Below are 144,179 nucleotides of genomic sequence, written 5' to 3'. Positions count from 1 at the left end.
TTGTTCAGGACCAAAGTAACAAAACTCAAATTCATCACAAATCTTCTTCACATCTGATACCGACCCACGCAAAAGAGCATTATTCAACTCATTTAACTTTAGTGCTGGACTTTTTGCATAATACAATCTTCTGACTAACTTCCGCATTTGAATATGATGTACTGCCAACATGAAATAGTGAAACACTTTGACATACTTTTCTTGAAAGACAAGCCAGAGAATGACCTTTCAAACCAGTATTTTTTCTTACTCTGCAAGGGTCTAGTCCTTGCAACATCTTAATCTTTTGTTTAACACATTTTTTAGTAAATACTCATAAGAAATTGCATAAAAGATCAATTGATTCTTGAGGTACACTACAAATACTACTGCTATCCCAAGTGTACACTGGGGCTTTAGGACGTCTGCCTAGAACTTCATCAGCTATCACTTCTTCTGCATTTCTGGGAACCATTTTCTCTTTCTCAAATGGACAACCATTTCTAACCTCATAAGCTCGACCACTGGTGTCAACTGCATGCAAAATATCATTGGTCTGAAAATAACTCTCTTCATTAAAGAAAGGCTTCGAACTGTGATTTCATTCCCCGTCAAAAAATCACAAAAATGAGTTCTATTAATTACTCTTCTCCTCTTACTTTTGGTCTTCATTAAATGGATTGGTTTATCTAGTGATCAAATTCTGTTTAAAACAAAAAATTCATAATTTCCTCTTTACTTCAAAAGCCTTTATAACAATAGACTCAATATGCTTCTTCTTTTTATTGAACAGTGCTCTCCTTTTATATTTCATCATATCTTTCAGCAAATTATGTACTACTCTATTATAAAATATTTTTTTCTTATTTCTTTATACTAATTTTCTCTTCTTTTACCATATGTTGTATCCTTTGAGTGTACATCGGCTTTTTTTCCTTTCGTATTTTTTTCACTATTTTTTGTGGTTGGAACATTTTCAGTGGTTTCAACATTCTGAATATTCTTTCTGGGTCTGGCAAGATTTTTAATAAATTCCTTAGTGGTCTGACCAGAACATTTTCTCTTTTTAGTCACATCATGTCGGTAATACCATACTTGTTGTTGAATGTTCTTCAAGTAACTGCCCTTTAGCTCTCTTTTTCTCTTTCTTGATTTTTCAGGCATAATAACTTTATTTTAATGATGATAAACAATATCTGAAAAAAATAAACAAAAAGAAATACATATTAATAACTTGATAAATTATACCTTTCTATTACTATACAAACATATTCTAAATAGATACTAACTGATGAAATGTACACCTTAAATACAAGTGTAAAATTGGTTAGACTACTACATGCATAGTGCATAGTAGTTTGAAGCACTCCGTGCCCTAAAGCCTACCTCACTGCATGAGTACATGCATACTGAGTGAATGATTAAAGTACTATAAGAAGACACACTGGGTGAATTCATAATTGGTTGAGTTTTTCTTTAGTGAATGGATTTGTACATGCTACTGAAAGAGTCACAATGGGATTGCAAGAGCACTCACAGGGTGTTTGCTGGAGTGCATGCATATTAACTGGGGAATTGTAGGCCTGAAACACAAGTGTGAAGGTGGTTAAACTACTACATGCATAGTGCACAGGAGTTTGAAGCACTCCGTGACCTACTGCCTGGCTCACTGCATCAGCACATGCATACTGACTGAATGATTACAGTACTATAAGGAGAGACACTGGGTGAATTCATAATTGATTGAGTTTGACTTTAGTGAATGGATTATTACATGGTTCTGAAAGAGTCATCATGGGATTGCAAGAGCAATCACCAGGTGTTTGCTGGAGTGTATGGGTACTAATTGGGGACTTGTAGGCCTGAAACACAAGTGTGAAGGTGGTTAGACTACTACATGCATAGTGCATAGGAGTTTGAAGCACTCCTTGCCCTAAAGCCTGGCTCACTGCATGAGTACATGCATACTGACTGACGGATTACAGCACTATAAGGAGAGACAGTGGGTGCATTCATAATTGATTGAGTTTTACTTTAGTGAATGGATTAGTACATGGTACTGAAAGAGTCATTATGAGATTGCAAGAGTAGTCAAAGGGTGTTTGCTGTAGTGTATGCATACTAACTGGGGAATCGTAGGACTGAAACACAAGTGTGAAGGTGTTTAGACTACTACATGCATAGTGCATAGGAGTTTGTCACTGACCGTGTCATGAATGATGTAATATGTGACATCATAAGCAGTGGATTGTGGGAGTGCAAAATATAGTCAGTACAACTAACTATGGGGGTCATTATGATGGCAGATGGACCTGCGTCCATCCGCCACCCCAGAGGTGGAGGGACCGTCCACAGGGCCAGCAGCGGTCCCTCCGTGCGAATTAGGATGTGACCGCCACCCTGGCGGTCCCATCCTGTATTTGTAACATTGCATCTGGTGCTGCCTGAAGCAGCACCCGCTGCAATGCTAAAAATACATGTAGTGCATTTGCATGCACAAAGCGGCAGGCACCGCGCGATGCCTGCCGCTATTTGCAAGCAAATGCACGGGGCACCATAGATACCCCCCATGTGCACCCCCACCCCCTGACACCATGGGGGCCCACAACGGGTCCCCAAACAGAAAAGAACATATACTTTTCCACTGCGGAAAAGCCGCTGTGGAAAAGCATGTTTCCCCATGCATCCTAATATGGCTGGCGGTGTCTGATAGACACCACCACCATATTAGTGCTTTTCCGACATGGGACCGCGGCGGAAAAGCTGCAGACAGTCCTGCCATCCTTATCTGGGGGGGTCTTTTCTATCACCACAGCGAAGATTCCGCATCCTCCGGGCCGGCGGTGGCTTCCGCCGGCCCGTAGGATGCGGATTCACCGCAATCCTAATCGGCACCCTATATCGAAGAAATTTCAATGGTTTTGTATGAGTGAAATGTCCAGCTAGCTATAACACCCCTAAAACCTACGTTTTTTTCAGTGAATTTCTAAGGTTTTTTAAATGCTAATTCCTAACTATATCAGGCCTGAAACCTATGGTCTTTTCAGTGAATTTCAAAAGTTTTTTAAATGCTAATTCCTAACTATATCAGGCCCTAAACTTTTGTTTTTTTCAGTGATTTTCGAAGGTTTTGTAATGACAATTTTTAAATGTATTAATTGTTATATTTTTTTATACGGATTTAATACATTTTTCAAACTATTTATTTTTAGCTATTTTATTTTTTAAATCACATTATACATTACATTACAAAATATACTTTCTCAGAATGAATTACTTTAGTTTAAATACTTTGCAAATAGGGAATAGACTTTTAAGTACAGTAGTTACAGTTGTTGCAATGGGCAACACAATTTCAAACACAATGCAACATTGACCTCAATGTGTTTTTCTAGTTAAATGCAATTAGTTACTTTATTAAAACTGCTGTATCTGAGCGCAAGGGGACCCTTTGAGTGAATGCTGGGGAGCTCTTGTGGTAATAGCTGGAAGATCGACTGGTAAACCTTTTTGATCTGCAGTGAGAGAGCTACGTAATATGGGCCATCAGCTAACACTGATCAGCTGCAATATTAGTAGTAAATCATTTCTCCAAAATCTACGCATCACCATTATATACCCCAGATCAGTATGTGCAGGGCTACTCTGGAAATTTACAAGTAACATTGACAGAATTAGAGGATGCTATCACACAGAGTCTTGGCAATAAGGCCCCTGGACCTGATGGGTTGCTCATAGACATTATAAATTGGAAACCGGATCTCTGGGCTCCAGTTTTAACATTGTTAATAGTCTCCCAGAAGCTCCCATGCCTGATTCATGGGCAAAAAGTGTAATTGTCTCAATATATAAAAAGGGCGACCGATCAGAACCGGCCAACTACAGACCGATCTCCCTGTTGGACAATTCATTAAAGATTCTGGGCCGTATTATCTATAATAAGATTCTGACATGGTCAGAGGAAAGTGGTATTTTATCACCATGTCAACTGGGTTTTAGAAATAGGGTTGGCACTGTAGACTATAATACTGCCCGTTCTTCCTCCATTTATTTAGCATTTATGGATCTATCGTCTGCATTTGATTTGGTAAATAGGTCCAAACTTTGGTCTATTTTAATAAACTATGGTTTGGACGAATCCATAGTCCATTTCTTAGCATTTTTGCATACTGACCTCAAGGCACAGGTACGGATAGGTCAAGGTGGGGAATTGTCAGGTACTATTAAGATAGGAAGGGTAGTTAGACAGGGGAGCGTTTTAGCACCCCTGCTTTTCATCATTTATATCAATGGTTTGAGTGGCCATTTGAAGAATGTAACCTCAGATGTCCCCTTAGTTAATGGCAAACCGCTGCCTGTACTCCTTTACACAGACGATGCGATGCTAACGGGCCGCACCCCAAATGCTTTGCGCTCCGTGGTCCACAGTTTTGTGGACTATATGGATGGGTTGGACCTATGTGTAAATTACAAAAAATCTTTTATTATGTCTTGTGGCCAGGGGTAACACCAACTTAATTCTATACACGTAGGGAGTAACAGACTTATCTCCACCCAGAATTTCCCGTATTTGGGGATGATCTTTGCTACGAATGGCTCGTGCACTGGGCATGTTGCCCACTCCATGAACAAATTCTCAAAGGTCATTAACTCCATTTTGAGCCTTCCCCGACCAAGGAAAATAGGTGCCACTGAGGCTATTTTAAGGATTTTTAAATTGCAGTGTGTTCCCGTCGCTATTTATGGGCAGAAGTATGGGGTGTGGCAGAGGCCAGGTGTATCCAGCAGAAGGAAAACTGGTTTTGCAGAAAGCTGCTGGGAACACCGATCTCTACCTCCCAATATATTTCCCACAGAAAACTTTGTTTGTCTTTTATTTGTGATCTTATCAGGGCTCACCCTGCGCTGTTTTGGCACTCAGTCTGGAGGAATGATTCAGCCACCCTGACCCAAAGAAATTATAAAAGATTGTCTTGGATGTGAAAGAGGGATGGAGATTCCCTGGCTTTCGGGGTGTATAAAAGTTTGTGCAGTATCGGCAAAGGTGATATTTTTCTGGATCCAGATCTGCACACAAGAATGACCTGAAGAAAGCACTCAATGCACTTTATGATATGGCCAGGGAAGAATCCAATAAAACCACGGTCTTTATTTATATGGGCAGGTAAACAGTCAGTCACATACTGCCATTATACCTCAAGCTGCCAATGACAAACTGGAAACGAAGTTTATTGTTTCGATTGAGGTCTGGGTCTGTAAGATTTTTGTGATTTTTGTTGAACTTTCCTCTAGGTTGTCTGACAAAAGGTGATAACATAAAATGTTTCACAACAAAGAATAGTAGTGGATCTATCAAACAGTTGGCTCGAGTATGTGTCTGAAAGGTAGGCTTTGAACTACGTCAAAAGTGGAGCATCTTTCCTGTGTGGAAAAATACCCATCAGCTGTCGATCCTGGATGCCCTGTTCATCATATGGGTTTCCTTCACACCGGGAAGGTGGGTTTTAAGCCAGTAGTGATGATAGAAATGAAAACCTATTATTTGTTTTCGTATGTCAGGGTAAGGATGGACAACTCAAGAGCAGTGCATGTGTAAAGTGAAAAGGGTGTGAACTGTGATGTGAACAGATAAAAATGGGTAATAGAATGGAAAACTAACTTTAATAAACACCTTTCTATTCCCAATATGAAAAAGCGTGCGATGCTAGAGATTTTAACAAATAGTCCCTAGGCTTAATATGTGGTCAACATGTTTCTGCAGACTAATGTATGGATCATCTCAGGTATCCTGCTGCTTTCTTCAGGACCTTGTTCGCGACTGCTCAATAAAAAGTGAATAAATGAGGAAAATATCACCTGGGTATTTCAGTAGTCAAACATTCTCCTACCTTTAGTGAAAATCCAAATGATCCCAGTAGAGATGTAATATTCATGCAGACACATACAAGAAGACAACAACCAACAGATCAATCAGTCAGTTAGGTTACAATATACCAAAGTTATATGCATTAAGTGAATCGTTGCAAAATCGAAAATTAGTGGCTCACAGAGTACACCACACTTTCCAAGTTTAAAGTGATTGCTCTCACTCACCAAAGTTGTGGGAGAGAAACGCTCCACCCCACCTGGCCACAGCTCAGGTACATGGAGCCCCGCACTGATGAACATAAGAAAGGAAAACATATTAAATGACGGGTTAGTATGACATGTCAGAGCACTGACTTAATTTTACCACCTAGGAATTAGCAAAAACATCCTGTGACTTCACCTGAGTAAGTTCGTGATGCACTGAACATCAACATGCCCTAATGTGCTCTAATCAATTACATAGAGCTTTTGCTTTGTATGTTTGACAGTAAATAACATCATGCTGCGAGAATCCTGTCTCATCGATGTGGATAGCACATCTTTAACAGGAACCCACAGCGTCCTGAGCTAGGACAGCCCGCTATCAAAATCGGCTCTGTTCACTTCCTCAAGTTGGTTCAATGAGCCTGCACATTGGGTCCCATTATTATAGGTAGCAGATCTTTATCTTTTGTTTAGCAGGAGACCTCCGTTGTTAAGAATCGGCTCAATTTTTCGCGTTCATTACATTAACCGGGCACTATCTCATGTCTGTTAAAATGCACTTATTATCTTATCTATCAGCCGAAAGGCTCTGTTACTCACGTCGGCTCTGTATGCTCTCTTGTTTTTCGGCTCGACCGAGCTCTATGGCAGCAGCCGGATTCCCATATGAGCAGCCGTGTTACCTTACTAGAAGCCCACCCGCAGTTCACTCTAAGGGCTATCTCTATGGCAGCACCTGCTAATCGCGCGCTTTACTCACCGTCCAGTCGGTACTCCAGACGTCCTTCTGGGCTGTCTCGGGGAGGTGCCGACCGGATAGGAGTGTTTGGCCTTTGAAACCCTCGCGTTGGTCGCGCGCAGCAAGTCATCACCAGGCGCGCTCGCGTTTGTTTCTGGGAATTGTAGTTTATAGCTCTATGCGGGCTCCTGATCGTGTTTACGCTATTCCCTTTGGAACGGTTTATTATGCTGTTTCTTCGGCACACGAGCATTAGACTGTTTCGGCGCATTTTTTATTTTAAAGTAAGGGTTGCCTTTGGAAATTCAATAGTTATAAAACATGCTCATTTCACTAGTGCACCGCGTCATCAGTACCTCCCCGAGACAGCCCAGAAGGACGTCTGGAGTACCGACCGGACGGTGAGTAAAGGGCGCCTGCACGAGAGGAACTAAGCACCTCCGTTTGCTTTGGAAAGAAATTGTTCTACGCAAGAATTGATTGGCAGTAACGCCACTATTGGTCTCAGGCTGAGACTGCCCGGTCTGAGTCCCAAACTGTCTCCCTTCTGTCTTGATAAAGACCCGTCGCGACCACCAATCGGGGCGCACAAGGGTCGAAACGTTGACGAACATCATAGGCCCAGAAATACCAGGATCCGGATAGGAACTCTAGGAATCCTTGGTTTAAAATTGTTATCTGCCCACCGAAGATATTTGTATATACCTGTACATAAATTGCACTGTATATTTCTTCATTCACTGAGCACTTTTCACTGAAAGTCACTTCATACTTGACAGTCACTACAAGCATTGAATGTTATCTAAGAATGATTGCAATTCGGATACCAAATGTTTAGAATTTCTTAATACAATTAATTGATTACATGACTTAAAGCGTTTGAGCATTTATTTCTCAAATTGTTGGACTTGTATCAGAGAGTTTGCGTTCTCATTAATGAGTGTTTTCAAAAGTAATTGGTCCCACCCAACAGAACCATTTTTCATTTAAACTACAAATGCCCAGGTTCTGAGGGACACAGGGTAACCCCTTTTTCTTAACTCACCTCCCAGCAGAGTCGCCCCTCGGCTACATCTACCATGATGCCTAGGGGCGAGTCTGCTGGGAGGTGAAGTAGTGTGCTCCCACACCAGTTTCTAATAATGGGGTACTATTGATTTCTGATAATATGGAAAGTTTTTTAAAGGACAAAGGAGTAAAGCCCTATGCTGTTGCTCTTTATAGTGAACCAACGAATGGTGCTGATGAGAGGGTCAATAATATATCAAAAGAGGGTATTCAAACTGCTCTAAAGTTTAGTCAGGATGTGTGTTAGTTTTGTAAAAACAAATATGGGCTCATCATAATACTACACATTCTATTACAGGAATATCACCTTTGTTTTGTTTTGAGGAAGTAATTTGGTGCCAGAATGGTTGAGGGAAAAACAAATGTTAAAGAAGGGGAGAGGAGTGAGGACTGTGTGCTTGCTCAGGAGAGACTGAGAAATAAAGTGAATTGTGCTCAAGAGAAAATGGTGCATTAGCATGATAAACCTTACAAAGTAAGTAACAGTGTTGTAGCAATAGGTTCTTGGGTGATGTTAAAATACATTAGCAGCAAAAGGTTCAAAATTGATTTTAATTTCAATGGTGCATTCAGAGTTGTTCAAATATTGTGCACTGCGGTTAAATTAAGTGATGGATGTTGGTGGTCTAAGAGAAATGTGATATTCTTCAATGAGTTTCAGCTCTTAGTTTTGGAAAAAACTTAAATGTGGACAGCAATTTCAGTGTGATGACACTTTCACCAATGATGTTGTAGAACATGATAAGGTTGCAGAGTAAAGGGAATCATTGGGGCAAGTAACTACAGAATTTCCGAGAATTTCATAGTCATAAAAGTGAAGCAAATGTATTCTCTAATTCCGCAGAAAATTCGAATGTTGGGGGTAATGCCAATCTATTTCCTGTAGTTACCAAACATGGGTGTTTGTGCAGGAAGACAGAATATCTTAAAGTTTTGATTATTAAACATTTCCTTTTCTAGTATAAATTATAAGTGTGTTTCTGCATAGTACTTCTTTGTATCTTTTGCATTAGAAAAAAATGTATGTGATGGTTGTATCTTTATTTTTGTATATAAATTTATATTAATAGCATTATGTTTATTAAGGGGGGATATCATGTAGGGAATATGCGTGACTTGGCCATCACGTGAAGGAGGTTATTATTGAAATTCCAGAATCAAGTCTTCAGCTTGGCAGTTAAAGGTCAAATTCCGGTGTTAGAGGACGTGCATTAGTGGGCTGTTTTGTGAATGTGTAATAAAGAAGGTTTAGGATGGTTATTAACAACAGACCTGCTAGAAATGGGGTTCTCTTGTTGGCAGTGGCTTGCACTCTGTCCAAGTAGGGAAACTTCCTTCTTTAGGATAAGGGAGTTACACGCCCAGATAACCCTTGCTCACAGCCCAGGTAACTTGGCATAACCAGACAGGCTTATCTCAAAGGCAATGTGTACAATATTTGACCATATCACACACAGTAGCATAGTAAAAACTCTACAAATGGAAACCACACCAGTCTAGAAAAGTGAAGCATATTTATCTAAACCAAACAAGACCAAAATGACAAAAATCCAACCTACACGATTCAAAATATGATTTCAAAAATGTTTCAAGCAATACTGTTGATAGAAATATATGAATATATGATTTTTACACAAAGTACCTCAAATGTGTCAAACTCCACATGGCAAAAAATCTGCAGAGGAGCGTTTGAAAACAGCAATGTGCCAGGTCCTGAGTAATTGGGGAGGCAATGCGGCTGTCTGATGTATGCAAGAGAAGTGATGCATAAAATCTGGTCTATAGGAGGAAGTGATGCGTCAATTCCAAAGATGCTTCTGGTCTCCGGGTGCTGCGACACAGCAACTTGCCACCCAGGTGCAATGTGTGGAAATCCGGATGTGCTGGAGGTTAACGCAGCTGCGGAAAACAGGCGCTGCATCGATTTCCTCAGCCGCGGTACCATGATGCGTTGTTTCTTTTAGCTGCAAAGCAGGGCTTGTGTCAGAGTCAGGGAAGTGGTCTCAGACTTCGGAGACCGGTGCTGGGGACTTGGTGTGCAGTGATTCTTCGGGCCGCTGGCAGGCGCTACATAGATTTCTTTGGCCACACAGGGCTGTACTTTGGGAATTTATCCCACACAGCAAAGCTGCGTCAGAAAATTCTGCTGCCAGAAAGGCGAAGTGTCAATTTAGTAGGTTTTTTCAGTTATTGTACTTCTTTGCATTAGAAACAACCTAGAACTGCATTTGGCACCACAAGGCAGGTTAGAACGCCAAGCAGTGAAACTCAAGGAAACTGCAGATGAAGTATTTGTGTCCCTGAGACTTCTTAACAGGAGGCAGGCTCTACAACAAGCCCTTGGAGAGCTTCTTAAGCAGGATACTACAGCAAGGCTAATGTTCAGTCCTTCCCACTGCCCAAAGACAGAAGCAGCAACTGCAGGTGTACCCAGCAAAGCAACATACAGCAAAGGGGGCAGCACTTTCTGGCAGTTCTTCAATTCTTCTTCTTGGCAGCGTTCTCTTAGTCCAGAATCAATCTAAAAGTCTGGGGTTTTAGATCTAATACTTATACCCTAATCTGCAGCACACGGCACCTCATTCATGGGAACTTAGTGTAGGGCTGTTAGAACTGTGGGTCTCCAGCTGGCAGAGGTAGGTGCCACTGTCCAAATAGGGACCATTGCTTCTAGTCAGGGTAAATAGGTTGCATTCTTTAGATAACCTCTGCTCACCCCCTTGGTAGCTTGGCACGAGCAGTCAGGCTTATCAAAGGCAATGTGCTAAGTATTTGTACCAACACTCACAGTAACACAGTGAAAACACCACAAACTGACTTCACAACAGTTTAGAAAAATAAAGGTATTTTAATCTAAACTACAGAAGATCAAAATGAAAATAAAATCCAACATACACAGTTCAAGAATATGGTTGCAAAAGAGTTCTTAAGGGTGAGGTAAAATAATTCACAGTTGCGTCACGTTTTAGCCAACAGTACCCTTAGATGCAACAAAAGTTCCAAGTGGAAGCTGTAGCATTGAAAAGCAAGCGTGTATCAATCCTGAGACCCTGGGGAGGCGAAGCGATAACCCCGTTGGATGCAGCGGGCGTGTTGCGGTGACTCCGGTATTTATGGGGAGGGATGCAACACCTTGCGCGGATTCCAGTGCACAGGTTTCGGTGGAAGCGGCTCACAAAAGTTTTAATGCAACGATCTTTGGGGCGGCGACCATCTCCGGTGCGGCAATGATGTGTGGCTCAGCGTCTTTCTTCTCCTCTAGCAGCCCCTCAATGCGACACCTCTGCGACGACTCTCGCAGCAACGTGATGTGGTCCGCAAGCCAGAGGTATGACGATCTCACCCAGTGACGACAGGCTCTGTGACGATGCTCGCAGCGATTGTACTTTTCCCACACCGGACTGGTGCGTCCCGCAAACGAAGGATGCGATGACTCTGGCAACTGAAAGAGGTGCTGCGACGATCTCAGCCTTCGTAGTTGCGGGAAATTCCCCGCACTGACAGGGATGTGCTCCGCAAGCGAGCGATGCAATAAAACTTGCAGAAAGTGTTTAAAATCTTGGTTTCCAGCTTCCCAACACAGGTACTACTTCCAGAGGCACCACGACTGGCCTAAGCTCTTAAGGAAGGACAGAACTTTTTCAGCAGAGTTCACGGAATCTGGGAGTGAAGTCCTTTTGCTCCTGAGACTTTTTAACAGGGAGCGAGTTCTTCTTCAGGCCCTTGGAGATTCCTTCAAGCAAGGGGACACAGCACAAAGCAGAGTCCTTCCCCTCTCCTTGGTAGCAAAGCAACTGCAGGTCAGTCCAGTAAAGCAACAGCAGGGCTTCCAGCTTTCTCCTTTGCAGAGGTTCCTTCTTGATTCCAGGATGATCTAATTTTCTGTAGTCTGGGGTCCTATACTTATACACCTAAAAGTCTTTGTTCCCTTTGTGCAGGAGAGCTCTGAGCCCAGTCTGAACCAGTTCTGGATGTTTTCCTGGCCTCTCATTTCCTTTCAGTTAGAGGGGCAGGGTTGTCAGCCGCCCATCAGGAAGTGGAGCCAGCATTGTGGTGGGAGAGCACAGCCCTGGAGCACTTTGTTGACCTGATTCCTTCTCTCCTTTCACAGTGCAGGGCAGAGACATCAGACACACCACAGGGGGTGGAGCCAGCACTGTGGGGGGCAGGCACAGTCTATTCAGGTCCCAGATGTAACCCTTCCCTCCAATCTAGATGCAGATCTGTCTATTCACTACTGGGCTGTCTCATTTTGTCTCCTGGAATCCCCTAGCCCTCTCACTCACAAACGAGACAGTCGATTCACAAACAACCAAAGCACACAGAAAGGTCAGACAAGAGAACAGCCACTTTCTAAAAAGTGCTGTTGTCAAACACAGGATTTAAAAACCACCTTTCCTAAAATTCTGAGTTCAGGGATACCAGACTTTTATGTCCTATCTTGCTCCTATGGGAAGATATGCAGGTAACCACTGTACACAGCATTCCCCATTATAGCCCATGGGCAAAATAGCCTTACAATTGTGAAAAACGAAAATGGCTGTAATTCATGCCAGAGCATGTCACCTACACTAGTGCATGCTCTACCTTCCACATACACTGCACCCTGCCCAGGGGGGTACCTTGGAACTTCCATAGGGGTGTCCAATGTGTACAGAAAGGGAAGGGTTAGGCCTGGTCAGTGGGGACACTGGCCAGGTTGAAATGGCAGTCCACAGACTGCATACAGGCACTGCGGTGGCAGGACTGAGGCACCATTTTAGGGCTACTCATGTGGGTGGCACAATCAGTGCTGCAGGCCCACTCGTAGCATTTGAATCACCAGTGAAAAAAGCTCAACCTGATCAACACAGGAGGCAAGATGGCCGCCGACGGACCGTAGGAGGCAGCAGCTCCTGTCCACTCTCCCGAGGTGAACACTGATACTTCAGAATGAATTAAAGTCTGGATTTATTGCTAAAAACTGCAAAACCCTGCTTAGTGGAGAGCAAGGGGAAGAAAAAGGAGCAGCCATATCGGCCCATATAGATGAGAAGAAGAAAATCGAAAGTGGCATCAGAGCATGTTTAAGATCCTCCCGGTCTGGGCCAGGAGTGTTAAGTGGTCTGCACTGCAAGCACTGGCATACCTCGAGAAAGAATATTGGAGTCTGTGGCTGTTAATAGGAGCACCGATAGAAGGGGCTATACAGCGAGCTCAGGAGACTTGGCATGAAAGAAAGAAATATATGGCCTCAAAACCGGCAAGAGTCGGCAAGGATATGTCAGAGGAAGAGGAGTCTCTGATTAGTGAGAACGAGAACCCTTCAGTGGCCCTTAAAGTAAGGACAAGACGCAGAGCACAGCTAAGAAGGGAGGCTCTAAAAGAACGCGAAGAACCGAGAATCTCAGTGGCAGAGAGAAGGAAACAAGACAAGGCCACGGAGAAGAGAAAAAAAAAGAGGCACTAAAAAAGGGCGCCGGCAGGGATCTAGAGGCAGGCTCGGTAAAATCGAAAGAAGCCTCTCTCCGCCAGCAGACACTGTTCCAAACATTCCCGGGGCTGAGAGCTGAGGGCACCCCCCACGTACCTGACACGAGTATCATGAGCAGCGGCTGCAGTGTTCTAACGGAGGTTACAGAACAACTTCCCGGGGCGAGGTTTGTAGCGGATCCTGGCGATTCACAGCCCGGGGTGGAGTCAGCTGATGATCCCATTGGAAGAGGGAGAATGGAGCCTCCTGATTGGATTGCTGCTCAAGGTCAGGCGGAAGTGCGGGACAAACTAACCGAGGCACTGAGTTGTTCCAAGAATGCGGGAATTTCAAAAGAAACCAGCTTGACAGCAAATGCGGAGCAGAGTCAGCTGACAATAACGTTACCAGTGCCAGCGATAGTGGAGGAAAGGAATATGGAAAAAACACATGCAGGCTTGGGAGACGCGACTACACCTCCAGATACGGTTATAGAACACCCGATTTCTATTAGTGAGAAAACGGGTGGAATGAGCGAAACGGGCAAGCCAACTAATGGAAAGGTAATAGAGCCTGTACCTCTATTGACAGCAGTGGCAGAGCTGATAGGTAAGGAGCAAGAGGGGGGGTCTGGTTCAAATAAAAGCATTCCTGACCCATTAGAGATCCCTTCACAGTTGGATAGCAATAAAGGAGCAACAGTTATGACTGAACCTATGATTAACGTTATGAGTGACGCTGCTACTGCAAATGAAAACGCTTCATCTACCCTTGTACACAGGAGAAATGAGGGGGTTAGCAAGGATAATATCACTACTACGTTTGCGGAAGGGTTACAGGACAGCTCCGAAGGAATTAACAGGAGGGCAGATAAGCAATATATTGATGGAAAAGTTGTTTCTCTCCCAGCAGTGACTGGCTCACCTAGTGATGACTGCTTCTTTACTGGTAACGATGACGATAGGGAAGAAGCTGAGTCTGAGGGGCCAGATGAGTTGACTCCTAATCTATCCTTTGATAAGGCAGACACAACTACGGAAAGTGAGTCAGATTCAGAGACTTCACAGATAGATACATCAGAACTAGAGTCTGAGCCAATTCAAGAGCATAATACTATACTAAAACGAAACCTGGGGTCCAAGCTGAGTAAAAAAAAGGGAGCTAAGGGAAGGACTTGTAGAAGAACAAAGAAAAGAGGGAGTGTAATACAATCCAGGGTGGCGAAAAAACTGGACTGGGATCATGCATCCACTTTACAGACGCATCCTGAAGGCGCAGTTGGAGGTGTTGATCAACCAAACAGATCACAGCCCCAGACACACTTATGTCCACAGATACAGGAAAATAATAACGCAGCAAACTTTGAGCTTTTGTTCTCGACTCTAAAGCAGATACAGGGAGAGGCTCGCCAGGAGAGTCAAAGAGCTGAGCAGGCGAATAAAAAGATACAAGGGTCTCTACGCAAGGTGGATAAACTGTATACAGAAATGGCTGAGCGGCTTGCGGAAGTTGAGGAGAGGACAGGCAAAGTTGAGGAGGAAGTGGTAAAGTTACAGGAGTTCAGGGACGATCAAGAAAAAACGTCATCTGATGTCCTGTGGAAACTTGAAGACTTTGAGAACAGACAGAGACGGAATAATATAAGAATTCTGGGCGTTGATGAAGAGAAGGAAGGATCGGACATACGGGGGTTTGTTGTAGAATTGCTGAAGGGAGCATTTCCAGAGCTTGATAAGTGGGACTGGGACAAAGAGGTGCAGCAAGCACATAGGTTTCCCTTAACGCAGAAGAAAACTACAAATCAGAAAGCACGGGCTATCTTAGTATATATTGGGAGTTTCTTACTAAGAGAGGAAATAATCAAAAAAGCAAAGCCTATGACTAAGCGTTCACACAAGGATATAACATTCTTTACCCGTCCGGATTTTTTGCCACACGACTGTGGAGAGAAGGTGGCGAATGAGGCAGCTAATAACGCCTTTTCAGAATATGGGTTGTGAAGTGTACTTAATGTTTCCATGCCGCCTTAAAGTTGGCCATAATGGCCAGTTCAGGGTTTTTTTTTCAGAAGTAGTGGCACAAGAGTACCTGAATTACTTAAAAGAAACGAAAGCACAAAGAGAAGGAAAGTCGCAAAATGAGAGAGCATTAGTCATTAGACAAACAGAGTATGCTACACAGAGAAAGAAACAATAAAATGTAAGATGAAGAATATAAGGGTGGAGCAGTACAAGAAAATGACATTAAGGATATAGATTGTACAAAATGACACTTCGGGAGGGTGGGAGCGGAGAGGTCCTCTGGGGGGAATCGGCTGTCAGACAGAGGTCATTATTGACCTCTTTGCCAGTAGGGAGGGTGGGGGGGAGGGGTGCAGTCCAGGGGTGGGGGAGGGTGGGGAGGGACAGGGCACAGCAAGGCAAAAAAGGCAGAAAAGACAAAAAGGTACAAAGTTGTTAATGAAAGTAAAGGCAGGGGCGAGAGGAAAGGGAGACACAAAAAGATATAAGATGAGTGATACTAGGTTGCAAAGAAGTAGAAGCATAAAAATAAAAAGATATAGAGTGATAAAGCTTGAGTACGAACATAAGTGTAGCTGGGTAAATAATAGAACCATAGAGAATTACTTATGGGAACGAAATACGTAACATGGAATGTATGTGGGCTAAATGAAGCCCAAAAAAGACTCAAGGTATCACTGTTATTGAGGCAAATGAATGTAGATTTTATTTTTATTCAGGAAACACATGTTTTGAGTTCACAAGAGTTTCTTTTGAAGCAATTGGGTTTTCAGGTTTTGGTGGCTTCACATCAAAATGTTAAAAAAAGGGGAGTGGCTATATTAACCAGAGATAAAAATATTTGCATGAGGAAAAAGGCACATGATCAATGGGGGAGATGGGTAATGGTGGAATGTAGGATTGATGGGGAGTGGACAACGTTAATAAGTGTATATGGATCGACTGAGGATGACCCGGAGATCTTTCAGTATTTGGATGTTGAATTGGCTACGTGGGCTCCAAGAATTATAATGGCTGGAGATTTGAATATTAATGGGGCTGATGGCCTGGATTTAGGCTCATTTGGTAACTATTGTGGCAGAAAGAAGCGGATGTGCCGTGCTCTACAAGAATTAGCAATAAATAATGCTTTATATGATGTATGGGGGAAAAAAATGCCAGGCAATAAGGGCTATACATATTATTCTGCCCCACACAAAATATGCGTGAGATTGGACTATTTTTTTGCTTCAAATGAAATTTTAAGAGAATCCAGGATGGATAGGCTTCCGCGAATTTTAAGTGATCATAACCCGCTAATTCTTACGGTGAGAAAGTTAAGAATCACCAAACAGATAACTCATTGGACTTTTGAAAGAGCATTGCTATCGGAAGAAGATTATGTGGAGCATATGAAGTCATGGATAAAAGAATTCTTTGAGAATAATAGGGGTAGTACTTCGGTGGGGGTAGTCTGGGACGCATTTAAGTCGGGGGTACGGGGAGAGACTTTAAGCTTTAGTTTATATAGGAGAAAGCAGGAGCAGAGGAAGAATGCGGAAATAGCCGAGACAGTACTGAAGGCTGAGGAGGGTTTAGAGGAATGTATTTTGAGTGGAACCCCTGTAGAAAATGCATATTTGAAATTGTTAAAAGTGAAAAGTGAAGCCGAAGGAGACATTGCTGGAAAAGCTGCAAAACTTTATACTAGCAAAAGAGAAAAATGTCACGAGCTTAGTGAAACAGTAGGAAGAACTTTAGCAGTTCGTACAAGACAACAGGAAGCATTAGGTAGTGTGAGGGAGATTAAGGATTCCTCTGGCACGATACATACAGAGACGGAAAAAATCAGGGAAGTCTTTAGATCTTTCTAGAGGTGTGGTGTGGTGAGGTGTGGTGAGGTGTGGCTCACTGGTTGTGTGGTGTGGTGAGGTGTGGTGAGGTGTGGCTCACTGGTTAGAGGCGGCAGACCCGAGTGCAGAGAACGGCCCGGGACCAGGGTTCGATTCCCGACGCGGCAGGGTCTTGGACCAGGATCAGCGGACTGATAATTCTCGCATCGGTGCCTACTCCGACCAGGGAGCACACTCGGCAACTCTGGGCATTAGCTTGCCTCATCTCCACAACGGCCCCACACAAACGCCGGGGATGCCTGGTTTCACCTTGGAGACCCCCAGGAGGGACTATCTCACAGGGAAAGCCAGGACGGGTTCCCCAGCGGTCTATAGCGCTACGAGGCCTCCGGGTAGCAGTGCGCTTTACAAGACACAACAATCTTTCTATGAAGAGCTATATGAGGAGCCGATAAGGACCGATCTCGGGAAAATCAGGGACTATTTACATGATATTCCTGTGGCTAGACTCACGGATGAGGAAGCAGATGGGTTAGATGAGATCTTTGTGGAGGAAGAAATAAAAAATGCTATAGCAAACCTACCATCTGGAAAGGCAGCTGGCCCGGACACGATCCCAATAGAGTTCTATAAAATATTTTGGGATGTTTTAAAAATAGATATGCTTCTGACAATGCTAAAAGCACAAAGTGGGGACTCAATACCTAAGACTTGGGGTGGTGCCGAGATAGTCATAATTTAAAAAAAAGGGAAACCACCAGAAGAACCTGGCTCATACAGGCCTATTACGTTAATGAATACGGACACAAAAATCTTCTCTAAAGCATTAGCGACAAGATATGCTAGGATAATAGATAGGGTGGTGAGCCAAAATCAACATGGCTTTATACCAGGGAGAGGTACCACCCACCACACGCGCAAAGTGATTACATTGCTTGATGCCGCAGCAGTCTCAGGGGATCCGATAGCAATTATGTTATTAGATGCAGAAAAAGCATTTGATCGGGTCTCCTGGGGTTATCTGTGGTTTACATTGGAAAGGGTAGGAGTCAAAAAGGGCTTCCTTAAGGCAGTGCAAGCGCTATATGTAAATCCAGTGGCTTCGGTTAGGGTGAATGCGGGGGTCACTACTCAATTTGCGATAATGAGAGGCACAAGACAGGGTTGTCCTTGCTCCCCATTGTTATTCGCAATGTATATGGACCCTCTAATCCGAAGAATAGAAGCAAGCCCCTTAATAAAACCCTTACTCACTCGGATGGGCCATTGTAAAATATTGGCATATGCCGATGATGTTGCAGTTATTACACCAGATCCAACGGAGGCTATACCCCAAGTAGAAGCGGAAGCCCTGAAGTTTGGGAGAATTTCAGGTTATAAACTCAACACTGCTAAGACGCAGATTATTAAGAACTGTCATACCCCCTGTACAGATGGGCGAGTAATTAAGTCTGGAATATATTTGGGGGTGAGCATATCGGCCGAGTTAGATAGCTTAGTAGAAACAAATATAAATCCTTTAATAAATAAAGTACGAAAGGACTTAGATAGGATAGATAATCTGCACTTAACAATTCTGGGGCGGACTAATGTGATAAAAATGCTGGTGTTGCCAAAGTTTTTGTATTTTTTCAGAGCAATCCCTTTATTATTTGAGAATAATTTGCTTAAGAGAATAGAAAATAAGATTAATAGGTTTATATGGGCTAAGGGGAGAACCAGGAGAGCTCTCAGGTTCATGGTCTTGCCAAGGGAAAGGGGAGGATGGGCATTGCCAGATTTAAGGTTTTATTATTGGGCAGCAGTTTTTCAGAATATGGTGGGTCTGGTGGGTGGGGGAGAAAATGAAGTAGGGAATGAGTTAGGCTCACTGGCAATATATGGCTTGGTACTAGGACCAGAAGTGGAAAATGTTTTTTTGAAGTTCACTGAACCCAGTTACTACTAAAGAACACGTTTTAAGACACTCATTGCCGCATATACTGTATGGAAAGCTTTTACAAAAAAATTTGGGTTAGGGCGATATAATGCCTATACAAGATTGAAAGGAAATCCGAATCTATCCGAGGAAATCACTTCAGGGACTATATTGGGAGAATGGGAACGAAAAGGGCTTAGAAAGATGGGAGACATCTTGGGACAACAGGGAGTCTACCAGTTTTCGGAACTACAAACTAAATTTGCATTAGATAGAAGACAATTCTTCAAATATCTACAAATCAGGAGTTTTTTACATAATAAGAAGGGTGGTCTGCTAGGATTTAATAAAAATGCAATTATGGAAGTGATACAAGCAGGGGAGGATTGTACCATCAAGAGATTTTATGCAGAACTACTGGCCTCAAGAGAGGATGATATAGAGAAATGGGCAAGCAAGTGGAAACATAGCTTGAACATTAGTGAGGAAACTTTTGATATTTCCTTAGAAATGGGATGCACACTGTTATGCTCAGCGCCCTTACAGGCACAACATTATAAAACATTATTTCATTTATATCATACGCCTGCAAAAATAGCTGAATGGGGTGGCATAACGGGAATTAATTGTTTCAGGTGTGGGGATTCCGATGCAGATTTACTACATATTTTTGCAACATGCCCTTATCTACAGCCATTGATAAAAAGTATTGAGGGTTTTTTCCAAAGCTTAGGAATAGATGTGACTCTTACAGCTTCAATTATTCTCTTGGGGGTAAAAGAAGAAGGGGATGATCAACAAAAGAGTAGCTGTAGAGTAGGCGAGATATGGGAATATTTTTTGTTCATGGCTATGGCAGTATTAAGACTTACTATTGCATCGGCATGGCTGGATCCTAAAGTTCCATCATACCACCAATGGCTGGCAAAACTACTTTCAATCTATAATCTGGAGATAGAGATCTACGCAAGAAAGGGGAAAAAGGGTAGGAAAACTGGTAGGCAGATCTGGGGACCTGTTACTCGCTGGAAGGAAGAGAGTCTGGATTGAAGATCGGATTTAAACATTTAGTTGGTTAGAAGGAATCGGATAGAAAATGTTACTACTGTTCGCTATATACTGAATTTACAAAACATTGTATTTTTTGTCTAATTCCTTTTACTCCTCTTTTCTTTTCTTTTCTTTTTGTCAACTTGATCAGATATTTGTAAAGTAAATGCTATTGTCGTGCCCTGTATGTATGGAAAAATATGGGAAAATTTGCTAATAAAAAAATAAAAAAAAAAAAAAATGAATCACCAGCCCTGGCACAATCAGTGCACTTTACTAGGGACTTCTTGGTGATACAAATATGCCAATCATGGATAACCAATTACAATAACAATTTACACAGGGAGCATATGCACTTTAGCACTGATCAGCAGTGGTAAAGTGCCCAGAGTCCTATTGTCACAACCACATGTCATGAAAACAAGGGAGGAAGAAGTAAAAAGTTTGGGGATAACCTTGCAAAAAGGGCCATTTCCAACAAGAGCAGTTCAACAAGTCACCTTGTTCTACTGCCCTACGTGAATGTGAAACAGCAGGATTGCACCGTTTTTATCCAATACAATGCATTCCTGTCCTTTCCCCCTGCACTGGTGACACTTTGGCATCCTAGTGCCAAAAACAGGTGCCTGTGTTGTTGGCAGGATTGTTTAAGTGCAGGAAGGGGCAACTTCCTGTACAGAAATAATTCATTGAGGTGTGTTCCTCTCCCTATGTGTGCTGCAGCACACATAGAAAGAGGAATAAACAAGGAGAAACAAAGTTATTTCTCCCCGTTACACTTTACCTTGGGAGGTCTACAGTTTTGGCGCATCCCCAGGTTTACATGGTCTTGTAGCCAGCGTCAAAATCCATGGGTGTTGCATGGGAACACCCACCACAATACCCATGGGACGCTCCCTAGCACAGAGCAAGGCAACACAGCGATTTGCACGGCCTTACCTTAGTCCAAATCTATGAGGCCATTCATAGCCACGGAAAGTGACTTTGTGTGGCCTCATAAAAATGATTTCAAGGTTTGCTCCTCCGGAGAATCAGAAAAAATGACACTATGGCAGTGCACGGAGGTCATAAATATGCCCCACAGTGCCTGGATGCCAAACTGGAACATTCACTCAATTTGGAAAGAGGTATTAACACGGCTGCCAAATATCTCCGCGAGACATAATGGCATTTACTGTACGTAAACACATCCAGCCTACTTGTAATCGGGTAATTTTGTGCTTAGTAGTAATGCAACACCGTTTGACTGCCACAAAATGCATCTTTTGTAAATAGTACGTAGGACTACACCATATTAATCGTAGTTCATCATCATCACAACATGATTCAGACTCCAGTGTGGGATGAAAACGTTCAGAACGGTACAGAAAGTCTCAGGGCGTCTGTTAGCGCTACAAGGCCACATCAATGACAGAATGTGTGCTATAGAAAAGTAACTAAAACAATATATAACACGTAAAAGTCATTATTTCCCCAAAAATATCTTTGTTGAGAAAGAACAACACAAGAGCTTTTTTGTCTGTACCACTACTGTATTGTGCCTACAGGATCACTCATTACAGGGCTCTCTGTCGCTTTTTATTGCACGTTGATTTATAAGTAAGTGCTTGGGAAGACCCAGAAATCTTGGCTTTGAACATGATTGTGTACTGGTGATGTGGACGAACCACAGTCATTTAGCTTGCGGCGCATCCTTCAGCTGCTCGCCGAGTGACTCATCCCTCATGAAGGGAATGTTCGATTTTGTCATCCAGACTCCATTTGCTGCAGACGGCGGTCCCTGTGGTGGTGTTTTGCTTCATATTCGGACTTAGACGCTGCGAGTATTACTTAGAAAAAAATATTTCATCAGAGAATTTAAAACGTGGTTCATTTGATTTCAAGGGCACAGGACTTTACTCTTCCAAAGATAAAATGTGAGAGATAGCAACAAACGGAACTCTGGCTTCTTAAAACAAAGACAGAACATTTCTCAGCACTGAAGGAAGGTATCAACCATTGTTTTTTACGCTCCTTAATTGCTTTTAAGGTCTCACTCCTCGTTACCAGGCTGTTTAATCGTTCATGACACAACTGAATAAAAATTATTCAAAACCGATCAGCTTTAATTGGCAGGCCGTTCTGAAGCACAAAGTACAGCTTGAGAGGTTGTGTCATGTATGATTTTAAAAAAGGCGCCTCGAGGCACCATTCTAAAGCAATTTTTTTCAGTACGCATATTAAGCTGAAGTTCACTGCTGTTTTCAACAATAACATACACAGACTGTCTGTTCTTGGCTACTACGTGAGAATGACAATTGCAATCCGTAGATAGGTGCGCACGTGCCAGCACGCACATATGGCAACAGCACCTGATCTTACAGCTAGCGGCTGGCCTTCTCAATATAGCTTTTCCGCGTGCTTGCGATTTATTTACTTTGTGACTACCAATATTAAACATGCGCAATATAAAAGGTCTTACAAATGCATTTAATATACTGCTTTATAAATTGTTCACCAACAATGCTACCCTTCGTTTTAGTGTGTGTCACTTAGCGACACTTTCTCAGTTGAAGGCACAGGACAGAGTAATGGTGTCATTTTTCTGCGACTATTCGGTTGGCAGATGCGCCACAGAAAAAAAGATAAATTGAGTCAAGACTATTAAGTTGCATGGTTTAGCTTGCAGATGCAGTCGCGTGTTTGCCCCATTAGTCTTTGGCCAAGAGAAACATGTTCATTAATCAATGGAAGCTGGTCCTGAGGCTCAGCTGGTGAAACCGCCTCATACACGACAGAACAGCTGCGCTCAAGTATGCTCAATAGTCAATTGCCAGAAAGGCCTCAAAATAGATAAAATGTGCCTGTGTTCATCCTCCATAACAAAGTGTTATGGGGAATTCCTGAGATGGGTTCTAGAATTGTGAAATAAACATAACATTTTGTATATGTAAATATGTCTAGGAAATAACAACCGCTGTAAAAGAGAATATGCCTGGCCTGTGGAATTGTTACTTAATTTTTTTTTATTATTGCAAGCCGAGAATACAAAGCAAGAATTAAAAAGAAAAAAAATGTAACCAACCAACGAAGCTGCCATATGCTGGTAAATTGTTTTTTAAATAATAAAATGGAACATTTCATATCATATTATTAGTGTAGTATGGGTACTTCCTAGAAGAATACGTGTAAAATAGGTATAAAAACACTGTTCAGTTTCAGTGTACTTAACAGGAATACATTATTGTTAATGGTGCAAAGAAAATATACGATTTGCTTTGAATTGTTGTAACTTGAATGCATGATTTAAATACACGTGGATAGCTGAAAAGAAGAAGGGAAAATAATGAAAAGAGAAAACCATAGGCAAAGGGACGTAGTGGCCCACCAGCCGTGGATTCTAAAGTGCACCTATTTTTAGATGGATGTGCACATGTGATCAGACAAAATACTGTCAGTCACAATAAAAGAGTCAATGGCCGAAGTGGGCTGACCCATTGGCCATGCCAGTGCCCATGCTATGTGATATAAGTTGGGGTTGGTGCAAGCAAAAGTGAATGATAGTTGAACATACGAATAAATAAAGAGGGATCACCGATATGTATGTATATATGAAAGGATATACTTTTGTCATATCCCCTATTTTATCACGTGTGGTTTTGCTGCTTTAAAACTGAATGTGATATCCCACTAGTAAACAGGGAACATCACGAGTGCTTTTCCCTACAGCATATACTGTGATTTGACTTCATCAAATTTAAATATTTGACTTCTCTGTAAGTTCATGTAAGATGATGCACGAAATACACCTATGATATAGAAGTTAGAAGTTATATGTGTCTGCAGTGTGTGTGTACACCACCCACATATATGACAAAACTATCTGTCTTCAGGGAATCCCGTTATTCTTTGTTAGTCCTGCGGGTTAAAAACACTGCAGTAACGCAAAACAATCAAAAGTGCCAGTGACTGTATAAAAAATCCTATTTTTACATAGTTACTAAATCATTCCTAAGATGTGCCTTCGAAGCTCATGCGGCTGGCTGCTGGGGTACATTAAAATACGGCATGCTACACATTGGAAATAATGGGTCTTATTTTCAAGCCATTTGCAACACTTTTATGCCGCTGTTGCATCACCGTTTGAGATGCAGCGGTGGCATAAAAAATGCACCACATTACGGTCTATTTAGTATTTACAATGTGACACATCTAGGCAGATGCGTCATCTTGTAAACCCCTACGCCACATTATACCTGCGTGGGGTATAATGTATGCTGGGTAGGCGTACCCCCACAAGAATGCCCAGTAGAAATGACACAGTGGAATCTACAAGCTTTCACTGTGCTTGCTTCTATGACGCCACTGGGTCAAAACTTTACACCGGCTTAGAGCAGGTGGAAGGTGTAACACAGTTAATTAGTTATAGGCCTCCCCGAAGCATTGCTGGAGTTTTGTCAGGCTTACAACGCAACTCCAGGATTGCGTGACTTTCCGCTGACAGATGCGTCAGGATTCCAGACGCATGTGTCATTCCTTGCGTCATGGTGCGGCATATTGTAAATACTGCATAACGATGATGGAATAAGGGTTTCTATCGCAGGTGCAAGGAAACTGACGCATCTCTGCTCTAACGTAGAGGTGCATCAGTTTCTTGTATGTAAGCCCCGGTATGACTTCACATGGAACCATTACCCACATTAGAATTTCACTTAATTTCACTTTTTTACAGAAAGACAAAGATAAAAATAAAATTACTTTTCAATACCTAAACTCTGAAAAACTTGGATTAATGCTTGAAAGTTAGTTTTTTACCCTTAGTTTTGATAATCTAATTAAATGGTGAAAGTAGTTTTTTGATAACTTTAGTGAAAAACTTGTTTTAAAATAACTTTGTGTTGCCTGAGATAAAATAAGTTCAGAAATGGTTTGCTTTAGTCTAATTTCAGAGGCCCAAGAAAAATCCTTGGATGCCTTGCTGACAACCCTGCCCATGGAAGACATTAGCTTGATCTCTTGCAGCAGGAAGGGAGGTTTTTTATACACAAGGACATTTAAAAGATGTAAGCCATCTGGAACAGTGACACATACAGATTACAGAGCAAAGAGCAACTTCTAACGTTCTTCCTCTGATGTGGAGGTGCCAGTATGGCTGTGAACATCTACTACCATTCATTCTAAGTGCCACCATAGACATACATTCTGGCTCCTACTTCAGTAAGGGGGAAAGACAGTTTTTGCCATGACAAAGGGGATGACACTCATCTAGTAGGACTGAATTCCTGACTTCCTGACTTCTCCTATGGCCAGTTTATTTTCTCTTTATTTTCGCTCCTTGGTGAAAGGCAAGCATAAATTGTTTGATTTCATCTCCGATCAGGTGTCATGTGCAGTATTTTTAACTGAAACCAGGCCTACAGAAAGTTTGGAGTCAGATATTCTGTTAGCTATCCCACCAGGGAATTAAATAGTGTGGTTAGATCAAAAAGATCAATGGGAAGGGGTATTGCCGTGTTTTTTAAACACCCTGACGCTCCTCTCCGGAGGGAGAGTCGTAGCCCACATTGTGTACCTTGCAGTCACAATGTGCAAGAGGGAAGCCAATGATGAAGCATGTCACCTCTGGGTGAGTGAGGGTTCTCGTCTTTACAAGGCAATTGCTTTTTATTTAATTTTTTAATATGTTCCTATCCCACATTTATACATAGTTGGTATACCATCCGGTTACTTTTTGTGAGTATTAAAATCAACCTTTTGCCAGGCCTAAAACTTCATTTTAAACATTTATAAGTCAAAGGTACAGTATGCCCTAGCCATTCCAGGTAAGGGTGCATGGAATTTAAAATGTAGAACATGTGGGTTTAGGTTTTATATGTCCTGACAGTGAAAAACTCCTTAAGTTGTTTTTCCCTGTTGTTATACCTATCTCACACATAGACTATCACTGTGTTACCTTCTTACACTTAATAACTGCTAGCTTCAGATTGGAAACAGATAGACAGATTATGTTCACACTCAAATTAAATATAATTTAAAACACAGAATTTAAGTTACAATTGAAAAAATGCAACTTTTATAAAGTTGGCAATTTTCGGCCCAAACTAAATGTGCCTCTCTGCCAGTGTCCTGAGTCACGTGAATACGAATGGCTCTGCCAGCTGTTGTGGAGTATTGCTTCCAGACAGTGACACAAACTGAGTCTTTGTGCGAACAGAAAGGATCCTCCTGAGGGGATGGGTTGGGAGTTGGGAGGAGCTGTACTCTTCTCTGATTACATTTCAAAGGGCTCTGCCTACAGTACACTCAAAAGAACCTGGCTCTAGGTCTACCCTTGCCTTTCTCACCCTAGATAGGGAGCCTGGAACAGGGGAATGGTAAGAGTTGACCTGAACCAGTTTTGGGAGTAGTTCAGGGAATTCCCAACACAAAGGTCGACACCGGGTATAAAAATGAGACCTTCAGTACCTCTCATCAGAAAGCTCCTGGTGCTCAGCAGGATTCAAAAGAAGGGCAGCCTGTTGCCAAAAGGACTGCCCTGCTGCTTGAAGGCTGCTTTGTCTGGAAAAGGAAGACTGGACCTGCCTTCCTTGAACCCAGGCTACACAGAGTGACCCGAAGGGTCAGGTGGTTTATCTCCTCTGTGAGGACAGGATACAAAAAGCTTCCAGAGGCCTCACTAACCTTCCCAACTGACCAGCACCAACTGGACCTGCCTGGACCTGCCTTATCCCTGCTGCTGGCTTCTGCTGTAGTGAGTCCTGATCCCCAAGAGGTTCCCCCCAAGTTTAGGATAATCAGTGTAAACTCCTGCTCCTCCTCAAGAATTTTTTTTAAAAATCTCGATGTTTGGGCTCCTACTGAGTGCAGAATTACTTATTTGTGCTGAGAATGCACAGCCCGCAAGAACCACCAAAGCAAAGCTCCAGAGGGCCCTGCTGTTTGTGCGGACAGTGACCGTCTGCGTTGACCAGCAAAATGAGACCTGCACTTTGCACCAATGGTGACCCTCTGAATTGATCAATCAAGATGAAGGTTCAGTGACGACCGCCTCTTCATGCTAAACCAATTACCGTTCATGACATTTCTCGCGTTGAAAACCTCACCTTTGTGGCCTCAACCAATTTGAAAGAACCGCTTTGTGCCGCATTTGAGCAGGTAACTCTTCGGTCGGACTAACCCGATCTTTCTAGCCGACCCACTCTCCATCACGGTTGAACTAAACTGACTTTCCACTGGACTAGCATGCCCAGATAGCAGTGAGTGATGCTTTGTGGCCCTATTTTTAACTAACAAGTTAAAGAATAATATCTGTAGTTCTCTTGATTAATTTGTGCTTGTTTTGCTGTCTATTTATTTATTATAACATACTCTCTGTTTCTTAATTGCTATGGGATTTTTCTTGTGTTGGAGTTCTCTTAATTATAGTTTGTGTGTTGCATAAATACTTTACATATTCCTAAGTTAAGTAAAGAATGGTTTTGTGTCATGCTACCAGAGAGTTATGCACAGGTATATTTAATGTCTTTTGTGGGATACCTGACAAGGATTATAATTATTAATTTAGTGGGCTCCTTTTCCTCTCAACTTATAACTCAACTTATTCCACATATACAAACAGAAAAAATAAATTAAGCATGAATACAAGCGATACACACCACTCTGGAATAATAATAAATATCTCTAGCACACATGGTGAGAATGTGTAAAAGTACATAAAAAATGCATCCAGGGTGTCCAGCAGACTAGGACCAAAATGTAAAACACACAACAGTATGAAGACAAATATGGATAGAAATTCACAAAATCACAAAGAAATTGAGGAAATGTTGTTAACCTCAAACCTCTACCATCCTGAAATGTCCGATATCCCTTATACTCACATGGGCCAGTTTGCAACTACTCTAACGTCGACGTCAGATCAACTGAAACCAATAAACAAAATGAAAAAAGGAGCAACAATATCAATGCCTGCAAAGAAGTCACCTCAACTTACTTGATTCCCTCCCACCCCCCCAAAAAGTGCATGTTAGAAATGGGGATCTCTGGTTGGCTAAGGTTTACGCCAAAGCCAGACAGAGACCACCACTCTAGTGAGGGAAAGGGAGTTACACGCCAAAGATAACCCCTGCTCACCCCCTTGGTAGCTTGGCACGAACAGTTACGCTTATCCCGGTGGCGATGTGTAAAGCATTTGCACAACACACACAGTAACAACATACTAGGGACACCACAAAAGGAACTCCACACAAGGGTATATATAAAAATAGCCTTTGTATTATCATAAAACACATTAGATGGTAATCACACAATATCCATTGTGCCAACTGGCACGGGCAATATTTACAGGGGATTATTTACACATGACAGGGCCACGGGGGCCACTGTCAGAATTATCACTTAGTAAAGAATAGTAAAAGTAAGACTTTATCAGGAACTTAAAACGCAGCCAGTAATTACTGGCAGAGACTATACTCAGCGTCAACCGGTAACATAAATCAGAACAGGCACAGTATCACATAAAGCGTGAACTCAATTATGTGCCAACCTCATATGTCTGAACTTTGTAGACCATAATCTCCTAACCATACCTTGCATTAGGAAATAAACTTAATAACGTAGGGAATAATTCAAACCTAGACCACAGTAGAGAATCAAATAAAACATAAGACAGTAGGTAAAACCTAATAATCATAAATGCACATCTATAAGTATAAATCTAGGTGCATAAAACATACTACAAACATTACATTTCCTAGCACCAATAAAAATCACACTAGGGCCTGGCGCCCTATAAATCTAATAGCCTCCAGGCCAACTGGCCATCTCTAAGGGGCTCAAATGCCCTTTGTCCAAAGTCAGGGCACGGTGCCAATGCAGCGAAAGTCAAGGGTGCGCAATTGGTGCCAACCTAAACGTGGCAGCTGCCCACTACTTGCTGGGCAGCTGGGAATCTTAAATGAAGGGCCTAAACATAGCAGCTGGCACTAAGTGCTGTGCAGCTTTGCAGGCAAAGATAGGGGAAAGGAGTGCGTCTCACTCCGGAGTCCACAACAAGTCCCATAAAATAAAGTAAGGCCTAAACGGTGCAGATGCCCACTACTTGCTGGGCAGCTGGTGAAGTTAGAAAAATGTGGCATGGGCTCTCAGAGGTCCTTTAAACAAATGTGCAAAACGTTGGAGCCATCCAGGTTCTAAAAATTAACATGTGTTCCCTGGAGCACACTGGCTCCTGAAAGAATTATGCGCAATATAGGGAGCAAGAACTGCCCCCCAAAGGTTGGAGCGCACTGGCGCTTTAAAATTAGTGACCTAGTGCTAGAGCCATCTAGGCTCTGGAAATACCTATGGTGGAACCAACACAGGCTCTTAATTAAATATGTCCCAAGCCCCTCATGGGGTCTCTAAAATAAATGGGGGCCTTGTTGTAGCCATCTAGGAAATAATGACAAAAAACACAGTTGATGGACCGAATGTAGAACAATGTCATACATTGTCCCCAGTACAAGAACCTGGGCCTACATCCATTGTTTTTTTGCACTCCAAACCACCCTGGGTTAGACACTGGCTATATGCAAATCAGCTCTGACCCTGTGCCTCATAGGAACAGTCCAGTCCGAACTACCAAGCCATGTCTTTCCCAGACCAGAATCAAGCATCCAAGGACCGGTTTCTGGCTATCAGCCTTCATCAGCCTGGATAGCTTGACTCCAGTGGTGTGGAGAGCCTGGGACTCACGTCTGAGTATACCTAGCACACTCGGGGTGAAAATTGCAAAAAACACAGTTGATGGACAGAATGTAGAACAATGTTATACATTCACCCCAGTACAAGGATCTGGGCCTAAATCCATCGTCTTTTTTGCACTCCACACCACCCTGGGTTAGACACTGGCTATATGCAAATCAGCTCTGACCCTGTGCCTCATGGGAACAGTCCAGTCCGAACTACCAAGCCATGTCTTTCCCAGACCGAAATCAAGCATCCAAGGACCGGTTTCTGGCTATCAGCCTTCATCAGCCTGGATAGCTTTACTCCAGTGGTGTGGAGAGCCTGGGACTCACGTCTGAGTATACCCCGCACAATCAGAGCTGATTTACATATAGCCAGTGTCTAACCCAGGGTGGTGTGGAGTGCAAAAAAACGATGGATTTAGGCCCAGATCCTTGCACTGGGGTGAATGTATGACATTGTTCTACATTCTGTCCATCAACTGTGTTTTTTGCTAGGAAATAATGAGGCAATGATAGAGCCGCCCGCTGCCATCCCGTGGTCGCTCTGGAAAATGGCTCCACTATGCTGACTGGACAAGTAGGGGGACATGGGCCCTTTAAGTAAATGTGCCCCCAAGCTCAATGGAGTGACCCGCTGCAAGCCGGGGCTGCTCAGGACTGGGCGAGTGTTGGACTTGGCCCATTTTTGCAGGGTCATCCCTGAGCTTTTTGCCTTCTTCCTATATTTTTTCTGACCTGTTGTTGGCTATTTTATGACTCTGGGCACTTTACCACTGCTTATCATTGCTAAAATTCATACGCTCTCCCTACTGTAAAATGAATGTATTAATTAGTGATTCCATGATTGGCTATTTGGTTTACCTGTCAGACCCTAGTACAGTGCCCAGGACATGTAAATCCAAATGCTGCTAGTGGGCGAGCACTGGTTGTGCCACCCACAGAAGCGGCCTTGTAAAACGTGTCTGAGGTCTGCCATTGCAGAGCCTGCATGCAGTCTGGTACTGTCATGCTGACTGGGCAAGTGCACCCACTTGCCAGTCCCTAAAACTTCCCTTTTATTCATATTAGTCACTCCTATGCTAGGCCCAAGGGCAGGGCACATCGTAAGTGTAGGTAGGACAAGCCCTGATGTGTGTGCCATGTCCTAATAGTGAATTACAGCCATTTTCGTTTTTCACTATTGCAAGGCTACCTGTTCTCCTTAGGCCAGAATGGGCTGTTAGAATTATAACAGTTTATAATCTTAACAGACTCAGAGGACATGGTAGAAATTCGAGTTTAGCATGCCTAGACTCCGAATAATACAATACATCTTTTAGTGAAGTTTATTTTTAATATTCTGTGTTTGCAAATACCACTTTTAGAAAGTAGTTATTTGCTTGCCTAACGATTTATGCCTGCCTCTGCTAGGTTGTGTATTTCTTGTCTGGAGTTTGAGTGACAGGGCTGGGAGATTCCAGGAGACAGAATGAGTCAGCCCAGTGGTGAATAGAGAGATCTGTATCTAGATGGGATGGAAGAGTTGCACCTGGGACCTGAATAGGACTGTGCCCACCCCCCACAGTGCTGGCTCCACCCCCTGTGGTGCGTCTGATGTCTCTGCCCTGCACACTGAAAGAAGAAAAGGAAGACTGTCAACAAAGTGCTCCAATGCTGTACTTGCCTTCCAAGATGCTAGCTCCACCTCCTGTGGGGTGTCTGATGTTCCTGCCCTGCACTGTGAAAGGAAAGGAGAAGTCTGGTAAACAAAGTGCTTCAGAACTGGTTTGGACTGGGCTCAGGCCTCTCTCCCCTCGGGGAACAAAGGATTTGGGGTTATAAATATTGGGACCCTGATCCCAAGATATAAGATCACTTCTGGACTCACAAGACGAAAAGTCTGCTGAGGAGAGGAACCTGAAGAAACTGAGGAGAGACTATTCCCAAGCTGAAGTGCTGCTTGGGGGATTAGCCTGCCGTGGTTGCTTGGCTGCCAAAGAGAGGAGTAAGAACTTTGTGGACATTACTTTCAACTTGTGAAAAGATCTCCAAGGGCTTATAAGAGAGCTTGCCCCCTGACCGAAGTTCCAGGACCATTGGACTTCACCAGCATTTGTGATTTGCTGCTGGAAACGCTGTTTCAGTGGCTACAGAGATAGGGAGCTGTGACAGACTCTCATGACCGGCCCAGTGTACTGTAGGCACCGTATCAAGCAATGTCCGCCTCGAACAACTCAAGCTCTGAGCTCGCCAACTCTGTCCTGACGCCATCACTGAGCCGTTGCCTGCACCGGGACTGGTGGACACCACAACGTGCAACTCCTCGCTACACCAACTTGTACTGGTCTAACCGACATGGTCACTGCTGCAGATTCTGAGTCCTGTGAGCGCACCAGAGTTGGGAACCGCCTCGGTAGCTTTGCGACACACCGACCAACTAGCACCGCTATCCGGACTGATTGACACCAGCTCCTGAATTCCGGCTCTGTTGCCGCACCGCAAGCTGCATGCACCGCATAGAAGTACTGTCTCACCCTGCAACGCACGCCTTGGATCCACTAACTCTGTCAACGGGCCGCTGCCTGCACCGCATCAAGGGACAATGTGTCCTGCAATGATTTCTTTTCCACACCGCGATAAACACCGGAACCGGCTCGCACATCCGTGGCAGCTGCCTCAAGTAAAAGGTACTGTGACTGAGTCTGCCGACATTTGAGTGGGCCCGTACCGACGCGGTCCCCTGGAATTGTTAGACTCTGTATTATTTCAACATCGCTGTAGCCAGACAGGGCTTCCGACTCACATAGAACCTTGATTTAACCTCTTCGATGCTAATGACAAGGGTAACTCGTCATGCACTTACCATTCATTTCAATGGAAATTAAAGGAAAATGATAATATTGCCTTAGCACTAAAGGGGTTAAGCCTTTTCAATAGTAATAGTACTGTGGATTATGTGTGTAATTATTGGTCTTGTGGTAACTCTACATAAAATATACTTATTTTTGTTATAAAACCTTGTGTGGTGTCCATTTGTAGTGTTGTCACTGTGTTACTGTATGTGGTCACAAATGCTTAACTTACAACACCTCTGAGATAAAGCCTTGCTGCTCATGCCAAGCTACGAAGGGGGTGAGCAGTGGTTATTTTAGAAGTGTAATCCCCTTATCCCGACTAGAGGAGGGTATACACCCGTTACAACACATCTTTTACTCCGCACTACCATTACAACGCGACTTTTACAACGCATGCCATTACAACGCATTGCGCTGGGGGGCGCTCTAGGATAGGGAATAAGTATAATTTACTATCCAACACCTTCCCTAGGGTCCACAGGGACTGGAGTTAGAATAGTAAATTATACTTACCACTATCCAGCACCTCAAAGCGCTATGCGTTGTAATGGTATGCGTTGTAATGGTCGCGTTGTAACGGTAGGTAGTTGTAATAGTATGCGTTGTAACATGGTACATCCCTAGAGGAGACGGTCCCTATTTGTCACAAGTACCTACCTGTGCCAACTATAGATCCCATATTCTAACAGCGAGGTACTGTTCCTCAAAGGCACCAAGGAACAGGAAGCCCCACTTACCGGGATTTCACTGAGGCTTCACTGGGGCAACATGCGGGGATCCGTCTTTGTCACCGGAGCCCCGCTGGGAATCCTGCTTTGCCGTACTGCCTCTTCACCTGGGCCCCCACCTGGGACCCGGGACTTTACGACGCACTGGCAGGGCTCTCACCAGCACACGGGAGCCCTGCTCGATCTGAAGCCACCATGTTAGTTGGTTGCTCTCTGGCTTCCGTGTCCATCAGCCAGGCCCCGCCCACAACCAGGCGGGTCGCGTACGGCAGAGGGGATGTCATCTTTCTCAGTGCAAATAAGGGGTAGGCTCCCTCTAATTTAAGGCTTTAAAGCGCGGTGTGCACCTGTAAATTAAAAATATAAATAGCACGGCGGCCAGGCGGGGTGGGCACCCGCAAGGAACACAAATAAGCGGGGTGGGCACCCACATTAATTATATAATAAAACAAAGACGCAGGGTGGGTACCTGTGCACAAAATGCACACACGCGGCCATAATGCAGGGTAGGCACCTGTTTAGGGAAATCAAAAATAAGCGGGGTGAGCACCCACAAAACTCAGAAGGAAGGGGAATCCCTGGGCTGGGAGATTTCCTCTGAAAAGGAGCAGCAGCATCAGCACTGCACAGCCCACACGCTTTCCTGGTGGAGGGAAATAAAAGAAGACAGCACAGCGCTCCCAGGGTGCAAAAAGGGGCTGCCAAAGTCTGTTTAGGGTCCTGGGATCCAGGCCAGGAAGAAGGGTCCCAAGGAAAGGAGTCCTCCAGGCATTCAGGGGCAGGGCAAAGCCCAGGGAGGCAAGCCTTCCCCTGAGCCCCAGCAGCAGCACGCCCCTGGTAGATTCAAGTCAAAAACAAGAACATTTTACCTGGGGTCACAGCCCCTTCTCATACCACAAAATCGTTTGTTCTAACAGTGTAGGCAAGGGGAGAACCAGACACATCTGGTTCCGGAGCACTTAGTTTTGCCCAGCTCCTCTCTCCCTTTTCACAAGGCAGGCCAGGGACATCAGATGCACCACAGGAGGTGGAATCAGCATTGTGGAAGGAAGGCACAGCGCTATTCAGGTCCCAGGTGCAACTCCTCCCTCCCATCTACAAGCAGATCTCCCTATTCACCACCGGGCAGACTCATCCTAGCTCCTGGAGCCAACCACACCAGCCAGCCCCTGTCACTCACAAGCCAGATAGGAAATTCACATCTCACAGCACACAGAAATGCCAACTTCTAAAAGTGGCACTTCTCCACTAGACACAATAAATCTGCGCACACCATCGCGCAGCATTTATCCTCACGAGTTCGCACATACTAAACTCGACCCTGCACTCCCCACATATCAGAAACTACCATGGACACACATATCCCCTATGCATTCCTATGGGAGGGCAGGCCATCTCACCACATGCACTCAGAGTGCACTCACACTTTACACTGGGCCACAGTGCTAAGGTGCTCAGAGGCCTAAAATCACTATCACTATGCCAGAGGCTAAAGGCAAAAAGTTTAGGGGTGAACCTGCTAAAAACGCCCCAGTCCAACAGTGCAGATTTCAACTTCCAAGAGTGAACTGTGTAGCGGATATTGCAGACAGAAGAAAAATGATGCATTCCCTTCAAAATCCTAATAGAAAAAATGGCAAAGAGCTAGACAAAACACAGAAAGGAGTCTTCAGGATAGTAGGAGAAATTTGATACTATCTGCCTCGTTCTCTAGGCACTTCTGAGCTACTCAAAATTACAAGAATAATGTATTGTGCTTAAAAAATGTATTCAATGGTCCGCTTTGGTAAAAAAGTTGACACAAGATTACCTTTTGTGGAGTCCCAGTTAAAGAAATGCTGCATGCATTCAGTTCACTTACAATGTTTGCTCAATAACATTGTTTTTGTGGTCCTGTAAACGTTTTTTCCCGCCGAGCGGCATCTCATTTATCTGAAATGATATATCGACGCAATTCTAAGAACTATGCATAATTTCTGAAATGTGCCTTTGTTGAAACGATGCCATATTATGCTGGCATATCAAAAATGACACACAACCTAATTTAGACACTTTTCACATCAATGCACTTTTGATATGGTGCAATTGGCTCATAACATTGTACAAAAAGGGCCCCAAATCACCTCCACCAAGTTTTAGACAGATATAACTGCTATGCAACTGGCAGACTTTTGCTAGGAGTGTACTCTCCTACTTACAACAATGGGCTAACGAAAATAACATATTTTCTCCTGAACAAGCTGATGTGGAGGATAATATTGGTGTTCTCCAACTGATTATTGAGAAAAATACTTGTTCTCGGGGTATGCTAGTTTATATGGCTTTCACTGACTTCTCTGCAGTGTTCGACAGAGCAGATCATCAAATGCTGTTGGAAAATTTTTTTTTGGGTGTTGTTCATTATCTCTTAATGCTAATTATTTAATTTCTCTCTGATACCTAGGGCCATATTACAATGAATTCCATGGGGGCCCAACATGCATTTGCACCTGCTTTGCATGCCCCTGGGGCACTTTAGTATCATAGAATGGGGCTCAGACGTTTTTGCGTTCCCTTCTATAATACTGATAGCACTGGCGCACTTACAGCGCCAGCTCTACCTTTAAGGGACATTCCCTCATTTGCATAGGGGCATACCCTATGCAAATGAAGAAATTTCTTTGACTCTGCGCCTGCACCATATTACAGACACGGGCACAGAGTCAAACAAACCCTCAGTTCCCCATTTAAAAGGTGGCGCATTGACAGTGCGCTTCCAGACTGCATCACTCTGCAAGTGGTAAAGGGGGTTCCATTGACCCCCCCAGACATCCCCTTGCAGGCGAGTGCAGTCACTGGCTGAACCTGCCTACAAGGGGATCCCTATTACCTTGCAAAAGTGCAGCCGGTTGCCGCCTGCACTGTGAAAACACGGAGCAGCTGCTCCGTGTTTCCGAATGACTGAGCTGCCCCCGGGGCAGCGCAAGTTTGCGGTTGCCACGGGGGCAGCGCATACATCATAATAGGGTGCAATGTGTTTGTTTGCGCCCGGTGCACCTTTTAAAAGGTGCACCAAGTGCAAACAATCACAATGCATAACGCGGCTCCTGGTGTCAAATTCTTATGGGAGGGACGCAGGGCTATTTGTTGGCTCTCCTGTTCTTTTTCCACTATATGCATGATTTACCAGGTTTCGTAAGTCAGGTGCAGGGGTAACCCCCCAAAATTGGTGATATGTCTTTTAGTACCTTGTTGTATACTGGTGACATGGACATAATGTATCTAATTCCCATTAGCTTACAGCTTCATATCATTGCCTAAATGAAGTATGCTGAAGCCCAACTTCTGTAACAAAAAATCTCTAAAAGGAAAATTTTGACATTCTATAAGAAAGGTACAGGACCAGGGCGGGAGTTTAATTGGTTTCTAGGGTAGGATAAACTTAAAAAGGTGGACTGGTAAAATGATCTAGGTAAGATTTTTTCCATTATTGGGCAGGATGACAATCATGTAAATATTTTCTTGAGTAGGGCTCTTTTTCAGGCAAACGCCCTAAATTGATCATATAAAATGTATGAGAAATGTCACTTTGGCAACGTTCTGTCGGTCTACAGGGTTAAAAGTCCTCCTTCATTATATTATGCCTGTGATGTGTTGGATACGATTCATTGGCACTTCTTTGCGAGAGAATAGAAGGACAGATTTTCTGCCGAATTTATGATTTGAAAGCTCTTGCAGCCCTGCATGTTCTTCCCCTGGAGTTTGGTTTATTGCCATCTATCACCTTTGTTTTGGTCTCTGTTTTGAGGTGGAGAAGCTAGCTTTTAGGTGGAAAGGAGAGAACAGTTTGCGCAGCTCTGAAGTGTGAAATCTTTCTGGTGCAGGGGTTCACTTTTAACTGTCCACTGGTCCTTAATCCAACATATAGAAATTGGCACAGAGGGTGGAATATAACACAAAAACAGGTTTATCAATTACTCATGAGTGGGACTACATCAATACAACACCCTCCGGAACTGTATGAGGTAGTCCATAGAATACAGAAACCAAAGGTCTTTTATACCCTAATTACCGCTGAGTAAGTCTGGAGACTCAACGAGGAGGTACAGGCATATACAGGAATAGTTTTTGACTAACATGGGCTTACATAAATCACTTGGTCAGCAGAGTGGGAGGGGAAACAATTCCGCTTACATCAGTTGAAACAGCCTGACAGTTACAGTCTAAGACAGGTTCATTCTAGCAGCCACAGGCCTTTCTGAACATACATCGGGCTCTGGTTCAGTACTGAAGGAGTTAAGTATAGTTGGTGACTCAAGCGAAATAGAACGGCAATCAACTGTGAAGATGGCAGAATCACAAGGCTATTACATGGCTAATGCAAATGGATGCCACAAACAAAATGGCTTCAGCTTATGCTAACTGTAATTTCTGTGATTTCCACAGATAGCACTTTTAGCATTAGCTGAAGACATCCGCAATGAATTAATAGGAGCATGGAAGTTATCCTGCACATCTATCCTCATAAGTTCATTAATATCCTGATCCATTACTAGGTGGGCATTTGTATTCTAAACATTTAGTTAAGCGGGTACATATTGAGGTATAGGTAGGAGCACAAAGGGAACAGAGCATTGGGCCATAATGAACACACAGTGAGCAGGAGAAAATAATGGCTATTATCACAAACAGAACTGTCCATATTTTCCAACCCCAAGCAGAAAGTAAATCCCAAAACCACCCAATCCAACTCCAAGTCTCAGGGCGAGAATACCAATGATACGTTTGTGGGGCTGAGTAGTATTTATCAAAGTATGCACAAAATATTTGTCTGGCAGAAAAAGCAATAGTCCAAATACAAAAATCAAAGTTAATACACATATTGTCACAAAAACAATCTTTGTTTTGGGGGACCAAGAGGACCAAACGGGGGCATGGTAATTTGGACTAGGAGCCGCAAAGAGCTGCTCCTCCTCAAAAATGGGACGAAGTACTTGGGAAATTGGGGAGCCGCTGTACAACCAGCCAAAGGGGAGTCTTCTCCCTGTGTCTGTCTGAGCCTCTCAGGACAGCTCCTGCAGTTCATCAAATATTCACTTCTCCCACGGTGGAGCTGCACCACTTGCAACTCAGAAAAACAATCAGGGCCCAATCTGAAGAAAAAACTTTCTTTCAGGATAGGGCAATCACCGTGAGGTAATTGAAATTTTTATGGTCAGATATGTCCCCTAACGTGTACCCCAACGTCTCCATGTACGAGTTTAAAGTGCATGTAACTTCCCTCCGCAACCAAATCTGAAGACGCAAATACATTTGCGTCCAACGTCAACATGTCCTCTATCAGATCCACCATGAATGGATTGGTAATTCAGTTCCTAACTATGCCATGCCAACGTCTTTACATGGTGCACTTTCACGTTTTCCTGGCTCTGCCGAGCTAGGCCCTGATTTCTGCCCTCAAACCACTTCTGTCTCTGCCTCTGAAAGCTGCAGTGTGGAGATGCATCCCTGACCTCTGCCTTACTTCCTGCCAAGCGAAGCGGTGCCTGGCTCAACCTGGCCTGCCTGCCAAGACAGTATTTTGCCTTCAAGTTATCTGTTCAGCCTCCTCGAAAACACATTCCTGTCTAGTGATTTAGGTAAACATATCCCCGGCTGCAGAGCAAAGAGCAAGTCTTCCTGTCTCCATGCAAGTACTTTACAGTTCCCGTTGCCATAGTAGGCCCATGGCCCCGCACGTAGACACGTAGACACATATGCATGCACTAGCATTCAGTATAGTATAGCCTCTGCCCGAGAGACCTTTTACTCCAGATAATACATCCTCCAAACATAAGATACCAGATATGTTATAGGTCCAGGTCGTTCTGACGTCCCAGACTTCTGTCTCCTTTACTAGTGTTAAAGTTCTCCCCAGTTACACGTCTATGTCACGTCATGCTAGTTGCGCGCGCATCTGCACTTCCTGCTGACTCTGCAGAATCCTCTATGCACCCACCCACTTATGACACGTTTCTGTGACGTTTCCAGCACACACCTCCGTGCACACCTTTGTACACGCCTTTTTGCTACGCACATGTGTTCTTATCACTTGTCACGCCTACTGTGTCCATCACCATTGTACAGTTTTACTATATATGTCATGTACTGTTAATAAATCGTTGACATCTTTTTGCCATCATTGCATATTCCCCGAACCCTTGTATTGATGGAATTGATTTCCATGGCTCGAGCCATCCTGATTAAAGCCCATATGACTCAGACACCACGGACTCTGACTCTCATTTGATTGAGCTATTCTTTTACTTGTCAGTAATTATATGGTAAAACTTGTACGGTAAATTATATTTACCTCATAATTTGGCGCCTGAACAGGGACCCCTCCCCCACCCCACGCGCCGGCGATGCGTCGCAGGCCTTGCCCCCTACCACAGCCGTGACGGACTTCTATGCGCATCTGAAGGTATTCCTGTATCTCCCTCAGGCCTACGGAGGTGACGGAGAGTACGGTCGACATCCAGACGAGGCGGTGAGGAGTGCGGAGGATCCCGACCAGACCCCAGCCGAGAGTGCAGTGTCCGAGGTGTCCAGAGGCCCACCTGTCCGAAGCGTCGAGGCGCATGCGTAGTGCGCAGCAGCAGTGACATCGTAGCAGTCCAGTCTAGTCGAGTTTCCGAGGCCTTCCGTTCCGTGCTTCCCGGTGAGTACCGTTGCTGGGGACGCATCAAGACGGGTGCATTGATTTGTATCCGGTCAAGACGGGTTTGGGTACACAGATCCGGTCTGCACTGTTTTAGCAGTGTATCTGTACTGTTTAGCAGTACATCTAGTAATTCAGTTATTCAGTGATTCAGTATTTTTGTTATTAGTCAGTATCTGTTCGAAATGCTTCAATGTGTTTAATGTCGTGGTATGAGTGATTGTTTGCATTTCTTTACTGTGTTTATCGTGTTTGCGTCTAGATAGAGGTAGCAATGCCTTCGTTTTCGAAATTACGACAGATAGGAACTAGGAACGGGATACTTGAAGAAGCAGTTCCCATCCCACCTAGGGACACTCCAGGACATTTTATGTACCATAAGCATGGCTTAGATGCCATACTGTACTTAGACTTATGGGTGGACTATACGAAAGACTTGGAAGAGAAACAGAGATGGCCCGTTACAGGGACATGGGATGCCGAGTGCATCATGAGAGTAGAAGAAGCATTATGGAAAAAGAAAGCCAGACAATCACAGAAAGATGCCATAGAATTGTGGCGTAAAGAATCACATAGACGGACAGAGAAAGAACTCAGAAAAGCAGAGAGAAGTAGAGAGGATTCCGAAAAAGCTAGAGAAAAAGAACTACTAGAAGAAGGACAGCGAGTCAGAATGGAACAACACGACAGACAGAGTAATGCCCTTATAACAGGACTGTATCCGGTTCTGGCCGAGGGCCTGCCCAAGGCGACCCCGGAAATACCAAATGATCCATTGGTTCCGATGAAAGTACGTCATAAAAAGACCGCAGCAGACATTTTCCTTTCTTCCTATTTAGAGGATGTGGCTCCCGCATATACCAATGTACCCGTACAACCCTCTAATAATAATCTGCCATAGCATATTCCTGCTGATCAAGCCACGACCCCTCCACGTCAGCAAATTCCCGCACCTGTTGTCACTTCCCCTACTGGTCCCCCTACTATTGGTCCTCTTAACCCTTTTGCTACAGATGCGACTCAGAGTCAGTCGTCCCCGTTAAATGTACCTTTCCCACACCCAATGACGTCCAGTCATGCTCATGCCTCAGGCGGTGCCTCAGGAGGTCCCTACCACACTCCGCCACAATTACATCGATTGACAATGAGAGAATTAGCAATGCAGCGTACACCTAAAGCAAGCCCAGCTAAAAAGCTCAAACAAATAATTGGAGATTGTAGATACGACCCTGTCCCTGGCAAACAAGGGGACCTGTTGTGAGCATCATTACGTTTAAGACGTGTTACAGATTACTTGATGACATTACCAGAAATGCCAGAACATCTAGACAAAATATATCATTTTATTCGATCGGGAGAGGGTCCAGAATGTGTTCGTGAAGCCATGGCATATCAGAAAGTCGAGACTCAAGGGTTAATATTGCGATTTTTGATTAATTGTTTTATAAGGGAACAAGATCAGCCAGGTTATTCTCAAAAAAAATGGAAGGATTGACAAAATGGAGTCAGAATATTGCAGATTGTAAGCATGACAAAGAGAAATGTATAGATGCCATGTCCAGAAAGATCCGTAAAGAAATAGTGGCCATACATGCCCGACGCAAAGCTGATAAAACACCCGAGTCAGACGAAAGGGAATCCTCAGAGGAGGAAGAACCAGAGAATCCCGCAGTGACTCAAGACCTGATGGCGTACGTAGGTAGAGAAAAGCTCCCTAAACATTATTCTCTTGATAGACCTTTCGATAGACCCATTCGTCCAGAAAGCAAGAAACGTTACCTTTCCCCGATACCAGAGCAATGTTCCCTTGAACATATTTTCCAAGTAACTGATAAAATCCTGAAAGAAAGAGTAGGTTATCATGAACTCAATACCTTACGTGATCAGGAACTAGCCCGGTCAGCAGTCCAATGGGCCGGGAATGACAGTATATATAAAGATGATTCAGTAGTGCAAACATTTTTAAGTCTTACTCCAGAAGAACAGCGACTAGCTGGTATATACATGACTCAACATCTTATTGTACAGTATGAAAACCAACAATCTGACCCAGGTCCGTTGTATAATCCATTGCAAGACTTACTCCTGAGAAGATGGAGAGGTCTAGGTACCGATTTAATTGACATCATTTTAGAACAACGTCATAAATACAGAACTTTTCTGACTCCACGTCTTGTTTCCGTTCCACCCCCAGTAAGACAACCATATCACCTAGATAGACAGAACCCTTTACGAGAAGTACATCCAATCCGGAAACCAGATGATACACTTGAACGCGTATTTGTATACACGCCCATAACTAAAATGGAATTATTGGATATGAAGAAAATAGTGCCGAGTCATGATAAAGATCCAGCAGGGTTTCACTGTGAAATAAAAGACATGTTACTCATGGGAGATTATACATATCCCGATATCATGAAAATATTAAAAGTGTTATTGCCTGCCGGTATTTACGAGAAACTCAAAGAAAAAGAATGGGAGGTGGGAGATAAAAAGATTAATTGGGCTGAATTGGAAAACGAAGAAACGACTCGAACCCCAGGTCTAGGTCTTGGGGATAAAACTAATGCATTACCAGGATTATTAGTACAGGTTTTGCCAAGATTATTGACAACTAAAAAGGAGGACTGGGATGCAATCTCAGCCTGCAAACAGAAACACGATGAAGACACTAGTGATTTTTATTCTAGATTCGAGAAATGTTTTATTATTAATAGTGGCCTGAAAACAAGTAGCGAGTCTTACCCACACCTGTTTGTGACCAAATTAGTCGAGAATTCATTACCCCAGGTTAAGAACCGTGTATTGAAAGTCGAGAGCACATGGCAAGCAAATACGCCTTCCCAAATGTTACAAATGTTACAGTACCACCAGAACAGAATTAGGGAGGAACATGATCACGAACAAAGACGTATGAAAGACACGAAAATGAAAGTGCTAGTTGCTCAGTCAGTTCCAGCTGATGGTCAGAAAAGGGGTACGACACAGTCCAACAATCCAGCAGCTCCTGTTAAAGGGACATGCAACTATTGTAAACAGCCAGGTCACTATGTAAACGATTGTGCAGTTTTGAAACACAATATAGCGACAGGTAAAACTAAAGAGAGACCACGTCCACCTAGACAGGACCAGGTCCAACAACATATCCCGCAGAATGTGCAGCCTATGCAAGTTCCACAACAGACCGTAGCGGTACCACAGCCCCAGCCCATTGCCGTGACACAACATGTCACACAGCAGATGTACCAGTATGCCCAATCTGATTACCCTGATTATCAGCAGTACACATGAAACAGCCTAGAGAGGGAGGTTGGCTTGCCTCTTATTGAGGTTCCTGTAGATCAAGAGGGTCCTTATGTACACAGTCAGGTATTAGGAAAGGATAGAAAATGTTTGATTGACACAGGGGCAAGCAGAACTACCATTAGTCATGACGAGGTTCCAGGGGCACCCCTCTCAGGCTCACAGAATGTTTCCCTTGGATTTTCAGGAAAGCCTATTGTTAATGAAGTATCGAAACCAGTTCCTCTTGCAGTTGGTCCATTATCCCGTACTACAGATTTATTGCTTACGAAATCATGTCCAGAAAACTTGCTTGGTATCAAAACACTAAAAGCTCTAGGAGCTGTAATTTGTTGTTCTCCGGAAGGAGTAAGGCTGTTCCTTCGTGATTTTAAGGGTCATTATGTGTTGAGAGATTTTGATCCCAGGTTACAGAACGTTCCTGCACATTTATGGGCACAAGGCCCCACTGATGTAGGTTGTATGCAACAAAACATTCATCCGTATGTTACACCATTCTCACCAGATCAACAATGCTACTAATTGTTGGATATGTGGCCGACTCCCTCCCTATCAGGACTACAAGGGAGCTTTGCCCCTCTTTCCTTACCCGTTTACACATAATGGTTCCTGTGGTGCATGGTTTAGTTTAATATCCTCTTTAGACACTGAATCCCGTGTTTCCCAAGGCAAATGGATATGGGGAAATCTGAACACAGTCATGAACAAAGCATGTTTCCCAGACGAAGAAGGTCTTCCACAAATGACAGGGACCGATCTAGAAAATGAAGTGTATGGATTAGGTAATTTTACACTTGACCTCATGATTCTAAATGTTCAGTTAGAAACTAGTCCAGACTTGCCATCTATATCAGTTTTACCAGCAAAAGGTGTATTATGCGTCAGAAAGAATGGTTCAGTACATCTAGGCCATAGTGACTGTACTACTGTGGATGAATTCAGTGATGAAGGCAAGTCTACATTCAAAGCTTCCCGACATTCCTATTTTATTTGTGGTCAGACGGCCTATGTACGATTACCTCTAGATTGTGATGGTACTTGTTTCATTGCATTCCTATTGCCACCAGTTTTTCTAGCCCCATCTGATTATCACAGGAATTCCCGCCTCACTCACGTTAGACAAAGGAGAGGTCTCCCAATAGTTGATCAGACTGAAACTACATGGGAACAATATACAGATTTCAATAAAGGATTCTTTCCTTATCTAGGCACTGTCTCAAATAGTAAACTGATACGCAAGTTAACCGGAATCCTCGAAGCAGTAGTGAATGAGACTACTTCCGCTTTGGGCAACTTAACAGAGGAGCAGTCTGCTATGAGACTTGTTGTTCTTCAGAACCGCCTTGTCCTTGACGTCATCCTGGCCGATAGGGGCGGAGCTTGTAGAGTCATCGGATCCAGTTGTTGCGTGTTTATTCCTAATAACGCGCCATCAGTCTATAAGGCCATCACCAGACTTCACGAAATTGCCCATCAGATACATCGGAACCCAGGCTCCTGGACTTGGTCCGGTTGGCTCTGGAGTGTAATAACAGCCTGGGGATGGAAGCTACTGTCATTCCTAGGGATTATATTGGCCATAGTATTCAGTTGCTGTCTGTGTCTTCAATGTGGGCCAGCGATTTGCGGCTTGTGTGCCACAGCTTGTATTCCTCGCCCAAGTTCACGTTCCCATTCCCGAATAAAGAAAGAAGAACAGATGATGTTATATGAACAAATAGATGGTCTCATGAAAATAGATATATCCTGAAGGGTCCGTAGGGGACAAGGAGGGAATGAGGTAATTGAAATTTTTATGGTCAGATATGTCCCCTAACGTGTACCCCAACGTCTCCATGTACGAGTTTAAAGTGCATGTAACTTCCCTCCGCAACCGAATCTGAAGACGCAAATACATTTGCGTCCAACGTCAACATGTCCTCTATCAGATCCACCATGAATGGATTGATAATTCAGTTCCTAACTATGCCATGCCATCGTCTTTACATGGTGCACTTTCACGTTTTCCTGGCTCTGCCGAGCTAGGCCCTGATTTCTGCCCTCGAACCACTTCTGTCTCTGCCTCTGAAAGCTGCAGTGTGGAGATGCATCTCTGACCTCTGCCTTACTTCCTGCCAAGCGAAGCGGTGCCTGGCTCAACCTGGCCTGCCTGCCAAGACAGTATTTTGCCTTCAAGTTATCTGTTCAGCCTCCTCGAAAACACATTCCTGTCTAGTGATTTAGGTAAACATATCCCCGGCTGCAGAGCAAAGAGCAAGTCTTCCTGTCTCCATGCAAGTAATTTACAGTTCCCGTTGCCATAGTAGGCCCATGGCCCCGCACGTAGACACGTAGACACATATGCACGCACTAGCATTCAGTATAGTATAGCCTCTGCCCGAGAGACCTTTTACTCCAGATAATACATCCTCCAAACATAAGATACCAGATATGTTATAGGTCCAGGTCGTTCTGACATCCCAGACTTCTGTCTCCTTTACTAGTGTTAACGTTCTCCCCAGTTACACGTCTATGTCACGTCATGCTAGTTGCGCGTGCATCCGCACTTCCTGCTGACTCTGCAGAATCCTCTATGCACCCACCCACTTATGACACGTTTCTGTGACGTTTCCAGCACACACCTCCGTGCACACCTTTGTACACGCCTTTTTGCTACGCACATTTGTTCTTATCACTTGTCACGCCTACTGTGTCCATCACCATTGTACAGTTTTACTATATATGTCATGTACTGTTAATAAATCGTTGACATCTTTTTGCCATCATTGCATATTCCCCGAACCCTTATATTGATGGAATTGATTTCCATGGCTCGAGCCATCCTGATTAAAGCCCATATGACTCAGACACCACGGACTCTGACTCTCATTTGATTGAGCTATTCTTTTACTTGTCAGTAATTATATGGTAAAACTTGTACGGTAAATTATATTTACCACAACCCTCTGGGGCAAATACCCTCAACGATCCTGTCCATGTCTCAGGCATTGCACCAGTATTCTTCACTCTAATCTAACAGGCACCAGAGGCACAGCATCTGTACCCTGAACTTAAGTCCTTCCATAACTCCTGTGTTGCCCGCTGGCGCACTGCTCTTTTGTCGGGGCCGCAAAATGTACCCAGTGAGCCCAGGGACCTCTTTATCAACAAACAAAGGTGCAGGCTCACTTTCAGTTGGGGACCCGAACTCAGAGGCTTGATGCACAGAAGGATGGTCACCTCAAGCAAAGCCTCCTTACCGTCCTTGTCGGTCTGTGCCTCTCTCAGCTGGGCATTAGGAAAAAAAGGAACAAAGCAAGGAATCAGCGTGTCCTGATTTGTGACCCTGTCCTTCGCCCAAGAGTCGTATGGCAGTGGCAGGAGTACATACTTCTTCCGGTCTTCCACCTTCACCGTTGTTATAGTTGCCAGCAACGCCTGTGCTGGTTCCCTTCACCTCGTCTCCAAGCTGGACTTGCGCTGAATTTTCAGGCTGGATCTGATGTCCGGGCCCCTCTGGCAATGGAGGGCAGAAGGGATGTATGATGTTACAATGCATACTTTTACAACACATACCTTTACAACACAATTTTTACACCGAAACATCCATTACAACGCATACCATTACAACGCATGCCATTACAACAAATTCTTTGAAACTACCTTTACAACGCATTCCACTACAACGCATACTACCTTTACAACGCATACCATTACAACGCATAACATTACATTGCATGTAAGGTAAGTGTTGGATAGTGTAGGGGTTTAAATTACTATTCTAACTACAGGGGGTGCAACAGTAGGGTAAGTGTTGGATAGTGTAGGGGTAAAAATTACTATTCTAACTCCAGGGGGTGCAACAGTAGGGTAAGTGTTGGATAGTGTAGGGGTAAAAATTACTATTCTAACTCCAGGGGGTGCAACAGTAGGGTGAGTGTTGGATAGTGTAAGGGTACTAGGGGCCCGATGTAGGTAAATCTACATTTACCACTTCATAAATACCGAATCATACCGAATCGGTATTTATGAAGTGGTAAATTAGAGGGGGGGAGATGTAGGTATTTCAGATTCGGTAAATACCGAATCTGTAAGATTCGGTATTTACCGATTCTGTAAATACCGATTCGGTATCCCCCATTGCTTCCTATGGGCCTTGAAGCCCATAGGAATCAATGGGCTTTACCGAATCGGTAATTACCGATTCGGTAATTACCGATTTGTGCAAGGGTGCAGGGGGTGTCACTTTGACACCCTCTAGCACCCCCAAAACAGGCATGTGAGCCATGTGGCACACAGAGTCTGTCACATGGCATAGGTGTGCATGCATACATGTGCATGCACACCTGGATTCGGTATTTTAACACCCAATTGAATTGGGTGTTAAAATACCGAATCTGAAGGGCCTGTGGGACAGAAAGTAGTCCCACCTACATCCCAAATTTAAAAATCGGTAAAATTACCGATTCGGTATTTTGGCGATTCGGCAATTTTACCGAATCGGTAAAATACCGAATCGGACAAAAAAAGGTCCCCTACATCTCAGTAGGCCAAATACCGGTTGGAAACGGCCGAAATCTGCCGTTTCCGATCGGTATTTGGTACCTACATCGGGCCCTATGTGTTGTAATGCTATGCGTTGTAATGGTATGCGTTGTAATGACTGCGTTGTAATGGCATGGGTTGTAGTGGTGTGCGTTGTAGTGTCATGCGTTGTAATGGTTGCGTTGTAAATGCATGCGTTGTAATGGATGTTGCATTGTAAAAGTTTCGTTCTAATGGTAGTGCGGTGTAAAAGTTGCGTTGTAAAGGTTGTTTCCCGGGCAGAATATATCTGTTAGTGAACAGAAGAGTAATCTTTAGACACAACATACAAATAATCAATCAAAAGAGGATATTCTATTTCAAACATGGTCCTATATTATTTTTCTGAAGAACCTCAAAGAAAAGGAATTTCAAAGTAACTATTCTTTTAACAAACTTGGTCTTATAAGTCATCACTATACAGCTTCTACTTTGTGAACCTTCGCTATTGTGCAAAACTGCAGACACCTCCAAAATAATTTTCCTTGCATAAGAACAACCATGTTTTGCCCTTATGAAAATGCTCTCATATTATAGGTGTAGCGGGAAATTCTAAAATTTTGAATGTAACAGAGATCCATATCACATGAATAACTGATCAATTCAACATAACCTAGTAGGTACACACATTTTCCAGCAGAACTTGTTTGTGGCAGACAAGAAAACAGGCAAAAAAACATTGTGTTCTTAAAAATGCGTGCTAAGGGCCTATGGGCTTCTTTCCCAGCATTGTGAACCATATGTATCATTCTTTTCATGATCTGGGCCATGTAATATCAAATTCAGTGGAGAAACATATTCAACAGCTCTAGCAAGGGTTGTCAGCTTGATTATATGGACAAACTAATGAAGGACTCCTGATGCCTCTGCGACTTATGTAGTGCTGTAATAACATCAACAAAACCCCCCAGTCATATAGTTCCCCTTAAAGGTCAAATAAGGGAACATCAATCTATTCTACCTATCCTTTCATCCTTCACTAATTCCAATTTTATGAGTTTACAGACCGGATGGGCAGTAACATGACAAATGTATTTATTCATTTTGTAAATTCTAACAATTTGTTCAGACTGTTTTATTTAATAGCCAATTAGACGTGCACTGATGAGGTGCTTTGTCTCTATTTATTTAGGAACATATTCACAGCATCCTGTGAAATGAAGGACTAAAGCGAGCATAACCAATTGTCTCATGGCCATTCCTAGACAGTTTAGACAGGCTCAAAAAAGAGAGAGAGAGAAAGAGAGAGAAAGCGAGAGAGAGCGACAAAGAGAGAGAGAGAGAACACAACAACAAACAAACAAAAAAATCAGTGTGTTTCTTAATTGTGCTTACCCTTAATTTGCCCAAGAGCCATTCTACTACCCACCTAACCCCCTTCGACAATAGGTAACCTAAGCAGGTGACCTCTTGTCGACTATATTTACCCCCTGTGACAGCTGGGCACAAACATACTTGTAGGAGGTAAATAGCTAGGGGAATCCATATCAAGGAGGCCATATCCAACACTATTGGACTGTACCACTTTATACATTTTACCATACAAGCACATTGAACTAACTAAAGAACATTAATCCAAAAACCAACTACCAATTCCTTTCGCTATTGTACTGTTTTAACATGATGGTGCATAAATGCAACCTTCATTTCATTGCCTCCTTATCTTAGCCCTGGCACAGTAATCTTAAGTTAAAACCATTATTTCTGTATGCATGGCAGAGCTGTTCTCAGCACATGGCCCACAGACACTGCTGCCCCTTGATAACGTTATTCAGTAGGATAAAACCCACCCTGCATATCTTCTACACTGGTATTATTTCTCAAGAAAACAGTGATATCCCCATCTGCTCCTAACAGAATAGGCAAAATTTACTTTAGCTAATGTTACCTAAAACAGACCAGTGGTGTCCAATCTTCTTCAAGGAAGGCTTAATCAAGGCCATACGTTTATTGAAACAACTAAGTAAATTCTTACATTTCTTAAATGTAGTTAAATTACTAATGGTGATATTCTAAATATTATTAACATGAATTGAGAATTAATTTGGACCCTAATTTTCCGAGGCACATTGTAGCCTCAGACATCATTAGAGCAACGTTTACATTACCTGTAGTGTTTTATCCTACAATGTTAGAATCAGGAAATTAATTTGCTAAACTACTCTTCAGCATTACAAGCAGGTATTATATCTATGTTTTTCCTATTCAGAACAAGTGGCACTGGAGTGTGCATTTGCTTAACAAGTGTTATTTGCTGTAGACCAAAAATAGAAGCAAATCTGCTGTGGATATTTTGCTTTCAGTAGACCTGGTTAGTTCTAAATACAGAACTTGGCCTCTGACCCTTAAACCTGTTGTCCCCTGTCTGAGCAAGGCTATTCCCTTGTGGCCTTTACAGTTCAAAGTAACACTCGAGAAGCATGACTGAAGGGCATCTCTGCTTCGTGCCTGTGTGCAGAAAATGTAAAGGTAGGTTGTAACTTTTACTCTTTATTTTTTTATTCTTGTGCACTGTGTGTTCTAGCACCTAAAGAACTAGCTTAAAATGCTAGTTTTAATAATGCCATAATGCTCCCAGATCTGTTAAAACGGGATGACAGTTACAGTCTAGGACAGGTGCATTCTAGCAGCTACAGGCCTTTCTGAGCATACACAGTGCTCTGGTTCAGTACTGAAGGACTTAACTATAGTTGATGACTCAAGCGAAATAGAAAGGCATGCAACAGTGAAGATGGCAGGATCACATGGCTAATGCAAATGGATACATAAAAGGCTAGAAAATACTATTTTATTTGGAACGCCAATTTCTGCATTTTGTCCAAAGGTGAATACTCGTTTCACTATCCAAGGGATACTTCAGTCTCAATCCGGTAAGCGGTAGATCAGTTCCATTACAAGCATGTTATAATTCGTTAATAGGATGGCAGTAACAAGGAGTCTTTTACACTTTAGAATTACTCAGTATTTCACCACTCGGACAGTTTTTGAAACGATTTGCGGCAGGTACCTCATATGTTTTACATTTGTTCGGTGCACGTCAACATTGGCACATTTTGTCACCACTTACGCCTTAAGTACAGTTTTGGGTTGCTCTACCCTGAATGTGCACATACCGATTATTTTGATGATTGGTCACACTGCTTATGAACACTAATCTCTAACCAGGACCCGATCTGGTTGGTTTCCTCTATTGAATTCACGGACATGTACACATTTACCACTGTGCATGATGGAATCTACCGCATCATGCTCTCTCTACTCAAAGTATTTTGGCACCAGTATGTTGGTTTGGCATGTGTCACTTTATTCTCAAAAAACAAAAAAAACAGTTGATGGACAGAATGTAGAACAATGTCATACATTCACCCCAGTACAAGGATCTGGGCCTAAATCCATCATTTTTTGCACTCCACACCAACCTGGGTTAGACACTGGCTATATGCAAATCAGCTCTGACCCTGTGCCTCATGGGAACAGTCCAGTCCGAACTACCAAGCCATGTCTTTCCCAGACCGGAATCAAGCATCCAAGGACCGGTTTCTGGTTATCAGCCTTCATCAGCCTGGATAGCTTGACTCCAGTGGTGTGGAGAGCCTGGGACTCACGTCTGAGTATACCCAGCACACTCGGGGTAAAAATTGCAAAAAACACAGTTGATGGACAGAATGTAGAACAATGTCATACATTCACCCCAGTACAAGGATCTGGGCCTAAATCCATAATTTTTTTACACTCCACACCACCCTGGGTTAGACACTGGCTATATGCAAATCAGCTCTGACCCTGTGCCTCATGGGAACAGTCCAGTCCGAACTACCAAGCCATGTCTTTCCCAGACCGGAATCAAGCATCCAAGGACCGGTTTCTGGCTATCAGCCTTCATCAGCTTGGATAGCTTGACTCCAGTGGTGTGGAGAGCCTGGGACTCACGTCTGAGTATACCCAGCACACTCGGGGTGAAAATTGCAAAAAACACAGTTGATGGACAGAATGTAAAACAATGTCATACATTCACCCCAGAACAAGGATCTGGGCCTAAATCCATCATTTTTTTGCACTCCACACCACCCTGGGTTAGACACTGGCTATATGCAAATCAGCTCTGACCATGTGCCTCATGGGAACAGTCCAGTCCGAACTACCAAGTCATGTCTTTCCCAGACCGGAATCAAGCATCCAAGGACCGGTTTCTGGCTATCAGCCTTCATCAGCCTGGATAGCTTGACTCCAGTGGTGTGGAGAGCCTGGGACTCCACACCACTGGAGTCTGCAAGTATGACGTCTAACGTGACCCTATTCTGAAAAGTCATAAGGCGATCCGACTGGAGCTCAGCCGCCAAATTACTAAGGGCACCGGCAGTTTTAACTACAGTGGATTCAACCACCCTTGTCAATTGCCTTATGTTCCTGCAGTTAACCATATGTCCCCAAAACGGCAGAAAACCCTTCACGAAATCTCCAAATTCTTGTCCTGCAGTGTCTTCTTCACTCACGACACCTCTAACTATCCTTGTCCTGTGGTAGTCTGCTGTAGCTGTGTAGGTGGGAGGCAACAGGAACGAAACAAAACATGTTCCCGAGAAGTCAGGGGGCAACCATGTATAGGCTCTATCATGGCAGATGAAATAGGTACCCTTAGCTGCTAGAAACGAAGGGGAAGTCTGGGACGCAAAAACGTATGTCTCAGTGCAGATACTTCTCCCTAACTGAGATCCGGGATTCTTGCCATTACCTTGCAGACATAGGTGACCCTGATGGGGTACGATCCAAATTGAGGAGGATCTCTTCGCTCGCTGGTTCTCACTCAAAGCAACTCCATATTTTGTTACATTTCATCTAACGTAAGCTTGCAACTCATCCCTAGGAATCATTCTAAACGAGTCAATTATTCTGCTCATATTTGCAATTCCTACTACCAATGCTTTGTTGCTCGAGTTACTTCTCGTGGAACGCGGAGGATATGGTTCGATAGCATATATGAACATTGTCTGAAACGCCCACAAAGAATCATTGTAGCTAAATGGTAAGACCAAGTATGGGATACCTTTATCTGTTGTATGTGGCATAAGACCACACACCCAACAATTAGTTGTATTTACTACTAATTGGTGTTGGTGCAAAAGCTGGATGAAAGAGTTATTGATAAACTCTAATCTTCTAGTGGACTCATGCTCAGGCAGAGGGTAAAAAGAATGTGAAGAAACAGTAGGAGGAGGTATGGGCTGTGTAGTGGGTGCAAAGGTCACTTGAAAAGAGAATAAAACATATCCTATTAAAAACATCATTAAATTAAGCAACATACAAATGCATAATATCAAAAATCGTTTTCTTGTCATTACTATACACATTCTGGCTTTAAAGTTCATCTGTTTGGCAGGTCTCTTGATCTTGAAAAACTCCATCCTCTCTAAGTAGCTGCCCGCGGCGGTAGGGTGTTCCATGCTAAGGAATGCTTCTGTCAGTCCAGGGCAACTCCCTTAGACCAACCAGAACTGTCGACCTAACGTCTTCAGCTGCACTCCAAAGACTTAAGCAACTGAACCGGATGGCAGTTCGAAAAACAAAAATGAGCAAGTTTCTCAGATGAGAGAGCTGCACATTCAAAAATAGAAAAATAATTTTTATTTGTCCATAGTTCTCGGCCTCAGATTATAACGGACTTTTCCCGGTATTGTCTGGTCCTGAAACAAAAGTTCAGGCTCTGTAGTGTTCGATCGACTTGATGGTGGCACAGCTTCTTGCAAGATATTGTCGCTTTCTTGTTCAGAAATTGTTCCCTTTATACGTGCATCGCTAACAGGCAGAAAACGAGGCACAGTCTCAGTTTCAGAGTCAGCGATACTTTCCTGGATCCTATGGTCATACAGGAGAGGCAGTGGGACCCTCTTACAGTGTACGCCGTGGATCCAGTGCTTCTACTTGAACAGCTGATCTCGTTGAGAGAAGAACAAGGTGAGGTTCGGTCCAAAGGGGCTGATCATTCTTTGTCCGCTGGAAATACCGGATCAGTACCCACGATCCAGGATCAATAGGATGTCCTGGAGCTTCAGAGACCGGAGGCAGAGTATCATGAACCTGTTGGTGTAAAACACGCAATTTAGCCGTCAATTCGTACAAATAATCAAGCAGCACAGGATGTTCGAGTTCACTATATTTTGTCGGCCTTGGCACTCCCCATATATTGGCCGGACGGCCAAACACAATCTCGTAGGGACTAAGTCCCACTCGCGAGTGAATAGTCATTCTCGTTGATAGGAGTGCTAAAGGCAGAGCGTCAGGCCATTTAAGACCAGAACTCGCTTGAATCTTTGCTAGTTTCAATTTCAATGTGCCATTATAGCATTCTACTAATCCAGCTGATTGGGGGTGATTTGCAGCGTGGAACTTCTGTTGGATGCCTAGCCCCTCACATACTTTCTTCATCACTCGACCCAAAAACTCACTTCTATTGTCACTCCAGACCATTCTCGGCATTCCAAATCGAGGGAAGAATTCCTTGACAAGGGCTTTAGCTGTGGATATGGCAGTATTGTCTTTTAGGGGGTATGCTTCTACCCATCTCGAAAAGGCACAAAGAAAACGAGTACGTATTTCAAATTGTTGCACCTTTCTATGTGAATGAAATCTAGCTGCAAAACCTCGAACAGATACGTAGGAGGCGCAAAATGACCAGCTGGAATTGGAGTTCCCCTACCAGGATTGTATTTCAGACACACCATACAGTTCTTCACCAAGTTCTCTGCACATTTTGGAATTCCCGCATTCTGCCAAACCGGAGCCAACAACTTACAAATCCCTTTTACACTAATATGTGCCATTCCATGAGGCATTGTCACCACTGCAAGCACATATGCATCAGGTAACAACCATCTCTGATGTTCTGACAAATCAATCCAACAACCATTCGAATCCAATCTACCCTTACTTTCTTTCCATTCATTCAACTCTTTCTCTGTAGCTTCAGCTTGAATGGATTTGACGCTCTCAATCGTATCTTCACACATTCCAACATCACCAACCCATCTTGCAGGGCCTGCTACATACATTCGATTAATTACATCTTTTGCTGTTTCTTTTGCGATTTCATCAGCAAATGCATTACCACGACCAACATCATCAGTAACCTTTTTGTGTGCACTGCATTTCACAATCGCAACTTGTAACGGTAAGGTCAGTGATTCAAGAAGCTCATTCACCAACTGTCCATGCTGGATCTTCGTCCCATGCGAAGTTAAAAATCCACGTCCACGCCACAAACGTCCAAAGCTATGAGCCACGCCAAAAGCGTATTGGCTGTCAGTATACATGGTCACTCCCATACCTTTCGACAACACGCACGCTCTCGTAAGTGCAATCAATTCTGCTGCTTGTGCTGAATTATGTGGGATACGTGCAGTTTCAACAATAGTATGCAAAGTCGTAACAGCATATGCCGCAGTCGTATCACCATTCGGTAACTTAAAGCACGAACCATCAACCCACAAAGTACCATCACATTCAGGAAGAGGAGTATCCCTCAAATCTATTCTCCCTTTCGTTTTTTCTTCAGTTCTCAGAAAACAGTCATGCTTTTCTTCATTATCATCATCTGTCTCAACTGAAATCGGCAACAATGTGGCTGGATTCAACGTGTTGCATCGTTTAATGTGCACATGACTCGCTAACAACGTCAACTCATAACCCGACAACCGAGCACTAGTCAAATGCTGTGTCTTCGTATGATTCAACAAGGTATCCACTCCATGTGAAACCATAACAACTAACGTGTTATCCATAACCAAACTTGCAGACTGTCGAATTGAAACAGCAGCTGCCGCCGTAGCTCTCAAGCAACTCGGAAACGCTCTAGCTACCGGATCTAAAGTTGACGAAAAGTACGCACATGGACGTTGCTTATCGCCAAACTGCTGAGTCAAGACTGACAATGCACATCCCTCTCTCTCGTGAACATACAATGTGAAAGGCTTACTGTAGTCGGGAGTACCCAACACAGGAGCCGAACACAACGCATTGCGTAATTCAGAAAAACTCATTTGACATTCGTCAGTCCAAGGAATAGGATTTGGAGTACCCTTCACAGTTAGGGCTACCAAAGGCTTCACTAACAAAGAAAAACTAGGAATCCACTGTCTACAGTACGACGTAATACCCAAAAACGCACATACTTCTCTCTGTGTCGTAGGCACACTCATTTTCGCAATAGCTTGAATTCTTTCTGGAGTCAGTTTCCTTCCCTCCTTCGATAAGAGGTGACCTAAGTAGGTTACTTCTTGTCGACAAAATTGCAACTTCGAGAGAGAAACTTTGTGATGACAATCAGACAAGTGATGTAGTAACGACAAAGTGGCGTCCCTGCAAATCTCCTCAGTGTCAGCAGCGACTAGTAAATCATCTACGTATTGAATAAGGGCTGCGCCATCAGGTAAAATCAACAGATCAAGTTGTGTCTTCAAAGCTTGACTATAGATCGATGGACTCTCGCAATAGCCTTGAGGAGCGCGTTTAAAGCGAAAACTGCGACCTCCTAAAGAGAATCCAAAAATGTCCCTACTCTCCACGGCAATCGGGATGCTGAAGAAAGCATTCTTCAAGTCAATCACCGAAAACCATGTGGCAGAAGCTGGAATCAGAGTCAACAAGGCTGTAATGTCGGGCACAACTGGAAATTGTGGAACAACAATTTTGTTCACTTCGCGAAGATCGATGACAAACCTATATACAGGAGGTTGTGAAGGATCAGTTCTCTTCAGAACAGGCAAAACAGGACTATTGCACACATTACCTCTCGTTTCCTCAATGACACCCTTTTCGATCAGATCATAAATGATCGCTAAAAGTGCACGCTCACCTTCACTCGAGATGCGATATTGTGGAATGCGCGGTAACTTAGCATTCGCCTTCAGTGTCACGACATATGGGGGAATGTCCAATAGACCCACATCATTTGGACCAGTAGCCCACAATGAATCTGGTAAGAGAGACAATTCAGATTGGAGACAATCTTTCGACACGTACATCGGAGAGATCACTCTCTTACCTAAAGTAAGATGTACTCCTGATGGAGAAAAATACAATGTCGCATACAATCTCTTTAACAAATCCAATCCCAACAAATTCTCATTACAACCTGTGGTCAAAAGAAGGGGTGCTTCGATCTTACGCGGACCAACAGAAAGAGACAATGGAGCAGAAATCGGATTCCTAACGGGGGCGCCAGAAAAACCTACAGAAACATTATCAAAGCCAGACAAAGGTGCGCCAGGGAGTTTAGAATGCATAATAGAACTCTTTGTAGCACCAGTATCCAACAGAAAAGGTTCTGACACACCTGATGTAATCACTTCAACATAAGGTCCACTCTGATCTACTGGAACTGAAACAACTCCCTCTCTTTGTCCATGGCTGTTCTAACAATCATTACCATTTGCTTCATCACCTTCAACATAGTAATCATCCACATAGTACTGTGTTGTCCTACCAGACGAACTTTGCTGTTGATCAAAACTATTCATTGAGTTCTGCGGAGGCAAAGGACGTACATTCTGTCCACGACCTCTACCTCTAGGCACTTGTTGAGCACCTCTACCTCTCACACCAGAAACACCATTCGTGCGTTGTAACAGAACCGGACAACTATTCTTGTAATGACCCTCTTCTTTACAATATGCCCACTGATTAGGCCCATTCGGAAAACGCTGTTGAGAAGACTCATTTCTTTGCGAGTTTCTCGAATACTGCTGAGGCTGCTGATAATCGCGCTGACTTGTAATACGGGGTGGATAAGCTTGCTGTAGAAGAACTTTAGTCTTCAATTCCTTAGTCTTCTTATCCACTTTCTCTAACTCATCTTTGCGTCTATTTTCATAATACTGGGCAGTAGCCAAAATTTGGGCTGACGTGGAAACAGCCCAAGCACTTTCAGAATCCTTCAACTTATTGCACAATTCAGGAAGCAAATTATGTACAAACTTGTCAACAAACAATCTCTGACCACCCTCTGTAGCCATATCCTGACCACTATGATCTACGAAGGTCTCTTTGAACCTCGTGAAAAAGTCAGACACCGTTTCGTCTGTCTTCTGCGTACATGCAGACAACTTGTCCCAATTGACACGCAATTTGGGCATTAAAGTCTTCATATACGTAATAATTTTCTCAGGAAGTTCAGTAATCAAATCCTTAGGCTTAGCATCGCCTACTTGTCTATTGTCGGCGTCTCTAAGATTAACCCATGTATCACCTAATTCATCCGCATGATCCGCATAACGAATCTTACTCCAAATAGTTTGTGGAACAACATTGCCAAACAACATGTAGATGTCTGCCAAATTCATAATACACAAACTCACAGTTTGAGTCAACTCTTTATAGTACCCTGCTGGATTTTTGCGTGGATCGGGCAGACTGTTTAATAGCTAAAACTTCAGCACGTTTCCACGGAACATGTACCCAAACACGCTGAAAATGAGCCGATACAGCTGGCGGATTATTACCTGGACCAGCAGCCACTTCTTCCTTCCACACCGGAGGAACTTCCCTCATCGGATATTGTCGTGCCTTTCTCCCAACTAAAGAATCAGACTCAAACAATTGTCGAGAAGGAAACTTTTTCCTAAATGACAACAACGTCACAACCGCTTTTTCAACATCAGATGGACTCACAATCGTTCCCTTCGCAAATTCGAAACATATGCTATACAACTTGTCAGGAGCTCGCCCTACTTCCTCATCCCATTTCTCCACAAGAAAAGCACACATCGTATCGAAAAGGTACCGCTGTTTTGGTGCTTCCCATTGAAGGAAAACATGCATAACACCCTCAAGATCATACCGCGTATCGTACATAATCTATTTACGCGCCATATGGTCCAAAATCGCACACTCATCCATATTCGGCAACTGACTACGTGACTGTCTACGCTCAATAACAGAGGACATACCCAACTGTCCCAACAAAGGAGAAAAGAAACCAGTAACTGCAGTAGTCATTCGTTGTCTAGCAGAAGGAGAAGGTGAAAGAATAAGAGAAGACGGAACAGTAGCAGAAGAATTCAAAGTCGGAATGGAGGAAATATTAAGAACAGGCGTAGAAGTAGCAGACGAAGAAGGAGACAAAGGTGGGGCCCCTTAGGAGGCTGCGCCAAAGGAAGAGTAGCTAACGGAAAAGGAGCTGGCTGTAGTGGAATCACAGGTGGCACAAATACTGGGGGTTGTGCAATCACAGCTAGTGGCAGTGGTGCCATAGCACTCTGTGCATAAGGGGGTGGTGAACTCAAGAGATGTGACATTAAAGGACCTTTCTCAAGATCTTCCCTTCCTTCCTGTTCTTTATGCGGCAAAACTGGGTAGCATCTGTCTACCGCTAACTTCTTCACCCTAAGGATTTGTTCCGTTTCTTGCTCTTCCTCATTATCCCTAAACGCAACCGCTGCTTGTACCACAGACATACCTCGTTCTCGTTTATGAGTCCTCCAATCGGGAATCCTTATTACAGCCAAAAACAAAACATATTTCCAAGTCTGCTAAGTCCAGGCATCTACGCTCTCTAGTCTAGCTTCAAACTTCAAAGGATTATCGAATACGATAGTCTCGCGAATACACGAGTCCTTCGGCTTTGGGATTTGCAAATTCCAAATCAAAGCGATCCAAAAATGGATACCAAAACTAAGTACCAAACTAAGGACTGGGAGACGCTCCACTCATACTTAACTGAAGGTATCGATGACGTCACCAGAAGACTCATCTACCGTTTCGCTCTACCAATCATCAAGGGTCCAAAACAGGGCGATAGTCAGGGCAGCAGTACTTCGTAGCCGTCGGAAAGCGGGGAACCTCGCAGCAAAGACTTTCGGACCACGTCGACATACAGGGGTCGATGAAGTGGCAGCCTTCCTCCAGAATTTTCACACGAAGCTCCTCATGAACCTCTGGCTTGGACCGGTACCGCTGAAATCGCCTCACGTTGGAAGCGCCAACTGAAGTACTGGGTTTTAAGAACCCAGCGGTGCCAGGCTACACACCCGAAGACTTCGATTTCTTCCTGTTTCAGACTACAGAAACACAGAGTCTTCTAGGTGAAGTCAAAGATCGTATTTATTGGCTGCAGCCAGTAACAGGTATCCTAGAAGTACAACACGGTGTATGTTCTCAGGAGACTGCTCAATCTTACAAAGCCAGCCTTCTCTTTTATCCAAAATATTATGCTTTAGGCAAACATTACTTATTTTACAGTTGAACATTCACATATTTCCACTACAAAGAAAAAGCAGAGTCATGATGACAAGCCCATATTTCAGTTTGTTCAGCCCACAATCAACTATCCGGCAAGGCCCAGTATTTCCATCAGATATCAACAGACCCCTAATAAAAACGGGCACCTCCTCATCGTAAAGGAAGTCATAAAGAAAGAAACAGAGACAGGTGTGTGTGAGATTAGACATAGTTTGTATGCGATGAAAAGGTTTACCACATGTGCGCTTTGATGCTAATCTCATTCGTCCACTGGGAAAGGAACTGGCCGAACAGGTTTGGCTTCAGGCAGTGGATTCAGCTCGCCCAGGTCACAGAGGAGTCAGCGAAGATATACGTGTCCTTCTGACTCGATCTCGGCTTTAGTCATTTAGCCTAGGTGAGGGCAATCACAAAATGGCTGCCGTTCACAAAATGGAACCTGAGGGTTCAAGACGGAAACTGCGATTTCAGGGTGATTTCGTCACTCGAACATGACGGAAATGCTTGTGCATAGTATCTCAATCATTACCGGTCTGCTGATACCAAAATCGTCATGATACGACGATGTTTATAACACAGGTCCAGAATCTTCAGGATACAATTCATGATGTGAAGCAGAAGTGGAAGAGGGCAGGGCTTCAGCAGGTTATGCTATTTATGTGTGTATTTATTTGTAATACATTTGGGGATTATTTAAGGGCAGTAGGTAACCACCTCAGGAAATGACCACAATCAGTGTCAGGATAAACAGTCAAAGTCACAAAATTAACATTAGCTCAACCCCCTGCTAACTTTGGCACAGAACAAATAGGCTTAAGTTAGAGGCAATGTGTAAAGATTTTATGTAGTACTAAATCAGTAATCAAGTTGCATACAGCATGTTAAGTCCCCCTCTGATTTTCCACAGGGCCAGGAGAGTTTTGAATTGGGTGACTGGTAGTGCCACATTTATGGCCTCCCTTTCCAGCATCATTCCCATCGACTGGTCTGACCATCACCTCATCCTCTACAAGATCAATACTACTGCCCGCCCATCCACGCCGAAAGCATCAAACACAAGAAACATTCCAGAACCCTTCATCTTATCCCACCTGGCAAACTAGAAAGGAAAATCAAAGCACAACTACTGCTAGCTCCCTTCTCCCAAAATGCCAACACCCTCACCGAACACTATAATAAATCAGTTACTGAGGTCCTAGACCAAGTGGCCCCCTCAAATTTAAAACCCACAGAAATATACCTTCCAAATCCTGTTTCAACCCTGATCTCAACAACGAAAGACGCTCCCTTAGACAATATGAAAGAACTTGGAGGCAACACCCATCCCCCCTCCCATCTAGCCCTCCTCCGATCTGCTAGGTCCAACTACAAAAAACACATCCTCAATGAAAAGTCCACCTTCTTCCGCACTTAGCTTGATAGGGCCAAAAATAGACCTAGAGAACTAGTCAAGATCGTCAAAAATCAAACATCATCTGCTCCCGAAAAGTTGACTGCCTCTATTGAGAAATCCAAAGAAATTGCCAAGTTCTTCTCTGATAAAATCACCAATAGACCAATCCTTCATCTCCTAACACACTACTTTCATATGACATTTCTCACAAATCTCCTTCCCCTTCAAATCCTCCACCTGTCCCTGCCCTTCTCTCGTCTGGTTCCCTCCCACCTAAACCCAACCCTTCTAACCCTCAGCAACAAAAAAAACAATGTCTCCAGGCATAATTTTCACCCTGCCACTAAACATGAAGTCTACAACATCATCGCTAAGCTAAAACCATCCTCCCACACCAAAGACCCTCTGCCCACTAACCTTCTCCAGGACCTAAAACATATAATTGCACCTTTCTGGACCACCAGTATTAACTCATCCCTGGCCACAGGGTGTGTTCCTGCCTCCCTCACACTGGGTCAAATCACACCCATACCCAAAAATCTTAACGCAGATCCCAATGACCCAAATAACCTCCGACCCTTCTCTAACCTTCCTCTTCTCTCCAAAGCTCTTGAAAAATGTGCCCTGCTTCAACTAGATAGTCACATCAACACTTTGGACCTCTTTGACTCACTGCAATCTGGCTTTAGAAAAGGTTGCAGCACAGAATCTGCCATGCTCAATATAGTGGATGACATTTATCATTCACCCGACAACGGTGAATCATGCCTTCTCATTCTCCTCGACCTATCCACTGACTTTGATACTGTTAACCACTCCGCCTTACTAAACACTCTTAAAGTCCACTTTGGCCTCAATGGCCATAGCCTCAACTGGTTCACCTCCTTTCTCCATCACAGAACCCAACAAATCAAAATTGAGGACTGCCTCCCCACCCCCACTCCAATCTCTCTCAGTGTCCCCCAGGGACCCATTCTCTCTCCTGCTCTCTTCAACCTCTTCATGGAACCACTCACCCTCATCCTCAACGAGGAAGGGATAAATTACCACCTGTATGCCGATGACACACACATTTTCTATAGGATTAAATCCCACTCAGATATCCTTCAACTAAATGACACCCTGACCAAAATCCAATCTTGGTTCCATCATAATCATCTCAAACTCAACCCTAACAAAACTTAAATCATTCTCTATGCGCCTAAAAATAACCCACTTCCCATACAAGATTGGATCTCTGACCTTAATGCTCTCAACTGCTCTCTCACCACTTCTAATTCAGTTAAGTCTCTAGGCATCACCATTGATAATAGTCTTACACTCCTTTCCACATAAAAACCGCAGCCAAAGGTGCACTCTTCACTCTCTGTCATCTCAAGAAAATTAAGCCCTTCATCCCGGTTGATGACTTTAAAACTGTTGTACAATCGCTGGTCCTGTCGAGAATCGACAATGGCAACGCTATCCTCGCTGGAACACCTAAAGTCCACCTCGCTCTACTCAAATCTGTGCTCAGCCTAGCAGCTAGACTTATCTCTGACTACAAACATTTAGATCACATCTTTCCCGCTCTGAAAACCCTAAAATGGTTACCCATTGATGGCAGATCCACCTATAGGATTACATGTATCACGCACAAAGCCCTTCACCAAAACACCCCACGTTACCTCTCAGGTAAACTCCACAAAGCAGGCTGCACACGACTGATGAGGAACACTAATGCCCTCACTCTTATCCCCCTGTTTAAGAAAAAAGGCACACAAGTTCGCTCCTTCTCCAGTAACGCTCCCTCCATCTGGAACTCCCTGCCTAAAGACCTACGCTTTAACCCCTCCTACTTAAACTTCAAAAAAAGTACTCAAATTGTTCCTCCTCAAGAAATACTGAGGTCCTTAATTGCTACCTCTGACACTGAACTAACACGCTGTGACCCCGAGATGTCCCCCTCTACTTCCCTCCAATTCTATCCCTTCCACTTTCTCCCACCAATCCCCCTCCCTCAGCCTATTCTTCCCCCATTCGCCCCCTGCTCTCTTTATCTACTTATGACTCCTAGCCCTACGCACGACCTTCCATTGATCTATTACTCCTGCTACTCTGCTAACTCCTACTCTCTTCTTCCCCTCCTTTTTTCTTCTCTCTGACCCTCACCCACCCTCCATAACTGAAGTTCTCACTACCCACGTTAGCTTAATATAGTTGTTCTGTAAATAGCATTTGTATTTTATCTGCTTTCTTTGTTATATTGTTTTGTTCAAATGTTTTTGAATACTGTACCTCCTCACAATCCTGTAAATGTTGTTCTACATAAATGTGTATGTTGCAGTATCCTGTATGTCAAGCAGACACGTGAATACATCTGGTCACAGTTTATGCACAAGCTTCCATGGACAGTAGTACTTTGTACTTAAAAGACATATATACCATGATATATCCATGATGTCCACAGACAACTGGAGTTAGATAGTCTATGTCTCCACATTCATAATCAATTAAATCTCTTTGACTGTTTCACAAAAGTTGCCACTCTCGGCATCTGGAACTGTACTCTTTGTCTTGTACACAGTACACCTAATAAAACTTTTTTATTATATGGTTTGCTATAAACATGCATAAACGAAGAAGACTCATCATAATTGAGATGTTTAGCATATATATAAACTACATATTATATATTCCTTATGAACGAAGACATTTTAAAATGACCCTTATCAATCATTATAATATACTTTTTACATTGTAAACAATAATATGATAAAAACATGAAGGGATATACAGTTGTCAGACCTAACAGTCCTCCCGCAACCTTTGTCTTCCTCCTCCATTTTTTCCGACCTTATTTTGCTGGTATTAGGACTCTGTGCACTTTACAGCTTCTAAACAGCACTAAAGTGTTTGTGCTTTCGCCCTTAAACATGGAAATATTGGTTCATCACCAATAGTTATATTTAATTTACTTCGAAGTTCCTTTTAAAGGGGTACTCCCTGTACCCAGGGCCTGTAAACTAAATGCTACTGGTGAACCTGCAGCACTGATTGTGCCATACACTTAAGCTTTCTTTAAATCATGTCTCAGGCCTGCCATTGTTGCGACTGTGTGTGCAGTTTACACTGCCATGTCAATTTGGCAAAATAAACCTGTTGCCCGGCCCAAACCTCCCTTTTCTATACATATAGGTCACCCCTAAAGGAGGCCCTGGACATCTTAGGGGGCAGGGTGCAATGTATCTGAAAGGCAGGCTATGTACTTTTAGGATTTTACAAGTCCTGGTAGTGAAAAGCTATCACATTTGTTTTTCCCTATAACAAGGCAAATATCTTCTGTAGGATAACATAGGGTTTACCTTATTACATTTTATAATAGTAATTTCTAAGTAAAAAGATTTAACAGAATCAAGTTTGGTGGTTCTAGAATCCTAATTTAAAATCCAAACTTATGGGGAATTTGGATTTTAAATTGCTACTCTGAAAAAGCCACTAGTAAGTAGTTTGTTCTTTCTAACTTTAGCTATTTGGTGCCTGCTGCCATTCTCTGCTTACATATCTGGGAGGGGGGTGGTGACAGCTGGACGTTGTGTATTCCCCTAGAAAGCAAAACACAATGGGAGCTTAGATTTGACTTGGTGTGCCATACTGGCAGGATGGGAGGGAGGAACTGGATCTATCCAAACCTACACCTGGACAGGCTGTGTCCTGTTCCCACACAAAGGGCTGCATATGCCCGTATAAAGAGTCTGGAGCCAGAGTAGGATGGCAGGGTCGTTGTGCACTTCAAATGCCTGTATGTGAAGTCTCCCCCACTTCCAAGGCACCACGCGGTATAAGTACTGGACCTCAGACACTACCACTTCAGTACACTTCTGAACCTGTGGATAATCTGCCAGGAAGGACTGCTGTACTGCTGAAGGACTGCCACTCGGCTGGACTCCTGCTTTGCTGTGCTGATTGGTTGCTTGCTGATTTCCTGACTGAGTGAGATGAGAAGCACTGGACCTGCATCACTTGACCCCAGAACCCAGAATAACTCCAAGGGCTAGCTGGCTGGCCTCCTGATCTGAAGCACCAGGGACATTATAGGCTTCCAACCCATGCACCTGGACTCTGCCATCTGTGAGTCAACCCTTCCAAGTGATTCGACCCCAGTCGTGGACCCTTTAAAGTGGGACTAAGGTGCTTATGGTAGGAGAGTAGGATCTGCTTACTATGGTTACCCCACTTTTTGCTGGTGTTTCACTGTTTTTCGACTTTAGTCTGGCTGGTGCCCTGCTATCCAGGACCACAGCCTAGCTGCTCCCTCTCTAATTTGATTGCATGTACTTTAAGTACACTGCAGTTTGGTTACTGGGGTACCCTTGTGAGTATCTAGTATATGGTACACCAGGTACTCAGGGCATAAGTACCCCTGAGGCCTACCAGGGGCTGCAGCATGTATCGTGCCACCCCTGGAAAGCCTTCCAAATTGACACCACATAACTGCTACTGCAGCCTGGGTAAGGTGGTGCAAGCACCCCTTACTGACAAATAGGTTACCAAAATCTAACTTTAATCACTGCACATAGAAACCTATCAGTCACCCCTATGGCAGGCCTTTTTAATCCTGAAGGCAGGGTGTTTGGTTTCACGTGAGCGTGTGCCCATGCATGAGCAGGACTCCTCTGCAGCCTTCGGAATCTATTCTCTGGGGCTGCTCAGTGATGCAGCCAGACTATATACTCTTAAGTACATTATAACCTTGGGGTAAATGCTAACTTTGGAATGGCTGCATAGGAACATGTTGAATTTGGTGTCAAACACTTTGGAATCCTAGCACCCCACCAGTCCTGACAGTAGGGGTAGAATTCCACCCTTCTAGAGGGAGAAAAATGTACTTACTGGTCTAACTGGTAATAGTTTAAAAAAGCCCTGGCATCACAAAATGGATGCTGCAGCCAAAGACACGAGTCTGGCCTTCTGCTGCTGACCGAAACTCTGGCAGGGGAGGCCTGGACAATAGGTTTCCTGTCACAGGGAGGTGTTACCAACTCCCAGACAGGCTTTAGTGTATTGGGGCTGGGTGGATGCACTCTGAGAGTGCTTCGAAGTCAGCACTGGGGGCACATTTGGTGTCCCTATGCATAGCCCAGTTCAAACCAGTTGAAGGGGCTACCAGTCACTGCTCAGGCACACAACTGGACAAAGGAAATGGGTGTAGCCACCCCTCTTTACACACCCTCCCATAAGTGGGTCCCCAGAGTATGTCCAACCCCTTCCTTTATTATAAGTAAGGAACCCCTGGCAACAGGACATTTTATTACACCTGGACAAGACTCTGAAACTTTGATGCTCTACTAAAGACTAGAGGATGGAAGAATCTCCCTTGGGGTCAAGGAGTGACTACCCTGCTGAAGCAGGCACCAATGAATCATTTGCCAGTCTGCATCCCTGAAGCTCCCGCTGGACTCCGAAGTATTTGAAACACAGGAATAACATTTCCAGACTTCTCGGAGGCCGATCCGAGTCCCCAGCAAAGCTGAGACCCACAACCCTTGTGAGTGACTTGGAACTGGAACTCCTAAACACTGTGCACATTTGCTAGTGCATTAACTTCTCAATGTCTCTTTAAGTTGTGCTTTTGGTTGCTTGTAGCCCAAGCCCTGTGCACTATTTGCACTGAAGATTGTGGGCCTACACTCCACGAGTGTTCTGTGAGCCCGCTTCTTGCATTTCTACATGATGGTCCTTTGCGATCCCTGGTCCGTCAACTGGTGGTCCCTGTGAAAGCAACTCTGATTTTCTTTGGACTTCCCTGGCTGCTCTAGACATGCCCTAACTCCCCATTGAGTGGTGAGTCCCTCAGACCTTGCTGGTCTGCACCAAAGCATTTCTTTGATTCCTGCAAAGGTTGCTGTTGCCAAGGCTTGTTGGGTCCAATCCGGGCACCAACACTGCAGCACTCTACATCCTTTGTGGGAAGGCTTGAATCCAGCTCCTGGTTGTTGTCGATGCCTCCTGGTCCTTGTGGCTGAAGAGTCAAGCTTCACCTTTTTCACCTGAAATCACCCGACATTTGTGGGCATTCGACTATTGTGCCCTTGATCACTGGCTAGTTACCCAGACTCTGCCCACTCTGCTTTCAGATCCTCCTCCATCTTCAATATAGTCATGGATCACACCAGACACCTTCCACTTCTTCAGCAGCAGCACTTCGAAGCAGATCGCCATTGAAAACAACTACAAAACCCGACACCAAAAGACGCCTATGCACCCGGCTTCCCTGGCTGAGGTAACTTGAGGACTTTGTTGCTCCCGTGGGTGTTGGTTCTAGAACCCCTTACGTCTAAAGGGGTTTGCTCAAAGTCCTCTCCTAAGTGTCCTATATCTTTAAATTTCGAACCGCGACTTTCCCCATAGAAGGTAATGGTGATCCGCGGCTGTGTTGAGATATTGCATGCGTCCCCTGTGGGTCCCCTGTGTCACTACGTTGGGTGGTTCCTTGTGGCCCCAGCACTTCTACAGGTTCTAGGCCTTGTGTCTAATCAAGTCGTGGTTCATATACCACTTTCTTTGTATATGGTTTGGTACGCCCCTAGGGCTCAAAGTATATTGTGCTAATTTACTGTGTGCTATGATGTTTACCTATGTACTTTTGCCTCTAGCCTCATAAAGAGACTAGTGGAGAAGTGTGGCTCAATGGTAAGAGCGGAAGACCCTGATGCAGAGGTCTGGCCCGAACCAGGGTTCAATTCCCGCCTCAGCGGGTCTTGGGCTCAATTTCCTCGGACCTGATATTTCTCGCCTCGTTGCCTATTCTAATCATGGGTCCCACTCTGCAACTCTGGGCAATAGCTTGCTTAATCTCCACAACAGCGCTAGGATGCCTGGCTTCACCTTGGGGGCGCCCAGGAGTGGGTACTCTACAGGGAAAGGCCAGGAAGGGTTCCACAGAGGTATGTGCACAGCGCCTTGAAACCCCTTCGGGGGTGATACGTGCGCTATATAAAAGCACTACATTTACATGTGTTTAGAATAAACACATATATTTTATATATATACCTGGTGTGGTTCTCCTTTCATTTGGTCATTCACAAGATTATAGACTGGTAAAAGAAGCTGCTTTACATTCCTTCAAGACTTTGCCTGTAGGCTGCTCTCCACAGCTACCACTAGGATAGCTTTCTACAAAGGTTGTCTTTAACCTACCATCAATAATGGTCATTTGGACTGGTGCAAGGTGCCCACTAGTAATAGTGGACAGCATATGCCAGGCCAAGTTCTCACACATGTCAGTGGAACCAGTGAATCTTCTCTGCTGAGGGGAACATTCTCAAGCCAAACTGACACATCTCCTCTGCTAAGCAGTGTATCGTCTGGCAGAACCGATGCATCACCACTGCTGTGTTGATTGGACCTTGCACAAAAGGTCTGTATTGCGCTCATAGTCCTAGAAACCGATGCATAGCTGAAGATACTGCTTCCCGAGCCAGGTCCTTGCATCCCTCATCGATGGCAGCTCGATGACAATGATGCCTTTGCATTGCAGCCTCACATCTCCTCGGAACCAACGTATCACCTTGACTGCTTGCCTTATCCTTGGTGCCCAGACTTCACATCGCAAGCCACGTTGAATGGGATCCTTGACGAGGATACACATAACCTAACAGCACATCCTCGCTATGTCTTGGAACCTATACATTTGCTGGGCTGCCCAATGCTTCTTTGCTTTGGATCCACTAAATGCTTTGCAACTGGGATTTAAGGTACTTTGTTCAGCAAGCCGAACTGGGTCCATGCAGCCGGCCTGTGCTTCATTGTGGTTAGTCTGAACTTGTGACTTTGTCTTAGTTCAGCACCACCAGATATACCCAATAGCACATTTTGTTTGTTAGCACTATTTTAATTAAAATCTTTGACGTTCAATATCTCCAGTGCTACTAAGGTAATTTTCATCACACAAGGGTCTTATCTTCCTCACCAAATTTCAGTTGCATGAGGTGATTGCCTATCCAAAAGATAGGCAAATCACTTTCCCCCTCTATATATATATCTTTAGATATATTTTTTATTTGTTGTGATGGTAATGTCCCTTGCATTTTAAATGGGTTTGTACCCCTGCCATGAGTGCCTGAGTACATGTGCAACTGGTGTGCAGTGTTTTTATTGGGCTCTGGCACCAAGCTGATCTAGCATGTATACAACGGCCCAGGCCTGACCCATATACAATTTTCTAGAATCTGTTCTGTGACTTGGAGAAGCACACAGGTTAACTCCCATAGTGGGCATATGACTACTCTTTATGCCCTGGGAGAGTTTCAGTAGGAGGTAATGGCAGTGTACTGGGTTTTTGCGAATCGGTAGGGTGACTAGATATTTTTCCTATATCACCAGTAGAGTTCAGTCTACTGATTCCTCTTGTGTAAAATTCTACTGTTATGTCAACTACAGATCCCTACACTCAAGCATGGAAAATGTGTATTTGGGGCAGTTTGCCAAATCATGGTAGGATAGACCCCCCTAGGATATCAGTAACAAATTACCTCAACTACCATAGTTGTGGCCCAGAAACTCTTGCCTCTCCTGTGGCCCTCCTCCCACAAATGGGATTTGACCAAAGTCTGCACCTCTCTCCAGGAAAAGAGCTCCCAACAACATCCTGTAGGTGCCTTACAAAAGACAATGAATGGCAGAAAAAAGGGGGAGTATATAACAAGGACTCTTACGAGGATCCGTAAGGTCAGAGATGAATATTACGAATAGTCAATTTGAACTTTATTACCTTATCTATCTAATCCTTACATTTTGATTGCATGATGCTGTATCAAATAGTCACATCATATACCAACATACAGAAGGTGTGCAGAGTAACTGAGGACTCCAGGAAAATTAACATCTATAAAAAAAAAGATTGTTGTACATCTCTGACACCATAGGCTACAACTGTAGACTCACCTGTAGTGTAGTTCCTATATTCCCAATAGGCTCTGCGCATTGGAATAACATAGACTATAGATTAGACATAGGACTGAGGTCGACTAGGTCTCTATCGAATATATTAGACTTAATTGTGAGTGCCAGCTACCTCAGAGGTCGCTAGAAACGTTCTCGAATAAACAAGAAGGGATTAGTTTCTGACAACCGCTTAAAACATGACAACTTTGTTTCCCGAAATAAAAACATATCTTTAGAGTCACAGAAACAATAGATAGTTATTTCACTCAGTCAATCGTGCATGCTTCGTTTCACCAGAAGTGCAGAGAAATAGAGAGACAGGCGTTTTCAATAAAAGGTATTTACTGAACAGTCTTCTTTCTCATGCAAAAGAAATTATCTGCTACAATTGCAATACTTAGCATGAAGTAAAGTGCATACAGTAAAAAGAGTATTACAAAATAATATTGCAATAGTATGGTATGGTTTCTAAGCCATAGATAAATACATAAAATACATACATTAATAAATAATGACTAAAAGTACTCAACTGGTGCTTCTAAAATACGCCTACCACTGTGTACCTAACCTAAGTCTAGTACAAGGGAAGAAGAATCTATTCCAAGAATTCTCTAAGGGTCTAATCAGCTCCGTACCTTGGTCTGGTATCTCTCTCTCTCAGGACTCGATTTCCCAGCAACCCACAAGGATAGCCTGGAAACACTGGAGCTGGATTTCTCGGCAGGAGAAAAGACAGCGTCTCTCTCAGTGCGGCAGCGGGAGGGTCGGCTTCCTTCTGCACTTGCTGTGGCGAGCTGTGTGGTGTAGGTAGATAGTCGAACTGCTCCAAACCACTGTGTGTTTGACTGGGCAAGTGTGGGCATATTTATACCTTGAAGGTGCCTGGTTTGACGAAAGGTTGGACATAATAACGTCATCAATGACTCAGTTCTTTGAAAACTCCATGAGTTCTTGGATAAATCAATATTCAAGCAAGGGTAAGTACCTCTCTGCTGAAGGATGGGTTTTCCCAAAAATCTTTGTGGATTTTCAGAACTAGTGGAAGTAGCCATGCCGTATTTGGACTGCATAGGCTAAGTCTAAATATGGTTATGATTTCTATGCCTATATAAGGATAGGGAGATTTATACCTATATATGGGCATGAATCGGGAAAATTACACTAGGGTTCCAAATTCATATACAACACCCACTCCACTTTATTATGTTTAACATTACTAAATTATAAGCACTTAAACATATCTAAAGCATGTGTTTACAATCCCACCCAAAATACACAAAATGCATTTGATAACATTGCATACGATAAATGAGCATGTGACTGTAAGCATTTAAGAATAGTGTTTTTTTTCGAGGCCATCCCATAGCAGAGGTAATATACTGTTTTGCTTTTGAGGATAAGGTCAAATATTGTCTCTAGGAAGTATTCAAAGACTTCTTGTTCTCTATGAATAGTTCTACTTTAAGCAGATTACTTAATGCCCCCCAAAAAGTTCAATTTTGGAAAAAAGTCATATCAAAAATAGTAGAGAAAATAGAGTTCCAGAATTAGAAGTTTTGTTTTGACGAGCGAAGGTCGAATTCAGAGTTCATGGAACGCCGTGTGCTAATTTCAAAAGTTATTCTCGGTGTCAGGAGAAAACATCAAATCGTCTAAGCTGGCAAAGAAATTGTCTACCACAGTAGGTGAAAGTGGAACTACTTCATTAAGTAGATGTAATGTATGTGTCTTGTAAAGCGCACTGCTGCCCTGAGGCGCCATGGCGCTGTAGACCGCTGGGGAACCCGTCCTGGCTATCCCTGTGAGATGGTCCCTACTGGGTATCTCCAAGGTGAAACCAGGCATCCCCGGCGAATGTGGGGGGCCGTTGTAGAGATGAGGCAAGCTAATGCCCAGAGTTGCCGAGTGTGATCCCTGGTTAGAGTAGGCACCGAGGCCAGAATTATCGAGTCCGCTGACCCTGGTCCACGACCCTGCTGCGTCGGGAATTGAACCCTGGTCCCAGGCTGTTCTCTGCTTCCGGGTCTACCTCCTCTAACCAGTGAGCCACACCACTCCACAATCAATTGTGCACAGATGAGAAGCATCGCCGTCAGCGTCATTCACATTAGCAATGTACGCTGTAGATGGTACCTGTGTGCCTGCTGTTCCACGTATCTCACCATTAGCTGTAGTTGCTGGTGAGATCTCTACAAATGCCGTCATCAGGATTGGTAGCCGTTGGGGCCAACACGAAGAATGAGCCTTTATTGGACCTAGCAAAGCGTCAACATCCATTGGCAGTGCTGATGGAAGTGTAAGACAAACGTCCAACACGCATTCTTCTCCACAAAGCAGGCATCGTAGAACAGGTAAGATGCAATCTTGCCATATTGGTCTGAACAAAAGAAACCATGTGGTATTCAGATCTCTTAAACGAGCTAAGCCAAGAATCTGTGTAATTCTGTCACGGTACCGCATGGCTAGGAGAGTGTTCTCCATGGTAGCCTGGGTATCGTTGGTGACTGGACTTGCCATATCGGAGCAGAAGAAACCAAAATAGAATTCCTGCTACCAGTCCCAAAATGAGAGGCAGGCCATCGAACACAGAGTGCACGAAATTTAGAAAAATTCCTAGGACTGCTTTAAAGGGTGCTAACAGTCCCGAACAAACTGTCTTAAATACATGCACAATACCACTCGTATCAGACATTTCTACAAAATGTATTGGACGATTCACTGATAATAGAGCATGTATCTTCGCAGAAGTCCTTGCGACTTGCAGATCATACGTATCTCTGGACGAGGTCGGTGGCACCATTTTTTGCAAAAGAATGGCTTTCATTCTGCTTAAAGTATCAATTTGTATAGAAGAGATATTCAGTGAAGGCCATAGTGGCGACTCCCCGTTTGTCTTGCTTTTACGAAACAATACTTGCATACAAGTGACTCTGGCTGACACACTAACTAGATAGGCTATACCTGGCATCATTCCACAACAGCTGTGATCAATCAACATTATGTAGCTACCATTGGATAGCTGCCTAAAACACGGTCTATTACTGCTGCTGGAGAACCGTGCAGGTGGCAAGAAAGGTTATTTGAAGAACCCTTGCAGGCTCCGTGTAAATTAATACCTTGACATAAAAGTGTACCACTTACCAAGTACTTACACTTTTTTCTACTAAGAAATACCTATTTTTCCCCACTCCAACATTTGTGTGTGTATGGTAAATTCCAGGTAGACTTAAAGTACTCTTTACCCAACCTTTCATACAGGCCCACTGGTATGTGCCTTAAGCAATACTGAAACTGGAAAATCGTCACTGGTATCGGGATGGTGCCATGTATTATCCATTCCACGACTGGCTTCTCAGAAACAGTTAATGGTAATCTTTCCAGTTTTTCTATGCTCAGCACCTTATAGTCTGCTCCTCTTTGTGCCGAAGAGATTTGTTTATCTGTAAGGTAAATATAGTAAACAACGACGTGGTAATGAGTAGACGCCATGGCACGTAGCCTGAACGGAGATTTCGTAACGTCCAGCATCTCAGCATTATGGAAGGCAATTGAGACTGTGTGAGACAAAACAAGGACCCCCTGATTCAGTTCAATTTCCTGGGTCAGGGCAAATTGCATATGCAATATGAACCCCACTTAACCAGTAACTTTACAACAGCATTAATTAAAGATCTGCCCACTGTTACGATTCGGCATACCCCGATTCTTATACCAATCCTTATTGTGACATCTAACTGCAGTAATAAGTGATCTTTAGTTCATTTCTGTCTGCACTACCGCACGATGGTACAGTCCTGAGGAAGGCACTTTTACAGTGTTAAAACGCGTAGACAGGAGACAGAAAACCATCGAACTATTTTTTTTAAAAAAATGATTATCTTTATGATTGAAGTTATGCATATGCTATAATGCTTTTTTATCGTTTTGTGTAAAATAATGTATCAATTTTTTATTGAATGTGATTCAAACGTGTATTAAATTTGTAATTTGATATGTACAATTAGTAGTGGTATGTAATTCTTTTTGTGGTCTACCCACTCTTTATGTGTTAGTTGTTTTTTATAATTTGCCTGGGTTTTTACTCACATAGGCAATTGAGACTGACCATGTTGTAACATTAGCAAGTCCTGCTCAATTATGTCAATGGCAGAGGATGCAATGCTGTCCAAAGAATAGATTCTGGAGGACAGAGTCGTTAATCCATTGTCCAGAACAGAGGGAGCTTTCTCTAAATGAATACGATACATTTCTCGTATTCTTTCTGCAGTTTCCATTTGCGTTATTTTCCATGCTTCATTGTAAGCAGAGTGTGTACCGGCATATATGAAACAAAATGTAGACGTGGTTTACGAGGTCCAAGTAAGAAGTCTTGTAAATCAACGCCTTCTTTAAGTAAAGTTAAGTGTTGCTAAATTTCTGGAAGTTTGGATTTCTGTAGCCACTCAAGGCATAGTTTTCCTACACTGTATGTTGTAACTATCCCTGGATGTTGTCTCTGGGAAGATCCTGGATATGGCCTAGTTACTGTGAACCCTTGTGTTATGTTCAGAAATCTATCTTGACAGTTATTTGTGTCTGTGGGCCAGATTAACCATGTTTTCCAATCAGGAAATTTCCATGCTTCATTGTAAGCAGAGTGTGTACCGGCATATATGAAACGTTTTTGAAGTCGTTTACAAGGTCCAAGTAAGAAGTCTTGTAAATCAACGCCTTCTTTAAGTAAAGTGAAGTGTTGTTAAATTTCTGGAAGTGTGGATTTCTGTAGCCACTCAAGGCATAGTTTTCCTACACTGTATGTTGTACCTATCCCTGGATGTTGTCTCTGGGAATATCCTGTATATGGCCTAGTTACTGTGAACCCTTGTGTTATGTTCAGAAATCTATCTTGACAGTTATTTGTGTCAGTGGGCCAGATTAACCATGTTTTCCAATCAGGAATAGTTCTGTTCTGTTGTAAAATCTGTTTTACATCTACCTCCTCATCTGCAGTGCTATTACTGTCAGGTGTGGGCTTAGGTATGGACGGTTTGTTTAAATCTTTTATCTTAGCCAAGACAAGATGTTTGTTGAACAGTGTCATTTAAAAACATGATTTGTTCTGGGATAATGCAGGCTCTGAATAAGGCTTCTAAACCTTGCACCTGACAGTCTTTTGACAGTTTTTGTCTCCATGTTGTCTTTCCAAAAGTTAAAACCTAATGTAGACAGCTGAGCATAAAAGTTAACAGAATACATTTGTTTAGTATTAGTCAAGTTGTTTTTCATTCCTGTCTGATGGCTGCCAGTTACTGCATACCAGCAACCATCACAAGCATTAGATAGCATGTCAATAGATCACGTGTCATCTGGTGGCACAATTAATATCTGGCCCCCAAGGGCGAGTCCTCTCTGTCAAGAACGCTGCTGTTGGGCAGCAGCGTTCTTGACCGAGAGGACTCGGCGTTGGGGGCCAGATACTATTTGCGCCACCAGAAGACACGTGATCTATTGACACGCTGTCTAATGCTTGTGATGGTTGCAGGTATGCAGTAACTGGCAGCCATCAGGTCCTGCGAACCAACAAAAGTAAAGATTGAACCCCAATTTTGCCCTGACGAAGTTGCTGAAGCCTATAGCAATGAAACATGTCGGCAGTGAGGAAATATATATGGTATATTAGGAACAATTTTTAATTGGGAAATCTTGCGGCATCAGAATAAAGTTATAAAGCTAGCAAGTCTTTCCACGTTTTAGCAGTGATGGCCGATTGCTCTTGGCTATCATAGGGGTATTAGGAGTACACACATTTTTTCACTTTTATGTAGACTAGTGGACATACAGGTTATCTATTCGTGCACCACACTAGTATTAGTTGGGGATCACTAATTGTGTGTTTTTCCATTTCGTTCTTTACTTACACAAAAGAGAGAGTGTCTGATGATGAAAAGTGTGTAAACTGGCAATTGCTCGCCAGGAACCCCCTCGGGTTTTGTTACCGTGAGGTACTCTCTCTTTGCTCACTTTATTTTCTACAATTTTAGAGTGGGAAAAGACCTGGGTGCGACTTTTTATGAAAGCAAGAACGCTCCATGACCCTATAGATTAGTGTTAAGGAACACATCTAGGGCTGTAGTATAGATGGCTATTTAACTCTGCTAGTGGTTCAATGAGAATTTGGGGTGGGGAGGCCCTTTTTGTTGTATATTGATTGAGTGGGGGGCGGCCTCTTCCCTTCTTTACCCCTAGGGCTCCTTTTGATTGATTGCTATATCATTGTAGACAGGTGTTTCTTGACGAACTGTATTTGGGTGTCAAGAGGTACAAGTTCCATTGCTTTGTTGCATAGTTCTTCTTTTCTCACTGCAGGTTTATCAAAGGTGATAAGTTTTTCAGTTTGAACCTCTTGGATTGTAGCAAGATTTGGTCGTCTGCTACATCTTGAGAGTCCACTGGGCCTAATACTTATTATCGGCCACATGATTTGGTTTGACGAGGTCGATGGACACGACTCTGTTCTCCCATTTTTCAGCAAGTGGTGGTAGTAACACTGATCTTGTTCCGTGGATTGCCAAAACAGGTACTGGTTTTCTGTATGAAGGCCCAAATTCCTTCTTCACCGAGATCTTTTCCCTGACTAGATTCCCAATCCTTGGAATCCAGACAGGTCTAGCTGGGACAGGTGTTTTTTCTTCAGTGGTCTTTGGCTTTTATGTTGTGTTGCTCAGACTTTTTCTTATTTCATTTAAGTCCCGTAAAACAGCCGAAGTCTTTCATATCAAAAGGTTTTCGTTCCACCACTGAAGTGTGACGATCAAGATACTGGATGAAAATTCTAGTACCAAACAGTAATACATATGGAATGATTCCACCCAGAAAATTTCTTGGCAGATTATTAAGACTACGTTGGACACTTATTAGATGTTTGACCCACCCGTCACCTGAGCTTAATACCCTAGCTGTTATAAACTTGAGTACCGCAATGCAACACCCAAGCTGGCCAGGGCCTCTTTGTAAGCTCGAGAGCTAAACGGGGGACCCTGGTCAGAATGTAGTGTGCCGATTGCGTATGTGTCGATAAAGACTCGCAAATCTTTTATAACAGTTTGGGCATCAGCCGAGCGCTGAGGCCACATCCAAATGAATCTTGTGCATGAATCCACTGCGACCATGATATATTTATAGTTGCCATCCCTCTGTAAGGGACCACAGTGGTCCAGGTAAACACACGCTAACGGTTTATCTGAAATTAAAGGGGCGTCTGTGCAGGTCGTTTTATGGTTGAAACTTTCATTTTTTTGGCAGATTTCACATTCTAGAACATAGTTTCTAGATTGTTTCCTCATGTGTGGCCACCAATATCTCTGTTTTAATAATGATACTGTGGCTGAAACTCCTGCATGTGCTGATGCTAACCCTTCATGTGCTGCTAAGATTAGTCATAACCTATGTTCCATGTTTGGAATTGCCCTATCCCCCACTCCAGGGATTCGAGCAAACAGAACATTATTTGCATCCATTATATATGAGTACTTTACTGGAAAGCTTTTTGGGAGTGTCTTACCACTGTCTTTTACTGAAGCGGTGACAGCTTGCATTATTTGGCTGTCTATTTTTGTTTTTGAACGAGTGATTCCAGCTACGGAAGCCGTTTGCACAGCTGCCTTCGCGACTTCATCAGCCAATGAATTGCCTGCAACGGGAACGCTATCACGCTGATGACTCAGTGCATGGATCATGTGAGTCTTTTGTAGTTCTTTCTGTAATAGAACTACTTGTTCCCAAAGCAAGTTATGCTTAATTGTGCCACTTATTGCGTCTTTGAAACTGTTTTTAACCCAGTTCTGCAGATATTCAAAGTAAGACTGGACGCAGTAATACGAATCGCACACTATGAGTGTGGGGAATTCGCGATCGGTATTTTCAGGCGCCATTTCGAAAGCCTGTAGTTCAGCTCGATTAGCTGTACAGTCTCCGAGTGATTGAGTTTTTGTGACCATAGGTCGAAATTTACCTATGGGCCAGCGACCTTCGACAATCGTGCACGCAGCACTATAGGCTTGTTTACCCCCAATTATCTGCTGTGCTGATCCGTCTATATAAATTATACATCCGTAATGTTCTAGAAGCAGAATCTCAGTGGGCAGAGGACTTTCGTGTTCGTAATGTAGAAATTCTTGTGTTTTTAAGTAGGGGTCAAAAACGTATTCAACGTCTGTTGCAGCAAGAGAATTAACCCATTGTATCCACCTCGGATGTAAAGCCTTAGCATTTGGAATGCTCGCTTTTGTCACAGCCTCTAAGGCAGGAACAGGTGTAACGATCATTATGCGTTTACCCTGCACAAGGGCTCTCTCTTTTGCTACTGCAGTTTGAACCGCTGTCAGAATCTTTTCTGTTAAAGTGAATTTCATTTCAGCCTGTGTGTGCAAGTGTGATTTGTAAGCTATTGGTACCTTTTCACCTTCATTAAAGGTTAGGTATGTGAATCTGGATCTCCCTGGGATGATTCGGATCACAAGATTGCACACATTGTCGCATGTCTGTAACTGTGTTTTTGCTAAGATGTCTGTTTGTACTGAACGCAAAATGTCTGTGTGTTTTTAAGTCCAATTAGTTGGTTTGAAATTAAGCATGGGAGAAATTTGCGAATTCGCGTTCCGCGAATTTGCGGATTTCCCGGCAAAATCGCATAAAAATTCTGTGAATTCATGAATTTTCCAGCGAAATCGCGGATTGTTTTGCGATTTGCCCTGGAGTACTTTCTACTGGCTAATCAGTAAGTGCTCCCTCATTGGGTAACTGTATAGAGCTTTTACAACACTGCAGCTGCTTAAAGGGCCAGAAGATGTGTCTCCAGTGACCATGTTTGCCTGTAACACGGGCACAGGCACACATGGTCACTGGAGACACATCTTCTGGCCCTTTACGCAGCTACTGTGTAGTAAAAGCACTATGGGGCAGATTTACAAGCCGCTTGCGCTTCTTTTGCGCCACAGTTGCGTTACTTTTGTGACGCAGCGGCAGCACAAAAGATGCGCCATGGTGCTGGGTATTAACAACGTGACGCATCTGAGAGATGCGTCACGTTGTAAAGCCCTGCGCCATCAGGGGGCGTACCGGCGCAGGGGAGGGCGGTCCTGCGTAGGAACGCCTCCTAAAAGTGGCTGAGTGAAATCTACAAGATTTCACTCACCACAACAGCATCACTCAGAACCACCACAGCATCACTCAGCACCACTACATTATCACTCAGAACCACCACAGCATCACTCAGCACCACCACATTATCACTCAGCACCACCACAGCACCACTCAGCACCACCACAGCATCACTCAGCGCCACCACATTATCACTCATCATCACCACAGCACAACTACATTATCACTCAGCACCACCACAGCATCACTCAGCACCACCACAGCATCACTCAGCACCACCCCAGCATCAATCTGCGCAACCATTCAACAACTGGTTCAAATATGTTCTCTCAATGTTTCAAGTTTATTACAAATGTTACAAAAAGATGTTAATATTTCACGTCTGTTCTTGGATTTTCATCACAATAAAATACACTGAACATAATCTTCACAAAAGTTATTTACAAAAGTTTAAGCTATTGTCATTATAAATTAAAATCACTTTTATTTAAGTATTAATTATTTAAAACAATTAAAAGCCATTGTAATTTGTAATATCAATACATCTAAGTCACATAAATACAAAACATGTTGCATTACAAATGCTATAGGTGTCACATTTGTGAAAGTTATAACTATTCGCATTGTAAATGACAAAGCTATTAATTTAGCTATTTTCAAAACCAACACATAAATAAAAAAAATTGTCATTTGCAAGACCAATAGCTCAAACTTTCCTAATGCGAGACCTATTGCATTGCAAATGCTTGTTTTTATATCTGTCAGTGCTTGCTGTTGAGGTTTAATTTTTGTGACAGGCGCCTCATTGCCTACTTGTAACTATTCTCTGACCCTGCTTCAAGAGTCAGAGCAGGGTTAGAGAATAGTTGCAAGTAGCCAACGAGGCGCCAGGAAGCACTTACAGGCTTACAGCTGCAGGTGCCCAAGTTGAAGTTAATTTCTTTGTAACCCTTTGTAAAAGGTTACAAAAAATTAGCTTCAACTTTTGCACCTGCTGCTGTAACCCTGTAAGTGCTTGGCTGAAAATTCGTCCCGCTCATTCGCTGATTTTACTAAGCATGAGCGGGAAATCCGTTACGCTCGCGGATTTTGCGGATTTTTGGGAAATCCGCAATCCGCGAATTTTGTGGATTTCCCGCAAAATCCGGAAAAAAAATCCGCGAGCGTAACGGGTTCAAAAGTTGAACCCCCACTCATGCAACTATTTTACAATGGCGCCAGCAAGCTGCCTGCGCCGTTGTAAAATAGTTACAAAGTTAGCTTGCACAGGAACCACTAGATAAAACGAAGCAGGTGCTTCCTGTGCAAGCTAACTTTGTAACTATTTTACAACGGTGCTGGCAGCTTGCTGGCGCCATTGTAAAATAGTTACAGCCTTACACAGGTCACTCAAGGGACCCCTGCGCCCTTCAGGGCGATTGCATAGTAACACACACATGGCCACTCGAACTAGTTGATGCTCAAATTCAGTGACTCATTCATTAGCCCAAAAACAATCATGAGCGTCTTCGAGGCTGGACAGGTTTGCCTCTTCCCAAATCTACTGTGGAAAATCAGCTGTGATGCTGGGTAGAGGCCTTTGCATCCTTGACTTTCATGAGCGCAATCCCCGTGCTGTTCCAGGAGCTTCTTTCTCTTATAATTGTGTTTGCATGGGTTGCTGCAAGTTCGCACCGGTTTTGTACAATTTCGCAATTTGCGAAATTGTACAAAACCCTCGCGATCTTGCGGATTCGCGGATTTTGCGGATTTTGGCAATCCGCAAATTCGCAAATCCGCAAATTCGCGGATTGCCAATCCGCAAAATCTGCTCATGCCTAGATTTTACTGCGATTTCGCGAGATTCGCGGATCGCGAAATTGCGGAAAATCCGCATATTCCGCGCACGGAACAAATTTTCAGCCCATGCTTATTTGAAATCAGGTTTACTAGTTCGTAGACAGGTTTACCCTTTCTGCGTAATTTAGAACATAAGTTCTTCCAAAATTCAGGAAACCTAGAATTGACGGCAAGTTTTTCAGCGTTTTTGGAGGTTGGAGCAGTGCACATTTCTCTAGAAAGTTTGCTGCTAGGCTTTTGCCTTCACTTGAAAGTTTGTATCCTAAAAATAGGACGTTGAGGTGGGCAATTCGTGATTTCTTAAAATTGAATTTGTACCCTTCAGAGGCGAACCCAAGTATTATGGTATTCACTCTTTTCAAGTGCACGTCCAAATCATCATCTAACAGATAGATGTCATCGACATAAAATAATGCCTCATCATTCATCATACGTTTGTAGTAACTCTGTTACTCTAGCTTAAAATAACCCGGGACTATTGATGAATCCCTGGGGGAGACTGCAAAATTGTCACTGTGTCCCCATAATTGAGAAAGCGGTTAAGTTCCTGCTTTCTGGTACAATGTTTTGACAAAAGAAACCGGAGCTGGCTCGAGTCTTCAAGCGATACCGTATCCCCACTCAAACAGGTCAGGTTAAAATGCCCCCATGATGCGCAAAGATGGTTTGCAGAGGAACTTAAAGTAAAAAAACTCAAACTCAGACAGGCCAAGCGCTGTTGGCGATGAGTCTATGCTCCTGACAAGAAGCTGGTATTTACGACTTTGCTTAAAGATTACAAGCGAGCTATCTTGCAAGCCAAAACTTCTTATTTCTCTAAGAAAATTACAGCCTCAGCCTCTAAGGCAAAATATATCTTTTCTATTGTGGAAGAACTCTCGCACCCAGACAGGGTTTCCATCAAACCTCCCCCTCCCAGGCACTCTGTGACTCCCTTAATTTATTATTTATCGAAAAAGTCATTAAAATTAAAAATAGTATTTCCTGTTTGACCCCTCCTGATCCACCTACTCTTGCTCCCATCCCTGTTGTCCATAACTCGCAGCAGCTCACACAAATACCTCCTATTTCAGAGGACGAGTTTCTAACTCTACTAAATAAGTTGAGCTCTGGCTCCCCCATTGACTGCTGCCCCCCCCCCCACATTCTACGTGAGACCTTCTCTGCCTGCCCCATTCCCCCTCGGACTCTCCTCAATAACTGACTCAAAACGGGCTCAGTCCCTAGTTCCTTTAAAACCGCTGTTGTGGTGCCCATCCTCAAGAAACCCAATACTCACCCCTCCCTTATGAACAACTTCCGCCCGATCTCCCTGCTCCCTTACCTCAGCAAAGTTCTTGAGGCTCATGTTACCCAATGTTTGAGTTCATTTATTGAACACTCACAGTTTCTTGACTCCCAACAGGCCGGGTTCCGACCTGCCCATTCAACTGAGTTGGTCATTCTCTCAGTGATGGAATAGCTGCGGAGGGGAGCGGACAGCAACACCAGCCAGGCTTTGGTACTCCTCGATCTTTCGGCTGCCTTCGACACGGTCGACCATGATAATCTGGTCGGCCGTGTCGAGGAGGCCGGCATCCGGGGACTAGCCCTTGACTGGGTTTGCTCGTTTGTGAGTGACCGTCATCAGGCTGTCCGCCTCTCTCAGTTCTCTGCTGAAAAGGTTGGGCTAACATGCGGCATTCCGCAGGGCTCTTCTCTTCCCCTCTTCTTTTTAATTTGTATCTTGCCCACCTTATCCGCTCCTTACGAGGCAGTAATATCACTGCATTTAATTATGCAGATGACATTCAACTGATCCTCGATATCTACTCTTCGGATCAATCCATTCACAACTTTCAGTCCACTCTATGTCACATTAGTGATTGGATGGGGGCAAACTACTTGAAACTTAACCCCAATAAGACCGAATTGGTTCTTATCGGGGGTACTTCCAATCCATGGAATCCTAACTTCTGGCCTACTCGCTTAGGCCCTTGCCCTGCTGACTCTGCCAAAAGCCTTAGGGTGATCATCAGTAAAGATCTGTCGATGAAACCCCAGATTAATGCAGTGGCCTCTTCTAGCTTCTTTCACTTATGCAAGATCCGTAAGATTTCTCCTTACTAGAGAGGCACTCACCCTCGCCTTACTGGCCCTGGTAATATCCAGGCTAGATTATCCCAACTCCCTTTATGTTGGCATCCCCGCCTACCAGCTGAACCGATTGCAGCTGGTCCAGAACCAGGCGGCACGGCTGGTCTTTAATCAGTCCAGGGACCAGCATGTTTGTCCACTACTAAAAACCCTTCATTGGCTTCCCGTGGTCGAACGGTGCAATTTTAAACTGGGCTGCACCATCTTTAAAGCATTGGCTGGCCTCGGTCTGGCCTTCAGCTCCTCTCTTCTCCATCACTATGTCCCCTACAGGTAAATTGTCCCTGAGGGCTCTTTTAGAGTAACAGGCTGTTCCTGTTGGTAGGTTTCTTATAGTTGGCCGTTAGCAACTATCCATCCTGGACAGAGATGGAAAGGTCAAAGAAAGGTATGGATTCCCCAGAGATAATACTTGTGAATTTTAGATAGGGATGCAGAGTGTTCATCCAATTACAAAAGTCATTGCATGTGTTGTAATCCCCTTTCAAAAAGAGCTCGATGTTGTCTATGTTTTTTTTATTGTTAATTTATTCTTATTAGGTGCACAGCTACCCAAGGGCTTCCTGGCGCTGCCTGATCGGTCAAGAAAGACAAGAAAAGGCTCTATAAGTTAAATAGCCAGGTTTTTAGATCCGAAAGCAATATGTTGCTAAGGAAAGGATTATCATCATTATCAATGTAGGTGCTCTCAAAGGCTGACATATAGAGACGTGCTAGGTACTAGCCATACAAGTCCCCTGTACTTGATGGTAGAGTTGACCTTGAAATTCAAAGAAATTCTCTTTGAGGGTCAAAGCAGCACACTCAACAATGAAGGGGGTGGGAGTCTTAGATGTCCCTGGGTTCTCCATCATAACAATAGTTTCCAGGACTTCTAAAGTGGAGTCTTGAGGGATGTTTGTTTACAAGGCTTCAACATCCAAATGCACTAGAAGATCAATCTTCTCGGATTCTGGGAAAGCTTGTATGAGATTCAACACATCAGTTGTATCTTTTAGGTATGTCAAAGTCTTAATCACAATCGGTCTCTGGAAAAAATCACAGAACTTACTGAAACCTGTCAACCCCATGACATTTATCACCACTCACACTCTCAAAATTGAACTGACCCACCTCACTGGAGTAAGGGTATCTGAGTTCTTTTTCCTGCTTTTAATCATACCAAACTGATCCAAGAATAAATATTACTAGGGGTACCAATTACATTATTTTTAATTCACTTGAACACTCCCCACACACCCGCACTCACCACTACGGTGTTCCTCCTAAAAGATCTCCACTAAAGAGCCCTCTCACGGGGCCGTGGGAGACTGCAGCGCCAGCCCCACGAGGAGCTAAATGCCCTTTAATGAAGCATGACACCTTAATGGTTGTGTGATGGCAACTCTTCAAATTTGAGGAATTTCCCACTACATACATTCCTTCTCATCTAGCCTAATATTCATCTGTTTAGATGGAACACTACCAACCTTTTTATTTATCTATACTCTCTGCTGCCTTTCAGGCAAACTTTCCTTTACAGGAACAGTTACCCTCCAGTGATTTTGACTAACAATATTGATACCTTCAATTTGGAAGCAAATAGAGAAATACGCATTTCACTCATTTGAATTTTAATTTAAAATCATGCTTAATGGTAAAGTCAGATTTCAAGAAACTATTCAGAAAATGCCACTTTTAGAAAGGTTGCATTTTACTGCCTAAACCAAAAGTGCCTTTTTGCCAGTGTCTAGGGTCACAAGCTGTTGAATGACTTTCCTGTGTGTTTTCCCTCCAGACAAGTATCTGAAGGACCTTGGGTGTGTGGAAGGGTGTTCCTACCCTGAGCAGGATGGTTTGGGAAGCTGTACACTGCTCTTTCTGAGTCTGAGGATTGCACCTGGCACCTGGGCTTGCCCACCCTCTGGCAACCTAGACAGTTTGGAGCCAAACTCAGGTGAAGGGGTAGAACTGACAAAAGACAGCTTAGGGGTAGACAAAGAGAGGAACCCCACACAAAGGCAGGCACTGGGTATAAAAGTCGCACCCTCAGAATCTCTCAACAGAATGGTCCTGGGCCTTTAGAATATTCTGAAGAAGGACTGCCCTGCTGTCTGAAGAAGAGATACTGAAGCTGTCTGTCTTGAGCCCAGGATCCCCTGAAGTGACTCTACGGGTTAGTTGACGGACCTTCTATTTGAAAGATAGAGTCACAACAACTTTTCAGAGTTCTTCCCTGCAACAGCCCAGCAGGCGAGCACCAACTGATACTTCCTGAGCCCTGCTGCTGGCCTCTGCTGGAGTGAGTTCTGATACCCAAGAGGTGCCCCACCTGTCCTTGACCCATGGCTGGCAACAGAGTGTACTCCTCCTGGTTCAAAACAGCAAATACCTAGCTACAGGTGAATATCCGAATGTTTTGGGCTTTTTTTGAGTGGGCTCTTTACTTCAGCAATGACTTACCGCATCTGCCACCTATGTGTAGCTTCGACAGTGACCTACTCCTCACACCAACAGTGACTGTCCATGTCTACAGCCAGTGCAAATCTCCAGTGGTGGCCTGCTCTTCTCTCCAGCAAAGATCTACTTGTGCCTCTTGCAAATGCAAAGCCCCTCCTGAGGCTCCTGGAGGGACACAAAATTTGTGTGAAGGTAAACTCTCCACAGGGTTAAACCTGGTCCATGTATCTAACCGACACTCCATTGGTGTTGACAATAACTTATGAATGTAACTCAGTCCAGCACAAACAGATAATTGTGAGCAGTTCTTTGTGCTTTTTGGTGCTTTTTCTATCTGAAACTTAAAAAATATATAACTTTCTGCCATTTTGGTGCCATTTTATTTCTTAACTTGTACTCTATATTTCTAAATTGGTTTGAGATTTTTCTTGTCTTGTGTTTTCAGTTCATTAGTATTTGAGTATTCATATTTTACACATTACACATTGCCTCTACATTAAGCCTCAAAGCTTTCGTGCGAAGCAACCAGAGGGTTAAGCACACATTTATTTAGTGACTTTTGTGGTTCACCCAGGCATGAATTGTGTTTATTACTTGAGTGAGGCTCTCACCTCTTTTAACTAATATTCCCAATTTTTTATAGGAATTTTTTTCTCTGCCGTGGATGGCCCCTGTAATATCTTCAACATTACTCACTTCTAAACAATATGCACTTCAGACTTGTAGGTTTTGATGCACACTGTATATGTGATGCATTTGAAGTTAAAAGTGGCTTCTATCATGTAAAAATAGGAGAACTATACATATGTAAGCCGTTACTTTACCAGCTTTTAATCTCTTCAGTGTGTGATATTAGGTCACATTGCAGCAGAAACAAGCATCTGACATTTGGTCTTCTTGTGCAACTTGTGCCAGTATTTGCTCTAGCTTTAACTAAAAGTCAAATGAAGGTGGTAGAGCAAATGCACTGCGAAGTGCCAGCAATCGAGTGGTACTGGATCCTATGGATTGGTGGGAACTACAAGGCACATTCTTCAGTTATTCTTAGACTATTTTAAATCACTCAGCACACCACCCTAGACTTACATCCTCACTTGCACTCATCATTACGGCTTAAAATCAGAAGATCTCGGATAAAGAATCCCCTTGAGGGGCAATTTTTTTGCATTGCAATGCCGGCTCAACGAGGAGCAGACCAAGGGTGAAGCATAATACCCGTGTGGGTGTGAAAGGGCACTCACGTCTGATCACGCGGATCTCCAGATTCAGTGGATCAGCTTCCCTGAACCCACTAACAGCTTCTTATCTTTACTTCCTTTTTCTGTCACTTCTGGAGAGCAGCATCCTCTTCTGCATAACTATGATATTTTAGGAACATGGGTGCTGGACCTTATAATCAGCTCCAAGTCCCTCCCTTGATTTGCCATCTATTTTTGCTATTCATGAGCAGTAATTTATTTGGGGCTATAAATTCCATTGCTAACCCGTCACAAGTATGTTGTGTTGTTCATACCTGTCCTGCTATTTAACATAGACATGCATGTACTTGCAAGTATGTTCTGGAACCATGTTCCGTTATTTAAATCATATAATCATCCTTCACATAAATACTTGCATTTAAGAATTTTATATCGTTTCCCTGCCATCTTTGACACGAGGCACAAAGTTTGATCGAAAATTGGATGATTTAAACAATGGTAAATCAAGTGGTAATTATATAATGAGAAACTCACATTTTGGTGGGGGTCACTAACCTCAATAGAAGGTGTGACCATTGCATTCAGGCTGTTATTAGTTACTCCTCTCAGCTATACCTAGAGGAGTGAATGGTTGCTTAGAATGAGAGAGACTTGCCAAAGAACCCAAAAATTCAGTGGACACCCAAACCTTGTTTTTTTGTAACAATTCACACTTGTCATGTGCTATTCTTTAACAAATCAAATGAGCAACAATTACCCAAAAAAATGAGTACCTCAGCATTTATAAACAATACAAGAGTGAATAAATATAAATCCAAACATGGTTCATAACACATCTCTGATTAATTAGTCTAGAACTTTTAGATGCCTTGATCCATCATTTAATTACAGTGGCGGCTGCCTCAGAACGTGGGTGATAGGGCGGGGGAATAAATTAAAAATAAACGTACCTTCTCCGTCTCACCGCCTCTCCCGCCGCCGCATGTATCCCCTCCGTCCTGGAAGGAAAGTCTGCTGGAAGCACCCAGGCCTCTGGACTCTCCCAGCCAATTACGAGGCTGCAAGAACCACCAATGTGATTTGGTCTGAGCATCCTGTTTGAATGCTCACACCATGCCTGGGATTCTGGGCATGTTCTCGACGGGGCTGTGCAACACAGCCCAGTGGAAAACATGCCAAGTGTGCATGACTGATTGGCGGCCTTAGTGGGATGGCCAAACCACCATGTGCACTTAGAGAAGTGCAACCACTCCTCCCCTGCTCTGGCATCAGACCCCAGCCCCGCCTAGACTCCCACATCGAAAATAAAAGGATAATAATGTCCTGTTATTATCATTTTGTTTTTATTTTTTGCACTGCTCAAATGGCAGTGGGTCAACGCTGTACATTTAGTTTCATTATGTCTGGTTTCGCGTCATGTAATAAAGTCCAGTGTCCCAAGAGCCAGTGTGCCTCCCAGCAACTGGTTGATCTCTCTCCACTCCCAAACTTAAGTGAATTGATACATCTTTACTTCCTTAGCATTTCTCTGAAACAGGTGGGGTGGCTGGAACACCATGTTTGCACTACAAAGCCAAAAAATATTCTTTTTTTTTCACAAGATAAAAATACAAAACAGAAAAGTGAAGGATACATCATAGATCAAGTTGTACATTTTGTAATAAAATAAACCTTGATGTATTGTATCATTTAGTTGCATGAAAAGAAACATTAAACTCATCTTTCGTCATATATGTGGCAGAATTTCACGTGATATTTAATAAATAAAGCAACAATTAATTTTGTTGAATAATAGAAACAATCAGCCACAGGTCATTATCATTAGCTCCAGTCTAAGAGGACGCACTTCCCAAAGCAACAATCTGACCTGCAGCGTCTGTAGTTCAAAGTAGTCGTCCGCTCTACTCACATCTGTTGCACCCGATTGACCTATCTGAATGTATTTAAGGTAGATAGCATGGAGAGCAATATAGCCTTAAATTGATTTAAAATAGAACTACTTGTGTCTATAATTGAAAGAGGGACACTGTTGTTGGCTACAGCAATATTTCCATATCTCCAAATCAGTTACGATCCGTCCAATGTTCTTAAGGCCCCCTCTAAGAGAGGTGCAGTTCTCTGTAAACAGTTAATAAAGTTTGGATATGCACCCACTTGCATCCAGGCCCGCAAAGAACTGAGCTAGTGGTGCAAGCGACCTTTCCTCATCCAGAACACATGGCCATCTCGCCACAACTGCATGTGGCAATCTAGAGTCTGTATACTGTGCTAATGAATTCAATGTACCTGTAGTGAACAGTTGACCTTACCTAGTATATACTGTAACACTACGGATTGCTCACCTATGGAGCATTGGGGAGGCAAGTGTTATTTAACAAAGTGAAATTCCCTCTAGAGATTTGTATATCTACCAAGATGGACCATATGTCCTACCAGAATGTAGATTGGCATAGTGTGAGCAAAGCTCGTCATCTATTTGACATTGTCAACCAGTATATCACTTGCAAATGATGGATATAATTGACTGTATTATGCCAGTGTCCCTTCTTTAATAGCCATTATAGTGTTCCACTTGGCTTCTCGCCGGTACAAAGCTGTTGTGTCCTGCACTCTGAAATGAGAGGGTGCTTTCAAATGTTCGTTATTCAGTGTACACGTTCCTCCATGGCACTGCTGCCCTTCCTTATCGCTTGCTAACCCTTAACTGACTTAGCTAGCTCCTTACCCTGCATTCAGCCTCCGGCCCGCAGTGTCATCACAGCATAAGCCTCGAGGCATCGGCAGGGTCCTAAACTGACTCTACACCGCTGCATTTAAACATGAACCCCAATTTCTTTCATGAGGTTAGACATCTTTAATGGACCGTCGAAGATCTAGTTATCAACCTGACCGAGTGGTGGCCACTGAAGGCATCGGCTCTTTGACCATATATCAGGAGAGGTGTCTCTAGGTACCTCTGTGCTCATTGTTGCACGGAGGCAGATGTCAGTGCTCTGAATGGGAGTTATAGTCTTAAAGTGTGACGCGTTCTGGGTGATGCATTTCCCAGGTTGATTGTCTGTGACCATGCTCCCCTTCACCACTGTCACTTGGAGTGGTTCGGCGTCAAAAGGAGTGTCCGTTTTCTTTTGCTGTTTCAGCTTGAATACTACCCATTCAACTGTTTTTTTGAGAGTTTCTTGTGCTTGCTGCTTGGTGTTTGATCCAGCGCTCTGATTGAAAAACTGTCTCATAAACGCTACCTAACACCTCAATACTCACCATTAAACATCAAACACATATTCAGGCCCATATCACCAATGAGACAATTTCTGAGCAACTGAATCAGGTGATTTGATTAATCAATCTATTCACATTATTATATACAACTGCAGTTTATCTTTCTTTAGCATGATATTAAACATATTATCACTAATAAATCAAATCACTTAAGGCGATTGGATCAACTGGTGGAAACTAGACCATGAATAAACAAGACCAGCTTGTCATCTAAAATCTAATTTATTTATCTTTATTTGTCATAAGGGAAAAGCATTTACATTTTAGAATCTTTATTTTATTTTGCAAATGAAGAAAGCAGCATTTAATAAGGTAATGAAATTAAGACTGACATATCAAAGCAAGTTCAGAAACATGAATTATTAGCAAAATAACAGTTTTCCATTCCCTAAATCTATTTCCCTGACTATTTCTCTCTTCGCCTGAAAAGGAAAAATCTGCTGTCCTTACATGCACCAAAGGTCCTTCAGCATGTCACGACACTCAGGAATCGGAGAGTAAGAGAGTTTTTTCCTTGCTCATTGTGTCAGACTTTATACCTTTCTTTCTAGCTAAACTTTCTACATTTTACATTCTTTCATGGAAATCTGTGCTTTTCATTGGCTGTCCTGTGTCAATCCACGATAAATTTGTTAGGTCATGTCCGACTCTTGACCAAATCCAGGCTTTCCATAATCCCTATTGTCTTTCAATTCAGCTTCCTTAAGAATGTAACTTTCCTTGAGTTTTGTACATTTCACTTCCTAACCTTGGCTGGCATATCAAGTTCCTGTCCTTGGGTCATCTTTCCATGAGTACATTCAACACGACCAAAGAGACTGCTTTTTAATTCACGATGACAATGCAGCAAAAATCTTCTCAGCTGCGCATGTGTGAAAAGTTCACTCTGGACAAGCTTTTGCGTCTGCAGCTCTGTCAGTCATATTTTCGGAACCATCTTTTAGGCCTCACTTCAGAAACTAATATTAAACAAACACAAGACATTAATTAATTAAAGAATTGAGACCCATTCTGTTACCCTCCCCCTTTACTAATTAACCTTGTTAGTTATGTTACCTAGCAGAAGCACACATAGGCAGCATCATAATTACTTCTCCTTGGGCTTTTAACACAGCCGCATTTAATACTGACAAAGACAATAGACAAGATTAGGTTGTTATTCTTTCTGTGCGTTTGCAACATAGAGCACATTAGTTTATCCCACGTATAATGTTAAATGCATTCTTAAACTAAGTTGGTTAATAATTTCACCACAAGCTTTTAATATAGTTACTTTGTTATTGAGAGATTACCTTCACAAGTTTGAACACAATTTTGTTCTTCTCCTTGCTCCATCAGTGTCTTCATGTGTTGTCATCTTTCTCTTCTTCTTTTGATTTGTGGGCTTCTTGTGACGCTCGTGCCACCATGGCAGAGTTTTGGGCGAACAGATCAGTCAAACACATGAGCGTCGCTGGGCTCTCCCCAGTTGTTGAGTAAGGGGTGATTCAACAGGCTCGCATTCAACTTGATAGAGGGCCTCCTCAAGTCTGACTCCTTCTTCGGTGGCTCTCTATACAGCTATCCTTACAGTGACTTCAAGTAATGGCCAGGAAGGATTGTAAGGCTACCAAATTACAACTCTATGATAGGTGCTGTGCCACAATCTCTTGAAGGTAAGATTTTGCTTTACACCATTTTAAGCTGTGAGATCATTAATCATCTATTAATTGTTGTGCCCCTTAAAGTTGGCGTGCAAAGGAGATTTATAGTTTGACATGCATGCACAAGTCTTTGGACCCAAACACAAAATTCAGTTTATGACAATATCATTGAAGAAGGTTTTAAAATTCTTCTTCTTTATTCAAGGATGCTGGATGATTATTAGGTTGTCCGAAGTGTACTTACAAATTTACAACAACAAAAAAAATTAGGCAGAGGCAACATTGTAATAATATCTGGAATATTCAGATGACAAACAAAAATATCTCTTTAACATAATTTAACATTGTTTTTAGCAGGGTTTGAATTTGAGTATGCAGATAGGACCATAATGATTGCTCTTCTCAAAGTCATATTATCATAGTCTAAGAAACAAGCGATTCATTATGGATGTGTCATGTTATTCAGTCAGTAGAATTAAAACAAAAAGAATCGTCTTTGAAAGATGACTTTCCTCAGAGAAGATAATAGGGTCTTCCACAAAATGGATGTCTTGCTAGAAGGTAAATAGGCTTCTCACTTCTTGGGCAAACATCATATTTAGTTACAGAGGTTCTGCTGGAGAAAAGGGGAATGTGTCAGGATGTGGGGCTGGAGGTAGTGCTCACTCTTAGCTGAGCATGGAGGTATTTACTCTTAGCTGAGCATGGAGGTAGTACTCCAAATGTGCTCATTCGAAGCTCCTTTCAGCTAAGGAACGGCTGCGCTCATCACAGAGTGATGGAGTGCTGACTGAGGCTGTTCACACATGGAAGATGCACTGTGCGTCACAATGCTGGCAAGGAGCTACAATCCCAGCAGTCCATGAGCTCCTCTGTGTTTAGGAGAGACGGTAGCCATTTTGCCTTATTGGCTAGAAATCTCTTCTTTGTCCACTGGGTCATTTTACAGGCAATCATGCTGCAGCGAGAACCTCACTAGATGTATTCCGGATTTTTTTGCAAAGACACATTGCTTCCAAAAGGATATTTTGAATGGATGACTAGATTACAGTGGATTATCCTGAAAGTCATATTTTTGACGAAAATGTACTTTTAAATAATATCGTTTTCTGAGTAGTTACGACTGTGGTTATATATTCTACAAAGGTTACCCTGTGAAGCAACAGGAAGGATTCTTAGAGTCGATTATTTCACACACATATATTCCAATGCCATGTACATCATATTAGAGTTCTAGTTAGCAAATACAATTGCTAAATTTAGGTAACAAGAGGATGAACAATATTGGTTACTTTGCTCTTCTACAGAAGTCACACAGAAACTAGAACTCATCTTCCATAAGAGAGTGTATAGAAACAGAGCATAAGGTATTTATCAAACAAATAGGAAGAATTACTAGTGCACATGATTGTATGCGATGTTTATGTTTGTAAGTTTAATTTTCATAAATTACCAATAGCATACAGAAGTAAAGAAAGTTGGATTCACAGAGATAGTGCTAGGTGTATCCATACACACTTACAGTTTTGTTAACACTCTAAATGACAAATTACTTAAGATATGTCTTTGTTTCGTAGAGATCTACTACATGCAGGATCATTTACAAGCCAAGACGATGATGCAGAATGGTGGACTTCTGTTTCTGTATTCTCTATTATCCTATTTCCTGTTATCACTTTTACCAATATCCTCATATCCCTGTGAATGTGGTCACTGGTGGGGGTTGTGAGAGACTTAAAAGAGCATTAATCCCACTGGATGATGCACACAAGGCTAGTACAACCTGGCAGCATGCAACAGAGTGACAGATTGAATAAAGCATACTTAGAACGTCCCAAATAGTCACATAAAGGGGGTGGAGTGGAGCTTTGCTTATTGCAACCACTTCAAAAGTTTTTTATAGGCAGAAGTTGAAAATCCAGGGTTAGCGTGAAAGTATGAGGTCACTTCACTCAATAGAGAGGAAATTCAGAACTGTACTTATTCCTGAACCTTCTGTCCTGTTGACTCTCAGCAGAAAAAGAAGCAGAGGATTGAATGAGCACTAAGTCTGTACTACACCTCCATGGATGTGAACTTGTATGTGTTGTGACAGTTTCTTTATAAGAATTAGCCACTTTAACACTAGTTGCTGGACTAATGTTACTCCCTATTTTGCTATGAATTTGGACCAAATCACTTATGATAAAACACTTCATGGCTACCGGCTTAAGATAGATTTGAATCAGAAACCTAAATGTGAAATGTCCTATGGCCTTATCAAACAATACTGAGCTCTCTCCTGCTACCATATGCATATCTTTATGAAGTCTTAACTAGACACTGTAAATACCTTTCTTATCGTGTTGTCAAACACTCAGTTATTTATATGAATTCATGTTTAATTTCTTGCCACTTTTCCAAGCAATTCCTACAGAGTAATGTAGGATCTAGCGCACCTCTTCACTCCCTATTTCAGTTTCCGCTCACTGTTCTTTTGTCTTTCTAATTTTTAGATACCTTTATAACATTTAGGTCCAGACTAACATATTATTTTCCCAATTTTCTTATTCCAATGCATGGCCTATTCAATAATAGCACAGGGGGTACATTTGTTATGTTATTTCCAAAGGCACACATCTTATTTGTCTACTATTTTTAGCAGAATTTAGCAGAATTATGACAGGTTTGCCTTTTGGCCACAGCATGAAAGACCTGTGGTCATGGTTTCTTTCCCATGGAAACGGTTCCCAAACCGGATATGAGAGCGGCTTTTTGGTGCAAAATATCCCCCAGTCAGTAGATAACTGTAAGGTTGGCAGGCTAGTTCAGTATTTTCTTAGTAATCAAGAAAAAGGGGCAAATTATTATGGCAGTCGGACCGGGGTGTATGAGCAACATTTAGCCTATACAAATTCCATGAGAAGCTGGATATGAGGCTGCCTGAATGAACCTTGGAAAGAGCAAGTAGCGACAATTTTGTTGAAAGGTTTGAAGTGTTACGGGGTCTGTTGGTGGTTATCACTTGAAGATCGTAAAAGCTGATACAGAGAATGGTCCTATCAGACTCTATATTTGCACTCACCTTCAGAGTGAAAAATACAGTCAACTCTGCAGCAGTACCACCTACTGCTGCTGCAGAAGTAACAGCCACGATTTCCAGTGTTGTTAGATCACATCTGAAGCCTCACCATAATTATCAAGCAATTAATTCTGAGTAGGAACTCCAATAACTAATGACACCGATATGGGATGATAGTAATAATGCCCATCACAACAGATATCTCCACTCCTCTCTCCCTCCAGCCATGCCATCTCAGCCCACAACTATATGCTAAATTTCTGGTTGGACAAGTCAGTTCAATAACTAGCGAGGCAGCCCAAACACATAAGATGTACGCTAAAGAGACCTGCAGAGCTGTTTATTACTGCCAGCATACTTAAACATAAACTGCGTGTCTCTGTCTCTCATACCTCATCCACCACCTTTCTACGCCCTGCATCCCATTGAATTATAAACTCTTGTCAGTGTAATCATGTTTTACATGGAGAAACACTTCCCGCAAAGAATTACAAAACAAAAACAACACCCTTACAACTCACACCCCATATGGCATCGCTGGCTGCCCATGTAAGTAAGCTGTTTAGTGCCCCACATAGGAGTAGCACGCATTACACAAATGCTGCAGTAAAACACAATATTTATCATTTGTGCATTACAACGATTTGCTTTGATCCTGCTGAAACCTTTTTTTCATCACACTTCATCTGTGCTCCCATAATTGCTGATTTGTTTTGAAATATTTGTACAGTTCATTAAAGTTATTTAAATGTTGTTTATCAGAAAAAATGGAGGGCCATATTATCAAGAAAGAACGATGTATTATCGCCGCTTTTATCAGCAGGAAACTGCCGCTAAAGCGGCGATAATGGGCTTGATAATATGCCCTTGTGAATTCCCATAGAAGCCCAGGTTCTGGTATTAACCTGGGATTCTATAGGAATTCACAAGGGCATATTATCAAGTCCATTATCTCCACTTTAAGGGCAGTTTCCTGCCGATAAAAGTGGCAATAATGTATCACCCTTTTTGGATAATATGGCCCGACATCCTATAGTAATTCTTTTTTCACTCCCAGTACCTTAGTGAGATTATCACATGGTTAACTTTCCCAAAGTCTCTCACTTTTCAGTCAGAGAAAGAAAAGTAAACAACATCTGCATGTGAAAAGAATAGGCAGCAATTTTTCAGTCGACGTAGCCTGACATTTGACCTCGTTCTTTGAATGCACAGTAAGTGTGACAAGGTAAAAACAATAGTTAAAGTCATTTTTATTGCTCATTCACCTTCTAAAGTACCAATGCACCTTTACACTGAGTTTTGTGAGCGGAGAAACAGTTGAGAAATACATCATAGTGTGGATGAAATTTGCCAGCGTGTTAGAGTTTGGCATGGTCAGGATTTTAGTCAAAAAGTGTCCGAGAATGGCACACAACAATATTTGTTCAAGCTAAATGGGCTATCTTGCCCACATGTGTTTCTCAACATACTGCTGTCACTCTGTTGTTTATCTTCTTCTCTACACTCTAGCATGACAAGGAGTGAGAGAAGAGGCAGTTGAAGGAGTTTGTGGTCGTGGGTGAGGCGAATAAAGTGGAAGCTGTTTACACTTACAAAGCAAGATGAACCCCCAATTTAATTTTTCTTTACTGGTGACGACTGGGCAACAGAGATATACCTCAACATGCCACAGTAACATCAGAGCTGATTGGAGTCTTCATCTTCACTGACAAAAGACTCAAGGTCAGTTGTTATGTTTTTTTTTCTTTTTTTCATTTTTTAGTCTGCAGGCGCGTGGTGGCCTCACTGCAGATTTGCTGAGAACCAGCACAAATGCTGAGTTTGTAACATACGTGAGGATGCAGGCCAGTAGTGTAGCTTGGGGGGAGGCAGTCCACCCCAGACGGTGCTCTTTTTGTGGGTAGTGGAGGTGAGCAAGTCATGTCTATCAACTACCAACCCCCGTCCGTAAGTCGCACTCCCCCCCCTCGCTATTACTTGCACTGGACAGCAATCTCAGGAGCCACCCTGGGTGGCAGTAGATCTAGCTACGCCACTAATGCAGGTGTGATGTAATGATCACTTGATTCAGACAGCTTGGCAAATATCCATTGTTGATCTTGACTCCCACTCGTGCTCTGTTCACTCATCCTTATGGTCTTGCATGGTCAGTGACGGCTACCGCCCCTCTCCCTGTATGCCCACATCAACCCAGAACACAACGAAACGGAACAGGGTTTGTCTTTGGAAGGCGGGGGGGTCGCAAAACCCCCCGGCCGTATTTATTAAGATACAAAATAATAAAATTGTTAAACAAAATATACAATTTTATGCAAAAATATTCAGACACATTTAGATACATTTATATCGACAATTGTGATCGGCTAGCCTTAACAAGATTCTAATACAGCTTGGTTTCTGTTGACAGGTGTTTGGTGGTCGGTTTGTAATTTTATACTATCATCGGATTGATGGTTGTGATTTTTAATTAGTAATAAAATTTAATGGAAAATGTCCAGGGCAAGAACGTTACAATGTGTCTTTTATGTACAATTTACAGCCTTGAGGAAGCCCGCAAAGGGCGAAACTCAAAGGAAGGAGACTTGTTTTGATATGCAGATCGGATAAAGCAAATCCGGCTTCTTGTGATGTTTAAATGCATACATTCATAGTATAACTACCCCTTTGAGAGGCACATGGAGCATGCAGGGGCTACAGGACCCAGCTGTGGGGGTTGAGATCTGATAGTCCTGATGTGCCTGAGCCCACCCTACTATGGATCCTGAGCAAGTGGGTCAAGTACTAGGTGTTGCCAGAACTAGTGGAGTTTCACTCCACGGAGTTACATCAAAACTGTGTGAGTCCTCGAGTGGGCAGAATTCAGCACATCAAGCTCCTTGTGCTGCTTTTTAGCTCCGGGAGCTTATCCTGTGCTGTAAAATTAAAGCGAATGGCACCATGCGAACAGTCGTGACCTGTCAAGACTGCCCGAGGGGCATTCTAGAACCCAAGAATTGAGCTAGGATAGGCAAATTCTCGCATGCCAACTTAACGTTGTCAAACCATGCACAAGAAAAAACTCTACTACGTAGCGGTTCACAAAGTTTTGACAGAATTCCATGCTCCAAGTGAAATTTCAAGTGGGCAAAACTCTGCAAACTTTGCCGGCAGAGCATAATTAGTTGTCCACCCCTACCAAGTACCCCTTCTGCACTTGACTCTCAGTGAACGGCGTAAGTGAGAAGTCTAAGGCTGTCTCCGGGTGGCGGGAGGGGGTATGTACAGAGATTAGTGTATATGGCTCACAAATCAAAGAGCGTGTTGTAGAAGCAAGGAATCAATGTTGAGCCAAATACTTACATTTATAACAAAAGCAAGCATTTTATTTCGAACTCTACTCCTTCAAAGTAAGGTTATTGCATTCACAGACAATAACATGTTTCCCCCTTGAGGTTGGGGCATGTTAGAAATGGGGGGGGGGGCTAGTGTTCCTTTGGCATGTCCTTGTCCCACCCTTTCCTCTCAGTATGATTAGGGTTATTCAACATTCATTTGTGGCCACGTCAAGGGAAGATTCACTAGTAGGCCTTAACTCAAATGTTCACTGTGAATCTTCAAATACAGTCAAATTGGTCTTAGCGTGACAGCTCTTTTAGCAGGGAGATCGCCTGGTGTCCAGTAGGCCCACAACACATCTTACCCGCTCCTGCAGAGAGGAAACATGCAATGTCTTAGAGGGTGCCCAGTTCGTGGGCACTCTCAACAGCTCCGATCCTGCTCAGCTGCATCCAAGCATCATGGCAGCACTCAGCAGGTGCGGGTTCTCCTCTGAGCCTACAAGGTTGTGCTTCAGAAGCAATCAGATGTGTTACAGTGTACCTGTTGCAGGGTAAGTTTCCACACTCACACAGAGGGTTGGTATTTTGATGCTTCTGAACTTGTTCCTGTTGAGATGACGATGCTTCCACAGCATCCTCACTTGATCGACAGAGTTCAGGTCAGATGCATTACCCATTGCTCCTAATGAACGTCAGTTGACTGCTGCTCACAGTTTGTGGTCTCCTACCACATTCTCAAGGTGCAATTTTTACCATTGTTCCCTTACTCTAAGGCAGTATTTACCATGGTGGCCCCTTCTGGCATAAACAGTTGCCGCTATGGTGTTGAACAGGCTGCGGCTCGTCTCCGCAAGGAAGTTTTCTCTTTTCCGGCAGCCTCTCCTGGCACAGTGGGTCACTACAACGGTACCACAAAGGCTTTCACCCTTCCCGCACAGCAATTTTAACATGGCTATCTTCATGGTGACCCTCTCCTGGTTTTTGGGGGTCGCCAACTCAAGTCTTCACACAGGCAGCTACCCGATTGGTGCTGCAGCCATTTCCTCATACCTCGCACTGGTAGTCCACGTGACAGGGTTCCCCACAGGACCGTGCTTCCTCCAATACGACACAACAGAATCTGGATTCAAGAAGCAACTAAAGACCTGGCTCTTTATGCAGAAAACCTAAGCCTTCATTCTGCCATTCGCTCTGTTTAACTGCTCACTTAGCGCCAGGACACCTCCTCGTGAGGTAGCTGTTCGCGCTCTACAAATATCAGCATTATTATTATTAATACTCTCCTCTTCCTCACAGAACACACTAGCTTTTGGCAGGTAGGCATGCACTGGTGATCCCAGTTCTAGAGAAGGGGATGTTGGTTTTCATGAATAATGTCCGTTCACCTAGCAGGGAGAATAGCAGGCCTTGGCCTCAAGTCCTAATCACAAGAAGAAGTTGTGCATAGCTACCTCTCCTCACACAGCCGATCAGTTTGCTTGGAAGATGAAAATATGGGTGGTCTGAACCTCCCCTTTTTATAGTCCATTTCCAGACACCAAATATGATTTAGGGTTTGGGTCCTTGAAGTTTAATGTTGGTGTTCTGCTCAATTTGAAATGCACATTTCTCTTCTCCGTCTTCCTCTTGAAGAGCTATTTATCACAGCAGTAGAGAGTCCCAAGTTGATAACACAGGCCATGGAAGTGACTAGAGTTCACTCCTGGATGTCATCCACTGTGATATGTGCATCAAAAGGTTAATCTCGGGCTATCAGCCCTAATCTCCCTTTAGCAGCCCCATCCTATTCCTGAGATATGTTTAGGCCCCTTCCTTGTGATTTCTCATAGAATCAAAAGAGTGCACCTTGAAGTTTATAGCGGGAGCATCACTTTCCTTCTCTAGTTTTTCCGACTCAGCTCACAGCAATGCAGCAAAAGAGAAATCTGTATTGCCTGAAATTGAACCCAGGCTCCTCTATGTAGTGTAATAGTAAAGGCACATTTGCACTCTGTGTATTTACACAGAACACACACTCTCCAGCGCTGTTACCTCCATGTCTTGTGCCACAACAGACACACATACACTCAGCACACACATTCACTCTGCTAGCACGGCTCAGTGCTGTAGCCTATCTGTGTTGCCACTTGCAGGCACATATGCAACCAGCACACACATTCACCATGTGCGTGCTGCACTACAACCTTCATGTACTGTACTCCTCGAATGTATACATGCACTCAGTATATGTACTCACCATGCTCACACTTCATAGCACTTCATGCTTCATGTACTGTACCCCTCACAAGCACACATACACACAGTACAGACTCTCAACATTCATGCACAGCACTGCTCTATCACTGTATTGTACTCTTCCTAGGCGCACATGCAACCAGTGCAGAATCACCTCTCCTGCATTGCACAGCACTTTACATCTAACTGATGTAGGCCAAAGGGCGAGTTAAGCACACAACAGAGAAAGGACTTTGAAGACCTCACAATGATTCCCAGATTCAACATCTAGACAACTCCCAGTAACCAGTCACAATTTCTGTACATTCTGGCCTTTACAGTCAGATTTTCACCCATGTCTATTTCATGCACACAGACAGGTGTTGTTAGACCTGGCATCTTTGGCGTGATTACCCCCATCTTTTTGCCTCTGCCTCCTGTATTTTTGATGCTGTGCTGGATTCGTTTTTGCTGGTTTAGAAGCTTTGGACACTCTGCCACTGCTGATCCGTGCCAGAGTGTAAGTGCTCCCTATGTAAAATGTTATTCTGATTGGATATACATGTTTGGCATATTTGTATCACCATGAAGTCTCTATTAAAGTGCACTGGGTGTGCCAGGGCTGGTGATGACAAATGCTACTAGTGGGCCTGCAGCACTGATTGTGCCACCCACAGGAATAGCTATAAAAATGGTGTCTCAGGCCTGCCACTGCAGCGCCTATGGGCAGTTTAGAACTGCCATGTCCTCCTGGTCAGTGTCCCCACTGGCCAGGACTAACCCTTCCCTTTTTGTGCACATCAGTCACCCCTATGGAAGGCCCAAGGTACCCCCCTGGGCAGGGTGCAGTGTATGTGAAAGGTAGAGCATGTACTAGTGCAGGTGACATGCTCTGGTAGTGAATTACAGCCATTTTCGTTTTTCACTATTGTAAGGCTATCTTGCTCCATAGGTTAACATGGGGGATGCTGGCTACAGTGGTTAACAGCATTTCTTCCCATAGGAACAAGATAGGACATAAGTATCTAGTATCCCTGAACTCAGAATTTAATATTATATCTTTTAGGAAAGGTGGTTTTTAAATCCTGTGTTTGGGAACAGCACTTTTAGAAAGTTGCTGTTCTCTTGTCTGACCCTTATGTGTGCCTGGGCCTGTTTGTGTATTGACTGTCTGGTTTGTGAGTGACAGGGGCTGGGGAATTCCCCCAGAGGCTGGATGAGTCAGCACCAGGCTGAATGAAGCAATTGCAACCTGAGTGGTAGGAGGAGTTAGCACCTGGGCTGAATAGGGCTGTGCTTGCCTGCCACAATGCTGGCTCCACCTCCTGCTGGGCGGCTGAGGACCCTGCCCCTCACTCTGAAAAGAAAGATGCAGCCATCAAATTAAAGTGCTCAGGATCCATTCAGAACTGGTTCAGACCGGGCTCAGGGCCCACGTGCACAGAGAGAACAAAGACTTTAGGGGTATAAGTACAGGGCCCCTGACAACAGAAAATTAGATCATCCTGGAAATCAAGAAGGAACCTCTGCCAAGAAGGAAGACTGTCCTGCTGTTGCTCTGCTGGACTGACCTGCTGTTGCTTTGCTGCCAAGGAGAGGGGAAGGACTTTGCTGTGAGCTGTGTCCCCTGTCTTGAAGGAATCTCCAAGGGCCTGAGAAGAGCTGGCTCCCTGTTTTTGAAGTCCCAGGAACAAAAGGACTTCACCCCCAGTCCCCCTGAACTCTGCTGAGAGAGTTCTGTCCTTCCTAGAGTGCTTGATCCAGTTGTGGGGCCTCTGGAAGTTGTACCTGAGCTGGGAAGCTTGAAACTAAGCTTGAGAGACTTTTGAATCTGAAAAGTGTCGCATCGCTCGCTTGCGGAGCGCATCCCCGACAGTGCGAGAAGTTTCCCGCCGCTACGAAGGTCGAGATCGGCGCAGCGCCTGACGCCGCCGCCAGAGCCGTCGCATCCTTCGTTTGCGGGACGCCTCAGACCGGTCCGGGAGAATCGAACATCGCTGCGAGTGTCGTCGCAGAGCCTGTCGTCGCTGGGTGAGATCGCCGCACCGCTTGCTTGCGGACCGCATCACGTCGCTGCGAGCATCGTTGCAGAACCATCACATCGAGGAGCTGCGAGAGAGAGGATCACCGCTGGACTGCGCATCATCGCCCCGGAGATCGTCGCAGCCCCTACGAGATCATCGCATCATGCCTTTGCGAGAACAGACTTCCTACGGAACCTACGCACCGGAATCCACGCAAGCGGCCTTCCTCCCCTTACAGACCGGATTCGTCGCAACATGCCCGCTGCTGCAGCGGGGCTGTCGCATCGCCTCCCCAGGGTCTCAGGAGTAACGCATCGCTTGTTTCCACCGCACCAGCTTCCTGCTTGTGGAACTTTGTTGCATCTAAAAGGTACTGTGAGTAAACGTGACGCAACTGTGAACTTTTCACGCATCTGTGGATTATTTTAACGCAACTCAAAGAACTTTGATTACAACCTGAAGAACTCTTTTGAAACCGTATCCTTGATCTGTGTATGTTGGATTTTTGCCATTTTGGTCTTGTGTAGTTTAGAATAAATATCTTTATTTTCCTAAACTGTTGTGGAATCAGTTTGTGGTGTTTTCACTGTGTTACTGTGAGTGTTGGTACAAATACTTTACGCATTGCCTCTGGTTTGCCTAGACTGCTCAGGCCAAGCTACCTAGAGGGCGAGCAGGGGTTATCTAAGAGGGTTATCTCCTTGTCCTGACTAGAAGCAAGGGTCCCTATTTGGACAGTGGTACCTACCTCTGCCAACTAGAGACCCCCAGTTCTAACAGGTGTCAACTCTAGTGTCAGCAAGAAAAGGTTGACACATAGGACCTACACCTCTCTATATTCTCTCTGCTTCTCAGGCGTTAACTCAGGGACTAAATGAACCCTTTCCACTGTGCCATCCTTCATGTCACAATGCAGCAAGTGAGGAAGAGGCTCACTTTCCTCCTCAACTCCCTCTGCCATAGCCATGATATTCAATGTGTAGTGCCTCTAGGTGTGAGGTTTCATCCTGTTCACATAGAATATGGCTGGGTTTCCTTGTTGATTTGTGTCCACCAAGTAGTTTACCTCAGAAACCTACCAAAATACTTTGTATGGCCCTCTCCATCTGTCCTCTAAAGCCCTGGCAAAAATAGGATTTAGTACCAACATCTTCTGAGCTTCCTGATACCCAGTCAGAGTAGCTTTCTGGTTGCACCATTCCTTCATCAGCGTCTGGCTAGCCTGAGCGTTTTCCTTTGCCTGTATTATGTTTTGCTCAATCAACTTCAAGAGGCAAATCACATAGTCTGTCACATCCTTATATGGAGGCTCTGAGGATCCTCCCAACCCTTTTCTGACCTGTTCCTGTGCTTCTTTCCAAGTCCCACAAGCATAGGGAACTCTTCCTGTGTTATGTGGAAATCTTCCAGAGTAGGCATCCTGGCCGTTAGCATATCCTGCAGCTCTGGAAGTGACCCAGACTCCAGCAATTGGTCTGTTTCTGGAGTCACAACCTCCCTTCAGTCTGGGGCAGAAACAATGACCCACATGGCCAATGTCTTCCTGGAGACTGCCATTTCCTGCAATGCACCTTGTCCTGGTTCCAACAAATCAGACATGGCTCCTGCCCTTTTCTGAAACTGATGTGCAGCGTGTGCCCTAGTTAACACAGCTGATGCTGTCCAGGTCATAAATGCATCTAGTCCTGGTACTAAGTTAAGGGCAATCAAAACATTGCCCAAGAGGCATCCAGCTCTTCTCTTGTTGCTTACCCCAACATTAATCATGGTCTCTTTGCCATTGAGCACAATTCCAACCCTGGCACTAGGCTACTCCATCCCCTCTTCACTGGCTACTAATCCTGTATCCTTGGTTTCTAGGGAGAATCTCCTCAGATTTAAGTTACTTTGTTTCAACCTTAGTGCGGAAGGTTCCAGTATCTCTTAGGGCAGGTACTTTCCTCCCATTTGTAAAAACATCCTGCACAAAGGATGAAAGTGCTTCAGAGTATCTGGCTCAATCTCCCAAATATCCATAGCTACTAAGTTAAGCACAACTGGTTCCTCTCACATACATTCACCCATGTGTAATATGCTTGCTTTCACAGGCTCTTTTTCCTGACAATCTCTCTTAAGTGTCCCACCTGGTGACACCTAAAGCAAGTCACCACCTTGGACTTAGAAGGACTTCCATGACTTCCCTTCTCCTGATGCTCCTTTCTAGATACACCTTTACCATTGCCAATATTCCTGGGGCCTACTCAAGTCCTATGAGTATTACCATGTCCTTACCCTCTGATTTGTAACCAGTCTGTAGAGAGTTCTTCTTCCCTTTTAGGTTAGAACTGTGCTGCATTAGCCCTTTGTGAACTCTGTTAGCTAACCACTTATCAGCTAACACTGAAAGTCTTTTGTCAAATCAGACAAGTATTGCCTAAGTGGGGTAGAGCATTCCTCCTTGAGTTGCTCTGTCACCATCAACTGGTTAAGGGACTGAAAATCCTTGGCCTCATTCCTCTTACCCACTTATTCCAACCACACAAAAAACACTAATCCAAGTCCCAAACGGAAGACCATCTGCTCTCTTGCAGTCACAGAAGCTCTGCAGGTATTGATCTGTTTTCAGCCCAAATTGTTGTCATGTGGGTAGGTGTGGCCCAGGAAGAAACACTGCAGTTTTAGTTTCTCTGAAACCACATTGCTTACAGTTCAACTTCGTAAGTACACTATTATGACACTTTGAACATTTAGTAGAAGGCCTGAATGCACATCGTGCAAATGTTGTTTGTTATTTGTGCATGAGGCGACATGGCTATCAGAAGAGAAATAACAAATGCCAGTCTGCCTTAAGCCTTGACAAGGAAGATGTGGATACTGTTATGATAAACACACACACATTCCTGTGTTCAAACTAGAGGAACACTCTGCTGTCATTGTGAGGACATCGCTATTGTCCCAACCCAGCTGTTTCCTGTTTACCCCGTGCAAAGAGAGATGTCCAACTTGCAACCAAGACAGGGACCTGCATACACTTACCTTCAGGTTTTGTGTAATAGATCATCCAGTAGGGGATTCTTGGCAGAACCCTCAACCTAGGCAACTAGGTTTGGAGCACATAGTAGGGGTACACTCAGTGCTTGCTTTTGGGCAGTGCGATTGGTGCCACCGCACATGGTGCCTAGGTCAGGGGGCACCATTTGTGCTCTAAAATTAGCGCCAGCGGCATTGCTCAACGCTGTTGTCCCTCTTTCTTTTCCATGATGTTAATCTTTGTAGAAACAAAAGAGGGAAAACAGTGTTAAACAGATCAGGAGGCATGCATTTACCCATACACTGCAGTAAAATATTTGTTTGCTTAGAAGTCATAAGATAAAATAAATGTTTTCTTCTGTATGTTTGTAGATTTTTTTTAATTGATCTAGGCACATAGAGCCTAGCTCCGCTCTCTACTCACGCCATCAGTATGTTTTCTTACTGCCTTTTTACTAGAGATATTGTACACCAGCTCAATTTTTAGTAATTCACTTTCAGTTTGTTAATTGAAACCAAGTAAGTTGAATGCAGGGCTGGCTCTGTGGCGCTGCACCATATGTTATGGGTTTAAAAGCACCTGCCTTGGCACTCTTTTCATCTAGCAACTTTCAGGCAACATAAACATGACACAATAACTCCAGTGATTAATGTTTTTTTTTTCTGGAGAGAGAGATGGGTGCTTTGTTTAGTGGAAGTTTTGATTCGTTGTAAGGTAGCACAGAAGGTTAATGCGCCTGCTGCAAAGAAGGTGCACAATGCACATCACAAGGAGTATATGATGTAAATAAGTCAGCAGGTTACTGCTTTCGTCAGAGAGATCCTATTGTTACTTGTAGTTTATGCGTCAAAAATCCTTTTGTAGAACAGTGAGCCATTAACTGTCATCAAAGATCTGCATGAAATTTGCATGGTAAAGGTTACAGCATTATGATTTTCCCAAGTATTTCATTAACTTAATGTTGCAAAATGGGTTCATTTGGGCAGAAATCAATCCGTCTTATTAAAGAGAAACCCCAACCATGGTGTTATGTTTTTTTATTCTAAGTTTGTGTTTCTCCAGACCAAGCACTCTTAAACCATACTGCCTACAAGTCTGGATGGCATGACTCCTATTGTAATCCTCTGTCTTATGTAACGTTTCCCATACATTGATTGACACATGTATAATTTATTCAGTGGCGAAGCAAGGAGGGAGAGCCCCAGGCAACACAAGTTTTGGCGGCTGCTGCCACCCCTGCTCTTACCTGTTGTCTTGGGGTGGGAATCTCCCACCACTCTTCAAACGGCCGCCGCAGGGCGGCAAATGCAGTGACCACCACGGGCAGCCAAAGGGCTAACTACGGCAATGGATTCATCTGGTCTGCCACAGGCATTGTCTCAATGACAGCTGTCTCTTCCAATTGCATGGACCTCATGAAGGCAGCAACAGTAGACACCTCATTTAAGGCCTGCATCTTACAAGAGACTTCTAAGTTTACATACCATTCTAAAATATCCTAACCTTCCTGTTGGACCTGGCCCTTTTGGCAGGTTTACCCCAAAACTTTTAGCTTTTTCCTAGCCTATTTCTGTAACTTGGTGTTGGTGATTTTAGGCATCTGCGCACTTTTTCACTGTGGTCCAGTGTAAGTGTGTGTGCTCTCTGTGTATGTGTGGTGAGAGTGACCTGCCCTCCCATAGGAATGCATGGGGAATATGTGTGACCATGGTAGTTCCTGATGTGTGGGGTGTGAAGGGTCGAGTTCGGTATGTGCGAACTTGTGAGATTGAATGCTGCGCGATGATGTGTGCGGCTTTATTGTATCTGGTGTGAAAGTGTCACTTCTAGAAGTTGGCATGTCTGTGCAGTGAATGTGAATTGGCTGTCTGGCTTGTGATTGGCTGGAGCTGGCTGGTGTGCCTGGCTCCAGGAGTCAGGATGGGTCTGCCCCAGAGGTAAATGGAGAGATATGCATGTTGATGGCAGGAAGGAGTTGCACCTGGGACCTGAATAGGGTTGGGCCTTCCCTCCACAATGCTGGCTCCACCCCCTGTGGTGTGTCTCATGTCCCTAGCCTGGCCAGTGAAAGGGAGAGAGTGGCAGAGCAAAACAAAGTGCTCACGAGTTCCCCAGAACCAGTTGTAGCTGGTTCTCCAATTGACTGCACCCTGCTAGACAAAGTATTTTGCTGTATAAAAAGGGGGATGTGACCCCATGAAAATGTTCTTGTTTTTCCTAACTAGAATCTACCAGGGGTGTGCTGAAGCTGGGGCCCAGGGGGAGGCTTGCCTCCCTGGGCCCTGCCCAGCCCCGGGATGCTGGAGTAATTTCCTTGTTGGGAGCTGTTTGCTCCACCTTGCCGCCAGGAACTTCTCTTTGGGACCCTTGTTGCTTTGGAATCATTGCTGCTAGGACCCTGCTTCAGGGATCATTCCTGGGGACTTTGGGGGTTTTAGTGCCCCCCAGCGCCTCATGAGCGCTTTATTTTTACTTGTCGGCAGAGCGCTGTTGTTATCCCTGAAGGAAGTGCTCCTGCCTGACCCTTGCAGCGCTGGGCTGCAATCCCCTTCGTAGGGATTTCCTATGCCTTTTTGCTTATGGCGGGTGCCACCCCGCTGATTGCGAGATTTTATGTTGCAGGAGCCTACCCTGCATGGTGCCCGCAGTTATATCTCTAAGAACGGGTGCCCACCCCACGATTGCCGCCTAGATCGTATATCACCGCCGCGGTCCTTCTCCGTAATACCGGATGTCAGGCAAACCTGGTGGTGACATGGGCGGGGCCTTCCCATGGAAGTAGAAGTGATGTTTCGGCAAGTCCGGCGGTGATGGGGCGTTGATGCGGGGCTCCGGTGAGCTGATGAGAGCCCCACGGTGGCGGAGAGAGGAGAAGAAATCCCCGGGTCACAGGAGGGGGCCCGGGTGAAGCAAAGCTGGCGACCGAGGCCGTCATCAGAGGTGCTGGACTCCCGGGAGTCAAGGGGAGCCCCGCCAAAGACGTGCTGCCGCCTGCCCGGCGGAACCCCACCGGAGGAGCAGCCCGGTAAGTAGAAGCAGGCTGGGGGGCTCTTGGCGTGTGTCAGAGCCAGTGAGGGCCCTGAGGCAGTCAGAGCGGCCCCTTCGAACAGCGGGCCACTCCAACGTGTGCCGACAGAAGTTCTCGAGCCTCGGATGGCTCCCACGTTCTGCATATAGGTTGTTAGGGAGGCCCCGGATGGCAGTGGGCCGCCCCACCGTTTTCAGTGCCAATGTTTAGAGCAGCCCAGTTGGTAGCGGGCTGCTCCCACCTGTGGGGGCATGATTATTTTAGGAACCAGAGGGCTCCAATGGGCATACAGTTATCAGGTTCCAGAGCCAGAGGGCTCCAACGATGAGCCTACTTTATTTCTAGAGCCTGGCGGGATCCCACACTGTGGCCATTGATTTTGAGGGCCTGTTACCTGTACCCAGTGTTTGAGGAGACCTGTTATCTTCAGAGCCAGATGGCTCCAACGTTTGGGCGCAGTTTGGTTCCTAGGGGCTAGCGAGAGCCCTTGCCGCTGTTTGAAGTTCACAGCTGCCCAGCAGCCTCCTAGGTTGGCAAAGGCGGCCCAGCAAGCCACAGATGCCCCCTGTGATGTTGCATGCCCCGTATACGAGCATGGCCACAAAAACAAACAATCAAAGCTCCTGAAGCAGGTTTTGATAAAAAGACTAAAGCAGGTTTTGATTGAAAGAAACAAAAATCTCAAACATACAATAGCCAAGATGGCAATTGGCTGCAGAAATATTAGTGATGTATTTGTACTCATATGAATGGAGCCATCATGGATTGGGTAGCAAAAGTCATTTTGTAATTAGGTTCTTCATGAATGGAGATAAACTCATACATAAGGAATGTGAAAGGTAGACATACTAAGAGGTAATGATATCTCCAGATATCAACTGGCCTGCCCTCTCAAGTCTGCTAGGAGAGTTAGCTGGCCAGGGTACACTTTTATTATCTATTTGCAAGCCTGTGCTGTTCTAGGGCGCTGCTTGTAAGTGCACCAATGAGTCTATTCTTATGTTTACCTGTGTAGTGTCACAGTACGTCATCAATTTAGTACCAGTGCAATTAAAGAAGAGATGCCATTGTAGACAACAGTCCCTGAATCAAGAGTGCCATGAAAATAAAGTGGAACAGTCTCAATCTTGGGGAAATGGGCCAAAAAATAATAAGGTACTCGAACATGGTTTTAATCTGGCCTTAGTCACCATTAGACCCTTCCACCATCAATCTCTCCAATGGTGTCATGGTATGTAAAAAAGATGTATGTGAGAACATGCTGGGACGTTCTTCTCGCAAGATTAGGCAGTTATATAAGTGTAGTGTTGTGTGTGTTTGTAATGACAGAACCCTTGTGGCTCCTGATGGACTCTGTGACGTAAGCATTAGAGTGTAGTGAAGTTAATGCAGGTTTAGAATGTTGAGTTTGTGGTTACACACAGAAAAATAAAGACATGCTATTATAAGCTCTGTGTGTGGCATAGACGTTGGCGAGTACCCGGGCTAAGGAGGATGCTATAATAAGCAACACCCTTGACCATGCCCATTGCTTGATCGTAGTCTTCATCACTGAGTGGGTATGTCCCAGGTCATGTAGAGAGACTTGCCTGTTTTCCCTTGCGTGTCAGTCTCGAGAATGTGTTCTCCAGACCTGCAAACTGTGTCTTGTGGATGAAGGTCTCCCTTAAAGAAGAGAGAACAAAAGCTTGCCTATTTTATGGTGAAACACAAGTCTACAATGTGACAAATAACTTGCTGTAAAGGACCGAAAATGCAAGGAAAATGCATTTGAGGGGGTTAATACAAGGGGCTGTGAGTATGTGAATAAAGAGGTCCCAGACTTAGATGTGACTGCATATCAAGCCCCCAAGTGATAGCCTTCTAAACATAACTGTATATTGAGCTCTTCATTCAGCAAAGTCATTGCTTCATTTTTTTCCAACAAAAAACAGAATCCAGTGACGCAATTAGCAAGTGTGACATAGCTCAGCTTGGCAGAATCATTCAAAGGGCAAGGACCTTTATCACAATAATCACCAATAATCATTTAAGATATATATTTTTGCTTGGAATGCAGGGCCTACCTGTACCCATGAAAAGGGAACTTTTATCCCGTTTGGGCTTAACAAGTTTAAAGGTTTATGCATTGTAAAAGGGAGTAAGACACTACTTTTAATGTGTAAACAAGTCTTGGTGTGAAGGTGATAACTCTGCTTTATCTTTGCAGCAGACACAGTAATAACTCGGTTTACAAAGGTAAAATACCTAGGCCTGGTAACACAGAGAGATGCAGCCCTTGACGACTCAGACCTATATTCAAGCTAAGAATCGAGTCTTTGTCTCTTCATCCATACTTTCCTGTCCATATTCCCCACCCATTCCATGAGGGGCCTCAGTCAAGTGTAATGGTGGGACTCTCATTGTTCCAACAGAACATTTGGGTCTAAGATTAGTTTCTTCCAACACCTGTACTTCATGACATATAAAGTGCCATGCCCTGACTATAGAGGCACGCTTTGGGTGTAGTTGCCTGGCCCAAGAAAGCATGGCCCCATAGAGAAACAGCACTTCAAATAAGTTGCAAAACCAGCTCCAGTCTGTCCACTATCAATATAAAACAATTTCTTAAGAGAACAGGTGGGACAAATATGTGGACACAACATGAGTGCCACACTCATCCCATGAGTGTGTTGGCCTAAAGCCAGATCCAAGGCCTACCACCATTTCAAATGAAAATTCTTATGGATTTTTCCTTATGCCTTCATATGTGGCATTAACTGATCAGAGGTGGCATACCCATAACAAGATTAAGGCTTGGTGCCACAAACATTTTCATAGTAGGTGCACTACACTAGAAAGAGACATAGAGATCAGACCATCTACAAAATTGTTGCCTATTTGAAAGACACACAGATATAAGTTGTTGAGTTGCTTACTAGTGAGCCTGATACTAATCAGGATTCCATGATATTTGAGAATACCTCAGTCAGATCCTGCTCTGTAGACCACAGAGCAGACATGGGCTACAAATCACCAACCATAGTGTTCACCTATTTTCCTGTGCTATCCTGAAGGCCATCCTATTACAGCTCTGCAAATTGGGCCACGTATATCCCTTTTTGCACTTAGCAAGCAGTCATTTGAGAAAGTAATCCTTTTTTGTCCAGATTTCCCACTTTTGTATACCTCTACTGGTGGTTACCGACTCTGATTGTGCCTGCTAACCAGGCCCAAAGCCAGTGCTCTGTGTAAAAGTTATATGGTAATTAGGTGTCATTACAATTGGTATGACAGCCTACCTGTAAGCTCCTAGTTTATGGTAGGGCATGTAGGTTGAGAGGCCCAGTAGATTTAATTCACTTACCTGTGCACTGCTGTGTTGCCTGTTGTCAATTTAAAGGAAACCCTGCTTTGTAGGTTGCTTTTAAAATAAAATATGTAAATTTGACTTTAGACTTAAAGCCACTTCCAAAGTCTTACACTACCTTATTTTTATATATGTCACCCCTATGGTCTCTTCTAAGAGCCGCAGGGGTAGGGTGACTTGTAGCATTAAACAGGGACATTATAAAATATGTTTTATATGACCTGAAAATGGAAAAACTGCTAATTTCGTTTTTCTTCATTATAGTAAGTTAGCTTTATAGGATAACTCTGGAAGTCTTTATTAAAGTATATTAGTATAACTATTGCTCGGAGTAGCTAACATAATATTTAGATGTGTCTAAATAATAGTTAGAATAAAACTACTTGCCAAGGTTTGATTAGTAATAACTATGACAGAAAAGATGTGATAGAACTTGCTTGTCTGATGCCGAAATCCAGCTCCAGAGTAGACTCTCCAGATTGGCCAGCCTTTAACAGTCTGTGCCAGGCGGCTCTGATGAGGTGTGAAGTGACCTAAAAGGAAACATAGAACATCTGGTGAGAGGGGATCTGCAAGCTGCAAAGCAAAAGACAGGAGGGGGCTGGGTGGCCAAACTGGCCTTCAAAGTGGGAAAGACACTGAGGATAGGACCCAGGCCCACCCCGACTTCTTTCATCCCCAGCCAGATAGGAGCCCTGTAATTAAAGTAGCAGAGGGGCTAGGGGAGTGTTAGGGAATGTTAGCCACACATGTAGGTTGGGTTAGCTAGACCTTAAGCTCCAGATTAGATTTTCTCCATTTTGGATTTTGACAAACAGTGCTCTCTGGGACAAAATTATGCCACATTTTGACAGAAGTTGTCATACCTGAGGATGGCACCCTGTACTCCATTGGTCAGGGTTGCCCCCTCCTTGTTACTCCATAATCATGGATAAATATGGGAGAGCTGCCCAGCAATTCAGATCCCTGCCTGGAATAAACAAGAAGAAGAAGGACTGTCCTGCTAAAGCCCTGGCCTGCATCGTGAGGACTGCACTCTAAAGGACAACACCTAATGCACATTTTGGGTTTCAGCAAAAAAGGAATTTTTCTTACTCTTAAAGTTTGAGGAGTGGATTCTCTGAAAGCAACAGGGTGAAAGAGGTTCACATATATGATCTCCACTAAGAAGAAACACCTTACCACCTTAAGCTGGACTTTAAAGGATTTGGCCAGGTGCATTGTGGGAACTGTAGCCCCATTTCTCCAAGGAGCAACTTAGAGCTTCTGGAACCTTGGCTGGTTTTGTGGACCCATCAAGAACCCAAAAGGACATTCTGGAGATATCTCCAGAGGTTTGAGATCATTTGCAGCATTCTGACCAAGAGCTCCATACGTTGTCGAGAGTCAAGCTGGAGACGTCGACCCGTGGCCTGGCCTAAAATTCAGGATTGTCCCACTGAAGCCCTGGAGTTTTTTGTTGTCAACGAGACTTCCAGGAATCAACCAAAACATCAGTTAAAGCAAGCAGCTGTCATCGAGCACAAACCCAATCTGTTCTCTCTTTTTCTGTTGTTGTAGTAGACAGCAAAGCAATTTTAATACTTACACTCTTTTGAAAGCGTTCGGAGCCGCTCAGTGAAACCAAAGCGGGCGAGGGCCAAGGTATTTAGAGTTGTAACAATTCCCAGGCAACTAAATACCTGTCTAAAGTCAGGTTTAACACATACAATTTGATAAACAGAAGCTCAGTGTACTGACAAACAAAAAAAAGGTAAAAAATGTTATCATTTTATTATTACATGTATAAAAAAATTAGTTGTTGTAAAACAATCACAGTATCAAACGCATATCACAACATATAAAATAAGTTTTGTATCAAATCATTAATACAAAAACAGGACACAGAAATGTCAACATCGAACAATAAAATACTGCAAGGGTTAATGGATCTGAGTAGATAAGATGACAGTCTCCGCGCGTTTCGGCTTAACCAACGCCTTCTTCAGGGGAACCACTTGAAATACTGTATGCAAGAAAACACATAAATGACTTGACATTTATGCATACAAAAAGTACAGTACACTGAGTCTGTTACAAATAGAAAAACCAAGGTGCATAATACAAATACATAATGGTGTTACATTAGGGCACTAAGATGACAGCATATAATGATTTATCCCAAAGATACAAGTGGATGACAGAAGATATTCACATTGAGCAAAGTATACCAGAAAGAGAAGGACGTGGCCCAGGAAAGGACCCCCGAAATAGTGGAAAAGATTTTTAAGACAATCGTGTTTAGGATAAAAAATATGAAAAAACAAGATAGTATCCCATGGTAGAAGGCAGGAATCTGTGTGGCTATGAAACAAGGTGCCCCTCTTTATAGAACTAATCAAGGCTTACCTAAAAAATAGGAGTATTTAAAAGCCACGAGTGGCTGGTCCACGGTCCCTAAATATTGACTTTGGCTGGTAACTAAAATAAACAAAAGAATAGTAAAGATGTAGATCCCAGGTCCTGGGTAGACTACTGCATATATAGGTATGTAAGAAACGTCAGATGAGCATGAAAAATTATAATCTGAAATGTTATGTTATGTTATGTTAATAACACTTCTATAGCGCACAGCTGCCCCAGCCAAGGGGTGTCCCGGCGCTTCAGAGAGAGTACCCAAACACAACACAGCAGTACAAGGGCAGAAGCGCACACATCAGAGTGCTAAGATGTATGAGGGAAAAGTAAACAGTAAATAAAAAAGACAACGCCCAAATCACGTCACTTTCAATGTATACACATCCGCCACATGCACAATGTGACAGTGTATTGACCCAACCGAGTATAGTGTACAAACTCAGCTGGTACACAATAAGGTAGAAGAAATAACAAGATTCTTGGCGGTTAAAGGAATTTGAAAGTAGGAAACATGGGACCCCACAAGGTAATCACATGAAGCCACAGCAGTGACTCCCCAGGACCACAGGAGCAGCTTGTTTTTCCAGCTTGAACTGCCCAACCTCATTGATGGGCTCTGGTGCTGACGCGTCAGCATTCTTGGCAGCAATAGCCAACATGCAGTAGTAGCCAACATAGACGCATGGAAAGGCATTTGCAACTCAACCCAGGATTGATGCAGAAGACAAGGCAGATATCATCCCAACATCAGCCTATACACTTAGATCATCAGATGCAGCCCACCTTGGACTGACAAACAAGGCAGGCAGTTTCAAGAAAATTATGACAATTACAGTTAAATATACAAAAATGCTATTCCATCTTTTAGCACGATATTTTAGTGAGAAAAGCGCTCTCGCATCAATTTTTGAAATGAGGACGCCTTTGTACTGAAAAACAAGGCTTTAAAATTCAATCAGTCTCGCCTTTGGGACCTAATAAGCATTTAGCGATGCTGCACATTCCCGCACATTACTGCAATGTAGCTTCGCTCACATGTATTTTTAGCACAGTGACATCCCCAAGTGACGGTAATCACCACAGCACAGGGAAGACCCAACGACTTCTGGGGATTATTATATATATATATATATATATATATATATATATATTTTTTTTTTTTTTTTATCACAGAACCACATGTAAAAGCAGTAAAGTAATTAACAATGGCATCAGCCACTAAACTGGAATGCGCATAGATAAATACTTGGGATAATCACAGGCCTGCCATATGGGAGATGAGGAAACATTACTGGGTAAGATGGGTCAGCAAGTTACGCAAATATAGATGTAGAAAATAAGCTTTTAAAAAGGCGCTGCAACTAATACAATCAATAATTTTTGCTGCTTAACCTCATAACAATCAGAGTCCCAGTCAACAGTGCTAATAAGAAATATGTAAGAAATAACGGTGGCATAACATAAGTGCCCACTGCCTCTAATTGGGCCTCTCTTCCCGAGACGCTTTACTTTAAAACAAGTATTTTTTTTTTATTCTTGATAAAATATATGTGCTCTTTAAATTAGTACAAAAATAAATTGCTCAAGCAAACAAACATGTTTCCCGATGGGTACAAAAAATGCTTTGTTTTTCAGTAATAATATTGAGTGCATGCGTCTTTAAAAATGTTCTGGTTGAAAAATAAGGAGTAAGTGGCGATTGTTAAGCCTCCACAAACAATAAAATGGCTCAGCCATTTGTACTGAGTGTGGTGAGGGGACCCCGTGCTATTGTGTCGGGGATTTTAGCACTTGATTGCATAAAACAAGATAGCAGCAACCAAAACAGGTTAAACTAATAGTCTGGACAAGCACACACACTCAACTGTAAATCTAAAATAACAAGCATGTTTTAGAACGCTTCATTAAGCGTGTAGGTACTCTAGGAAATTAAATAAATAGATTTCAAAAGCTAACAGACATGTTTACCAAAATGTTATAAAATGTTTTATTTTACAGTAATTATGAACAATGTGTGCACATTACAAACATGTTGATTTTAATATGGGCAGTGCAGGGCAATTAATAGGCATAAGCGAGCAGTGAGATAGCTCAGCGGGTTACAGTTATATAAAAGCATGCACGAAAGTTTAAATTAGTGCCACAACTTAGTAATGTAAAGCTTTTTGTTGCTTAACATTAAAAGGAACAAAGTACAATACAGAAATGCTTATAAGAACTATGTAAACATTCCAGTAATTTCACTTTGCAGTGAGAAGTAAGCCTAACGAGCTGGCAGAGATGGGGACAGACCGCAACACAATTTCACAAAGTGGTTGAAAAATGTTTCAAATTGTATGCCCCTGGAAGACGAAAAGGAAACCGGAACGGAACTCAAAGTAACTACTTCGAGGAGCAGTTGTCAGCACCCAAGCAATTACATCAATATGGATGGAAACGCATTTAAAAAAAATAATTAATTTTAGTTTTATCCGAAATTCTGATTTTGTGATGGTCAATAACATTGCGATTTCACAAAACTGCTAAGTTCATCAACCTTCGCAAAACTTTACCTGAGTGTAAAGCTTGCCCGTAGAAACAATTTTGTGGGAGATTTAGCCAGCAAACATTTGTGGTGTATAATTGTCATGCAAAAAGTTACTTTACAAGTCTCTACCTAGAAAAACATGCTTTTGTGGTGTTTTTTCACGTTCTATGTTTTGAACTGCACAGAGTGGGAGACTGGGAGGGAGACACAGAGGGAGAGGGAGACTGGGAGGGAGACACAGAGGGAGGGAGACACGGAGGGAGGGAGACACAGAGGGAGGGAGACACAGTGGGAGGGAGGGAAACAGAGAGTGGGAGACAGGGAGGGAGACACGGAGGGAGGGAGGGAGACACGGAGGGAGAGTGGGAGACAGGGAGGGAGACACAGAGGGAGAGTGGGAAACAGGAAGGGAGACACACCGGGAGGGAGACACAGAGGGAAGGAGGGAGACACTGAGGGAGGGAGAGGGAGGGAGAGAGAGGGAGGGAGACACAAAGGGAGGGAGAGAGAGAGAGAGAGAGAGACACAGAGGGAGGGAGAGAGAGAGAGAGGGAGAGAGAGAAGGAGGGAGAGAGAGAAAGATGTGTGCATGCTGGGTCTAGTGGTTCAGTGGACGAAGGTGTCTGCTGCAGGGACCTGTGTTTGACCTCATGGTCACAATTTGTGTTTCCTTTAGCCCTGCCCCCTCCCCCTCTGACCCCGCCCCCACCGGTGCGGCCCTCAGCCATAAACCACACTGTAAATTTAGCCCCCGAAAGAAAGTTTGTGTAGCACAAGTCAACGAACAGAGGGAAAGTCTAGCAGACACCAAATTCTCTTTACGATTATAAGAATGTCAAAACAGGCACCATTCACCACAATTCTGACCCTGTACGCAGAAAAACACAAAGAATGTTTGGTCGACAAGGGATGAATGGCTAGATCAAATGAAAGTAGATGAATGGCAAAGGTGAAGGATGATTCACTGGGTTGACTGATGAGCGAATGCATGGGTAGGTAGGTAAGTAGATGAATCAAAGAGTGTATTAGTGAATGGGGGTGTGGATAGGTGAGTTGTTGGATTAATTGTGTATATGGAAGAATGTAAATGGATCAGTAAATGCCTGTGTGAATGGGTGGATGAGTTGGTGGATGGATGGATGGCTGTATGAGTAAATGATAGGTAAGTTTGCAGGTGGTTGTGTAGGTGAACTAATTATTTAGTAGGTAGATGATTAGGTCGAAGATAGTTAAATGATGGACAACAGGTTCGGGGGAGTGAGTTGATGAATACATGAGTGGGTTAGTGGATGAATATATGGATATGCAAATGATTGGGGAGCCAATGAATGAATAGGTATGTCACTTGAGGAATGTATTAATATCTGAGTGGATGGATGAATGTATAGGTGTATCAACATTTAGTAGTTGTGGTGGGTCATAACTTCAATTAGTACAGCTGATCCAATGATATCGAGTCCCAGAGATATGAGAGGCCACTGAACCCTGAAAATTGCTGTATTTTATAATTCAAAGAGCACCCGAGGGTGGGCATTTCCTTCCTTTCACAAGGGCCTGTGAGACACTGGCTATGCTACTGAGTAGTTGGATGAATTGTAAGTTGTTCAGTAGATGAATGACTAGTGATGGGGTAGATGAGTCAGTAAGTCAATGGATAGAGGAGTGGTAGAAAGGGTAAGTGCGCGAGAAGAGAGTAGAGAAATAATTTAAAACTGAACACTTCGTTGAACTCTTTTCGGCGGGGTGTAAACAAATTAAATAAATATGGAGAAAAAGATTGCAATGACCTGGTTAGCATGCTTTCACAGCATTTATAGCAACTGTCCCAGAGATAAACAAGATAGGGCTGATGAAGTAGTATTGCGCATAAAAAAACCAAACCTGCTCAAATTGACACCCTCATAATACGTACTAACAGTAAGTAGTTATAGAAAACTAACGTGCACCTTACATAAACACGAGGGAAAATGCTTTGTGCATGCATTCACTAAAGTGAGATAATACATGCGAGAACTAAAACCGTATTTACATTGCGCTTTGAAGGAAACAAGAAATAATGCATTACTAGGCCACATTTGCATTTTGTAGTTTGCATGTTGCCTCATGCTTTGAAAGAATAAATAATGTTGCTTTTGCGTAAAGCTATGCTAGGGAAAAAGCTAACAGGAAATAGTGCAAAGGTGGGTGGTAAACAGTGAAAAGTGCATTATCATATAATTAATGAATGTCTATGTTCCATTTGCTATAGTGAGTCGAATGAGATTCCATTATGCTTAAGTTGGTCGGATAAAGGAGGGGCTGGAATGAGTACAAGAATGTCTGGACAGAGCCGCCAGAAGTGTTAAGTGCTACAAAGAAAGAACAGTGGTTCAAGGCCGATATGCTGAAAGAGAATATTGAGTGTCTGCCAAATGATGTGACCGACCATGGGGCCAAAGACTACTTCCGTGGACATTACTGAAAAATATGTATAAAAATGTTTAAATGTATCATGTGTTAAAATCGTGAGACTGAGTCAAGAATTAGGCTATGGGAAAGGATGTAGAACAATAACATGACTAAAATATGAGTGAGGTCACAGTGGTGTGACACACCACCTCCTAAATTCACAAATCAACTGTTGAGTTATGTGAAATGTTTCAACTGATGTGGGACGGATTAGGGTATAACTGGGGTGCCTTTAGGGGTGTGGTTTAGGCTTGAAGGGAAATAGAGAAGAAGGGTGAATGCATCGCTCTTCATCAGTTTGCGGAGAGGACTAGCGGATCCTGTTCCTGTCCTGCTCCTGGGTCCTGAAATCTTTGTTCCCTGATTCTATTACAGGGGACCCCTGCCACTTATTTGGCCAGGGAGGGGGTTTTCTACAGATCCTTTGGGTTTGTATTATTGTGTCTTGGTCTTGCAAAATTACTTGCAAATGTATTTTGTCTCTGAAACGTATGTCTCTTTACCTATACACTCCATCATAAGTATATTGTCATGTATTATTTAGATGAAACTTATGTCTCTTCATCTCTCCTCTCCGTTAGATGTATTTTGTTTCGCAATTGTTTGCCTGAAACCTTTGTCTCTTAATCTATCCACTCCTTCATGCCCATCTCATAATTGAATGATGAGTAAGTCTACATTTGAATTTGCTGAAGTTTTCTCTCCCTTTTGTGAAATTTCGTTGTTTGCATTGGTGACCTTATGCATTGAGCATTTAATTTGAGATAAAGTTTTAATAACTTTACCAAGAGTCTGTGATTATTTAGCTGACTGAATAGTTAGTTAAACAGTATTATCATTACCCTCAACTATTCAACTAATTGCTTTATCTACCAAGTAGAAGGAAAGTTGATGTATAAGTTAGATATGTACTTTTGTGATGTCAAACATGGATTTTGAAGGGAAAAAATTAAACGTCTATAAAAATTGACCGCAGCGCATCAAGGATTTGGGCCATTGTTCTGTGATGTTATCGAGTATTGATCTCTGATCAGGTATTGGTTTCCTGCTGGATCAGGGCTGATGATTAGAGAGTTACTCAGGAGGTGTCTCTTGGATATGATGATGTGTTATCAAGAGGAAACAACAAGATATCTTGTGTTTAAACACCTTGAACTACTACTGAAAAACATAGAGGCTGCCTTAATAAAGTGAGTGCCTTTTAATGAATGCTGTCTCCCCCTCAAAGGATGACCAGATTCTGGTGAGTTATATTCTGAAGCCAACCTTGGTGTGCAGGGATTGGCATCATGAATGGCAGTCACTAGGTGCCATATGTGTTCAGGAATCAGCACTACCTGCAGAGCTACAATCCCCCGCCTCCCATGGGGGCTTGTAGGGCTGTAGCTATCAATGGACAGCTCACTGGATCTGGGGCTGAGGAGACTTACATGCCCAATGAACACCACCAATCATATCCTTTAGTTTTCTACACAACTAGCTGGCGGTGGGGCTCATTTTCCATTCTCACACCGGCACCCCAGTTTTCTTTTCTTCGCCACTAGATATTGACACTTGGTCACATACAGACCCTGTTTTTGTGGCCTCATTATGAAACTATCTGCCCAGAGCTACAAGGAGCAATTAGTTTAAACCGCTTTGCTTGGTGCTACATTTGCTTTTTTGATAAAAAGTATATTCAAGAAAATCTTCTACAAATGAGCATCGCTCTTACATGACAGGGGCCCGGAACAGTGATCGCCAGTGTGGTGCACACTCCCAAGTAATTCGCACTTAGAAAGGAAGGGGGGCTGAATTGAAGGAAGGGTCAGCGCTGCATTTACTCTGCATGATTTCCGTGATATTACGTGGCTGGCTATACCCCGTTCAGGAGCCCAGTACTGTGATCCCCAATGTGTCGCTTGATCCACAGGAACAGGTACCAGTCTATATTATCATTTACCTCTTGCCACACCTGCTTTGGTGCAGAGAAGGACACAAGAACACAACAGGCTTGCAGTGCACATGGATTGCTAAATCCATGTGCTCAGCATTCTACATGAGTCCCCTGAATCGTAAAACGAGCCGGGACAGAGGGAGAAAACATGGAATCGACACCTAGCAGCTGTTAGAGCTCATTTCATGCAGAGGAGCAGAGAGAGCGAGATTGGATCCGCTGGCAGTGATAAGGCACCAGACTGCTCTTGCGTTTCTGTTCATTGGATTTCCATACGTAGTGACTATGTGCACGTGGCTGCTCGTTACCATAGCAATACTCCATGGGAGCTTACTTGTGAGAAAAGGAGGGAAATGTGCCAACAATTAGCCATTTACAGGCTCCGATTTCTTAATAACATACAAAAGCCAGTCCAAAGCGGTGGGAGGAGTCAGACCCCACAAAGCGCATGCATTCGATCACCTGACAGTGCAAGGGATGTCTAGGCACTCTGCTTCTGGTTCTTCGCATTGTTCTAGTGTTTGACACAAATGTCAGCATAGTTACATGATGTGGCGTAAAGTGTAATTTTAGAAAACTTTAACACTAAGTATCACACCCAATTACTGAAATTTCAAAACTAAGTAAACTACACTGTTTAATTTAAATGTTGCTGGAGCCCACATGTAATATGCATGAAGTAGTTAGGCAGAAGCAAACTGACAGAGAAGTCCCAAAAGGGAAATAGAGGAAGCACCCCATTCACAAAGCTCTCCCTGCTTCAGCGAAAAGATCTATTTGTTTCAGTTGTGAAAAAGAGTTTCTACTGCTTGGATACAGTCTTCTTTGAGTATCGTCAGTGTTGATGCTGGTCCTGAAGTGTATATTATAGCCCCATAAAAAATTTAAATTTGTGTTTCTTTAAGGACCATATAACTCATCTACGCTGCCTAGCCAGGCCCTGGTTGAAAGCGTTGGCACCTCTGCCTTCCCAATGGCTGTTGCAAACCTGAGCAGCTTGGGGGTCTGGCTTTCAATAGCTTCACCTTTGTGGGAGCTATGTTCCTCTGGAGTTTTATCTACAGATGTGAGGTAACTGCTTGTAAGCCGGTGGTAGTGCTGCTTGAATGAAGATGTTGAGATGTAACCCTCATGCATGTTGGTCAATCAGGCTGGCAGTCTGTTTAGGTAGATTCAGTGATTAATTTGAGCCGGTGGTTGCTGGTGGAAGCCACTGTCTCTCCTTTTTGGGGACCGGCACTTATTTTTCACATTAAACATTCACCGATAGCTAGAGAAGGAACAAAAGGCAAACCAAAAAAACTGAGGAAGAGAAAGATAGAAAAACCGTCACAAGGGAGAGAGCAGGGGACTGCAAAAGTGAGATAACGCAGCAAAGGATGTCTGGTAGAGAATATAAGAGGCAGGATTTGGACTGAAGACTTCATTTAATGCTAAGGGATGCTTAGTTCTTAGCAGAGCTTTGGGCACCAGCACTCATTCTTTCAAAAATCAAGCACAGGGTGGTTTTCATAACTGGATGCTCTTTGGATCACCTGTTAGCTAATGTATTAATTACTTAATTTAACCCCTCCCCTGCTGGTGACGGAACCGCTCCGTCATCAGCCGCGGTCGCGTTGTGCTGATGACGGAGCGTTCCGTCACGGCCCGCTCGGCACACCTGCGCTGTGCGGATTCTGCGCCTGCGCTGAGTGTTCCATTAAGCGGGCGGGGCCGTGACGGAACCGTTCCGTCATGAGCACAGCGCAACCGCGGCTGGTGACGGAGCGGTTCCATCACCAGCATGGGCGCGCCGCAAGACGCGCGGCCCCCCGCCCCCTTAGCGCTGCGGCAGAATAGCCGCCGCAGCGAAGGGGTTAAGTAAACTTGTTTCAAAATGTTCTCCAATAACAACGATGTGCTGTCTCTGATGTATTGGGTCCTTTTTCCGATAGTTCTCTGTAGTACTATGCTTGTATGAAAAAAGCTGGGTGCTTGTTCATATCAGAGGGCCTAACAAATACATGTAAACTGTTGTGTACCCGCGAAAGTTAACTTTCTACAAATAATAAAGAGAACGTCAGATTTATTGGGAGCCCTTTCAGTGGGAAATTTCACAATCTATCGGGAGTAGAAATCAAAAGTTGAATCCTGAACTTCTAAAGTAGAGCTGCTGTTAAATTTAAATAATACTATGTTAAATTCATGCAAGCTTTGATCTGTCTCATGTTCGTAGCATTATTTTTATGTAAAAACTGCATTAGTTGATTTGAGAGCGTCAAGAAGAAAACAGATTTTATAATGCATTATGGAAATGAAAATCCACTCAACAAATCAGCCATGCTCTTTCTTTTACTTACTCTAATGCACTTTCCATATGAAGTCTGCAATCATCATATTATTGTGAATATAGTTATTTACATTGCATTTTACTACCAAAGTACCTGGCAGACAGTTTTATGCAAACACATAATGATTCAATTCCACATAGAACTAAACTATCCACATCTAAGACTTTGGAGGCAGAGAAAACCGGTTTCAAATGGAACTTGTGGCCGTGGTGTTTCCTTTCTAGACACCTATCTAGATAAACACATAGAACAAAGTAACAAAAATCCAATAACACGTTAGGGGGAATACTCCCTTGTCATTTTTCTGCAATCACGGAATTGCGTCAAACTAGAAAATGATTTATAGAAATGGTGTGAAATGAGAAGAGCATGGCTGAGCTGGAAATTCCCTGTTTGGTGGTCTGTAGACTGTTTTTTCCCGCCCCGTACATGCCTCAGTAGCTTTTTATATTTAATGACCCCTTCAAATGTCTATTTCCCTTTCTTTTTTTCTTGTTACTCTGATTTTGGAGTTGTGCATGGCACTGCTGTAGACCCTTGGATCAGAATAAAAACAAATACAAATTGACATGTTTTAGTGATTGACATGCGCAGTTTGTATATGTAGAGAGCATTGTCAATAGAGTTCCATTTGACAGGTGGTGGGCCTACTGCAAGGTGCCTCACTTCTCCCTTATGAAGCTATTTCTTCATCATTGGCAAGGTACGACGCCACCTAGATGTGTCTACGGTGATAGCCAGGCTGCACATTCAGAGGCTTATTTACAAGCCCCTTGCTACGCCAGTACGTAACTTTTTCCCATATTAAAAGTGATGCATGCCAAGCAACAACTTAGTTTATCTGTAAACAGCGAGTGGAGCACTAACCCCCACATGCATCAAAGTATTTTGGAATCGCAAACGGTGCGATTCCTTAAAATCGTCCGTTTGCGACTCCAAAATAGCTTTTTGGAATGCATCATTCAATTTTAGAATTCGCATCATTTTTGAGATTTCTAAAATTGCATTTGCTTTTAAGAAATCGCAAATATGCGATTTCTTAAAAGCAATGCATGAATATTTTTCAAATTGCGAATTCGCAATTAGGGGGTTAAATTTACCGAGTGGTTGAACCACTCGGTAAATTTGGAAAAAGGTTTAAAAATGCTTAAAAATGCTTTTTTTAAGCAGTCATGTTACGGACACACATGTCCTTAGGACATGTGTGTGTGTAACATGATGCGAAAAATACATTTCAGGGGTGCAGGGGGGGTCCTTTGGACCCCCCCATGCACCCATGAAATGCATTAACAAATTGCGATTTTCAAAATGAAAATCGCAATTTGTTAAAGCCTTCCCATTGATCCCTATGGGCCTTTTGGCCCATAGGAAACAATGGGAAGTGCGAATTCGCACTTTGGAATTCGCATAATATTTGAGAATCGGTAAAAATTTCGATTTTTACCGATTCTCAAATATTTTGCACAAAGGTACATGCATCCCATTTTGCATTTCCTAATTTGCGATTCCCTAAAAATCGCAAATTAGGAAGTGCAAAATGAAACAATGATGCATGTGGGGGTTTGTTTCATGCAGCCAACATTTTAGGCTGTGAAGTATTGTATGTGGCAATTGTTTTTTTCTAATAGAAAAATGACGTAAGTGTCAGACCAATCTAATGAAAGCCACTTACTTCAGAGCTGCAATTTTGTATAACCGATTAAGGCACAGATTTAGGCCCACATGCATCATTGTAACATTTTGCGATTTCTTAATTGCGAAAATTAAGGAATCGCAATTAAGAAATCGCAAAATAATATGCATTAAAAAAATCGCAATATTTTTTGGGATTCGTATTTTTCCTTAATTGTGATTCCCAATTTGCGAATCGCAATTAAGGAAAACCCTTCCCATTGATTCCTATGGGCCCAAAGGCCCATAGGAATGAATGGGAAGGCATTCATATTTTGCGACTTTCAAAATGCGATTCGCAAAATGTGAATGCAATTTCAAGGGTGCAGGGGGGGGGCAAAGAACCCCTTCCTGCACCCCTGAAATTTAACTTTAAGTGCAATTTACACACACACATGAACCAAGGACATGTGTGTGTGTAAATAAAACATTCAAATATGCAACTAGTGCATGTTTGAAAGTTTTCGGTAAATTAGCATGAAGTTCAACTTTATGCTAATTTACCCCTTCCAAAGTGCGAATTCGCAATTTAAAAATAATCATGCATTGCATTTAAGAAATCTGAAAATGCAATTTCTTAAATGCAATCGCAATTTTAGAAATTGCAACATGGTTGCGATTCCTAAAATTGCGAAATGCATGATGCATTCCAAATTAGTCTATTGCATTCGCAACCAGCCGGAAATTGCGATTCGCACCGTTTGCGAATGCAATTGACTTTGATGCATGTGGGCATTAGAGTTTATGAATGGAGTGCTCTCTCCTCTAAATTGTCAGTCTGGCCACCTCATTTAGAGGCGGCATAGAAAATGTATGTTGACAACGGAGCCCACTCAGGCTCCCTCACTGACATGCTTCACCAACAGCACAACAGAGTAGGTATGGACAGTCAGAGATTAACTATCTGATTGCCTGCCCTTTTTAGAGTGTGCAGCTGGAGGTTTTTTTTCTGCTGCCAGTGGGACAGTAAAAAACATAATGACCACCATATCATGGAAGAAAAAAACCTTGATAGTGGGGTGGGCAGGGGGGAGGGGGTGTGCATTCGTTTTTAATTTTTTTAATAAGAAACTATGACTTTGGGAGTTTTTTTTTTTACAAAAATGCAAAAGTTTGATGGACGTTATTTTGTAGGGGTTGGTGGGCCACACAAAATTTGGCAGACAGGAGTCCCTCTAGATGGCGGGGCAATATCCTCCATTATACACACAGAGTATCGTTCAGTGGCGGCCTGTGAGGGAGTGCTGCCGGGCGGTGATGCAGGGCGGGGGAGGGACAGGGTGGGGGTAGTAAACTTCGGATTATGGCCGAACGGAGGCAAGTATACAACTAAATAAATAAAAAAAATTGTTGGGTGCGCTGCATCGCCACATGCGATGCAGCACATGCAATGAAATTAGTTTTATTTATTTAGTTGTATACTTACCTCCGTTCGGCCATAATCCGGAGTTTACTACCCCCACCGTGCCCCTCTCCCGCCCTGCGTCTCAACACTGCAGCACTCCCTCCACAGGCTGCTACTGGTATCGTTCATATGCCAAGTTCAAAATCAGCCCCTACCTTTGGTACATAAGTTAAGGTATCAGGTAATTGGTTTTATCATTCACTATTAAACCAATGCATTTTATAGAAAGATGCATGTTTTTATTAGAACAAGCTTTCCTGACAACCTTGCAAGAACGTTTTGCAGAGTCAAAGGATGGAATTTGTCATATAATTTAATTGAAAAATGCTCACTAGATCCTCAGAATAGGGTTCTTTGAGATCAATTAAATGCCCCTTTATGCACCCAAAAAAGTGCTGGTTTAGACAGCTATTGAAAACGTGTCAGGGGCTTTTTAAGCTTTGAAAACCTCCAAAGCTTAATAAGCAGACGATGCATTCTACAAATCAATGCTACTCATTTCATCACTTTGACACGTATGAAAGGCGGCAGCAGCTCAAACTTGTGGTCCTGCAAGTTACAAAAATGTCTCTCCATTAGGTCGATTAACTCACTGATCTGCTCTATCATACTATGAACAGTTGTGTGCTTTTAAATACAAATGTGTTTGGGACATTAAACGGGTCATCCACTTTATAGAAAAAAAACATTTCTTCATCAAATCTGACATCGTTAACAATCACCAATGTAGGGCGTTGGGTCGAAATGGGAGATAAGCCACTTACAATAGAAAGCACAGTGCTTATTTAGGTGACCCACAAAAGTCACAAAATAAGCATGTGTTCAACCCTTTGGTAGCTTAGCACACACGTGATCAAGCTTAATTAATGGACAATGTGTGAATTAATTATGCATCACCCAAACAGTGGTATGGTCAAAATACAACACAAGAAAAATCCAGCACTAATTGGTAAATTGAGTACATTTTAATAAAAACACTTATATGACAAAAATTCAATTAGTATGTCTGGCAATAGGAATTTTGAAAGTTTTAACTAACTAGAGCTCCAAACCGCATAAACCGCAGTTGTCTGATTGCACTAGACCGGATCAAAGTCAAATGTTAAGACCAACCACAATTTAGAGTGGGTTGGATACAGGGACCATGGCCATCCTGGTGGAAAGTTTACCTTCATACTTAGAAACATTTATGTAGAAGAAGTTGTTGTCGAGGAGTTATTGGTGGAGTGAGCTGCAAGCCAGACCAGGGATGGTGCTAAATAATGGTGGGTTCCTATTGAGCTGGGCTGTAGTGAGGGGTCAATGAAATCATCTAAAAGCAGCTAAGTGGAGTTTATACATCACTCAGGGGCTGCTTGACATGATGGACAAAGAAGTACACTCTGACCACAGCCAAAGGTCCAGGACACTAGGGACAGTATTTGGAGGTCTATACTCATGCTCACAGGGGCCAGAAGAGGGGACTAGGTCAGGTCAAGTTGGGACTGTTAAGGTTGAAGGCAGGAAAATGGCCTTGAGAATCTTTTTGTGTCTCTGTAGCTCAAACAGGAGTTCAGCCAACTGACAATTGGAGTCACTTCCAGGGATTCTGGGTTTAAGGCTAGCAGATCCAGTCTTCCTTCAGGTTCCAGACAGCAGGTCAGTCCTTCTTTTCATCTCCGCAGGTCCAGGAATGTTCTGATTTCAGGCTCTGGGGATACAACTTTTATGTCCAGTGCCAGCCAGTGTGCGGAGAACATCCCTTTGTCTAAAATTAAAAAACTGTTTCTGATCAGTTCTTCCTTTTTTTCCAGTCTGGCTAGTGAGACAAAGGGCAAGCAGCTCCAGGTCTGAGCAGTATATTCCAATAACAGGGTAAGCTTCTTCTGAGTTCAGGAAGGGCTGAGTAAAGTTCCCAGGCTATCCTTTGAAGTCAGTCAGGGTAGAGGCATAGCTCCTCCCAAGCCATCCTGTTTGGCAGACATTAACCTATCCACAGCCAGGGCCTTTTTCTACTGTATGGAAGAAATACAGGTCACACCACAGGACAGCCATTATCAGGTAATCCAGGACACTGGCTGAAAGACACTTTTTGCTTAGGCAGGAAAATGCCAATTTTCTGAAAGTGTCATTTTTAAAATAGTAATTAAAAATAAGACCTGAGCATGGAGTTGGATCCAACATTTTTATTTCAATAATTCCTTAAATTATTTTTCAAGCTTGTCCAAAACTGAAGTTATGGTTTACAAAGAGTTATACTATAACCCAGGGCTTTTCTATAGAAGAGGCAGACTTGCTAAAGTGAAAAATGATTCTCAAGATTGTTTACTGCCAGGACATATAAAACATTAAATATAGATGTCCTACTTCTCAAATACCATGCTCCGTGCCAAATGGGCATTGTTGGACTTGGCCCTTTTTGCAGGGTCATCTAAGAACTTTTTGCATTCCTTCTGTATTTTTTCAGACCTGTTGTTGGTGGTTTTATGACTCTGGGAACTTTATCACTGCTGGTCAGTGCTAAAGTGCATGTGCTCTCTATGGTAAACTTGGTAAAGATTGGTCTGCACCTGCCTGACATATTTAATTTACCTATCAGTCCCTTGTACAATGGTATATCATATACCCAGGGCCAGTAAATTAAATGCTACTGGTGGGCTTGCAGCCCTGCGTGTGCCACCCACCAAAGTAGACTTTCAAACATGTCTTAGGCCCCTGCCACTGCAGTGCCCGAGCGCACAATTTACTGCTGCTGTGATGTGGCACATAAAGTGTTTACTACATCTGTGACTCCCTTTTACTAAATATCAGTCACCCCTAAGGTAGGCCCTAGCTAGCCCTATTGGCAGGGTGCGGTGCAGGTAAAAGGTAGGACATGTGCCTTAACTCTGTGGCATGCCCTGATAGTGACAAACGGCCTATTTGGTTTCTCACTGCTGTGAGGTTGCCCTCTCATAGGGATGCATTAGGGATTCCCTGATATGTGCTGCAGTGGAAATTCCTGACATGAGAGGGGTAGCGTGGTCAAGTTTGGTATGTTTGGAATAGTGCTGATAAATGCTGCATATTGATGTTAGCGGAATTATTATTACTATTTTAGAAACGCCACTTTTAGAAGTAGGCATTTCTGTGTGCTTTGTGTGTTTAGTCCTCTGCTTGGATGTGTATTGACTGTCTGGCTTTGGAGTCACAGGGGCTGTGAATGTGCAGTGGCTCCAGAGAGTCTGGATGAGTCAGCGCTAGGATGAATAGGCCTGGTCAGCATTTGAAGTGGGGGGAGGAGTAGCACCTGCACCTGCACCTGAATGGGGCTGTGCCTGCCTTCCACAATGATGGCACCACCCCCATGTGGTGTGTCAGGAGCCAGGGCTTACACTGACAATGGAGATTGTTGTGCACTTGCAAAGTGCCCCCCAGAACTGGTTTAAAGTGGGCTAAGAGCCCTGGACCAGGCGAGGGCAAAGACACTTGCTAATATAAATACTGGGACTTTGACCCATGTGATCTGGGCTTACTTGGAACTGGAAGTGGAGGACTGCTGGGTGCCAGGAGCAACCACCACTTGGAACTGACCTGCTGCCTGCTGGGTGGCTGAAAGGACTTCAGTAACACCAATACAATAAGGGTCCCAGGGTATGTTTATAGACCCCGCATGAACACAGCCCCCAACAACATACTACTATAACAACGAGTGTCCATGGGTCTCATATCTATAAAATATTCAAACTGTGTGTGGCTTCAAAAATGCAAAAAAAATCTCTCAAGTTTGAAAGATACCCATCAGTTGCTGTCCTATACCGCCCTTGTCATCATCTGGGTCTCCTCACACCAAGAAGATGAAGGTGCGATGTAATGTATTATAAACATAATGGTGCAAGGATGTAGTATGTGGCACTGACAGTCAGTTAGGCTGATTTGCAGTGCGTGAAAAAAGAAATACGAGTGATCTAAAAATGGAGAGGTTAGAGGCAAAACAACTTTAATAATACCCCTCACACTTCTAATAGATAAAAAGAGTGCAGAAAAATGGGGAGCAGTTTACACATATAGCTGCTACCTTATTACGAGGGTCGACATGTTTCAGCAGCGAATGGACAAAATCATCCACTGATTTCTTCAGGACCTAGTTTTAGCTATTGCAATATGTGAAAAAAGTGAAATAAAGAGGTAAACTTGTCACCATGTCACCTGCTATTCCGGGACATCCGTTAGGTTCCTCCTGTTTTACTGTAACATATAAAAAGCAAAACATATTTTAAAGACACACACAGTGAAAACACCTTAAGTTTAGTATTGCACGTAAATACTAAACATATTTCTTGTACTTTCTGGGAAAATTAACCTGTCAAATAGGGCAACTCTGTTCACTGCTTACCTATCTAGCAGGAGTGTATGGCATCGCCTCACCTGTCTGCGGCTCAGGTAAGTGAAGCACCGCTCTAGTAAAACAAAATGCAGGGTGGTTAAATCCCTGAATTCTCCTCCTCTTCAAAACAGCATTAAGTAAGAATAACAGTTGACATCTCCAAATGCACATCAAAGTTGTCGCAAAGACTCTCTTGAGTCACACTATCCCTCAGTTAAATAAGTGTAACAAATCATCATCCCAAGTTATCAATAAGGGATAACAACTGTAAGATCACAATTGCCTCAACTGAAACCGGACTCTCTCACAGTACTGTCCAATATCGTAACGATCACTTTTATCCCATAGTAATAAGTAGTTGTGAGAAAACCTATCCGGTCATATCAAGCTTTTGCCAGTGTATACCCAGTTCTTATATCGTATCATACCAATGGCACAGGATTTGCGCCCGGTGACTACTTAAACTCCAAACATCAACCAGCACACATACATACAAAACGGGGACCAGTAAAGCGTGCCTCATTCATAGTTAGCGGTGGAAAAACCTCTCGCCGAGCATGCCACACAGTTATCAGTTATCAGTTTAACTGACCTGTCCATCGGTACTACAATCACTTATATGTATTCATTCAATATAATCTTTAGTTCCACTGTTCGATGTTTCGAGCATTGGTAAAGCTATCCACTTCAGTTTTCTGTTGTTTTGGAATTTATTATAAAATAGCATAGTAAATACCTCGGCGATGTGTTTAATAATTTTATTTACAATAATATTAAGAACACTGAGTATAGTTTCAATCATCGTATTTCCTATTAAATACATGTTTAGTTTACCGCCAAGTACATGTTATACAAATGACATCACTGCAAAACATTCCTGTATTGTGAAGTATAAACTGAGTTAAAACGCCCTGGGAGGAGTTTCCACCATTTCCAACTCAACTTGAAGATCTGTATAGAGGAAAAAGACATAACTTTCCAATAGACCACCAGTCTTAAAGAGATTGAGTAAGTACCAGTAAATGTTATCTTTTTCTGTCTGAAAACCCTGGCTGTACTGGGCAGATGAAAAAAGGAAAAGAACAAGCATTTTCAATGCAATAAATCTTGCATTACTGAAAGTTTGAGCTATTGACATTGCTAATAATAATGCACTGTTAATAGCTCAAACTTTCAGTAAGATAGTAGGATAAGAGCAAGATTTAAAGGTTTGTTTACAGAAAGCTAGTTTGTGCAAGAATATATTAAACAAGGTTTGGGCAAGGGGAGGGACGAACTTGAGCTGGACAGCCTAAAGCAAAAAAAGGAAGACATATGAGTTATAAGCTACAAAGCCAATGATAAGCAATGGAGAAATGCATTCCTAGGTCACTCAAATGTCCTCAAGATGTATTTAGAAAAACTGACAGCTGTGCTGTCTGGTATGCTGCGACCTCAAAAGCCTGATGTAGATTTGCACAAAACTATAGAAATTAACTCCACTTTTTTTAAGCTCTGCCAATGGCGGTTGTTAAATCTACAAGAAAAGGTTGTGGTAAACCTGCAATACAGATTGGAGAAAATCCACCTATTTGATCAAAGATTTTTCTTAGGAATTTTCCAAATGCCAGATGTCAGAAACTTAGCAACAACTATTCCCACGTATACAGTTTGTGTGTACATTTGAATACGTTTAGTGACATAAATTGGTCTCACATTTGTCGGCCTTATGCAGGAGGGCTCTGAACCCGGTCTGAACCAGTTCTGGGTGTTCCTTGAGCACTTTGTTTTCTTGGCTTCTCCTTTCCTTTCAGAGAAAGGGGCAAGGTCATCAGCTGCCCAGCAGGAGGTGGAGCTAGCATTGTGGAAGGCAGGCACCGCCCTGGTCAGGCCCAGGTGCTATCCCCTTCCACCACTCTAGATGCAGATGAAGCTATTCATCCCAGGGATGGCCCACTCATCCCCTGGGAGCCACCCAGCCCATGTAATTCACAAACCAGACAGTCAATTCACAAACAGGCAAGGCACACAAAAAGGTCTGACAAGAGAATAGCCACTTTCTAAAAGTGATGTCCACAAACACAGGATTTAAAAACCTCCTTTCCTAAAAGATGTGTTATTAAATTCTGAGATCAGGGATACCAGACTTGTATGTCCTATCTTGCTCCTACGGGAAGATATGCAGGTAACCATTGTACACAGCATTCCCCATGTTAGCCTATGGGCAAGATAGCCTTACAATAGTGAAAAACGAAAATGGCTGTAATTCACTACCAGAGCATGTCACCTGCACTAGTACATGCTCTACCTTTCACATACACTGCACCCTGCCCAGGGGGGTACCTTGGGCCTTCCATAGTGGTGTCTAATGTGTACAGAAAGAGAAGGGTTAGGCTTGGACAGTGGGGACACTGGCCAGGTTGACATGGCAGTTCACGGACTGCACTGCGGTGGCAGGCCTGAGGCACCATGTTAAGGCTACTCATGTGGGTGGCACAATCCTTGCTGCAGGCCCACTAGTAGCATTTGAATCACCAGCCCTGGCACACACAGTGCACTTTACTAGTGACTTCCTGGTAATACAAATATGACAATCCTGGATAACCAACTACACTTACAATTTACTCAGGGAGCACTTGCACTTTGACACTGATCAGCAGTGGCAAAGTGCCCAAAGCATCTAATCCAGCAAAAACGAAATCCAGCACAGCATCAAAAATACAGGAGGTAGAGGTAAAAAAGACAGGGAAAATCACACCAAAGATGCCAGGTCTAACAGAGGGTAATGACTCCCTCCACATTAGCGGATGGCTGCCTGCCAAACACTAAAGCAGACACTAAATTATTTGTGATATTTGCTGCTTATAACACAGGCCCATGCTATTTATAAACATATTACTTTCTTTCTCTTGATCTGCTACTATGATAAGGAAGACTGCATCTCTCTTTTCTAAGCTCATTACTTCATACATTGATATTCAACCTGTCCTACTTTATGAATGCCTGGTCAGATTAAAGAAAGATTTAGTGATATACCTGTTTTAGTTGTGTACACCACCTCTGTCTATACATGTACGAATCAGCACATAGTCAGTGCTTAGATGCTTTCAGGTTTTGTATTAAAATAATAAGGTGCATGAAAGTCAAATTCTAACTTCAATGTTTACCTACAGTTTGAGGAAATGGGAAATAGATTTTATGTATTCCTCTTATATGTATGTAATTTCTTGTATTCTGCAGCAATTTAATTTCTCTCTGTATTCTCAGATTTGTTGAAAAATAGTCTTGATGGAATGGTAATACCTCTTGTTTTTCAGCCTATATATGTATGCTTATTGTTAAACTCTCTATCAGATAGTGATACTCAAAGTAGAGAGCAGAGAGCACTAACTTTCAGAAAGATTGTAAATAACCGTGCTGGCATTTATTTACAAGATAACCAAAGTAAAAGAACAGAAGCAAAACAAGATATCCTGCACCACTTAACTTTTGGAACACATTAATTTCTAAGACAACTTGCAACAAAGGTGTATATTTAAAATTCTAAATGTTTTTTCATTAACATGCAAAAGTGTTTCAACTTAGTACAGAAGATTATATCAGTGCATTTAGAAATATTATTTAACAAGCATTTGCAATGCAATAGGTCTCGCATTAGGAAAGTTTGAGCCATTGGTATTGTAAATGATAAATTTTTTATTTATGTTTTGTTTTTGAAAATAGCGAAATTAATAGCTTTGTCATTTACAATGCCAATAGTTTTAACTTTCACAAATGTGACACCTATACCATTTGTAATGCAATATGGGTTGTATTTACCTGACTTACATGTATTGATATTACAAATAACAATGGCTTTTAATTTTTTGAAATAATTAATACTTAAATAAAAGGTATTGTAATTTATAATGGCAATAGCTTAAACTTTTGTAAATAACTTTTGTAAAGATTATGTTCAGTGTATTTTATTGTGACGAAAATCCAAGAACAGAAGTGAAATATTAACATATTTTTGTTACATTTGCAATAAAGCTTGAAACATTGAGAGAACATATTTGAACCAGTTGTTGTTGAATGGTTGCACAGATTTATGCTGTGGTGACGCTGAGTGATGTTGTGATGGCGAGCGAGTGATGCTGTGGCGTTTAGTGATGCTATGGTAGAGCATAGTGATGTTGTGGTGCCCCTTAGTGATGCTGTGGTGGTGGTGAGTGATGCTGTATGCTATGCTATGTTTTGATTTGATATCCTATGTTTTGTTTTGCTATGCTACGTTTTGCTATCCTATGCTTTGATTTGTTATGCTATGCTATGCTGTGTTTTGTTATGCTATGCTATGCTATGTTTTGCTATGCTATGCTATGCTATGTTTTGCTATGCTACGCTTTGTTATGCTATGCTATAATTTGTTATGATAAGCTATGTTTTGTTGTGTTTTATTATGCTGTGCTTGGTTTTGCTATGCTATGTTTTGTTATGGTATGTTATGCTATGTTTTGTTGCGTTTGGTATGATATGCTATGTTTTGCTATGCTATTATATGTTTTGTTTTACTATGCTGTTTTGTTGTGTTTTGTAAAGCTATGCTATGTTTTGTTGTGTTTTGCTATGTTTTGTTATGCTATGTATTTTTTAATGCTATGTTTGTTATGTTATGCTGTTTTGTTATACTATGCTATGTTTGCTATCCTATGCTTTGTTTTGTTATGCTATGCTATCTTTAGTTTTGCTTTCCTATGCTTTGTTTTGTTATGCAATGCTATGTTTTGTTGTGTATTGTTATGCTATGCTATGTTTTGTTGTGTTGTGTTGTGTTTTGCTAGGCTCTGTTATGCTATCCTATGTTTTGGTATGCTATTCTATGTTTTGTTATGTTTTATTATGCTATGCTTTGTTTTGGAGAAGTGTGGCTCAACGGTTAGAGCGGCAGACCCTGATGCAGAGGTCTAGTCCGGGACCAGAGTTCAATTCCAGCCTCGGCGAGTCTTGGGCTCAAAATTCCACGGACCTGATAATTCTCGCCTCAGTGCCTATTCTAATCATGGAGTCCCACTCTGCAACTCTGGGCAATAGCTTGCTTAATCTCCACAATGGCCCCCACAACGCTAAGGATGCCTGGCCTTTACCCTGGGGGTGCCCAGGAGTGGACGCCTCACAGGGAAAGCCAGGATGGGTTCCACAGCGGTATTCGTACAAGCGCCTTGAGACCCTTGCGGGTGAGTAGTGCGCTATACAAGTATCAATTTACATTTATATTTTTTTGCTATGCTATGTTTTGTTATGCTATGTTTTGTTATGCTATGCTATGCTTTGTCATGCTATGTTTTGTTATGCAATGCTAAGCTTTGTTTTGTTATGCTATGATATGTTGTGTTTTGTTATGCTATGCTATGTTTTGGTGTGTTTTGTTATGCTATGCCATGTTTTGCTATGCTTTGCTATGCTATGTTTTGTTATGCTATGCTATGTTTTGTTGTGTTTTGCTATGTTTTGTTATGCTATGTTTTGTTATGCTATGCTTTGTTTTGTTATGTTATGCTATGTTTTATTATGTTATGCTATGTTTTGTTGTGTTTAGTTATGCTATGGTATGCTTTGTTGTGTTTTGCTATGCTATGTTTTGTTATGCTATGTTTTGTTTTGCTATCCTATGCTTTGTTTTGTTATGCTTTTGCTATGTTTTGCTATCCTATGCTTTTTTTTGTTATGCTATGCTATGCTGTGTTTTGTTATGCTATGTATTGTTATGCTATGCTGGTGAAGGTGTGAAGGTGTGTGTGAGGGTGAGTGAGGGTGAGGGTGTGTGAGGGTGAGGGTGTGTGAGGGTGAGAGGGTTGTGAGGGTGAGAGGGATGTGACGGTGAGAGGGTGAGTGAAGGTGTGTGAGGGTGAGGGTGTGTGAGGGTGTGAGGGTAAAGAGGTGTAAGGGTGTGTGAGGGTGAGAGGGTGAGTGAGGGTGTGTGAGGGCAAGAGGACGTGAGGGTGTGAGGGTGAGAGTGGGTGTGAGGGTGAGGGTGAGGAGGTATGAGGGAGAGGAGGTGTGAGGGTGAGGGGGTGTGAGGGTGAGGTGGTGTGAGGTTGAATGAGGGTTAGGTTGTGTGAGGGTGAGGGTGTGTGAGGGTGAGGGGGTTTGAGGGTGAGGGGGTTTGAGGGTGAGTGAGGGTGTGTGAGGGGGTGAGGGTGAGGGTGTGTGAGGATGAGGGGGTGTGAGGGTGAGAAGGGGTGAGGGTGTGTGTGAGGGTGAGGGGGTGTGAGGGTGAGGGTGTGTGAGGGGGTGTGAGGGTGAGTGTGCAGTGTTGTGAAGGTGAGGGGGTGTGAGGGGGAGTGTGTGAGGGTGAGGGTGTGTCTGGGTGTGAGGGTGAAAGGGCGTGAGGGTGAGGGTGTATGAGGGTGAGGGTGTATGAAGGTGAGGGTGTATGAGGGTGAGGGTGTATGAGGGAAAGAGGGTGTGTGAGGGTGTGAGGAGGTGTGAACGCCACTGCCTGCCAGAGGCCGCCACGCAAATATGTATCCATCCTCAGAGGATTATTATATAAAGGATATATATTGGCATGGCGGCCCCTGGGGTTTGGCGGCCCTGTGCAGGTGCACAGCTTGCACATGCCTAAGGCCGCCCCTGAAAACACCTGCCTCCAAATCGTAGTTTAACTCTTGAGAACTTGTGAAGCGACAAGCTGGTTGTCTTTGTTTCTTGACATTAAGGTGTTTGCCTGCGGCTACCTCCCAGAGAAGGGGAGACCCGCACTGAAGGAGTGAGCTGATGGTCTTTTCTTGAAGTGAGACACTTGTGTTGGCCTGAGCCTGAGCTGGAACTGAAGTAAGAGGCATTGATCCTGAATGCATCCCAGGATCCACACCAGGATGAATGTCAGCAAATTTAATTGGAGTGCACCCGGATCCGGCTCAATAATAGCTCCTTGATCCAGATGAACCACTTTGAGGGTCCTTCCTCTGCACTAATGAAAAGCCTGCAGACCGGTCTCTGTGATTTAGAGACAGTCTCTGCCACTGTACCGCATACACCTGAAATGTAATCTTGCAACTCAGGGCCTTGTCTGGGGGAATGCCAAGTGTTATGTAAATTCCTTTATCTATTATGTTTACTTTTGTGGAACGCACCTTACAGGCAGATTGTGTGAGTCCTGGACAATAACTCTGTAAGTGACCCAGACAATAAAGGCTCCCTCCATTAGAAGTGAACAGATTAGCTGATCGCCCTACCCCACCAGAAGGAAAATCACCGTAAATGTGCCCAGAATCATACAGTGCAGTCAGATGAGAAAATCAGGTATAAATCGCTAGAACGCATCTCCTTTCCCATGGCCACATGACTGAAGGAGGAGGTCTCTCACCCCTGGCTGTTGTCTGGCACCTCTGGACGGAGGGCAGTTCAGCACAGCCTAGCAAGAGTCAAGTGAGCTCCGAGCCTTCCTTCAAGCCTTAGCCTTCTCCTCCCCCTCTTTCCAAGACATCCACACTGGGAGGTCACAGCCATCGCCCACCCATTAGAAACCTTCAGAGTGTCGTCTGTAAACCTACCTGTAGGAGAGGAAAGGTCACAGCCAGCACCCACCCCATTAGCAACCTTCAGAGGGCTTTCTGCAAGTCTGCCTGGAGGAGAGGAAAACGTTGTCCCATCAAAGACATTGCTGTATTAAACCCCCTTCAACTGAATCCTCTGAAAATAGAGCTCCCTGGAAATTCCTCCAAGCCGGGCCTTCCATCGGATGCCTCAGGAAACCTCTTCATAGCTTTAAATCAGTGAATCTTTTTACTAAAAGGAAGAACGGCAAGAGGCACTGCCCCACAGCTACTCATTCACTGAATCACTGCATATCATGCGCACTACAGCAGGGGTGTCCAGCATAGGTCAGGAAGGCTGGAACCCAAGACAGCACTTTAAGATAAGCAGTTGTGAGGACCATGAGTGCCGCTTAAATTAGCCTGCACATTCATGTCACGTGGACCTATGCTGCATACACCCAGGCCCCGTGGACCTACGGGGGGGCATCTCATATCCATTGTAGGCAGTAGACGGTCACCATCTGGATGTGTCTCCATCCCACACGAGTCAACGGATCATTTACAAGCCGCTCACGCACTCAGTTGAGCGGGGCGGGCAAGGCAATAACACAAGGAGAAACATAACACAGCCTTTGAAGGCAGACAAGAAAGGGGACAGATATGTAGCGAAAAAATCGACCACAGACTATCAGCAGAGCAATTCGTCCCAAGAGGTGGCTGTCGGACGCCGCTCCTGCATTAAACTTAGCAGGGATCACAGGAGAAGGGGATAATTTGAAAATGCAACCAGTCAAATTAAAAAGTAATAAAAACAGCACTTAGGAGACCTGAAACTTGCACCCTAATTTAAAAGTTTACAGGGAGAACCTACCCAGCAATCACATAAAATAGCATAGTCGCAGAATCGGCCTGAAATAGGACTAATAAACACCACAAATAAGTAAAACAAGAAGTTACAACAAGTAATAGTATTTAATATAGTTGCTGTGAACAATTTAGATTCATTTGGACAAACCGAACATCGCCGCCGGCCTGCGACCAGGGAGTCAGACAGGCCGGGCGGGTTAACCGGAAACTGGAAGTAGGAGGGCCGGAGCCTACCCCGCCTCCCACGGAAGAGCCGCGGCTGTTAGGAGCACTGGAGCAGGCAGGAGCCTACTCTGCGCCCGGGTGCACTCGCCCTGAGAAGGAGGGAGGAAGAGTCCTGCTGCCGGCGCCTTCCACGAGGCTCCCAGGAGTGAGGGAGAGCCCGTGGTAACCGGCAGAGAGGAGCCCTGCAGCTGCCGATGAGAGGAGAGTCGCCGCACCAAGGAAGCCGGTGAGTGGGGCTTCGCCTTGTTGCTGAGCTGCAAGGGCGTGTGTGTGTGCGCGTGCGGCGGCGGTCGGCTCTGTATGTGTGTGAGCGTGCGTGTGTGTATGTGTCTTGGAGTCTGTGTGTATGCGTGTGTGTGTGTTTAAAGGAGGCCGATGACTGTGGGGGGGAGGGGGTGTGTGTAAGCGAGCGAGTGTCTGTCTGTCTGTGTGTGTATATGCGCGCCTAAGTGTGCCAACTTCAAGAAATCGGAGGGAAGTGCACAGCGCGGGGCGGGACGGAACGTGCACGTTCGCGCACCCAAATCCGGCAGAAAAGCTCATAACACCCTCTTGTCCCTGATTCCCATGAGACGGGCGGCTAAAGTTGTCGAGACCGGACGCATCCTTCGGATGCTAACTCCAGCTCGACCTAAAAAGTGATAGTTTTTCAAAATGAGCATCGTAACATTTATTCCTACTCCCACCCTAACAACAATGCCAATAGCAAACTAAGGGCCATATGTATGAAAGTTACATTTTGCGATTCTCAAATAGCGATTTTTAGGGAATCGCTATTTGAAATTTGCAAAATGCTATTTATGTAGGATTTGCAAATAATTTTGCGAATCCTACATATTCCTTAATTGTGAATCACAAATTGCGATTCGCAATTAAGGAATTCCTCCCCATTCATTCCTATGGGCCTAGAGGGCCATAGGAATGAATGGGAAGACATTCTCAATTTGCGATTCTCAATTAGAGAATCACAAATTGAGAATGCAATTTCAAGGGTGCGAGGGTGTCAAAAGGACACCCTGTCGCACCCCTGAAATGTGCATGAGTGCCAAAGGCACACACACATGACCTAAGGGCATGTATGTGTGCGATATGGCACCTTGAAAAATGCACAAATGCGCTTTTTTCAAAGAAATCGCAAATTACCACCAACTTGAAGTTGGTGGTAATTTGCGATTCCCTTTGGTAAAATTGCACTTTTCTGGGCCTCAAACTTTGCTTTTAAGGAATCACAATTTGCGATTCCTTAAATGCAATCACTAAATCGGGAATCGCAAATTTGCAATTTCCTATTTTGCGAGGCTGTTTTGCTTACATACATACCACTTAGCAATTTTGCGATAGCAAATGCCGAAATTCGGAGAATTTTGGCGTTTGCAATCGCAAAATTGCCTTCATACATAAAAGGCAAGTCTGCTGTCCTGTCGAACCCTCTGGATGGATTGTGTTCTAATTATACATGAACAATATCATAATTTATTAAATCAAACACATAAGTAGTATGTGTACGGTGTATATCCTGAACACAGATATTTCAAGGTGTTCTTACATGTGAAATTCAGAAAAAGGAGGCTAAGTGAAATAAAACAATTTCACTGGAAGCCAGAATTGATCATAGGTTTTTTGGTTTCATATTGAGCAATATTATTACATTACAATTCAACAATGAAATTACTTCTATTTTTACACTTGACTATTCTGAGGTAATTATAGCAAGTAGAGAAGGCTGGTAAAGGGATAGCATTTCAGAAATTGCTCACTTATGCTCAATCATGGCCCTTCTAGAGTCTAGGGGATTAATTTATTGGGCAGTATGGAGTCAAACCCTCGAAATAATTCTAAGACTCACTGACCACACTATGTACATGCTTTGCTTCCCTAACGTCCACATAACACCTGGCCAACAAAGTCCCACTCACATCACACTGGCATCAATGTGATACCCGGGACACCAACGACCATATTTGTGGCCCCTGGGAAAATGTTTGGAGTACCCATGCTCTATCTGATTGGTATTTTTTATATCAAGTAAACATAACGTATTGTGTTCAGATTTGAACTAACATGTTAACGTTCATGTCTCCTTTTACTCCAGAAAAACACTGCCCACAGGTCTGAATTTAAGTAGTCCTTTCCCCTGTTTCTAATATGCTGATAATTATCCCTTTGATTATCTGCATTTTGGGCATTTGCAGAGATGAATGCTATGAGGCTATTCGTAATGTTGTTTTTCAATCTATAATTAACAAAGAACAAGTGCCTATACTGATAATAATTTCAAAAAGGTTTGACCACCAGAACAAAGAAGGTTCTTCAGAGCTGGGGTGTGCTTATAAATTGCTTTTTTATTTTTAGCGTCTGGGTCAAAGAAAAAGGGGTATATTTGTATTAATCATATACAATTGAACAGAAACCACACATTTTTTATACACACCAGAAAAATTATGGACAAAAAACAGTGAAAACGTTAAAATCCAACATGCATACCGAATTCATTCATATCACAATCATCCCTCACCATTCATACACCAAACATCTACAAATACTCAACACGACTGGATACGAATATGTAATCGTGCTGGGTATTAGGTCTGCTGCAATATGTTCAATTATATATACAATTTTTTACAATGATTTTACAAGTGTAGATCAAATAAATCAACAGAATCAAATGCGTAATCAGAAATCATATATCCAACAATTTATAGCCGGTAATGTGGTAATATGTTCACACTACGGGAAGAACCAAAAAGGAGCAGACACTGGACATGAAGGGGCCTACGCGTTTGAAATCCCTATAGGTTGGAAGGGATTCTCATCAGGGCCAGGTAGCTCTAGAGAAAAAAGAAGAAGAAAATTCTATAATATACATCATTAAAGACTTAAAAACCAAAAAACTCGAGTACAGAACCACCCAAGGTTCCTTCTGCTTACCACTATGGAGAATATCCGAGAGAGGGGTAACACCTGTGTGACAACGAAAGACAATAAAGACTACATAAGTAAAGAAAAGTGTTTATAGAGGGCTTTGCGTAGCTGTCATTCGACAAAACATTTACCTTAGGTGTGTGCGGTAACCACGTTGTTGTAAAATTCCAGTCGAAGAGTTAGCGGCGAGATGAAGCTGGATGGCCTGAGAAGAGAACAACATCCATTTATTGTGGACTAGAGACGAGTAGTGGAGTTAGTAGTCGAGCAATGGGTTAAGATTCTTACCGGGGGATCGTGAGTAGTCACGTCCAAGCACAGGATCGTGAATCAGAAGAATTGGACCTCGTTGGTTTTCAGCCTCTAACGGGAAAGAAAAGTACATAAAGGCTTCTTAGGTCAGCATTCAGAGTGCAGATGAGCAAGATTCTTCGGGTAGACCTGATCAAACTGAGGCTTACCGGTATAGAGCCAAGGGTGTATTCGAAAAAATCACCGGCGTCTCCAACCGCACTAGTCTCTCGCACATGCGTGGAGTGTAGTACGGCTTACGAGGCTTCTCTATATGTAGTACTTGATTGCGCATGCGTGAAGTCTTAGGGAACGGTGACTTCTGTTTTTCAGACGAAAGAGTGAAAATCGTACAGGCAGAAAAAGGGGGTCCCTCTTACAATTTATATATCTCTGATATCTCGTTGAGCCCTCTGACTGCTGTGTCGAATTTAACAATTAGATAGGCCTCTCTTTTTGAAAGTTTTTGATCCATATCTCCTCCTCGTGGATCCTTTTCAATGCGGGAGATCACTGTCCATTTAATATCACTCATCAGATGTTTGCAACGTTTCCAGTGGTTAACCAATGGAGCAGTTTCAATTCCGTTCTTTATCCTGGATTTGTGTTGAGTGATTCGAGTGCGGATTTCTTGATTGGTCTTCCCAATATAGAGTAGTCCACACGGACAGATGATACCGTAGACTACGTACTTAGTTCTACAATTGCTGAAACTGTCATGTTTCCATGAGGTCCCCTGATGTTGAAACAGGGATCCTTCGATGGTTAATTCGCAACAAAGACACGTCCCACTTTTGTGATGGCCTGTAATGGGGGACAATCCCAACATCTGTCTTAAGGACGGCTGTTTGTTTGTTTTTATTCCAGCTCTTATTATATGGTTGGCCACGCTGTTCTCTTTTTTGAAGGCGAACAGCGGGGGATTTTGCAGGCTGGCGTCCAAATTTTTTACAAGATGCCAATTTTGAATGATGATTTTTTTAAGATTATTGGCATTTGGCCAGTAGGTGGTTACACAGACTTGCCTGTTGGAAATGGGTTTATTTTTTCTTTCCAAGAGACTGTCCCTCGGGGTCCATCTGGCCCTTTTCATGGAATTTCGGACTAGTTTTTTAGGGTAAACCCTGTCGCACA

Source organism: Lissotriton vulgaris, chromosome 1_1 (genome assembly GCF_964263255.1).
Source record: "Lissotriton vulgaris chromosome 1_1, aLisVul1.2, whole genome shotgun sequence".
NCBI lineage: Eukaryota > Metazoa > Chordata > Amphibia > Caudata > Salamandridae > Lissotriton > Lissotriton vulgaris.
Note: the sequence above shows the minus strand (reverse complement) of the source record.